The sequence below is a fragment of the Zootoca vivipara genome, chromosome 4 (genome assembly GCF_963506605.1).
Source record: "Zootoca vivipara chromosome 4, rZooViv1.1, whole genome shotgun sequence".
In the NCBI taxonomy this organism is placed as follows: domain Eukaryota; kingdom Metazoa; phylum Chordata; class Lepidosauria; order Squamata; family Lacertidae; genus Zootoca; species Zootoca vivipara.
This window is the reverse complement of record NC_083279.1, coordinates 449692-592871: the sequence shown is the minus strand read 5'-3', so window position 1 is coordinate 592871 and position 143180 is coordinate 449692. Positions and strand designations below refer to the sequence as shown.

The following is a 143180-nucleotide window of genomic DNA, read 5'->3' as shown; positions in this document are numbered from 1 at the left end:
TGGTCCCAGCTCCTGCCGACCTAGCAGTTTGAAACCATGTCAAAGTTGCCAACCTAGCAGTTTGAAAGCATGTCAAAGTGCAAGTAAATAAATAGGTACCACTCCAGCGGGAAGGTAAACGGCGTTTCCGTGTGCTGCTCTGGTTCACCAGAAGCGGCTTTGTCATGCTGGCCACATGACCTGCAAACTGTACGCCAGCTCTCTCAGCCAATAATGTGAGATGAGCGCCGCAACCCCAGAGTCGGTCACGACTGGACCTAATGGTCAGGGGTCCCTTTACCTTTAACTAATTAAATGTATAAATTGATTGATTGACCAATCATCATAGCTGCCAAGTTATCCCTTTTTTAAAGGGATTTTCCCTTATGCTGAATAGGCTTCCTCGCGAGAAAAGGGGAAACTTGGCAGCTATGCCAATCATGTATGTATATGGGGGGAAATGTTCACGATGCGAGTGCAGGGGCCAATGTATGGAGATACAGGGGGGAGGGGACAACACTCCCCGGGGACAACAGAGGGCTCAGACAAAAGTGCATGCTGGGAAATAGAACCCAGAAGCTGACAGTTCCTTCTCCAAGGGTGAGGGTCAAGGTATGGAGAAACAGGGGAGAGGGGCCAACACTCCCCAGAGACAACAGAGGGCTCAGACAGAGGGTGGGGGAGGAGGGGGCTCGATAGCTCATGAATCAGGACAGGGTGGGGCCAGTCACAGGGATGTGCCGGAGGGGTGGGGGGGGGGAGAAGGGACTTGGTAGCTCATTGGTCGGGACAGAGTGGGCCAGTCACATGGATGTGCCGTGGGGGTGGGGAGAAAGGGGGCTCAATAGCTCATGGGTCGGGACAGTTAGGGACAGTCACAGGGATGAACCAGGGGTGGGGGAGGAGGGGGCAGGATAAATCATGTGTCCGGACAGAGTGGGGGGAATCACAGGAATTACATTACGGTTCAGTAGTTACAGAGAAAGGCTGTGACCTCTGCACACACAATGCCTACATTTTTATATATAGTTTAGCAGCTAGCTGATATGATAAGAAACATAACCAATTCTTATGTTTTGATATCTAAACCTGGCCTTTCAACTAAGAGAATAACTTTCACTGAAATGCAAACTTAGTGGGTTCTTTCAAAATCAAAGTAAATTCCTGTTGTACTTTGCCCCCAAAAGTTACACTCATCAGATAGGTCCACCATAGAAGGTAGCAGATGCCCCATTCAATTGTGCAAACAAGTTATGGAAACCCCATCTACAATTGTATGGGAGTCATATACCATACAGGTATCCCATGATTGCATGGTTAACCAAATAGCTTTCCAATCATAATAGTCTATAGACTGCTCCACATTGGTTTCCCATGCTATCTTTAAACTAGTCATAGTGCTTGTTAAAGAAAATATTCATTGTGTATTTAGTTTTTATATTAGCCCCCATTCAGAAACATTGATTGCTTCTACCATTCTTTCAAAGCCAGTAAATAGCAATGCCATCATCCTTAAGAGTACATAATTCTAACTGGTGTATCTGCAACCAGTTTAATTCAAATTGTCCAGTATCAGCTCTGTGGTAAAGAATATACATTTAGGTCTAAAATATCAATTTTCTTCCCGTTTTACTAATTTACCTTTGGGTATATCACATTTAAATCTAGCGTGATAATCAGGTGGCATTATTGGAGAAATTCCTGGAGAGGTGATGCTTTGCCAGTTTTTCCAGACCTGAAAAGTGCATCTGATAATTGGGCTGTTTTATTTTATTTTATTCCAAACTGCTGAGGTACAATGGGTGGAATGACAATACACATAAAGATTATTTGCCATAGTTTTTGTTTATTCTATTTTTATCCATGGCTACTCTCCTTTGAAAATCAAGTAGCACAGTTGCTGAAGATGGAATGCATCATTCAGATTAGATTAGACTCCCCATTCATTCACTTAAAAAAATAAACAAAATGCATGGTAATTCTAGATCTTTTACTCTGAAAAAAATTGAATATTTTTAGCATTAATATTGGGATTGGGGATAGGGAAACAAATAAAGGAATATTGGAATAAGTTTCATTTCTGCCATTCTATTTCTGCCCAGCATAGATACATTATTCTTTTCCTGCCTCTTCATATTTTTTGAGTGGCTTTCACTAAAGGCTTATAATATAAATTATATCGTTTACCAGGCATCCCCAAACTGCGGCCCTCCAGATGTTTTGGCCTACAACTCCCATGATCCCTAGCTAACAGGACCAGTGGTCAGGGAAGATGGGAATTGTAGTCCAAAACATCTGGAGGGCCGAAGTTTGGGGGTGCCTGTCGTTTACCCAGTGTTATAGGAATATGTTCTCTATATACTCCTAAACTTTTAAAAGCCTTTGGGCCAAAAAGTACCCTAGCCATTCAGTTAAGCTCTGTTGGTTATTTAGGACCTAAAGTTCTGTGCTTTGGTTTATTAATGTGGTTAAATTAAAGTTTCACCAAAATATCAGTTCAGATTTCACTTCGGGAAGTAAGAGAAAACACTTGTTCCTGGAAGGTAAGCAATAAGGAAGACTTGCTGCCCTTGTGTGCACCACAGAAACATCGGAGCAGTTGGGATATTGGGCAAGATGGAGCCCTGATCTGACCCCACATGGCAACAATATTTTTGAGAAAGAACAATTTTCCTCCCAAATTCTGTGGAGAGATGAGACAAAACTTTCCTTCTCAGATTTTTTCCCACACATAAGAGCAACTTAAGGAACAATGATAAACAGTTTCCGCAGCAGTTTGTCTCCGATTCTCTCCTGCAATTTTTCTTTCAGGATTGTGCCTTGATCCTCTGACCTTGAACTACCATTCTACACTCATTGTACAGCTTCACCTGTTCAAGAATTTATTTCAAATGTCTCACAGCTTATGGTTAATCACTCAGTATACACATTTGTGGTGTGGCACTCATTTATAATGCATTTGGGAATTTAAAACAACAACCCAGAAACACTCAATTGAATAAGATGTGGGGGTTAATTTCTATCATTGAGAGAAGAGAAAATAAAGTGCAAGAGTGGATGATAGGGACTCCAGGAATTCTGCAATATCTCTAATGTCTGAAACATTATTCAGGCTGTTAACTGTTAATGCCACTACAGCAACACAAAGAGCATATGCATAGCACATATAATTATAAGTTACCGGGTACTTTATTGATATCAAACTGTGTGGGTGTGGGTGGAGGGGGAAGGAATGTTTTAATAGCCACTTGACATGTTTTGAAAAGCTTTCTATATGCTATATTACAAATAACAATGGTTATATTACAAATGTTATGTAACATTTTTTTATATTACAGTACAAATAACCTTTCGATGGATTCAACTTTTACTACCTACAATGTCTAACTCATGGTACATCGCTCTGTCCCAGCTCCTGCCAACCTAGCAGTTCAAAAGCATACCAGCATGAGTAGATAAATACATACCGCTGTGGTGGGAAGGTAAACGGCATTTCCATGCGCTCTGGCACTCGCCACGGTGTCCCATTGCGCCAGAAACAGTTTAGTCCTGCTGGCCACATGACCCGAAAAGCTGTCTGTGGACACATACCAGCTCCCTTGGCCTGAAGTGAGATGAGTGCCGCACCCCATAGTTGCCTTTGACTAGACTTAACCATCCATGGGTCCTTTAGCTTTTTTTTTACCCTCGTGGTACAAGAACTTTAAATGGAAGTTACTAATATGCAACTATGTGACGTCTTCCTCTTTGCTGAATCACACAAAGAAGACACAGCCCAAGTGCCCAGAGACAGTAGTGGCATAGAGAGTACCAAAGTCCCATCACCAGGTAACTGGCAGCGGGTGTTACTGGTGAGCACCTGTTCTGCTTAAAGCAACCGACTCTGCAATGCAGATGCGAAGTGAGGCTTCAGCAGCACCCTGGACAGTTCCATACAGATCTCCACAAAAGCAGAGTTCAGATGCTGGCTCAATGGTAGCCATCCTCAGTCTGAGCCTTGAACAGGAGCTGAGCTCTATCTCAGAAGCTGGCTCCACCTTCCGTGAGAGGAGTCTCTTCATTTAAAAGGGCCCAACTCAAAGCAAGCCATGTTTATCAGTCATGTCTGTTGTCAGCTGTATCCTGCTGAAATCCCTCATCCAACAGAAATGCGCATACTGTACTTATACAGATAGGTGCACCCTGGAAATAAGAGAAGATGGCCCTCCCCTGATAACATGGCATTATTTACTATCAGTTACTGAGAAGGCCTTCTTGAAGAAGAGTGAGCACTTATGTTCTTTTAAAAAAAATAATTATGCTTTTCAGGTTTATATATTTCACTGATTTGACAATCAATTTAACATTTCAAAACTTTACTTCCTTCCCCCGCTTTCTGCAATTCCTTAAATTTATTTTTAATATCTTTAGCATATCCAAATTAACTTAATTTGCTCATTGATTCATCTACTTTAAATATATACTCTTATAAAACTGCAGGTTATTACAATAATCCTGCCAATGTTCTTACCTGTTTACAATTTATTTGTAAATATTCAATAAATCATTTCCATTCTTTTATAAAAAGTTTGTTATCTTGATTTCTTATTCTTCCAGTAAGTTTCGCCATTTCTGCATATTCCATAAGTTTTTGTATCCATTCTTCCTTTGCTGGGACTTCTGCTTCTTTCCATTTTGGGGCGAGTAACAATCTTGCCACTGTAGTACCATACATGAATAAGATTCTACACAGTTTAGGTAGGTCTGTCCCTATAATTCCCAAACCAAAAGCTTCTGGTTTTTCTTTACAAGCGTTATTGTAAACATCCTTTTCAATTCATTATATATCATTTACCAGTAAGCTTTAACCTTACTACAAGAACACCACATATGATAAAAAAGAACCTTCTTTCTCTTTACATTTCAACACTTATTTGATTTCGATTTATACATTTTTGTCAATTTACTCAGTGTTAGATACCATCGATATAACATTTTCACATCATTTTCTCTTAGACCATAACATGCTGTAAATTATATATTTCGTTTCCATTCTTCCATGTTCCCATGCTTCCATGTCTATATTATGACCAATATCTATTGTCCAATGTATCATTGAGGATTTTACTTGCTCATCCTTTGCCTCCCATTCCAATAATATTTTATACATTTTAGACAGCACTTTTACATTACATTCCAACAGGTCTCTCTCCAGTTGCGATATTGGTTCCCCAAACCCTTGTATCCTATCTTTCTTAAATACTTCATTCAAATGATGATATTGTATCTATGTTGTTAATTTCCCTGATAATTCCTTACATTCTTTAAACTTATACTCTCCTCCCTCTTGTTTTAATAAATTTCTATAAGTTGTCCACCCTTCTATTATATTATTTTTCTTTACCGCTATAGCTTCCAACGATGAGAGCTAAAGTGGTGTTTTTACCTCTAATAAATTCTTGTATTTATCCCATACATTGTACATTTCCCCCCAATTATACGATTTGTAAATCCTTTATGAAGTTTCACCTTTTCATACCATAAATAAGCCTGCCAACCAAAAATAGTCATGACTTTCTATGTCTAGAATATGTGAATTCTCTTCTGTCACCCATTTCTTCAACCAACAAAGACAGGATGCCTCATAGTATATCCAGCAGGGGAAAGCCTCCTTTATGTTCCTGTCTTGCTTAACTCCTCCTTCATATTGGCTAATTTTGAGGAAACAATAAAATGATAATAATAATCCACTCTGGGGATTTCTTGTGATGACAAACAATATTGTTCTTTCGATAATAATTTACCTCAATATTTATAGAACATGTTATATCAATTATTGTTGAGGTTTATTCTTAAAATTTTGAAATACAAGTTGACGGGGAAACCCCTAATGAAATAAGCTTCATCTAAGATAAGTACAGAGTTCTGTAAAATGGAACACAGAAGGGTAGAAATTGCATTCTTGGAAACTGAAGGGCTAAGAGGTAAGAGCTAAAGTTAGTGTGTAAAATATGAACTTGTCTTTTACTAGTTTAATATGTGTGCATGTATCTAATTGATATGTATTTACAGTCTCTTCATGCCATTAATAATACTTGCCTTGAGATAATTTGCAGTTGCACCATGTCAAGCAGACAACGGAGACTCCCTTGCATGTGAACAAAAGCTCTATTGTTCTTCCAGTTCTGAAGTAAATGATAAAAATTATAAACTAATTTGCATAACAGGAGATTAGAAAATTATCCTTTTATCCTTCTTAATATATTTGCCCTTCCTAATTATAAAGATACAAATCTTTTCAGAATAGCTTCACAAAAAAATATTCTTGGATAAAAATTGCATGTTAAGCTCGATTTTGGAAGGGTATTTGCATAATAAGACAAAAGAGATAAATTGCTTCCGTTTAATAATAGCCAATTTTACACTGCCATTCCATACATGGCTGCTCAGAATAAAGTTCCACTGAGTTTAATGGGCTTACTCTCAAGTTAAGTAGTTATGGGATGGCTGCCCAAACTGGACTCTTTGGGAGCAGAACTTTCTCCCTGAACTTTTCAATTATAAGTTTCTTTGCAAAACTACTACAGTAGTCAACATGGAGAAACACTTGTGACAGGCCTGTGTCTGCCATGAATTAGCAACCAGTTGTTTCTGTTACGTGGAGACCCCCTCCCCCGGCTCCCCCACTCTCTCCATAGGTTAGTGCCGATGACTTTCCTAACTGGAACAGAAGGACTAGGCTACTAGGCTCAGGCAGTTGGCTTAAAGTTCTAAAAAGAGACGCTGCCTTTCAAGACCCACAGGCGATTGCACAGAGCACCATCTCTTGGGGTGTGTTTTTATGTGGGTGAGTGAGTGGGCTTGAGGCATGAGGCAGAGAGTACACAGTCGGCTACTTCATGAGATGCTGAAAGCAAGGCAGCCATGTTGGTAAATGTCTTTATTATTATAGGGAGCAAGCATTTGAATTCTCCCAAACTTGAAAGTTTTCCCACTGTTGTGAGATATTTTGATTAGGCTAATAAAGGTATCATAAAGAAGGCTGATCGCCGGAGAATTGATGCTTTTGAATTATGGTGCTGGAGGAGACTCTTGAGAGTCCCATGGACTGCAAGAAGATCAAACCTATCCATTCTGAAGGAAATGAGCCCTGAGTGCTCACTGGAAGGACAGATCGTGAAGCTGAGGCTCCAATACTTTGGCCACCTCATGAGAAGAGAAGAATCCTTGGAAAAGACCCTGATGTTGGGAAAGATGGAGGGCACTAGGAGAAGGGGACGACAGAGGACGAGATGGTTGGACAGTGTTCTCGAAGCTACGAACATGAGTTTGACCAAACTGCGGGAGGCTGTGGAAGACAGCAGTGCCTGGCGTGCTATGGTCCATGGGGTCACGAAGAGTCAGACACGACTAAACAACAATAAAGGTATGCCTGCCCAACTCTGGATTCGCATACTTTGTGACAGAGCATTGGCTGCCATTCAGAATGGTCCATGAACCAAACTTGGGACAGCATCAAAGTTTTGTTTTTTGGCTGATCTCCTGGACTGGGACACAAGAAGCTGCATCATTTTAAATTGTTATTAATGTTGTATTTTAAATTATTGTAAGCCACCCCAGGGTGTTAGGGTGAAAGGTGGATTGTTGTTGTTGTTGTTAATGCTCCTTCTAGCTCATTTCTGTTTACACACTGACTGGAGGTGGTTCTCCATGATTTCAGACGGGTTATGCAGAGGTGCCAAGGATTGCACCTGGAATCTTTTGCACACAAAGTTTCTGCTCTTCCATTAAGCTAGTACCCCACCCTCAATGGACTTTCGTGGTTCAGTTTGTACTTTGAATTGGGCTGGGAAAGAAATTGGCAGCCAGTGTAGTTGGGTCAGAGCCTGTGTTCTATGGTCACACCTTCTAATTTCACTTAACAATCTACGCAGCCACATTCTATACTAGCTGTAGTTTGTGAACCATCTTCAAAGGCAGCCACAGGTTAAATACATTGCAATAGTATAACTGGGTGGTTACCAGAAAAGATCAGCTGAAGTTTACAGTTTATGAGCTGAAAGGGAAGAAGAGGCATTGCTTGTCCCTTGCTGTTGTCGCCCAGGCGGAATATTCTGTACTGGAATATAAAACTTTTGAAACCTGTGCAAAATGGGCTACGATGTATTAGAGAAAATTATATGAGATGGAGATGGTTTGGAAATGGGGTAGAAATAAGGTTGATTTAAAAGCATATTTAATATTTGTCACTACTGAGTATATATATTTTTTCATACCAGAGTTGTGGATGCCTTGAGATAAAAGACATCCTATATAATAAAGTCCCTATGTCTCTGCATCCAGATTCCCTGTGTCCTGTTTTCCGCGCTACTGAGCATGTGCCCCAGGGACACAGGGATTGGACGCAGAGACTGCATGCACGCACACACACACGCTCTCCCCCCCACCCTCTGCCCTGCACTGGCTCAATAAGCAGTTAAAACAGAGGCCACCAGATGGAAGGCAGGAGCAGGCAGCAAGGCCCCTAAGCAGGGCAGGCCCTCTCTCAACGTGCCCAAGGGCCTGAGGAGGAAGCCGGGATGACCAAAAATCGAGGCCCCGGCCTCTCCTCACCAACAGGCCCAAAATGGAGGCCCAAGCAACGCAAGATAAAGCAGGCCACCAGTGGAAGGCAGGAGCAGGCAGCAAGGCCCCTAAGCAGGGCAGGCCCTCTCTCAACGTGCCCAAGGGCCTGAGGAGGAAGCCGGGACGACCAAAAATCGAGGCCCCGGCCTCTCCTCACCAACAGGCCCAAAATGGAGGCCCAAGCAGCGCAAGATAAAGCAGGCCACCAGTGGAAGGCAGGAGCAGGCAGCAAGCCCCCTAAGCAGGGCAGGCCCTCTCTCAACGTGCCCAAGGGCCTGAGGAGGAAGCCGGGATGACCAAAAAACCGAGGCCCCGGCTTCTCCTCAATAACAGGCCCGAAATTGAGGCCCAAACAGCGCAAGCAACCGGGAGACCCCCGCTGGGCCGGAATGGCCAGGAAAGGCGCGGGGAGGCCACCGAATGCTCAGCGCCATCCGTGGGACCCTCAGAAAGCGCAGGGGTGGGCGCAAGCCCCCCGGACGGCAAAGCTCCCTCCCGGACGCAGCAGGCGACTGAAAAACAGCCGTGGAGGCCAACAAAAGTAGCGGGAGCCACCCCCACCCCCTGAAAAACTGGGCGTACACCCCGGAGCAGCCGCCCGGGCCGTCCAGGAGCCAGAATTCGGCCACTGGGCCCTGGCAGCAGCAGCGCTATTGATGGGGAAAAATTAGGAACCAAACGGCAGGCGCAAAAAGCGCGCGAAAACAGGGTGGGGAGGGATCCGCACTCCAAACACAAGCTTCGGAGGGGGTAAAGGAAGAAATACCCCCCGCACCCCCCAGCCGAGCCTGGGCTGTAAAGGTAAAAAAAGGGGGGGACTTTGGCTTGGGGTTTGGGAACGGGGGGGGGGAATTAGGGATAAATTAAGGATCAGAGGGGGGGGAGGAACAATCAATTGGACAAGGAATAAAAGCCCCCCACGCGCCGCTACCACCGAAAAAGGCCGAATGTTCTAGCGCCGTTTATTAAACGGGCTGAATGGCACTAGTAGGAGAATAATGGTCAAAGAAAGAGCTAAATAAATAAATAAATAAGGTCAATGAGAATGCCTAACCTTATGCTGCTTTCAACCTGCTATAGCAATATTTCTTTATGCTCTTTTAATCTCGGAGTTATTTTATTAATAAATTTTATTTATTTTTTTAAAGAAAAGAATGGGTCTCATGTTTCAGTTTGGAACAGACATCAGGCATGGTTTGAAAAGCAAGTTCTGGTACAGAAGCGTCAGTAATGCCCCCTGTCAATATGTTGAAATGCAGGAGCAGTTGGTCTAAAAATAAGATGCCTTTAAATGTGCAAACTATCTGCCAGATTGTAAAGATGCTAATGTAAGACCAACCTCTTGCAATGTTGTGTTTACGTTGCAGTGCCATTTGCTGTTTAGTAGAAACATTGATAATGCCCATGTTCCATCTGTTAGAAAATGTAAAGGCAAACATTTAACAAACGCAGGGTGCAGCTTCCTGGCAAATTAAGCTGAATACAACCCAAACATAAAGCAAGATTTACAACTTCTCTCGCGCTTTCACCTGCCCCTTTTTAACTTTATTTTACTTTTTAACTTTAATTTTTCCAGAGTTTTGAGTAAATACATAAAACACAGTTTCATGTTTAAATTACTGCCTTGTAAGAATGAAATATACCGTACATATGTACACACAAACAATATAAGCAATAAAACTGAAAATAAAACAATATTGCAGCTGTGAATCACAGCAACGTTCTACTGAATTTTCCTGTAACTGGTTATAATGCATGCTTTTGTAATGGGCGCAAATATGAAAAGTAAACAAGAACTGTATAGTAATGAGCATCACAACAAAGCAAATCAATTTTAAGACCACTATTTGTTCTGGATGGTATCAGAGGAATTCAAACATCAAGTGGAGTCAATTCCAACCTACCAAGCCTGCTGGCTCCCTTTCAGGGACTTGGTTATTATTAAAGAAAGGTATTATTATTAACTCGGCAAAAGACAGCTTCATATGGCAAGTCTTGGCCTCTGCCACCCAGGCCTTCCAGGAACGTGAGATTCAAGAGTAAGGATGACAGAGTTAGGTTTTTATGCTCCTTTCTAGATATTTGCCAGCAGTACAATATCCTTGAAGAATTGTGGCAACCAGAACTGTATGCAGTATTTCAAGTGTTGGTGAAACATAGTGTCACGGTGGCCGGAGAAGGCTACTTCAGAGTAACGACTCTACACAGCTCTGCATTTTGTCTTTTATTGGTGCTGAGTATTTACAGTGCTAATGGCAGTGCTATTTACAAAGACACATCTGTTCAGCTTGAATCAGAACCTCCATGGGTGGCTGGGACCCATTCATTTTGGGATGGCGGGGCGTCCTCCCATGCCATGAGGTACTCCAGGCCCCCCACCCCCCTTCGTGAATCAAGGATGGCCGTTGCTTCATTGAGTGGCTCCCTGCCTCCACTCTCCCCCCCTCCCTCGGGGGGCTGTTCGCTGCCTCGGAACCTGCTACTATCCCTGTACGGAGACAGCAGCGATCTATGAAACACTGGGTGCACCCTCATGTCCTCTGGCAGTGCCAGCCTGTATGCCACCGGGTTTACCTGCTGCGTGACCGTGAAGGGGCCCAACCTTCTGGGTGCCAGCTTCTTGCACCTCCCTCTGGTGGGAAGGCCCTCCGAGGACAACCAAACCTTGTCCCCCACCCTTATGGCCTCCCCTGGTCGCCTGTGGCGATCTGCCCCCTTCTTGTACGCTTCTTTGGCCCTCTCCAAGTGTTCTCTGAGCTGCTGGTGCACCGTCTCCAGTTCCTCTGCCCAATCCTCTGCCTGTGGGCCCTCCTCCTCCCCCTCCCTCTCCGGGAAGGATCTGAGGTCGTTGGCCTTAAAGGGCGACACCCCTGTGGAGACATGCACCGCATTGTTGTAGGCAAATTCTGCCAGTGGCAGGCGATCCACCCAGTCCGTTTGCCTCTGGCTGACGTAGCATCTCAGGTACTGCTGCAGAATTGCGTTGACCCTCTCCGCCTGTCCATTGGTCTGCGGGTGCCGAGCCGTCGACAAGCTGACCTCCACCTGCAGGAGGTTCATGAGCCGCCTCCAGAACCTGGAAACAAATTGGCGGCCTCGATCCGAGATAACTCTTAAAGGTAATCCATGCAGTCTGAATACGTGGTCAACAAACAGTTTGGCTGTCTCTTCTGCAGAGACCGCCCTGGCACACGGTATAAAATGGCACATTTTGGACATGAGGTCCACCACCACCAACACTGCGGTCTTGCCCCTGGACGACGGCAGGTCTGTGATGAAGTCCATGGACACCACTTCCCACGGCCTGTGCGGTGTGGCTAATGGCTCCAGCAACCCTGCTGGTGGTGCTCTGACCACCTTTGCTCGCTGGCATATGTCACAGCCCCTTACATAGTCCCGAACATCTTCCCGCACCCCTGGCCACCAGAAGTGTCTCATGACTAGGTGAGTGGTTTTGTCCCTTCCGAAATGACCCGCCGTCGGGTTGTCGTGCATCTGCTTGAGGACCTTACCTCTGAGCTGGTTGGTGGGCAGGTACAGGGCTCCCCTGTAAAAAAGCAACCCCCTCCTTTCCTCAAAGTCTTTTGCCTGCTCCCTCCCCCCTCGCAGCTCTCTGAAGATGCGGGTGGCAAACTCATCTGCTGCCGTCAGTGCTGTGAGTTCTGCCTCGCTCACCACTGCTGCTCCGCAGGACCATGCGGACGGGGGGAAAATGTGCCTGGGTGCTGGGGGCAACTCCTCCTCCATGTACTCTGGCTTGCGGGAGAGGGCATCCGCCCTGACATTCTGCTCCCCCGGTATGTAGTGGATGGAGAAGTTGAAGTGCGAGAAGAACTCTGCCCATCGTATCTGCCGCTGGTTGAGCACCCTGGCCGTTCTCCAGAACTCCAGGTTCTTGTGGTCCGTGCACACCTGAATGGGGTGCTTGGCGCCCACCAGGAAGTGTCTCCAGTGCTGGAACGCAGAGTGGATCGCGAGAAGCTCCTTATCAAACACCGTGTAGTTGCGCTCCGGCTGGGTCAGCTTTCTGGAGAAGAAGGCACAGGGTCTCCACTCTCTGTTGGCGTCCAGTTGCAGCAAAATGGCGCCCACAGCTCTGTCTGAAGCATCTGTCTCCACGCGTAGGGGCGCATCCTGCACCACGTGGAACAAGTTCTGGTCTGAGGCGAACACCCTCTTGAGGCTTTCGAACGCTGCTTGCGCCTCTGGTGTCCATCTGAACTTCTGCTTGCCTCTCAGGTAGTCCGTGATGGGAGCCGTAACGCGAGAGAAGTTCTTGATGAACTTCCTGTAGAAGTTGGCAAAGCCTAGTAGGCGTTGTGCATCTTTGCGCGTCCTGGGGCTGTGCCAGTCCAGGATGGCCTGCACCTTGTCCTTGTCCATTGCTAGCCCCTTGTCTGACAGCTTGTAGCCCAGGAAGTCCACTTCCCTGGTGTGAAACTTGCACTTCTCTAGCTTCACATACAGGTGGTTCTCCTTTAGGCGCTGCAACACCTCCCTGACATCCTTCACATGCTGCTCGGGGTCATTGGAGTATATAAGGATGTCATCTAGGAAGACCAAGCAGTTCTTGAAGAGGAGGGACCCCAGGACGTGGTGCATGAAGGCCTGGAAGCATGCTGAGCCTCCTTGCAAACCGAAGGGCATCACCAGATATTCAAAAGAGCCCAGAGGCGTGAACATCGTAGTCTTCCACTCATCGCCTTCCCGGATCCTGATCAAGTTGTACGCCCCCCTCAGATCGAGCTTGGTGAAGATCTTGCCCCTGCGTGCCGCTGTCAGCAGATCATCCACTCTGGGCATTGGGAAAGCCACCGGTTCCGTCATGCTATTGAGCCGTCTAAAATCCACCACCAGGCGGCGCTGTTGCGTGTCTTTCTTGTCCACCCAGAAGACCGGGCTGCCCCCTGCTGCCTTGCTTTCTCTGATGAACCCCCTCTTGAGGTTCTTGTCGATGAACTCCCGCAGATCCTCCAGTTCCTGATCTGACCTGGAGTACAGCTTGGCGGGGGGTAGCGAGGCCCCTGGCACCAGGTTGATCTGACAGTCAAAGGACCTGTGGGGGGGTAGATGGTCGGACTCCGCTTCGCTGAAGACCTCCTGCAGGTCCCAGTACGGTTTGGGTATTGCCTCCCCCCCCTTGATGTGCATGGTGGCCACCGTGGCTATGGGAGGCCCCTCCCCTGGTTGGCGCTGCATGCAATGTTCTAGACAAAAGTCCGATCCAAACGTGATGCATCTCTGGTGCCAACTGATGGAGGGGTCATGGCGCGCCAGCCAGCTAATGCCCAAGACGATGGGGGGGTCTGAGATGGTGGTGACGTTGAATGCCAGTGTCTCTGAGTGTCGCCCCACCTCTCGCAGCTTTTTCCTCATCCAGCTTTTTCTGTAACTCCACCACCATCACCCTTAGTTGCTTCTCAGTTTCATCTTTCGCTCTCACCTGCTCTGCCAGCTTGTTCAGCTCCTCCCGCGTTCCTCGTGCTTCCTCCTGAGCGGCAAGTAATTGCTGGTGTGCCTGCGCTGTCAGGTTCTGTAATTTCTGTAATTCCTGTGCTGCGGCTTCGGCCTCCAGCCTCCACTGCTCAGCGTCTTGCGCGCTCATCGCGGCCGCTCCAAAGTAGCCAGAAAGACTTGGAGGTTGCTGTCACGGTGGCCGGAGTGGGCTACTTCAGAGTAACGACTCTACACAGCTCTGCATTTTATCTTTTATTGGTGCTGAGTATTTACAGTGCTAATGGCAGTGCTATTTACAAAGACACATCTGTTCAGCTTGAATCAGAACCTCCAAGTGGCTTTTGGCGCGTCTTGCCCCAGCATAACAACTTGGGGAGACCCATCCTCTTCCCCCGACGCTTTCTGCGAAGTTCCGGAGTTGGGGGGACTGGCCTGCCCCCCTTCCTTCCCCCTTCCTGTCCCACCTGGGACGATGGCTCTTCTACCCTGCCAGAGCCTTGGACACCACTTCCTGTTTCCCCACTTGAGCTGGAGCTTTCCCTCTTTTCAGCCTCGCTCGGGGCTGGGCTGGAACTCAGGAGGGGAGGGGCTTCGCGATATCCCTTGCCCCTCACACATAGCCTTGTGTAAGCCTTATTTTCAACCCCTTTTCTCATTATTGCTAACATAGAATTATCCCTTTTCACAGCTGCCATCTTAATTGTGCTATCCACTACAACCCCAAATTTTTGTTCCTGGTCACTCATCACCAGTTCAGATCCCATTAGTGTATATGTGCGTATTTTGTCCCAATGTGATTACTTTACACTAGAATACATTGAACCAGATTTCCCATTTCAATGCTCATTCACCAAGTTTGGAGAGATCCCTGAGAGTTCCTCACATTCTCCTTTAGTTTTAACTGCCCTGAGCAATCTGGTGTCATAATCAGCAAGCTTGGCCACTTCACTGCTCACCCCTAACTCCAGATAATTGGTGAACAAGTTTAAAAGCGGAACTGAGGAGCGGCCGTAATTCAGAGACTAGACAGTGTGGGGCTAGGTGGCTTGACTGAGCAAAATGCAGTTTCATAGGGTATATATATTGGCATCTGCCAAATCCTCACTGCCAAAATTGATGAATAGGGGAAATGGACTTTGAAATGGACTTGTGAAATTTCTAGTAAGGCTGTTTTTTTTTGTTTTTTTCTTTTGATGGTGGAGCTGGGAAGAGAAAGCACGGTGTAGTACAGGCTGGGGTTCAAGAAAGGCAAACAGCACATAACCAGTAATTATATCTCACGTAAGTTTGATCCAGTAGCATCAATAAATGGTGGATTTTTTTAAAGGAACAAAAAGACTCTACATTACAGAAGACCCAGTTATTAACCCTTAGACTGTATCTTGTCGGGGTAGTAGGGTAGGACAGCCTACCAAGAGAGCCTGTTTCAAATAGAGCAGGCAAACCTTTATTCCTCCAACCTTCAGGCCTGCAAAAAGATTATGAGGGGAAATGAAGAGCAAGGCAAGAAACCAAAACCAAAAGAATCTCTGCTTTGAGGGTAAAGCTGCTCACTTTAGAGAAGCAAAGTCATCCACAGAAGCTGGCACAAATTCAGCAACAGAATACCTTCAGCTACCTACGAAGCCAGTGGTTTAAGAGGCCAAAAATAATGTTTATGTGTCTCCCTGCTCCCTCTAAGCAGCAGTAATGCAAATTAACCTCTTCCATAAGAGCTAAGCTTGGTGCACTGCCTGTTCACTTGCTTAATGTTTTCTACTGACAAAGTGTAAAGCTTCTGGACTGCAGATCAAAAGGCTTCCTTCCAAGCAGGCCTAAAAAGAAGAGGCCTTCGGGAGTCAGCCACCTTGCCGTGAGCCACCGCTTAAGCTGCAAGCAGAAAGAATGACTAGAAGGGCATGCCTGCTGCCACTTTGAGGAGCAATTCAGCCAAGCACAGAGGGGGAACAGCAGCTTCCCTGTGCAGGGAGACGTGAAACACTGCAATGAGTCAGCTCTTGTAGGGAGAGTAATGAGGACGGGAGAGAACAGGGGCCTGGAGGAAGAAAAGCGGCTGGGCAGGTGGATGGCTGTGCATTCATGAGACTCAAATTCCTCTATTCAAGGGCACTGGGCTGGCCCTGCATGCCTTCCCCTTGCCCAGGGCCAACTTTCCTCTTGGTGCCAGTGAGAAGCAGCGGCAGTGCTGAGCTTGGGATGGTAGCCAGTGCCAACCGAGAATATAAATGTAAGAAAGTTTTTTAAAAAATAAATAAAACTGATAAAAAAAGAGATGGAGTGCTAACAATGCTTTGTGGTTTCGGTAGACTGTTCTTATGTGTCTTTGCAGCTCTGGCACCCATTTTATGGAACACTCTCCCCAGAGAAGCTCGCCCAGGACCTACATTATGAACTTTTTGAAACCTGGTTAAGGCAATTATGGTTCTATTGATGTTTAGGCTTTGAACTGTTTTTCACCCTTGGCTGGATTTTGTGCTGCTGTGATTGATTTTATGCTGCTGTGATTGATCTGCCAAAAAACCCTAGTGAGCTTCATGTCTGGGTGACCAGTTGAATCCAAGTTTCCTAAGTCCAGCCCATCACACTTCTCCAGTGTCATTCAAAACAAGGGAAATAGTTGCAGTGATACAACTGGAGTGCAGAAGGTCATGGTCAAGCCTGCCCAATCGAAACACCTATGATGGCTAATAAAAGGACTGTGTGACTTTTCTCCATACTTTCAGCGGTAAAGGTACTGTTAATGAAAACGGTATAAGCTCTGCAATACAATGCAGATTCAGGATGGAAGCTAAGGGACTTCACTGTACTGGTTCCAGTTGCACCTTGCCACCTTAACCTCAAAAGTGTTTTGCTGAATCAGACCAAGGACTACATTATCCAGGATTCTTTCCAAACATCCAAGTAACCAGCAGGCAGCAAATGCTTCACTGGAAGACTGCTTTTGGCCCACAAGCTGTCTCCACATTTGCTTGCTATGATTTGTTTGTTATGGGTTTTGATTACACATAAAGTCTCAAATTCTAAGCAGTGCCAGTTGAAACATCATTATTTTTATTTGATGGTTTAGTACTTGTTTGACATGTTATCTATGAACATTTATTATAATCTTTAGTTTTATATTTTAACCTGTCTAAAAATTATGGATGCAGATTTGAAAAGCTGTAATATCCAAGCAAACAAATCTAGGAGTTATGATGGAGCTCAATGGAATATCGACCCAGTGAACAGCAGCTGTGAAAAAAGCATACTCTGTGTGAAGGGTCATTAGGAAAGTTGTCAACGTTATTATGTCTTAATACAATTATATGGTGCAGCCGCACTTTGAATGCCACGCACAATTCTTATCATTTCATTCTTGCATTTCAAAGGAAATTCTGTAGACCTGGAAAATGCAAAAATGGACAACTCCTGTTGAAATAATTGCTTCATTATTTGGATTCAGCTGTATTATGCAAGTTGAGTATACATCTCCAAAATAGTTCTAGGAGTAATATTTTATTACACATTCAATAAAGTAGTTCAGACCTCTGTAGTTCATACTGATTGCATGAAATTTAGATGACATCTTGCAATTGACATGAAGGTAAAAGACTTAATTGGTTATTTGGCCAAAAATGAATTATTTGAGAATTTCTTGCATTATTTTTTTTATAGAATCACACAAAAACATGGAATGGTGGGTTCCTTTGATTCTTAAACATTTTGATGCTATCAGTTTTTTCCTTTTGTGTGGTGGAGTTACTGCTTTGATTATGTATATATTTTTACAAGAAGGGCCATAGAGCACGACCTAGCAATTACAGACTCATTATTTTACAAATGTCATTGCTTGACTGTAGGCTAAATATTTGCTTCTTAAAATAGAAGTTTGGGTGCGCAAAAGTAATGTTAGCCCAGATGAGCAAGCGAGTTTTAGAGCCAAGGTTTTAGGTAGCATGTTCATCTTGGCACATCTGACTAATAAGAAATATTGCAAGAAAAGCACAAATATTATGTACATATACTGCCATTGTAGATCTGAAATGTTTTCTCTACTCAGGTAGAATGTTTTATTTAGGGGGGCGGGATTTGGAACCAGTGATCATAGGATCACTGAAGACTATACTCCACAAAGTTGTGTTCCTTTTTGTTGCTCTTTTGTATCATCTCCTCCTGCTCCCGTGTAATTGATGCAAAGGACTATTTTGTACACCACAGACAATACCTTCCCCTGCCAAAAACACAGAAACTGTCACTGTGGCAATTAAGGGCTATTATTAATCACTGTGGTAAACAAGAAGAAATAAAATGGGCAAGACTTTTCTATGATGGAAATGTAAGGAAATGAAGGGAACATTTTTTCATATGTGGTGGACATGTAAAAAGGGGAAATAATATTGGGAAATGATTTATAATGAGTTGGAAAAAAATGTTTAAAATAACTTTCCCAAAAAACCAGAGTCATTTTTGTTTGGAATAATTCAGACACAAGTCCCTAAGTGTCAACAAAATTTATTTATGTATGCAACAATGGTGGCCTAAGTTTTGTTAGACCTAAAATGGAAAGTGAGGGAGGTCCCAAGTAAAGAGGATTCCAACTTAAGATGGTAGAATAAGCAGTGTTTGCAGGTTTAACATTTAGAATAAGAGAGCAAGGAGAACATATATTCAAAGAAGAGTGGAAAATATCTATTGAGTATATGGAAAATAACTGTACACAGCTGAAAATGCTGGCAGCATTAAGATAAAATAAACTGTGTAATTTATGTTTGAGTGATGTAAAAGTGAACTGACTGAAATGGTTACAGCAAAAAAATGTGCAGGAATGAAAGATAAATAAAATGAACCAAGGAAAGAGAAGGAAGGAAGTCATGGGATATCTAACAGTATGTAAAACGTTGACTTTAAGATGCAAAACTGCAAATTTAATAAAAATTATTACTTAAAAAAAGACATTGGAGCGGACCTTTGTTGAACTGGACTTTGTTGTGACATTATAGAAAGATCTTGGCCATGGGAAAAGGGCTATGTCGGGTTATGTAGCATTATATTAAGTGCTCTGTTTTAATTCCAGTTCAGCTCATTATGAAAAGCAAGGCCTCAGCACTAAAGGCCTGTAATGTTGAAGCAACCTGTACCTGCTTATCTCCAGCAATGTTGCAGCATCTGTTGTTTTTAACACCATTCAAGGGGCCCATAACTACATTGGTTTCTGAAGCTATGTTGCTTCTAGTTTGTTACTGCAATGAGTGGTAGCTTTTGGAAATTACATTGCTTTACGCTTCTTTCAATGTCTCAAAAAGACACATATTTAAGTTTGGTATATGATTAAATTTTTAAAAATTAATCAGTTAAAAAGGCAATCTGTCAGTTATGTGATACAATTTAATTTATTATTATTAAATACATTAATCAATTATCTCATGCAGGTGATAGTTTCAGGCTACTAACAGTTTATCCTGATTTAACAGACTGGCTCTTTGGCAAGCCAACCCAAACAAATTGGCAGATATAGATGGTGTGCATAAATGATCTACAGCAATGCTGTCAGTGGTACTTAATGTTCCATTTATGAATGAACTGCTATTTATGAATGAACTGTTAAATGATACCTGACAATGAACGCTCTTATGCTGGAGTTCTAACTCAAAATGCATTTTCATGGAAAAAAACCCAGATTTCAAAATCCCTCTTCATATACTCTAAACTTGCATAGGCGGCGCTTGTTGGGTACTGAGATACCAGAACCATGATTGGGCGGGAAAGACACACACAATAGTAGAGAATTTGGCAAATGAGTGTGAAATTCACATATAATTGACTCCAATAAGTTGCAGTGGGTGTGGTTTCACTGTAATGGCCTCATGGGTCAAATGGGGAAGCCTGATTAGGCCCACAGGCTGGAGGTTGCCCACTACTGCTATATCCCTTCAATCCACGGCTATGGCCTTATTGATGGTGCAAATTTTCTCCTGTTCCAAACCTGGTACATGGATTTTTTTTTCTCCCACTGACTTTAATGGAATATTTTTTTAAAAATTAAAAAAGGATATAATAAAATAATTAAACATAAATAAATGATTTGCAGCAGTGCATTTGTTGCTAGCTGTGCAACTGAGACTGATAAGATTGGCAGCACAGAGGTCTTGTCTTGCATGTTGTGTGCAAAGGTATGTGCTGGTGACATATCCCTGTCACTATGAATTCATTGTCTCCCTTCATGTATGAGTGGTAATATGGGCATCATCACTGGCAGTCACTGATTGTTGGGCACTACTGAGAACGTCTCTACCAATTGTATATGTTTTCCCCTCCTGGGCTGTGCGCACAATGGACATGGCAGCTTGTATTCCAGTGTGGTGTAATGGTTAATATTGTTGGACTAGGACCTGGGAAACCAAGGTTCTGATCCCCACTTAGGCATGAAGCTCCCTGGGTGACCTTGGGCCAGTCCCTGCCCCTCGGCCTAACCTACCTTGCAGGGTGGTTGTTGTGAGGATAAAATGGGGAGCAATAAAACATGTATATCACTATGAGCTCCCTGGGGGAAAGGTGGGATAAAATTACCAGTAATTAAATAAAATATTCACTGTGCCAGGGTTAGGCAGAGCAGCAGCAACAGCCCTGCTACTCAACAGTTTGCATCTGCTGGTTTAATTTACGCGGGCCAGCTTCTTCTGCATAGGACTATGCTCCCTTATGCTCCACTGAATTCAACAGGACTTAGTTTTGAGTAGATATGGTTGGAATTGCACTAAATAATCTAGGTTTTGGGTTGCAATTTACTGTGGTCCCTCAAAACTGCTTTGCTAGAGTAGATTCTCCAGAGTTAGCACTCTAGGATTCAGCTCCTTTAGACACTATTTACTTAATAATAACTTAGCTCCTGAAACACAAGGCCTTTGCTGTGTGGATGATGGATGGTATAAATTCATGCTTTGATTATAACTTTTTCTAAATTGTTTCTTTAGACATCCCTCAAACATCACTTTTCGAAATGATTAAAATCAGAAACAAAAAAGAGACCAAGATCCCCTCCATCCCCACTGCAGCAGTCACTGATTGTGGTCTTACTGCCTCGCAAACCTGTGGTCTTTATGGCTGAGTCCATCCACTTTCTTGGTGCAGCAATCAGTGGTGGAAAAAGCGGAACTGACACACAGACCGGCGCTAAGGAGTCTGAAAGGGTTCAAGCAGACTTGGAGGAAGGGTGTTCGGCACCCAATTTCAGCCCCATCTTTTAACCTTGTTAGATTAACAGCACATTAACACTGCAGGACCATAAGCCACTTTTTCCTCTCTTTTTAAGAACGGTGGGGAACACAGTGCAGGACTAAATTTATTTATGTAGTTATATTATTATTATTATTGTTCTATACTGCCCTTCACCCGAGGATCACAGGGCAGTTTACAGTATAAAACCACAAAAATACATTACTGTACCTGGAAACAAATAAAACAATAGCACCCTCCCCGCTTCAGCCCAAGGCTAATTCCGTATCCAGTGGGGGCCCCTTCCTGAGGCTGAGCACTTTCCCTTCCGCATAAGCGGAGGAATCACAGCGTTGCGCTGCCTGGTTCTGCCCCCCGCCCGACACGAGAGCCTTTGCCCCGAAGGGAAGACCCGGCCCGCTCGCCGGAAAGGCCCGCCTCCCGGCCCGGAAGCGGAAGCAGCTGCGGAAGCGGAAGCGCGGAGCTGGCGGCGCCGGGGACTCCCCGACTTCCGGCAGCGTGAGAGTGGGCGAAGCGGCGCTGCGGGAGGGGCGGGCTGAGGGGGGGCAGGAAGGGGTTTCTGCCTCTTTCCCGTATTTATTCCTTGCCCCTCCCTTGGTTTGGTGTGTTCCCCCTCGGGCGTCTCTGCGCGTGTGCGGCGGGGCCTGAGGCGGGGCCGAGGCCTCCCCGCTTCGCCTGCCCACCCTTTCGCCCGTGGGGGGCGGAGGGCGCCAGGCCCCGCTCCTTCCCCTCCGCGCGACGAGGGACTTGGTGTGGGAGGAAGAGGAGCCATGGCTGACCGAGGCGCCTCGGCGCTCCCGGAGTCCGGCTGGTGAGTGAAGCGGCGGGGAAGGAGGAGGAGGAGGAGAACGGCAGCCACTTCTGGGGTTTCTCGCCCCCTTTTCGCGGCTCACCTGCGTGACCCGGCCTCCTTGGCTGCAGCCTTTCCCTGCAGGCCTCCCGAGCGGGTCCTTCTTTTTATCACCGCTAGCTATTTATTTATTAAGTTATCCTCATGAGCCGCTCACGGGATTTGAACCTGCCTGTGTGTCGGGGGAAAGGCTGAGAGAGAGGCTGGTCGCGAAGGAAACTTTCCCAAGTTGGGTGGGACTAGGACGCCCTTCCGGCTTCGCACGCTTTGCAGGGCAGCCTCGGGACGTCCGTGGCGCCGCGTCTTTCATGCCAAGCGGGGTTGGGGGGAGGGCGAGAAAATTAGGGATTTCTGCCACTCAGGTTTTGACAGCAGGGGTGGTGTATTTGCAAAGGTAGCACCGGTTTGCACCTGGGCTGCTTTTCGGAAGTTTGCAGAACTTGGGGTGCATTCCTAACCCCACTTATCTGGGGTGTGTGGGGAGGGGTGGATCTCATTGAATTAAAATAGGAGTGACTTTCGAGTACACACTGTTAGGGTTGCCTTGTCGTTAGCTCACATACTGTTCTAGCATACAGTCCGAAAATATTCTTATTAGCCATTTGGTGCCTACTATATTGAATTTCCTATACTTTATTTTAGTATACCTTACAACTGTGTATGGCAAATCAGTTATGCAATCTCCTATACTGTAGATATAGTGACTAAGAAAAGAGATTTGCTTAAGTTCACCTAATGAGTCAAAGTTTGAAGTTGAAGTTTGAGGCATTTCCATCATGTCAGTCTTTTAACTGCTGTCCCAGCTTTTGAACCTAGGCTTCTGTTATTCCCCACTCAGTACACTCTTTCACCTAAAGATATGCTGTCAGCTTGTTAAGATTAGGCCAGAAATGATTAAACTAGCTGCTGTGCAATTGAAAATCAAGGTGGCACTATTTAAAGGTTTTTGCATTTGTGCTTGCATTTTTTTTTAGTCCTTGCTGTGAAAATCTGTCCTCCCCCTTTACTTTTAATCAGGTATGTGCTGAAGTTAGCTTGACAGTTAAGAGATTAATGAAAGTACACTTGAAGAGCTTTGCAAGGTATATTTCATTTGTTGTTGTTCAATGCTATGTTGATAACTAATAATTACATTGCTTGCAGTATATGTACTGTTGTAACAAACCATTTTCTAGTTTCATATTTAACAGTTTTGGTAGAGAAAGCTGAAGAATGTAAAAAGCTGAATGCTGAAGTATTCTAGCAAAGCTAATATTTTAAAGGAGTACTTGGGCCTAACCACGAGGTTGATGGCTTTGGTTAACAAGTTCACAACAGTATGAAAACATATTTGGTCACTGATGTGAAGCAATGTTGCTAATTATTTGGAGTGAGGGAGATGATAGGCAAACTATTCACCCACTCACTTCCAGCCCTCCAGTAGTTCAGGGACCAGTAGAATAGACAAAGAAAAAGTGATCGTACTGGAGTGAAAATTTAGAAATTCTTTGTATTGCTGTTAAGTTTACCTTCAGTACTTCTTCATTAGATATATACTCTAAAATAATTTTGCAAGTTGCAGTGAAAGCATGATGTACCTGGCAGGCATGTAGCCAGCAACGTGTTTGTTTAACTTGTATTAATGCACAAAACATATTCCCTGCTAATTTTATGTACAGTACAGTACTGTATAAGTATACCAATTTTCCCCAGTAGCCAAATGTGTAAAATAATATGACTAAAGCATTTAAAGTTTTGTTTGGAAATTTATTTTTTATTGGAGAAGACATGTACATTGGTTGAAGAGGATTGAGAGGCAGATTTCACCAGGTCTTCCCACTTCAACCCACTGTGCTTCCCCAAAATCTGATTTGGAGGTTTGAGAGAACCTCTGACACAAGATGGAAGAGTCTTTTTAAGAAGCTTCCCTTTCCCTCTTACACCAGTGGGAAGCCTTTGCTGGATCTCAGTGCCTTCCAGGAGTGGAAGGAGCCCTTCCATTCACAACAATCTGGCTCCCACCTACTATAGCATTGAGCTGTGCATTAGAATCATAGATGGAAGGCATCCCAAGGAAATTCTGGTCCAGCCCCCTGGAGTGCATGAATCTCAGGTGGCCCATATGGGGATCGAACCCATAACTTTGGCATTATCAGCACCACGCTCTAACCAACTGAGCTAACTGGCATTAGGAAATCTGTATACCAGGCATCCCCAAACTTCGGCCCTCCAGATGTTTTGGACTACAATTCCCATCATCCCTGACCACTGGTCCTCTTAGCTAGGGATCATGGGAGTTGTAGGCCAAAACATCTGGAGGGCCACAGTTTGGGGATGCCTGCTATATACTGTATATCTATGAATAAATACTGTTTACTTTCCCCATCACTTTTGGTCAGCAGGTGCAAAGAGAGTACTGTCCTCATGTTCTATGTGTTAGGCAGTAGCTGAAGATAGGTTTTGTGTATATAGCTATACTCAGGTAATTTGGAGTCCCTGTGCAGACCAGGGTTCTTGATCATGATCACACACTCAAAAGGAGGACAGCCTATTTTGACTTTTTGTTAAACAAACAGAGATGAGGGGCCAACAAGTCTAGGTGCCCACCATGTATGGATAGAACATATGGATAGAAAATGAAAACTTTAAAAGAGGGCTATAGTTATCTGGGAACAGTTACATTACAATTGATATTTACTTGCATTATATACATTCATGCATTATGTTACTAATTCAGTACTTCTCTTAATGCTGTGTGTGTGTGTGTGTTGGTTGGTGCCCATCTTCAGAGAGAATAGAGTGTTCCTCCAGGGGTGAACTCGGACTGCTGTGTTAGCACCAAAGTGACCTCCCTGTCACGCAAGCCTGGGCAGTGTGTGTGGAGGTCCTGGACTGTCCAGATGACAAGATCCCCCTCTTAGCTTCACTGATGCAGTCCAAAGGAAAGCACAGCAATACGTTTGGCACCAGCTGCAGGAGTTGCCGGAAACAAGCATACAAAGTGCCATCCAACTGCCTTGGGGATTCCACTCTGGATTTGTGTAGTTTTTAATCCTTAGCCTTTTCTTCTCCCAAAGATATCCCACAAGACAGTAGAACTTTTAAGATAAGAGTTCTTTTTCTCCTAGATGGGCTACCTTCTGAGGTAGATGAGCCAATCTGCCTCTCATTTCTCTCTACAACAGTAACTAACCGCCTTCTTGACCGTTGGACCCACTATTGGTCACATTGGCTCAATCTGCCGGAGCCTGTCTTCACAGGCAGGGGAAGTCCCTAAATCACTGAGGGTTTGAGACCCTTTGGCTACCCTCACCTGGTTTAGCCAGCTAGTTGAAGCCATTTCCTGGGGCGTGGGTTGTTGCATACTGACGGCTTCTAAATCTCTAGTTCATGTTAATGTATGGGTGCTTGAAAAGCTTTCACAGTGCTAGAGCAGTGTATGGTCATATATGGCAACTTGTTTTCAGATACATAGAATTACGCTGGTGTATGGGAACACTGGAATTCAGTACAATTTGCCTGGATTCTCCATTAAAAGCAAGTGAGCAAACAATGGCAGTATAAGTCTAGTTTTGAACTTGAGGGCACCTTAGGGACAGAACCCTAGTTTTGAACTTGAGTGTACCTTAGGCCAGAACCCTTTCACCCAAGCTCGACATCTCTGTAGAAATGTCACTGGTTGTCCACAAAGTTGGTGAGGCCCATGTGATACTGACATGGAATCAAGCTTTTTGAGTCATAGGCGTTTTTTATATTAATCTTTAAGTGTTTGCTGAAAACTTTTCTTTGCTGCCAGGTTTATGTAGATAACTAAGAAAAACTTTCTATAGTATAGTGATATTTCAAATTCTTATATCTTCTTCTTCTTCTTTGGCGATCACTCGTAGCCGAGTAAGATTGTCTTCCATTAACATGTGTGAGGGACGAGGGATACAGGGAAGTCCCTCCCATCTTAAGTTCCAGCCCATCCCCAAGCGCGGGAGAGAGTAAGGAGAGCTCTGCCTCCAGCGGAGAGTCAGGAAGTGGTGTCCGAGGCTCAGGCAAGGTTGTGGAGCCCAGGCCGCAGGTGGGACAGGAAGTAGGACGCACAGGGGGGAGGCCAATTCCCCCAACTCCCGAATTGCGACGCAAACGTAGGGGGAAGAGGTTGGGTCTGCCAAAGCTGTGGTGCTGGAAGAAAACGCGCCAATCGCCATTCGGGAGTTCAGACACCTCACCTTAAGGATGCATTCTTACTGCTCTGAACACTGTAAATAATCAGCACTTAATAAAAACCTTAAAAGACCATGCTGGAGTCGTTACTCTAGAGTAGCCATACCAGGCCCTCTGACAGCAACTCCCGAATCTTTTTTTTGGCTACTTTGGAGTGCAGCGATGAGCGCTCAAGAGGCTGAGCATTGGAGGCTGGAGGCCGAAGCAGCGAAGCAGGAGCTGCAGAACCTCACAGCGCACGCACAGCAGCAATTGCATGCCGCTCAGGAGGAAGCGCGAGGGGCGCAGGAGGAGCTGAACAAGCTGGTGGACCAGGTGAGGACAAAAGAGGAGACTGAGAAACAGCTAAGGGTGATGGTTTTGGACCTACAGAAGAAGTTGGAAGAGGAGAAAGCCGCTAGAGGTGGGGGGGTGCCCCAGCCGCAGCTAGTCCAAGTGAGAAGGGGACAGAGCCTAGTCACCAAGTTTAGCGGCGACCCTAGGGAGTACCTAGGATTCGAGACAGAAATAAATTATGCGCTGGAATTGCATGCAGCAGAATTCCCAGATGACGCGCACAGAGTCTCCTTTATCATAGAGCATTTGACGGGGGCCGCCCGAGAATGGGTAAGACCGCTCATCGCGCAAAAAAATCCTTGCATGAAGAACGCAAAATTATTTCTAGAAGCTTTAAAAATAATGTACGCTAGTGACAGTGAAATGGAGGCCACTAAAGAGGAGCTTCATAACTTAACACAAGGAAAATCGACAGTTAGGGACTACTGGGCGAGATTCACCATGCTGGTGCACAAACTGGGGTGGGATCTGCAAAGTGAGCCAGTGAAATCAGCCTTCTACATGGGTTTGCACGCAGACGTTAAGGATGAGCTGGCAAGAGGTCCCAAACCGCGAACTATGGATGAGTTAAGCAAAGCGGCGCTAGCGGTGGGGGTGAGACAGGAATCCAGATGGAATGACAAACAAGCGACGCGCGCAGCAAAACCTTGGTTCCCACGCTCCCAGGACAGACCACATCACCAAACCCCACCCCAGGGCCCGCCCCCACACCCGCCCAGGCCAAGCCCAGAGCCGGAACCGATGGAGATCCGAGGAGCGCGCGCGCGGGCTTTTCAAACCCCGGCGGCGCCAAGACGCAAGGAGGGAAGAGGCGGGAATTGCTTTCTCTGCAACTCCCCCAGGCATCGCGTCAGAGACTGCCCTCATCGCAGAGAGTGGCAAGGAAAGGCGGGAACGGTTGTACCTTCCCCAGCTGACGCAGCACCACAGCAGGGAAACGAGACAGCCTGGCTGCAGGAGACAAGGGGGAGCGGCCAGGCACAGTCAGCAGACAACAGCCCCCGCCCGCCCACCCGCACAGAGAGGAGCACAGCCAGCCCACCCCTCCCAGAGCAGGAGTGGTTCTAGAAGTCACGCTCACGCTCCCAAATGGCTATCACCTGACAGTCCTCGCCTTAATTGACAGTGGTGCCTCAGCCAACTTCTTCTCGAGAAACTTTGCGGAAGAGCACCAGATCCAACTTCTGCAGCTGGATTTTCCCCTGCACGTGGCCACCATTGACGGCAGAGAGCTGCTGGGAGGGGCCATCACGCATCAAACCCCCCCCATGAGAATGACGGTGGGAAGGCACTCAGAGACACTGGCTTTCAACGTCACAACCATCTCAGACCCCCCCATCGTCTTGGGCATGAGCTGGCTGACGCGCCACGACCCCTCCATAAGTTGGCACCAGAGATGCATCACTTTTGGATCGGACTTTTGTCTGGAACATTGCATGCAGCACCAACCAGGGGAGGGGCCTCCGATAGCCACGGTGGCCACCATGCACGTCAAGGGGGGTGAGGCAATACCCAAGCCATACTGGGACCTGCAGGAGGTCTTCAGCGAAGCGGAGTCCGACCACCTACCCCCACACAGGCCTTTTGACTGCCAGATCAACCTGGTGCCAGGGGCAACTATACCCCCAGCCAAGCTGTACGCCATGTCAGATCAGGAACTGGAGGATCTGCGCGCTTTCATCGACAAGAACCTCAAGCGGGGGTTCATCAGAGAAAGCAAGGCAGCAGGGGGCAGCCCGGTCTTCTGGGTGGACAAGAAAGACACGCAACAGCGCCGTCTGGTGGTGGATTTTAGACGGCTGAATTCGGTGACAGAGCCAATGGCTTTCCCCATGCCCAGAGTGGATGATCTCCTGACAGCGGCACGCAGGGGCAAGATCTTCACCAAGCTCGACCTAAGAGGGGCGTACAACTTGATTAGGATCCGGGAGGGTGATGAATGGAAAACCACGATGTTCACGCCTCTGGGCTCTTTTGAATATCTGGTGATGCCCTTCGGGTTGCAAGGGGGCTCAGCATGCTTCCAGGCCTTCATGCACCACGTCCTGGGGTCCCTCCTCTTCAAGAACTGCTTGGTCTTTCTGGATGACATCCTTATCTACTCCAATGACCCAGTGCAGCATGTGAAGGATGTCAGGGAGGTGTTGCAGCGCCTGAAGGACAACCACCTGTATGTGAAGCTGGAGAAGTGCAAGTTTCACACCAAAGAAGTGGACTTCCTAGGCTACAAGCTGTCAGACAAGGGGCTGGCGATGGACAAGGACAAGGTGCAGGCCATCCTGGACTGGCACAGCCCCAGGACGCGCAAAGATGCCCAACGCCTACTAGGCTTCGCGAACTTCTACAGGAAGTTCATCAAGAACTTCTCTCGCGTCACGGCTCCTATCACCGACTGCCTGAGAGGCAAGCAGAAGTTCCGGTGGACACCAGAGGCGCAAGCAGCGTTCGAAAGCCTCAAGAGGGTATTCGCTTCAGACCAGCACCTGTTCCACGTGGTGCAGGATGCGCCCCTACGCCTGGAGACAGATGCTTCGGACAAGGCTCTGGGAGCGATTCTGTTGCAACTGGACGCCAACAGAGAGTGGAGACCCTGTGCCTTCTTCTCCAGGAAGCTGACCCAGCCGGAACGCAACTACACAGTGTTTGACAGGGAACTTCTCGCGATCCACGCTGCGTTCCAGCACTGGCGACACTTCCTGGTGGGCGCCAAGCACCCCATCCAGGTGTGCACAGACCACAAGAACCTGGAGTTCTGGAGAACTGCCAGGGTGCTCAACCAGCGGCAGATACGGTGGGCAGAGTTCTTCTCGAACTTCAACTTCTCCATCCACTACATCCCGGGAGAGCAGAATGTCAGGGCGGATGCCCTCTCCCGCAAGCCAGAGTACATGGAGGAGGAGTTGCCACCGGCACCCAGGCATATTTTCCCCCCATCAGCATGGTCCTGCGGAGCAACAGTGGTGAGCGAGGCAGAACTCACAGCACTGACAGCAGCTGATGAATTTGCCACCCGCATCTTCAGAGAACTGAGGGGGGGGGAGCAGGCCAAAGACTTTGAGGAAAGGAGGGGTTTGCTTTTTTACAAGGGAGCCCTGTACCTGCCAACCGAACAGCTGAGAGGTAAGGCCCTCAAGCAGATGCACGACAACCCAACGGCGGGTCATTTTGGAAGGGACAAAACCACTCACCTAGTCATGAGACACTTCTGGTGGCCAGGGGTGCGGGAGGATGTTCGGGATTATGTAAGGGGATGTGACACCTGCCAGCGAGCAAAGGTGGTCAGAGCGCCACCAGCTGGTTTGCTGGAGCCCTTAGCCACACCGCACAGGCCGTGGGAAGTAGTGTCCATGGACTTCATCACAGACCTGCCGTCGTCCAGGGGCAAGACCGCAGTGTTGGTGGTGGTGGACCTCATGTCCAAAATGTGCCATTTTATACCGTGTGCCAGGGCGGTCTCGGCAGAAGAGACGGCCAAACTGTTTGTTGACCACGTATTCAGACTGCATGGATTGCCTTTAAGGGTTATTTCGGATCGTGGCCGCCAATTTGTTTCCAGGTTCTGGCGGCGGCTCATGAACCTCCTGCAGGTGGAGGTCAGCTTGTCGACGGCTAGGCACCCGCAAACCAATGGACAGGCGGAGCGGGTCAACGCCATTCTGCAGCAGTACCTGAGATGTTACGTCAGCCAGAGGCAAACGGACTGGGTGGATCGCCTGCCACTGGCAGAATTTGCCTACAACAATGCGGTGCACGTCTCCACAGGGGTGTCGCCCTTTAAGGCCAACTACGGGCGCGACCTCAGATCTTTCCCGGAGAGGGAGGGGGAGGAGGAGGAAGAGGGCCCACAGGCAGAGGATTGGGCAGAGGACCTGGAGACGGTGCACCAGCAGCTCAGAGAACACTTGGAGAGGGCCAAGGAAGCGTACAAGAAGGGGGCAGATCGCCACAGGCGACCGGGAGAGGTCATCAGGGTGGGGGACAAGGTTTGGTTATCCTCGGAAGGTCTTCCCACCAGGGGGCGATGCAAGAAGTTAGCACCCAGGAGGCTGGGCCCCTTCACGGTCACGCAACAGGTCAACCCGGTAGCCTTCAGGCTAGCACTGCCGGAGGACATGAGAGTGCACCCAGTGTTTCATAGATCGCTGCTGTCGCCGTACAGGGAAAGTACCAGGTTCAGGGACAGCGATCAGCCTCCAGAGGGAGGGGGGGAGACGGGAGACGCCCGACAGCTCAATGAGGCAACTGAGATTTTAGACTCAAGGAGAGGGGTGAGAGGACTGGAGTACCTGATAGCATGGGAGGACACTCCGCCGTCCCACAATGAGTGGATACCGGCCACAGAAGTACCTGAGGAATTTTTAGTGGAAGAGTTCCACGCCCTGTTCCCCCACAGGCCCAAGCCCTGGCACATGGAAAGGGAGGGAGAGGGGGAGGGGCAGGAGGAAGGGATAGCAGGCAGCAGCTCTCCATGGAGATGGGAAGCGGAATTTGAGGACACGGAAGAAGAGGTGTGGGTTTCACCGAGGTCAACGACGTCAGAGGCAGGAGAGGACTGGCAGAACATTTTTACTCCCACCAGCTCTGACGCCACTGACTTCTTGGGATTCCCGTCTTCTCAGGGGGAAGGAGAAAGATCGCAGGATTGGGGGGAAATTTTTACACCCACAGGCTCGGATGCCACAGACTTCTTGGGGTTTCACTCGTCCCCAGCAAGTGGAGAGCCACTAGGAAGGGGGGGAGAGGAGCCTGGGAGGGGGATGGATGTGAGGGACGAGGGATACAGGGAAGTCCCTCCCATCTTAAGTTCCAGCCCATCCCCAAGCGCGGGAGAGAGTAAGGAGAGCTCTGCCTCCAGCGGAGAGTCAGGAAGTGGTGTCCGAGGCTCAGGCAAGGTTGTGGAGCGCAGGCCGCAGGTGGGACAGGAAGTAGGACGCACAGGGGGGAGGCCAATTCCCCCAACTCCCGAATTGCGACGCAAACGTAGGGGGAAGAGGTTGGGTCTGCCAAAGCTGTGGTGCTGGAAGAAAACGCGCCAATCGCCATTCGGGAGTTCAGACACCTCACCTTAAGGATGCATTCTTACTGCTCTGAACACTGTAAATAATCAGCACTTAATAAAAACCTTAAAAGACCATGCTGGAGTCGTTACTCTAGAGTAGCCATACCAGGCCCTCTGACAACATGGTTTTAACAGTGAGTCCGTAAGTGACTGTGGAGGCCAATTCTGGATTTGCACATCCTTCCACAGTGGGGACATTGGTTTCCACGCAGGAGTTGATCACGGTGTGGATTTGCCAAGCGTATGTGTGTGTTTGCTGTAAATGCTTTGATTTTTAAAATAAAATTTGGTATACAGTGGTACCTCTGGATGCGAATGGGATCCCTTCCGGAGCCCCGTTCGCAACCTGACCAGTGCGCAACCTGAAGCGCCGAATCGGCACATGCTTGCCGCGCGATTCTGCGCATGCGTGTGATGTCATTTGGCACTTCAGCTCATGCGTGAATTGCTGAACCCGGAAGTACTGTAACTCGTTCCGGTACTTTCGGGTTTGCCGCGTTCGTATCCCGTGATGTATGTAACTCGCAGCAAACGTAACCAGAGGTATGACTATACAGTCTTCTTCTTTGATAAGATATATATTGCATAAGAAGAAGAAGAAAAGTTGGGATTTGATAGCCCGTTTTATCACTATCTGAAGGATTCTCAAAGCGGCTAACAATCTCCTTTCCCTTCCTCCCCCACAACAGACACTCTGTGAGGTGGGTGGGGCTAAGAGACTTCAGAGAAGTGTGACTAGCAGCTGCATGTGGAGGAGCGGAGACGCGAACCTGGTTCCCCAGATTAAGAGTCTACCTCTCTTAACCACTACACCACACTGGCTCAGTCCCCTGAAAAATGACAAAGATGTTGAGTTGGTTGGTTCTTTTGCAACCCTCCCTGCCCCCTGAAGCTTTTATCATGTTTTTTTGAAAATTGCCAAAAATCAACAGTTCTGATATGGCTGCCATACACCTGAGTTTCCCCCAACATGTGTTTTTAATCTTTGGAAGCCGACCAGAGTGTCTGGGGAAATCCAGCCAGGTGGGCGGAATATAAATAAATAATTGTTAATATTAATTTGCTTATTGCTTGCTGGGATTGTTTACAGTCATGGGGAAAAGAAAGTGCAGCCTCTTTGAATTCTGTGGTTTTACATATGAAGACATAATAACAATAATCTGTTTTTAGCATGTCTTAAAATTAAGTAAATACCAGTGTGTATACTCAGTGTGTAGTAGCTGTGAAAAACACAAATCTCATGCTGGGGATTTTTAGGAAAGGAATTGACAATAAAACCACCAGTTTCCTAACCCCATTGTACACACCTATGGTTCGGCATCATTTGGAATACTGTGTACAGTTGGGGTCACCTCCCCTCAAAATGAATATTGTATAATTGGTTCAGAAAAGGGTAACCAAAATAATCATGGGGGTGGAGTGAATCCTCTATGAGGAAAGGTTGCAGTGTTCAGAACTTTGTTTAGAGAAAAGGGGAATAAGAGGTGTCATTATAAAAGTTTATAAAAATTATGTCTGGCATGGAGAAAGTGGCTGGAGAAAAATTTTTTCTCATAATGTTAGAACTCCTGGACATTATGAACATTGAAAGATTCAGGACAGATAAAAGAAAGTCATTTTTCATGCAACACATAATCCACTGGTTTTTAACCTTTTTGAGCCCATGGCTCCCTTGACCGACTGCAATCTTTGTGCGGCACCCCTGTGGGGCTCAGGAGCCCAGTTATGACACCCCTTGCCCGTAGCCTCTCAGCCTTTTTCAAACACCTTCCCTCGTGGAGTGTTCCTTCAGTCTCCTCTCCCCTCTTTTGGGTGTCCTCCAGGCAGCCGCCACCACCACCCCTGGTCTCTGAGCCACCTTCCCAAAAGAGGTGCCTCATACTACCCTACAGGGGCCTCAGAAAAGGATGTCCCCAGCCTTAGCTGAAAGTGATTGTGAGGCCATCATCTTACTCACCTTGAGTGACAGCAGTGGGCATCACTGGGCCTGCATGGCAGAAAAGCAGCCCTTCAGTGCTGGGTACTCAGCTCCCAGACAGGCACTGCATGCAACAAGCACAAAAAAGGCCAGTGTGGCACCTGCTTGCCCAGCCTCCCACTTGTCTGTACATTTCCAACAGCAAGGGCTGGTGGGCTGGACTCCCTCACCCACTCGCTTGCTTCCCCCGAGGCTGCCTCAGCTCCTGGCAACCAGCTTCTTCTTCGGCGATCACTCATAGCCGAGTAAGATTGTCTTCCATAAACACAATTTTAACAATGGGTCTGTAAATGACTGTGGAGGCCAATTCTGGATCCACACGTCCTTCCACAGTGGGGACATTGGTTTCCAGGCGGGAGTTGATCACGGTGTGGATTTGCCAAGTGTGCCTTCCTCTTAGCACGTTTCACCCTTGTGTCCTGAGATCGAGTTTCTTCAAAGCCCACGGCACCTTTGGTAAAGGCTGTTCTCCAACTGGAGCGCTCGCAGGCCAGTGTTTCCCAGTTGTCAGTGTTTACACTACATTTTTTAAGATTTGCCTTGAGACAGTCTTTAAACCTCTTTTGTTGACCACCAGCATTACACTTTCCATTTTTAAGTTCGGAAGAGAGTAGTTGCTTTGGATGATGATCATCAGGCATCCGCACAACATGACCAGTCCAACGAAGTTGATGTTGAAGAATCATTGCTTCAACACTGGCCAGCCCCAGAGGCACCATTCGCCTGCACAGCTTGTAGCCAGGGCTGCTGCAACCAACAGCCATGCAAGCCTTTGGGAGGCAGAGATGCGAGAGGGCACCAGAGGAGGGAGGGAAGGAAAGAGAGATGGAGGCCAGTGTTGTCCACGGTACACCTAGCCATCATTCAAGGCACCCCAGGGTACCACAGCACACTGGTTGAAAACCACTGCCCTATTCTATTTAACATCCACACGGAACTCTTTAATAAAATAATTATTAGGAAAGAAAACATGGCTTAAGTGATAAATGCACAGACTTTGGGCATAAATGCAAATGAACACATCCCTTTTGAGCCTGTTGCATAAGCTACATAGATTATACACTGTATTATCTCATTCTTTTTCCACAGGTTTATATTCTGTTGTGTATTTTCTTTTTTCCCCATACATATTCTAGCTGCGCTCTTTTGCTTTAAGAAAACCAAGCTAAACAGCTCTATAAAGTTGCTGCTTACGTGGAAGTCTCAAACATGTAACTCTATAAAACTAGTGTTAAATCTAAAACTGGTAATTATTTATACTTGGAAATTCTTCCCCAATTTTAAAACACTAGTTTATTTTTTAGGAACAAGGACTTGAAATGCAGCAATAGTTCCACCAAGTGGTGATTCCATAGTTGTACATTTCTAGACAAGAAAATTCTGTTTGCTTTGTTTAAGTATAATTTGCTTCCAGGTTGAAAGTAAGATGTAAGCACAGGATATTGTATGTTATTATTATTTACTAAACAGTATATTACAATATTTCAGTGACATCCTCAATTACATTATTCCATATTTTAGTGTTGGTTCAGTTCCTACTTCAAAACATTAACAAAAATACTTTTGAGTAGCATTATAAATTATTGTTGCAAGTATTATTATTATTTTACTTTATTTTCTTTCATTGGTGCACACTGCTTTGAGGTGTTTTTTTTAAAACAACAACAAAGATTACATTGGTTTGGATTTTGCTTTAGAAAGCAGGATGGAGAGCTTTGCTTCAGAAAAGCCAAGACTTTGTGATACTTTTTTTCACCGTGTGTGTGCGTGTATGTATATGTATCTCCTTAAAATCTTTATTGAAGGTCCTGCTCTAAGTGCCCCACCAGATGAAGTGAGGTAGGCGACATCTAAGGAGGCCTATCTTGGTGACAGCAATTTATGGAGTAGATTCTGGCAAGAGGCTTACTTGGCACCATCTTTATAGTTTTTTCAGCATCAGATAAATATTTTTTTTCCACATTAAAAGAGTTAGGACCTCAGATTAAACAAGTTGACCTCAGAAAAAAACAACTTGTCTGTTTAAAAAACAACTTGTCTGTTTAATCTGAGGTTCTCAAAATTATGATTCATCCTTATTATCTGCCAGAAATAAATCTTCATACTCCTTTTATTGTTTTGTATAATATTTTTAATATTTATTTTGATTCTTTGTTTTAGTGCACTTTCTTGCACTAAAGTTGTTTAACTTTATAAATATAGTAAATAAATATTTTTTGTAGGTAGAGGATGTACTTAACGCTGATCTAAAGCTGATAAGCCTGCTCAAGTTGTGGCCAACTAAACCAAACACTGCTCATCTCCCATGTGCTAAAGCCTGCTTAGCAACCCCTTGCTCTGCAGTGGCAGGCAGCAAAATCAAGTTTTTGACTCCTTTGTGTAGCTGTTAAATCTCTAGTGCAGGCATCCCCAAACTTCGGCCCTCCAGATGTTTTGGCCTACAACTCCCATGATCCCTAGCTAGCAGGACCAGTGGTCGGGGAAGATGGGAATTGTAGTCCAAAACATCTGGAGGGCCAAAGTTTGGGGATACCTGGTCTAGTGGCTATATAACTGATAGCTTGAAGTATAGAAGGAGGTTCTTGCAAACTTCAAAATAACAAGCCATGTTCTGATTGTCTTCTGAACCTACTTAATTGATATAAGGGTGTGTGTGTGTGTGGTGGAGAATTCAGTAGAGTGGTGAAGATAGCTTTGGGGGGGAATGAGATTCTTTTTGCAGCTACTGGTTTGGATGTAGTGTTACTCTTAGAGTGCGCTCTTGATTGATCTCATGCAAGCAGAGCTTGAATTCAGCACCTTTTAAATTTAGCACTAGTTGTACACCCTGCTGGGATTGGCTTCGCTCCAGAGTTTCTGAGTTAAACTGATCCCCACCCAAAGCAGAGCATGCTTTTGGGATTGAATCCTTTCCCTGTTTTCAGCAGGAATATTTGCAACTGTGACATGATGCAAGCCGAGACTGTAAAAATTAAAAATAATCCAGAGTGCACTTCCTATTCTTCCCTTGAGCCAAGTCACCTGACATGCGGCTCATAGAGGGTTGGCTGGATCCATTTCCTCACCTGTCGTTTAGTGTAATGTGTGAATGTAGAAAACAAGTTTCCTATCAGGTTTCAGCTTTATTTTTTATTATTATTATTTCTGACAAGTTGGATGAAAATGCTTTCCTTTTCAATAAAGGCATGGTTTAAAAACAAGCAATGGTGTTTGTGAACCCAATAGGTTCATGTTTGCATGGAGAAGTAATGGGTGGTATCCAAAAGTTAGGTCCGTTAATTTCAGTACATCTACATTGAGTAAAACTTAATTGTGTACCACCCAATGTTTGCTGTCCAGCTGTAGCCCTTCCTGACATGGAGGGTCTCCTGATTTTTAAGGAGTATCTTTTCAGGAATTTCAAGAGCTTGAACTGAAAACCCCTGCGACATCAGTAGAATTTTTGACATGGCTGTTTGGTCTTTACCATTATCGTAAAGCCATTTGATCCACCCTATTGTTTCCTCTTCAAAACAGGAAAATAGGAGGAGGGGTTGAAAATAAGTATTTGGGAATATTGTATATGGAACGGTAAGGGTATTGTTGAGGCATCAGAATTTGCTGAGGAACACCTTCAATATTTTGATAACCTGGCAAAAAAGGTAAAAGCATCAAGCTTGCCTTACAAAACATAATCAAGTTCATATTAATTGAGGGTGTTGCTCTTGAATATCTTGAAACAATAGATCAAAGTTACTTACAACCAAGCTGTTTTGAAAGCAAAGGAATTAACTTCAGCTGCTACAATGTTTGGTTGAATTCCTTAGAAAATAAGAATGGTTTTGTTATTTCAGGACAATGTCTAGCATAATGAGCAACATTTAGTGATGTCTATGTGCTTCTGCAACAGGACTTGGTTCCTTTTCTCCCTCATTCAGAACCTCCCCAGGCCACTAAAATCTGTTTCATAGAGTCCCATAAGCCTCCAAAGCAGATCTTTGGAGACCACTTGGGGGGCTCATGGGAGGGAGAGAGGCCACATTGCTACATTGGCTTTCACCCAAGACTTCTATTTGTGACCCAACTAGTCATTCCATAGAAGCTCACAAGCAAACTATGAGGACAAAAGTTCTTCTCCTTTGTTCTCCCCATCATCTAGTATTTTGGAGGCTTACTGTACAACAGTTTAACACCCCAGAATTGCTTCAGTGAAATCGTAACTTGCTATACAACTTAAAATGCATTAAAAATGTTTTCATGGATAGATTAAGGATTTGGGATGTTTTAATTTGAGATATCCGTATACTAAATCAACATTTTTCATTTCTTTTAATAGGTACCTGTCAGATGAAGGAATTGAAGCCTGCACAAATTCATCTGACAAAGTCAACATAAACGACATTATTCTGATTGCACTTAATGTAGGTAGCATATGTGAACTTTCATAATTGTCTTGTAAATTGTCACTTGTTGTGATTATTAGCTTATGTGTTGGTTGATATAATACAAAATAAAATACTATAGCTCTTCAAGGTGCTATTATTGTAAAATAATTACTAGAAAACCCCAAAATAGGTTAGAATAATATTATACAAATTAAAGTTTTGCCTAGTAATTATTTAGGGTGGGTGACTTGAGTTTTTGTCTTAAAAGGAATAACAGTTGCTAGATTTAACTTCCATTCTGAGTTCTTGAAATATAGTTTTGCAATTTGTTTTTAATTGCTGGGTTTAAAGAACAGGTTTCTATCTGTAATAGAAGTTGATTGAAGCCGTTTTATGTATATATTCTACCTTGTTTTTTTTATGTTTTGGTCTTAAGTATGTTGGATAAATTAAGTAAGAAATACTATTTTTGTTATAGAAGTATAGGCATTCTTTTGTCTATTACCTGGGGATTTAACTGGAGGCAATTTCTTCTGCCATAATATTGTTAAATAGAAAACAATAGTGATATGGTTCATTCTTTGAAATCACTATTTCTCCTGCTTATCCCCAAAGGGAACAAGGTAGAACTATCAGTGTTGACTGCATCCGTGTTATATAAGCATTTTTTCTAAGTTTTGTTAGTGCTTCATACAATTCTCTTAGTATTTCTTAAGAATAATTCTGTACTGTATCAGTATAGTATAACTTTATGTCTTCTCTGAAAATTTAACTGTGGGCTTCTGTTTATGCTTCTACACTATGCAAGCCTGTTCAGTAGTTTTTCTGGTTCTTGCCTTTATTTAAAATTACCTCTTCAGCACAGCAGATTTTTTTTATACCAACAAAAATTGTGCAAGTGTACTGTATTGTCTATGTTGGATATTCAGGTAAAAGACTAAGCATATGTTATCATTAACCAACAGATAGTCAGAACCTATGAGCAGACATTTAAGGAAACAGAATGGAAGACTAAAGACCCTGTCATGCCTTCTTTCTTTCTGTCCTTGTACACAAGCTGTAAACGTGACAATAAAGTAATTCAATTCAATTCTTAGAATTAGTCTCTTATAGTATCTGACAAAGGTATCTGAAAAAGTGTGCATGCACATGAAATTTATACCAAGAACAAACTTAGTTGGTCTCTAAGGTGCTACTTTTTTAAAATTAAATATATTGTTAGTCTTTTATAGTGTTCGTTTTATTCCCTTTGGGTTTCTTCACCCATATTCTGCTGGTGCATCTCATACATCTTGCAAAACTGTTCTAGAAGGATAGCACAAGGGGCTGCAGCCAGCAGGAAAATTGTCTAGCACCCATGTGCACAACTTCTTTGTCATTTCTACTTGCTTTCAGGATGCTTTAGATTTCATTCAATAATAGCGGTACCACCTGCATGATGATCCCACATGAGTTTTTGCAGCCATGCATAGTAGAAACTTGCTTAATACAGTGGATGAACAAAATACAGTTATGTAAATAACTAATGAAGTTCATGTAAATCCTAATTGTAAAGGATGTGCACGTAAAGAACCAACATTTAAACTACAAAGATTTAATGATTTCCATTTTAAAAATGAGCGGTGTCTCTCGCATAGGGTCAGCTATTGGAACAATACTATAAATGTTTAGTTCAGACCTAAAACAAAAATTTGAAGCATAAATCATTTAATTTTATTGTGCATCTGCTTGTTTATAGGAAGAAAATGTAATCTGAGTGTTGCAGTGTTTTGGGTACTAATATTCATTTTTTAAAATCCTGTATACGTTTAAAAGTGAAAATCTCAATGTGCTTTACACAATAAAAACATATACTGTGAAATAGTGTGTATGTCTGTGTAGAAAACAATTAACTAAAAAAAAACCCCATTCCAAATGAAAATCAAAATATCAGTAACCGATAGCTAAAGGAAACCTGCTTCAAATAAATGTAGACTGAAACAGCTGGATCTTAGAAACCATTAGGAAATATGGAGGGAACCAAGCATACAAAGCTGTTAGAGGTCTGAACTGTAATTTCTATAAAAAGGCAACAAGTTTTTTATAACATTATTTGACTCTTCTTAAGTAGGGATTATTCATTTTTTTAAGACTTGGATTAAGTTACATAAAATATGACTTTGTTTAAGAGCTGTGTATGAGAATCATGAGTTTGATAATATTTACTTTGTTCATGGGTATGCATATTTACCAGTATGCATGACTGTGAAATACTGTTATTACTTCTTACTATAAATTATTTCTTATAAATGGTTACTTTTTCTTTCTTTCTGGTATCTATTTTGGAAAACAGTACTCACACTTAATTTCTGTTTTGACTTCAGACAGATTTAAGAGCTATTGGGAAGAAGTTCCTCCCAAGTGACATCAATGGCGGAAAGGTGGAAAAGGTAAAACTGCTGGCTTTTGCAGTACCTCTGTTCATACAGTACTTGTATTCCTGCAGCTTTTCCAGCTGTACTTGTCTCTCTTCTTCTCCCTTCTCCATTTACTGGGCATCATCCCTGCGGGGGCTACTGGTGTCAGGTGATTAAGGTGTGGGTTGTCAAAGTCTCTTGCAAGGTTTTCTCAGGTGCCTGGGAGCAAGCTGATTGTCAAGTGCTTGGGGACAGAGCTAGCTTTTAGGCACTTGGAGAGCACGGTGCAAGCCCTGGGCACCAGGATGACAGCGCTGCATGCTGCATGGATCAGCTGTGTGATCTAGTTCCCCACAGGGAACTTGGTGGCACAGCCAATCCAGCAAGGTGAACTCACTCCCTATCAGCCGGGTAGTAACTTTATTTCTGCTGTGATTGAGTGTCCAATCCAGCCACTTCTCTACCCACACCACACCTGACATCACATATGATGTCACATGCGGGCAAGTGGGGGAAACAGCCCAAAACACACCCCCACCCCTGCTGGAACAACGATAACTAGGGTGTAACAGTACAGTTTCATGGAACTTAGAATCATGATATGCAAGCTTCAGCCACAAGATGGCTGTGTTAGATTAAATTTGGAGAAAAAATGTTGAACTTCAGCATATGTGTCAGATAATGTAACAGCGTGCCTTATCGTGAGTAGAGTTAAAAGGTGTTTAATATCATGACTATTGTATTTAAACAGGAAATCTGATACTTCTCAGTATATGAAGGGTTTGAACAAATTTAGAGCTAATCCAAACTATGCGCAGTTAGCATTTTTTCCAAATTATTGTTGGAATATTATATTTAAGTGCTGAAATCAATTTAGGTTAGCAGTCTTGGTCTTCTCAGCAAATATTTTTAATATCTGTTTGGTTATATAAATCAAAAGTAGGGATCTTTTTAATATATTGTTATGCTGATGGTGAGACTAGATCTTCTCTTGTCTTTTAAGTGCTGGGTGTTTAAGTGAATTCTTTCAGAAGCCTTAGCTCTGTAATTAAATTTATTTGTTTAATGGGTATAAACATTATTGGTACAGTACCACTATAACATAGCAGTTGTAACAAAATGTTCAAGTAATTAGACTCATAAGTAGTAGCAGTTGTCAGGAAATTACCATGTTCACCTCTACATAGCTCCAGCCTTATTTCAGATATCGTGATATATTGAAATATTGCAATGTTTAGCTGGTGATATATCACGATGTTGAAAACCAGATATTGCCCAACCGTAGTGTCCGTAGAAATGATGGCAGTGCTCTGGCAACAATAATAATGAAGTATAATTAAAAATGTTTTTTTAGGTAACCTAATACCTACCAGAACCATTTCCTATAGTACAGTAGTTACACAAAATAGAACAAAGCTAATTAAAATAATTTTGTCATTGGTCTTCACAGCTAGAAGGTCCATGTGTTCTACAAGTCCAGAAAGTACGCAATATAGCTGCACCAAAGGATAATGAAGAATCTCAGGCTGCTCCAAGAATGCTGCGTTTGCAGATGACTGATGGACACACAAGCTGCACTGCAATAGAATATAATTATATGTCCAAAATAAGGTAAACAATACTTATTTTGCTCCATACTGACTGAAAGCACATTACATTTTAGAACTCTCAAAGGCATTTCAGTATATAGAATGTCTGAGTTTACAATATCTTTTGAAGGAGAAAAAGTTTGTTCCAGAAGTGAAATAATAATCCTACATGAAGAAATCCTTCATATCTTTTTCTGTTTGTGGTTTATTCCTCCAAGAATAAATTCACTGCTAATCTCTCACAGTGGTCCTTGGTTTACAATAGCTGAAAACAGAGAAGTACACTGTAAAAGTAAAACATGTATAAGAAATGAATTGACCAGAAAACTTTTAGGGTGTTGCGTATTATGCACAGCTATAGTTAAAGCTGTCCTTTGGATTCTTTGGGCAATTGTGTGCCTATATGATACCCATTCAAGTAATAGGCTGGAGTTTGACATAGGGTGATAACAGCTGAAAGGCCATCTGGCAAGCTGATCAGTTGTGTACATAAAATGAGTTGAATTTCATTACTAAAAATGCTAATGAATTGCTTAATAGGTATACCGGATTAGACTACATATGAATTAGTGACTTGATGAGAAGCCATATGCAAAGCTCATTGGCTTTACAGGTATGGTAAGCCATAAAGAGATCGCAGAGCACTTTGTGCACTAAGAAATTACTTGGTGAGCAAAATCAAGAATATAGTCATACCTCATGTTATGTCTGCTGTGGGTTACATCTTTACAGGTTACGGACGCACCGAACCCGGAAGTCCCAGAATGGGTTACTTCCAGGTTCGGCGCATGCGCAGAAGTGCCAAATTTCAACCAGACGTACCACTGTATCTTAACTTTATAAAAAAAGCCTTTCTCTGGGTAGGAGCCAACTTCTAGGGGCTGAGGGGGCTTCTTCCCCAAATAAAATATTTGAGGGTGCAGGGGCCCTCAAAGTTGATGGACGTTGCCATTCAAATGGTGTGCAGGCACTGCATCGGGGGGGGGGACTTACCTGCTCCCCCCTATTTTATTCAAGTTGGCACCCCTGCCAGCACCAATTTAAAACTGCCCTGCAACATTCCTGAAGCTTCTCTAACAGAAAGCTGCCGCCCCATGCACATTCATTGCTACACCACATAGGGATATGCAAGATGGTACAAGGTTTCACCTAGATGCATTTACCCCAGTGCTAGTTTGTGATTAATCATAAGACTTGTTGTCTTTACACAACTTCTCCCCACAGCTTTAGAGGCCACAGTACAAACGGAACACTGCTTCCATATTAGATATTCTGTCCTTTTATCCTATGTTATCTACACCAGTGGTCCTCAACCAGATGTTTTTGGCCTACAACTCCCATGATCCCTAGCTAGCAGGACCAGTGGTCAGGGATGATGGGAACTGTAGTCTCAAAACATCTGGAGGCCCAAGGTTGAGGACCACTGATCTACACAGTTGCTTTAAATCTTGCAACAAGACAGCACTGGAGGTAGTGTGGGGCCAGGATTAGGAATTTAGTTTCATAGTTGTTTGTATCCTTTAGATCTACTTTAGTATAAAAGTATTCAAGAACTACTGTGGCTTCACTTTAACTGCCCATATTTCTTCCCAGAGCTCATGTGCCCATTTTTTCATTATCTGTAGATGAAAGCCTGTTAGGCATCCAAAAATAAGTGTGAAGCTGACTGTACTCCAGTACCAAAAGATCGGTCCAGCTTTGCAAGATCCTACAGGACAAACCTTCAATTTTATATTTGAAGATAATTGTATACTATTTAATTAAATAGTTTCAAAGACACATTTTTGTTTCTGAAAATGTGAAATGCTGGTTTTCTCATCTTAGTTCTTTAAAAGAAACATGCTCCTTTCTGGAAAAGTTGTCCTTTAAATAAAGCCTAAGTGAAGAATAAAGTTTGTTTATTTGCATCCCTGCTTGTCAAAATATTTTTTTCAAAGCAGCTTCCAGAAAGAAAACAAAATAGAGTGACAATAAAAGCTCAGCATTTTTATTTTTTAAAAAAGATATTACATAAGCAAAAATCATCTACAAAATTTAAAGTTTAAAACATTTTCAGCATCTGTCCAAAAAGAGGGTGGGGGGTTTCTCTAGTTTCTTCAAGTGGAGAATTCTGTGATTGCAGTGCCAGTGATCAAAATATTGCTAATGACTGGCAGGAGTTTAGATTATCAGATGCTGATCTTGGGCAGTCCTGGAGGTAACCTGGTTCTGGACTGCTTACCCATTTTGAGGATTAATAGAACACTTTAAACTGATCATGGATACAAACAACGTATTACTGCAACATGCTCTGACCACCCTTGTACCATTTGCAGTTTTTGAACTAGAACAAAATGGCAGTTCTGCAGAAGGAGCCTGCTGACTTTATTTCAGCACTCTTTATCTTAAGGATGGAAGTTATCACATATTATGTTTGTTAACAAACTACGATTGTAGTATTCATGGAGATCTGGAAGCAATTCACATCACCTCAACTGTCTTAATAGAGCTGTTGGCAAAGGGCAGGACTAAGCAATGTCTGATGGGATGCTAGACTAGGAATATGGAAGACCAAACACCACAGTTTGGCTCCTTCCTTCTGTGGCCAGCACAGAATGCAAAAGGGTCTGTATGTAGCCAGCAGTATAATGAAGATGGCGAAAGTAGAATGAACATCTTTTTTCATTCAGTAAAGCTTGACAGGGATTTGGAATTTCTCATGACACTTCGTACTAGAGGTGTCTTGATGCTGTTGGTGGATTACAGATATGTGATGGGTCTCTATCTCCTTTCTGTGCTGCTTGGCCAATGTCTGAAGCCCTTTGCTTCATTGGGAGGGCTGAATGCTGTGGATCCTCAAGGTCCCAGTAGCAAGGCTGTGAATTCTCACATGCTACTGTAAAGGTGTCTCAGTCATGAGGTGCCCCATATTCAGATACCTGAATCTCCTATCTCCTTTGTGCGCTGTTCTATTTCCAGGAACAGGGTTCGTTCTCACCTAGGTATCCCTAGTCAGAGCTCGGTTTCTGAAGTGATTGACAGCTGATTTTCCTAATTTATTCTGTCAATTTGACAGATGAATGAACAGTTGAAAACTCCCATTGTAATGATTGATGTTCTATAGATGCTGCAGCATTGAAAATGTGTTTTTTGTTTACCTATTTTGACACTGAACATTGGAGGCACTTGAAAAAAATGTACAGTAAAACACGTTTTCCATGAGTGATGCCAGAAGCAATATGGAGAGGGATTCTTACTATGCTTCCTGCATAAGGTGATAGTGCTGGGTCATGTGTTTTCTCATGACTACATCTTCAAATGCAGATATCTTCAAGTGCAGCGAGTCCTTTCTAGTGATACTTTAATAAGTCACATAGCTATTTAGCATTAAAACAGAATGCACTGTAGTTCACACTACCAAATTATTTAACATGTATCACATAATAAATAACTTAGAACTGATTCAGTGTAATGGTGATTCACAACAAAATACTGAAATAATACTTTCGTCAATACTTGTGGAGTTCCTCTTGTTCTTGTGTTTAGTCTGAACACTCCTCCTGGAACGAAAATTAAACTGCTGGGAATTGTGGAAGTGAAAAATGGCATCCTCCTTCTGGATGACAGCAACACAGTGATTCTTGGCGGTGAAGTGGACCATCTAATAGAAAAGTGGGAGTTTCAAAGGGTGAGGTAACATGCTTTTCCCTACCTTAAGCTGAACAACAACAACAACAACAATTTTATTTATACCCCCATCCATCTAGCTGGGTTTCCCCAGCCACTCTGGGCAGTTTACAGCAGGCACCCCCAAACTGCGGCCCTCCAGATGTTTTGGCCTACAACTCCCATGTTCCCTAGCTAACAGGACCAGTGGCCCGGGGGAGATGGGAATTGTAGTCCAAAACATCTGGAGGGCCGAAGTCTGGGGATGCCTGGTTTACAGCATATCTAAAAACAAAATAAAAATATCAAGCATTAAAAACCACCTGATACAGGGCTGCCTTCAGGTGTCTTCTAAAAGTTGTGTAATTCTTTATCTCCTTGACATCTGAAGGGAGGGTGTTCCCCAGGGAGGATGCCACTACTGAAGGCTCTCTGCCTGGTTCCCTGTAACTTTGCTTTCTCCAGTGAGGGAACCAGCAGAAGAGCCTCAGAGAAGGACCTCAGTGTTGGGGCTGAACGATGGGGGTGACGCTCCATCAGGTATATTAGTTAAACTTCAAATTATTTTTTAGGTATATGAAAATGAAGGCATTGTGATTGTGTTACAAAGCACATTTAGTTAACTTACATTGTAATGTGCATTAAAAATGTTTTCATGGAAAGGTCAGCATTTAAGATAGGGATGGGGAATCTTAGGCTGGGGGCCATACCTGGCCCCTGGGGCTCCCCAAGACCATGCCCCCAGACCACAGCCTTCACCAGTCCTGCTCCACACTCTCCTCAAGTTATTTTCCTGCCTGGAATGTGTCCTCGTGCTGATGCTTCTTGGTTGCCTGGATGGAGAGATGCATGGTGGGTGGGTGTAGAAACATCTGGTGTCTATGGGGCAGAATGTAGGAGAGTACAGAGGAAAGTAGAGCATCCATTGCTCTGCTCATGTTTGCCTCTGGCCCTAAACACTGCTGTCAAGTTGCCCAAGAAGGGATTCTCCATCCCTGATTTAAACCCAGAAAATTTAGCATTTTGTTAGCATTCTGAGATGTCAGAGAAAAATGGGCTGGCAAAAGTTTCACATTGGAGATGGGCAGTTTCTATACCAGCCTTCTCTCCAGTGTCAGTGTGGTACTGTAAATGTCCTAAAGCTCTCTGATTTCTCTGCTGAGGCTTTCTACTTTATGGGAAAACCTGTCTCCTTCCTGAGGCACTTCAGAAAGAACTTAGCAAAAACTCCTTGTATATCTCTTGAATGGTGGTTTATGTCTGATTGTATGTATTTATTGCAATAATGTATAACCTGCTTTTCATGATGGCAATCTTTCCAAGGCAGCTTACAGAGTAACAAAACTGTTAATAAAACTGCAACCACGCTATTAAAACATTAAGCAGGATCCTTCCCAGAAGGCAGTTGTAGTAAAAGATCTTGGGGTGTGGGAGGGCATAGTCCCTCTGGAGCAGTCTCTAAGGTGATCTTTTCCCTGCCTAATTATATAAATTGATATCTAGCGTTGGTTGAAGACACAGTGTGTAAAACACGAAGTTCTGTGGTTTTCTGTAGCATGTTTCTGCCCTACATTTCCTGTTCCTCAGTAAAAAAGACCTGCATATGTATTTCTTAATGCCCAGTTCAAATTGAGTGGTTGATTTGCTTGCTTAGAAAGTTTGCATTCCCTCTTTGTCTGCTTCAAGCTTTCCTGTGCCTTGACACTCTTCTCATGACACCTGTGCTTCTAGTAAGCTTGATCAGTAAGTTGGTAGATACAGGGCATGACGGGTAGAATGCCATACTTCTTGCTGTGGCAATACCAGTTAATGCTAATGTTGCTTAATTTCACAGAGCTTATCGAAACACAACAGAAGTAACATAGGAACGGAAGGTGGACCTCCTCCCTTTGTGCCTTTTGGGCAGGTATGACGTGCTTTTAAAATAGATTTAAACTTTGAAACAGAAGCGACTGTTGAATCTTAGAATATTTCTTCTTATTATTTATTTCTTTTTATTGAATTTATATACCACCCTATAAGCGGACGCTTTATTTTTAAAAAGCTACATATAGGACTTTCCCCCCAGTACTTTGGCATTGTGTTCTTTAGATTCTAGTGTTTAACAGGATATGGTGCAGGAAAAAGATATTTAAGCATTAATTTACAAATTAATATAACTGTAGGAAACTATTGTAGTTTGAACATAACACTTTTCTACATAAAATAAAAAAATTCCTTCAGTAGCACCTTAAAGACCAACTAAGTTTTTATTTTGGTATGAGCTTTCGTGTGCATGCACACTTCATCAGATACCTGCATGCACACGAAAGCTCATACCAAAATAAAAATTTAGTTGGTCTTTAAGGTGCTACTGAAGGAATTTTTTTTATTTTGTTTCGACTCTGACCAACACGGCTACCTACCTGTAACTTTTTTTTGAATGATATTTATTCATTTTTTCCCATCGCCAAACCTGAACATTGTTCTTCATGCTTCTATACATATACATATACATACATACACACACATATACATTTATGTTTGTTTGTTACAATTTTTCGTATCGTATTTCTAATCCTCCTTTCCCAGAGAAAAAAAGGGAAAGGAGAAAAAAAGGGGGAAAAAGAAAAGAAAAGAGAGTAAATTTTATCTTTGGACTTCCTGTTATCTCCATCAGCATACTCTCCTCTTTTTGTCGCAGAGTGTATATTCAATCCATGCTATCTCTGTTTTTACATATCGTTTGACACTCTTATTTCTTAAGGAAACTGATTTCTGCAAATCCAAACAGATTTTTTCCCTTTTTTACTCAAACGCTATCATAGAAATTTTGTTCTCAGTATATTTTCTAACATATTTCCTACCTGTAACTTTTCTACATGTTTGAGAACTTTCAAGCGGCAGCCAAGTGCTTTCCCAGTCCGTTCTTTCAAGCGCCACAAGGAACATCAGCTACATGATACTTTCTATTTGGCAGTTAAATGTTTGGTTGAATATCTTTTTCATTTTAAGTTTTGCCCCTGCTTTGTACTTGCTGTGTGTGCATGGGCCATCAGTACTGGTTTGTTTTTAGAGTGCAGTTTCTTGTGCATGTATCTATGTCAATGAGACTATATTCTAAAAGCAGCTTGATCTGTGGGGTAGAAAGTTTCAATTTTCGCTATTTGGTACCAACCAGTTGTCTAGAAATGAAGCATTCTTCATCCAGTGGAGAGGATTCTTTAATCAAAGCAAGACCTGCGTGGGGCTGCACTGGGAGGCTTCCCCTGGTGCATCTTGTCCACTTCTTGGAACCTGCTGTAATGGTGCTGGTTGCTTCCTCATGAGTAAGCGGCTCCAAACTCTGTGGCTGGTTTTTACAGAGTTTTATTATATACATATGTACAAGACAGAGCATCAAAATCCATGACTGTTCTATCCCGAATCAGAATCCGGAAGCACCGACTGTCAGGACTTCCGCCAACAGAATGCCCATGGCACCTTGAATCTCCTCCTCTGCTCCCCCTCTCCCCCCCCCCACTGTTGAGGTGATGGGGCTGGTGGAGAGCCCTCCCCACTCGAGCTGCTCAGCTGAGGAGCCGGTGCTGTCTTCTCTGGAGCCTCTCCTATCTGAGCGCTCTGGTCCGACCCTTCAAACCTTCCCTCTGGGAACCTTGCACTCTCTGCATCCCCAAGGCACCGCTTCCTGAGCCTCAGTAGCCCTGGTCCCAACTTCCTGGACTCTCCGCTGACCCCTGGTGGTCCCCTGACATCTGCACAGTCCCAAAAGACCTTTAAGAGAGAGGAAGAGACGGGATCATGCTGGGCTGTTTGAGTAACACAATTGCTCTCTTATAATTTATCTGTCTTTGTTTCCTGTGTAGTAGAGACCGGGAAGTTCAGATCACAACTAGAATCTGGCATGTGGCTATATTGTGATTTGATTGTATTCTATTATATTAAAAATCAAATATATGGTAGATGGAGCTGCTTTTTAAATATCCTTTTACATTGCCAGAAGTGTGTATCTCAGCTGCAAGTGGACAGCAGGGAGCTTGACCGGAGAAAAACTCTGCAAGTGACAAGCACAGCGAAACCTGTCGGGGACAATGATGAGTTTGAAAAACAGCGAACAGCTGCTATTGCAGAAGTAGCGAAAAGCAAAGAGGTTAGAAAGAATGTCTGCAGTATATTATTATTATTATTATTATTTATTACAATAAATTTGTAACTTGTGGAGGTACTATAATGTCTGTGCGTTCTCTTATTGGTATTGTATGGAGAAATGAATATGAAGGTATCTGCTGTGTTCCCACAAGAGAAATTATCCAATGGGGAGTAAGGGGGTTCTAAAGGAATTTGGCATGGAGTACTGCTGAAGAGAAAATCACCCAATCAGTTGGGAAGCATGCACTGTTCTACATTCACTTATTATAGTCATTTAGGCTAATTAGAAAACTTGAGTATGAAAGATAGATAGATAGATAGATAGATAGATAGATAGATAGATAGATAGATAGATATTGAAAAATGTGTTTCAGTGTAACTTATCTCAGTACCCAGGTGTTTGTTTGTTTGTTTGTTTGCTTGCTTGCTTGCTTGCTTGCTTGTTTTGGAAAGGCCAGAAATACAGGGGGGGGGGGAGTGTAGATGGTTCAGATATCACACTAGCCAAGGATTAAAATGAATATGTATATTGAATCACATAAATATGTCAGACTTCAGGTAGATGTTTTGACTGGTTTATTTTGTACATAGAATGTTTTGGAACCAAAACATTTTGTTATGTATAGGTTGGGTAATAAATTTGATAGTAATAATAACCCCCAATTATGCTTCTTAAAACCTTTTAACATTGTATTTTGTGATTTCTAGAGAGAGCAGAAGTGGCGCTAGAAATCAAAATTTTGTTTGCAGGAATGCTAAAAATGAGTGTCTTCAGACTGGCTTTCTGTAGTAGTTATATAAAGAAAGTTAGTACTGGTGTTACTAAAACATTATTTTCCTTATCTCTTCTCTAAAGACTAAAACATTTGGAGGAGGTGGCAGTACTAGAAGCAATCTCAGTGTGAGTGCAGGAGGGAATCGAATCAGGGAAGTGTTCCAAAAAGAGAAGATGAAGCCTGAGGGGAAAAATGAAGGTGTCTATCGAGAACTGGTAAGGCTGGAATCTCAGCAAGCCTTCAAACATCAGTATTTTATATGAAGTTTAAAGGATGTTCGGGGAGAGGGGGAGGGATGTCTTTGTGCAAGGTATGCAGACATCTTGACTACCAGTACAATTCCTATGTGTTATATTCAGTGGAGCTTACTGAAGGGTACTTCAGTTAGGATTGCAGCCTAACTCAATATTTGATTAAAGTAAAATGTTAAAAGTGCAAGAAAATTGAAAACCAATTGTCGTGGCTAAAAGGTAACATCTTTGCGGATATGTTGTTTATAATCCAGATTTACCCCCTCCCCAAAAAATATACAGTTTGATGTTGAACTTTTCAACTATCAAAATATTGCTGGATTTTAGTGGCTATTAATTAATTAATTCATTCATTCATTCCCTGCTCATCTGGCTGGGTTTCCCCAGCCACTCTGGGCGGCTTCTAACAAAAGATTAAAAATACATTAAAACATCAATCATTAAAATTTCCCTAAACAGGGCTGTCTTCAGATATCTTCCAAATGTCATTTAGTTCTTTATTTCCTTGACATCTGATGGGAGGGGGTTCCACAGGGGAGGAGCCACTACCGAGAAGGCCCTCTGCCTGGTTCCCTGTAACCTCGCTTCTCACAGGGAGGGAACCGCCAGAAGACCCTCGGTGCTGGACCCCAGCATCCAGGTTGAACGATGGGGGTGGAGACACTCCTTCAAGTATACTGGGCCGAGGCCATTTAGGGCTTTAAAGGTCAGCACCAACACTTTGGATTGTGCTCGAAAACGTACTGGGAGCCAATGTAGGTCTTTCAAGACCGGTGTTATGTGGTCCCGGCGGCCACTCCCAGTCACTAGTCTAGCTGCCACATTCTGGGTTAGTTGTAGTTTCCGGGTCACCTTCAAAGGTAGCCCCACGTAGAACGCATTGCAGTAGTCCAAGCGGGAGATAACCAGAGCATGCACCACTCTGGCGAGACAGTCCATGGGCAGATAGGGTCTCAACCTGTGTACCAGATGGAGCTGGTAAACAGCTGCCCTGGATACAGAATTGACCTGCGCCTCCATGGACAGCTGTGAGTCCAAAATGACTCCCAGGCTGCGCACCTGGTCTTTCAGGGGCACAGTTGCCTCATTCAGGACCAGGGAGTCCTCCACACCTGCCCACCCCCTGTCCCCCACTAAAACTGGTTTAAAATGTTGTTCTTTTGCCAAATCTGTAGTTTGACATCAACCTTGCTAGTGATTATTTAAAAGGTCATTGTGGCAGCAGTGTGCAAGTTGAACTGTTGTTGCAAGCTGTGGCCAGGATCCAGAGAAATGCAAACCTAGTATCATGTGCAAACCTTGTGTCTTTATTGAACAGCAGTTCCCTGTGCTATAATGTGAGCTGCTTCTGAAACTGAAGGAGCTTTCAAAAGCAGTTTGGCGTGGAGGTTAGCTATTCAAGAGGAATTTAAATGTTTGAGGTTACTTGTGCACGACTATCCCTCTTGAAATTGGTTGGAAAGCACTTTCAAATGCAAGAACCCAGATGGATACTGGGTCACTCAGCCAGGCTGAAAAGTGCCTTCTTTTGAATTCGTTCAAGGCAGGTAGTAGCTGCTGGATCTGTGCGCAGCCCTGACAGTAAGAGGGCTGTGAAACTTGCAGTGCGATTGCTGCATATAAGATGGGTCTTTTTCCATCGTAGTGCAACAGTTCACGATTCCCAGAACACACCAGGTTGCGGCGGCCATTTTGGAACAGGGCAGAGCAGCATCAAAAGTCACTTCTGAGCATGCTCCGCCCAGTTCCAAAATGGCGGCAGCGCTACTTCCGGCCTGCTACTTCTGGTCCAGTCCCTTATTTCTCAGGCCGGAACTTGGCAGGTATGCACAATTAGGTGGAGGCATCCTCTACCTGCTCCTGCCCTCCTTGGAGATAATTCAGGAAAGATAGAAATGGAGACGTTTAATCAAAGGCAATAAATATAGGGAATATTTTGATATTCCTTTTGTCTATGGTTTGTATGAAATTATGACTTTGTAAGAAATTACTCTAAATTTAGCAAAACAGACTTGTCTTGTGATCTTGTGTGTCTTGTCTTGTGTGTACGTGAAATACTAATTTGTGTTTTAATTTAATATAAATGTTCACTTTAAAAGTAAACAGTTTTATGGGGTACATTGTATCCATTTATTCATGTCTTCTATTGCAGGTTGATGAAAAGGCTCTCAAACACATAACAGAAATGGGTTTCAGTAAGGAAGCAGCAAGGCAAGCGCTTATGGATAACAGCAACAACCTTGAAGCTGCATTGAACATCCTTCTAAACAGCAATAAACAAATGACTGTACAAGGGCCACCTCCTAGAGGTACAACTTTAAAGGCTGCATCTTACAGAAAAGCATTTGAATAGGAACAATTTACTTCTGAACTACAACCAAAGGTTTTGGGTGGTTTCTGTGAAGCCACCACCTCTAATTACTTCCCAGTTAACATTGCTGGTGATGTGTAGAGTGTGAGGCTATTGTAATACAGTACATAATGGATTTATAATACAACACCCCAAGGGATTCTGTAGTTGTGGTGCTGTAAAGCTTCTTTCAACGAATGTCTAACCTGCCTTAATGTCACCAAGGTAGACAGCAAGGCCAAAGGGGGCACATGAGCCCAGGAAATGACTTAGCACAAGGAACTGGGGAAAAGTTGTTTGGAAGAAGGAAGTGATACTGTTGAATGGTGAAAAGGAGCAGGAAAACTAGGAAAGGGTGTGCACTGAGGTGCACGGGTCTAGGAACCTTAAGGGTGAAGTTTCTTCTCCTTTTTTCCATTAAATTTATATACTTCATCCTAAGATCTCAGGGTAAAAATACAGGATAAAAGCACAAAATAAATAGTTAGAACAAAAACAGAGCAGTACCCCCACTCTGCCACAAACACTTTTAAAGGGCCATAGAAAATTAATCAGCCCAAGGCCTGGTTGAAGAGGAACACTTTCACTCAGCACCTAAAGGCATATAATGAGGTCTCCAAACAGACCTCCCTGGAGAGAGCATTCCACAAACAGGGAGGCCCTGCAGAAAAGGCCTGTTCTTTGTGTTGCCACCCTTTGGAGCTCTCGTGGAAGAGGCACACGAAGAAGGGCCTCATGATGATCAAAGAGTCCAGATTGGTTTATATTAGAATTATGCCAAAAAGCAGTTTAAACAGAACCTCTTGGAATTTCTTCCACTTGGTTTATTTTTCACATATGCTTATTTACAAGGGACGCGGGTGGCACTGTGGGTTAAACCACACAGCCTAGGGCTTGCCGATCAGAAGGTCGGCGGTTCAAATCCTTGCGATGCAGTGAGCTCCCGTTGCTCGGTCCCTGCTCCTGCCAACCTAGCAGTTCGAAAGCACGTCAAAGTGCAAGCAGATAAATAGGTACCGCTCCGGCGGGAAGATAAACAGCGTTTCTGTGCACTGCTCTGATTCGCCAGAAGCGGCTTAGTCATGCTGGCCACATGACCCAGAAGCTGTACGCTGGCTCCCTTGGCCAGTAAAGCGAGATGTGCACTGCAACCCCAGAGTCGTCCACTACTGGACCTAATAGTCAGGGGTCCCTTTACCTTTATATTTATTTACAGTAGCACTGACTGGGAATGAGGGGTCAGAAAGGGATGAGTTAATTCTTATCCACAGTGGAGATGAACACTCCATCGCTGTGATCAGCACACTTTTTAATTTTGGCAGGATCTTGTAAACAACTTATCTAATTTTACCAATTCTTTTCTTACTTTCCTTACTATCAATGCTATGTGGTAAAGTAGCATATGCTCAATTACCAGCTTGTGTCTTATTCTACCCCAAAATGTGGATCCTACAGAAGGTTTTTGGCTATTACTTCCACTTTCTTTTATATTCTGGCTCCCCATCCCACCTCATTTAGCTCATGGATTCTTCCTGTAATAATTGCAGTTAATTCCCACTGGACCTTCTATAGTGACTTAAAAGTTTTGTCATGCATTGAAGAGGCAAGGCAAGCTTGCTGTTTTGGTCAAATAAGAATAGTGTTGTTACAGACTGCTGTATACATAATTTTTTTAAAAAGTCTCAGATAAATCAGTTTGAGTGGACATTAGGTAAAGGGTTCATTTTAATGGCGATGCATGCCCCGGTCAGGTGATCATCTCACATGATGAGAGGGAGAAAAGGAGCTTGATAACTAGCTTGGTTCCCAACCTAGCTCCCCTCTCTGCTTTGGAGGGTGAATGTTTATAATGGAACCATGCTGAATTGTGGGAGCTCCCTGTAGAATTAGAACCCTAATTGCTTACAGTATTTGGAATTTGCCAGAGCATGAAAAACTTGCCTTGCATCCAGGTGCAAAGATTTTCTCTGAACTATATATCCTACTTTAATACACCTTAACATGGTAGGTGTAAAATATTGTCAACAAAAATATGGAAAAGATATATAGCCATCTAGTTCAGCCTTCCCCAACCTTGTGTCCCAGATGTTGTTGGAGAGCATTTGCCATGCTGGCTAGGGGTGATGCAGTTGTTCTCCCAACAATTTTGGGGAACACAAGATTGGTGGAAGCTAATCCAGTTGATAAGTTACTACATTCCTTTAAGGTTTCTCTGTATACCTAACTTTAAAATACTTTGAATTGCTTTATCTTTCAAGCTAAGTTCATTTGACCATAACTGAATAGGTTATATGGTTTATCTCTAGGGAAGGGGAAAGGCAGAGGCCGAATACGACCTGAAGATGAGGAAGAACTAGGAAATGCCAGGCCATCGGCTCCAAGCACACTGTTTGACTTCCTGGAGTCTAAAATGGGTACTCTTGCAGTAGAAGGTATGTAGACAGGGTGTGAGTTGTTTGCAGCTTTTTGCACGACACCATGAGTAGATCCACCATCCATATGAGTAGATCCAGCTCCTTGGCTAGTTCACAAGTTCCCAACTGCTGTGCCTAGGGTGGGGCTTAGAAAACCTCCTGCATGTAAGTCTTCAGTCCTTATAGAAAGATGCTGGAACTCTTATCTCATTGACTTATTTGCTCTCTTTGCTGTGAGCCTGTGTGTATATGATCTTAGACTGTTAACTGGAATTCCTGTTGACCAAACTTTGTACCATGCCTTGGTCTCACTCTGAATCACCCTGTAAGTGAAATCTGACTCTTGGCATCCTTCTCCCTGATAGCAGGATACGGACCATTACCACACTGGCTGGGGTTCATGGACGTTGTAGTTCAAAACAGGGCACCCCATTGGCTAAGCTTGATCTAGGGTAATAATTGACTGGGTAGGACAAAGTGCTGGAGCAAATGGAATCTCTATACCATGTTGATTCAGGTGATTAGGGCCCCTGCAGAGTGGTTCCTCCTCCCACCCTGACCTCTGGGCATTCCTTTGTACTGTATAGACCTAGTATTGTGGAGCAGGCATCACCTTGAACATTTATAGCTGTCCTCTTAAGTTAGGGTTGCCATATGTCTGAGTTTTCCTGGACATGTCCTCTTTTTGGAGGGGGGCAATATATCCATCCAGGAGGATTTTTGCGTTTTATACAAAATGTCCAGGTTTGGGTCTGGCGTGAGGTCTGCAGCCTGCGTTGGCACCACCAGCAACACTGAGGACAGATGTTGAGGATGACGACGCCAGACTCGCATGCCTCCTCTGTCGCCGGTTCCAGTGGCGAGGCGGATGAGGGGTGGTGGTGAGAGTTGGGGGGGGGAGTTCATTTATTATTGTTTTTGTTCATGGGATTTTTAGTTGAATATAAAAGGTTAGTTGTATGGTGTAGGTGGCATGCTGATGGTGCACGCGTGCTCCCACAACCCTCCCCCCCCCGACAGCGTTTTGGAATATGGCAACCCCATCTTAAGTTTCTCCAACACCACTTCACAAAGGGGTAGGGGGATTGCTCTGTCCCAGTCTCCCTGAAACTCAGAGCATTGTTTTATGGTTGCCATAGTCCTATACTTCAAGCCACAGAGTTCCACTGCTGGAATCAGCTACTCCAGGATGAGGAACCTGGCACAAAAGTGCAATGACTCGGCTTTTTGATTCCAGATTCCAAAGTCCAGATTTATCTTCTCAAGCTAAGAGCCATCTGCCTGGCATGCATTCACGTCCAGTTATTTTTCCAGGGGAAGTAGCATGATTCATACCAACGATGGCTCAACCCTTTTCATACATCAGCAAGCAGTGTGGGACCCGGTCACTTGCACTTCACTGTTCTTCAGAGTGGCAGAACAGTAGAACCAATCTAGTGTTTCCCAAAATGGGAAGGCGCTGCAAAGATCCCGGTGCAATTGGTGGGTGTTGAATAAAGCTGAGGAGCCCGTGGAAGCGACAACACCTCCCCAAGCTCCAGCATGCTGTGGGTCAGGGGTTTCTCCAGACTTGAGTGAGCCATTTTCAGCTTCACCCAATGGCAGGTGGGCTATGGCGCCAGCCCCACCACTGGGGCGGATTGGACTGGGCCGGCCGGCCGGCTTCACTCTGGTGTGGCCCATGGGTTTTTAATCCTGGGGCCTAGTTCATCTCATAGAGCTGAACATAAATAAATTGAAGGCAGCGCACTAGGTTCATCCTTCTCATTAGGATTATTTTTAATGTTATTTTTCAGTTTTATTTTAATACTATCCTTCGTTATCTTCATTTTCTGTGTGTAATGCAAATGTTACTATGGTTGATTTTAATAAATAATTTTATCATTTCAAGTTTCAAGGTGTCTTATTTACAACATTTTTCTTTAGGACGTAGGTAGAAATATAGATACATAAAAGAATGCAAACTTGTCACTGCATCTTTCTCTTTGTTCACTTAAAGGAAGGTAGATTTCCAGGGGGGCGCTGAGTATTTTTTTTCTGAAAAGGGGGCAGTAGGCCAAATAAGTTTGGGAGCCTCTGGTGTAATCCATCAAGGCAGCAAAGAGGGAAACTTTAAAAGTGACTGGTTGAACAGATAACATTTTAATCCCAGCAAATGGGTTATCCATGAGTTGGCTTATACTTGGCTCATCCAGTGAAAAGACCAGAATGTTTTTTTCTCCAAGACCAGTCCAATTGGGACCATTGGTATGCTGCCTTGTCTTTCCCACTCATGGGCCCAGAATATTAACCAAGATCAAAGCAGAAAACGCATATTGGTCATCTTGGAGACTTCTTTCTGGCCAGGTTGTGTATAGTTTGCCCGTGTTCGTTATAGCATTGTACGGTCTGCCCAAACATGCTTAGCCAATAGCCCTTCCTTTATTTTAGACTGGACTTGCTCCAGCTTTACTGTAGAGGCTCAAAGTTCAGGGCTAGGAGGCTCTGGGATATTCTTCTGGAGTACTTTACACTCTACTGGCAGCCCAAAGGAGGGACTCAGCTCATAGGATATACCAGAACACTTGGACTCATTTAATTCTGTGTTGCCAGAAAGTCTGTTTCTCTATGATGGTTTTGGTTGAGGTTTAAAGCTTAATACCCTCTCCAGCCAGCCTCCCACAGAAGTAGTAATGGCCTCTGTCAGGGGATTGTTGCGGCTACTCCCGAGTAAACACACCCGAGTCCGTCCTGTCTTTAACGGTTTTATTGTGCATTGTATTTACAGTGCAGAGATAGCGGAAACATGACCTCCTAGTCACTCGTAGAATCCGGCAATGGCGGCCTTCTGCTCTGGGGCCAGCATAATAGCTTGGGCACCCCGAAACGCCGCCCCCTAACCTTGCATTTAGGCGCGTGCCTCAATTCGGGCGCCGGAAGCGGCTGTGCTCCCTCTCCTCCTTGTTGGCTGGAGTGGTGCAGGGGCTCTGACACATCGCTGAGCCGTGCCTCCTCCACTCCGCTCCCATCCTCATTTCCTCCCCCTGACCCACTGCTGCTGCTCTCGCTGGGTGAAGTCCTGGTCAGGATGATGGGGGGAGGCTCTCTGTAGGGAGGCCCCCTAACAGCCTCTAACTAGGATGGTTTTGTTTTTTTAAAAAGGATAAGACAAATTGATGGAGTATATCTTTCCCTTGTTAAAAATGGCTACAAACCACATTGGCTATGTTCTGTCTGCACTGTCGGAGGCAGTGTGCATTTGAATTCCGTTTGCTGGGAATTCCAAGTAGGGAGAGTGCTGAGGGGAAAAAAGGGTGCTGGACTAGAAGGGCCACTATCCTGATCCAGCAGGCTCTTCTTAAATTCTTACATACCTTGCTCTTATAACAGGTATATGTTAGCCCGGTGAAGACAATGGTAATGCACTTTTGAAAGTATATCTGAGGTGTGTCCTTCAATAGGATGTTGTAATTTTGAAACTGAGGGAATAAAATAGATCTTATATTAGTAAATATTTACCAAAATGTAAATTATAATGTAAATAGATATAGATACAGATATATACACGCATTGCAGGAATAATACTACTGTGGACAATTTATCATAACTGAAAAACCACTGGTACCTATTGTGTTACACAAGTGAACATATTAATTTTGTGTTCCTTTCCTTTGTGTTTTCAATTTTTATTTAATGCTGTCAGATAATATTGAGATTTTCCAGTGTAAGAATATGTAGCTTGAAGTTGTTCTGAAATGTCTGTATATTATTATTTCTTAAATTTCTATACCACCCTTCATCCGAGAGTCATGGGGCGGTTTACAACATAAAAACACAAAAATACATCCCATAGTAAGAAACAAGTATCCCACCCTTGGTTTAAAAGACCAAATACTGTTAATCAGCCAAAAGTCTAGTTATAGAGAAACAGTTTTGCCTGGTGCCTAAAGATATGTAATGAAGGTGAGCCTCCTTGTGGAGAGCATTCCACAAGTGGGAGCCACTGCAGAAAAGGCCCGTTTTCGTGTTGACACTCTGGACCTCTTGTGGAGGAGGCAAAGGATGAAGGGCCTCATGATGATGATTGCAGGGTCCAGGTCAGTTCACATGGTTCCTATGTTGACTCCCCAACTATTTTATATGAAGTGAAACAGTAAGCATGTGACATTAACCCTGAAGCTACTGTGAGGGTTGTTACTGGTATAACAGGGGTGTGATGTTTTGCATTAGAAATTATACTCTAATATCTGATAGTCGCATAGTTCCAGATAGTGGGATAAACAGAGAAAGTTTGGTATATAGTGTGCAGTTGGAAGACCAAGGGGCTAAGAGCTATCTCTTCCTTTAAGATAAAAAACAAAGCACAAGTTTTATTCCGAGCATGTTATGCACTATACCAGGCATCCCCAAACTTCTATAAATCTATAAATGAAGATCTATAAATCTATAAATGAAGATCTATAAATCTATAAATGAAGGACAGTATAAAAATTTAATAAGCAACAACAACACTGACCTGGTGCAAAAACAGACTTTTCTTCTGCAGGCAGTTTTGCAGAGAACTTTAATCCAGGGATGGTGGGACCTCCAGATGATGTTGGACTCCAACTCCCATTCGTCCCAGCCAGCATGACCAGCATAGCTGCCAAGTACCCCGTTTTCCCCGGGAAACCCCAGTTTTTACTTACCTTTTCCCGGTGGTCCCCCGTATCACTTCGTTTCCCGTTTTTCTCTGTTATTTTCTCCTGCCGGTGGCCATTTTTTTCTTTCCGATTTGCCCTTCTATGGGCACAAAAAATGGCCGCCGGCGGCTTCAAAAGTCGCATCAACGCATGTCCAGAAGTGCATAAGACGCGAATGCCGGTGTCGGCGGCGGCCATTTTTGGTGCCCATAGATGGGCGGAGCGACACCGGAAGTTGCGTCGACGCACTTCCTGACATGCGTACAAGCGACTTTCGAAGATGGCGGCGGCCATTTTTGGTGCCCATAGAAGGGCAAAGCGACACCGGAAGTTGCATCGACGCAACTTCCGGTGTCACACGGCTGCCGGTTCCGGATTCTGCAGTCCGGGACTTGGAAGGTAAGATGACCAGTGACCTAGGAAGATGGGTATGAGATCCCCATCTCTGCTTTAAGCTAAAAACTTGAGGATTGTTGCACAATTATGGGGCTCGCCTCAGGTCCAACACTCCTAGAAGCTTATCAGCAGTTCATTTTCGTAGCACAAAGGAAACTGACAGGAACTCCACCCCCCCCGCCATTTCCTCTGGTATTCCTTCTCCAGTGAGCCATTAGCCCAAACTCTCAAATTGCGTATATGCTTTCGCTGGACAGTAGTAACAAACCTAATTTGACACTTAAGAGCAGGACATGCTGTTTTGTCACACAGCTAGACAGCTCTTCAGCTATTATGGTAAAATGAAATTGGGGAAAATAGCTTGGAAAATGGTTCAGTCTTTGCCTTAATTGCAAGACAGGAAAGCTTTTGTCTTATACTAGGTAGTTTTAAGATGACAAGCATTTCCCTTTTAAGTTGTCAGTCAATCATTTTATTCACTTAGGTTCCCATAAATCTGTGACCTTGAAAAAATCATGCCAGACTAACCTCTTTCCCTTTGCAGGAAGCTACAGAAATTCATTGGGTTGGAAACATCTGCTGTGATGGTTAATAAAATCAGTGCTTTTTTTAATGGAGAGTGGCTTTCAAAGTCCAAAATTACTGTCAAATACAAATAGTCTGAAGGGACAGGGTAGCAAAATTACACCAGTCCACTGACTTACCTGACTCAAGGTGGACTCTGACTGAAGCAGTTCTAATGAATGTTTTTCGTCTATGTTCAGCCTGAATTAGTAAAATTTGCTAGGGAGATCAACCAAATTAGATACCTTGTACACTCAAGAAATCCAGCACACATTTCGGACAGAATTAATTAAGCAATATAAACAATTGATTTGAGGGAAAACTAATATCCAAAGCAAAGCATGCACCTTCAGATTTATATTAGGATTTAACATAGTGTTTGTGTGTCTAAACCACAGAGCCTAGAGCTTGCCAATCTGAAGGTCGGCAGTTCGAATCCCCGCGACTGGGTGAGCTCCCGTTGCCAACCTAGCAGTTCGAAAGCACATTAAAGTGCAAGTAGATAAATAGGTACCCCTCTGGCAGGAACGTAAGCTGTGTTTCCGTTCGCTTCTCTGGTTCACCAGAAGCGGCTTAGTCATGCTGGCCACATGACCCCAAAACTGTACACTGGCTCCCTCGGCTAGTAAAGCGAGATGAGCGCTGCAACCCCAGAGTTGTCCACGAATGGACCTAACGGTCAGGGGTCCCTTTACCTTTTTATCTTACTGGGAGCACTAATATATGAATTTCTTTCATTTAAAGCAAGTGTTTATGACACAACAAAGAAGCAAAAGTTTATGACTTCTGCTTTTATACTCTCTGCTCAACAATTAAGATTGGGTTTGCTTCCCTTACTATTTAAGCTAGACCTTCACAAGATGAAGCCTGTGGATTGTTTATAGTCTCTTTCCTGGCCATTTCACCCCTCGGCCCCCTGGATTTAAACTACCTTTAGGTTTGTGGCCCTTTCCTTTCTCCTTGATGGAGTTAAGAAGTTACAGCCATTCCATAGTTTAGAGGTTGTGGTCATTCCATGAAATACTTTCTTCTGAGGCATTGTTTTCATTCTTCCTTACTCGATTTGCCAGACATCGTGAGTTGAGCGGACTATGGTTACCTGCAAAATAAGAAACATCCCAAACCACAAACCTTTCAAAGCATGGTTTGGTAGCAGTTGTTGATTAGCGGTAGCCATAGTTTGCCCTATTAATAGCTTCGAAATCAAGAGCTTCAGAGTGCTTATCTTTAGGTGGCTCATTCCTCCATTGTTTAACTCCTGTAGCTTGTGAAAACGTCATTCAGGTTAATACCAGCTACAACAGATGAACACTTTCCCACGTGTCTTGCTAACATATATTATTGACATGCTTCTTGATTGCACCTTATAGAATAGTTTTATGAGAATGTTCTATGAAGTTTTATTAGGTTGTGATTTTATGTATTATTTTTAACTCCCTTTTTAATTTTATGTGAATTCTTGACTTTGATGTGTAATTTTGGCACCCTAGAATCTTTGCTGAGAGGCAGCATATAACTCAAATAAATATAGGTTGAGAGTGACAATGTGACCTTAGACTCCATGTATTATTTATACACCATATGATCAACTACATATCGGTTGCCAAATATCTAAACTGTCTTTAGGAATTAAAATTGTTTGATACTGATTAGCTGCGTCACTAACAACTGTTGTTTTTCTTTTGTAGAACCAAAGTTACAGACGCATCAGGGGCAGCACAGAGTGATGAATACTGAGCAAAATGGCGTAAAAGTCTATAGTCAGCAAAGGCATGTTCCTCGAAATGACACTAGGCAGCCAAGGAATGAGAAGCCACCTCGTTTTCAGCGAGACAGTCAAAATTTGAGGCACGTCATGGACGGGAGTGTATTAATGAGAACCAGAGCTTCCGAAAGGCAAAATCCTTCGGGCCCTGAACAATGGATTGAAGAGAGAAATAGGTGTGATAGACTTTATGCTCGAAAGGATACTGCCTATCCCACAGCTGTTCACCCTGGTGACTTTCATTTCAAGCGGGACATCCCAGCGCAAAGCAGACAAGGGAAAGTTGCATCACCCATGGAAATGAAAGAGAATTCTGCTGCTCAAGATGCGCCTGACAACAATAATCAGAAACAGGGAAGTAGGGAAAACCAGATACACCATCCTGACAATTTCTATGATAGGAAAACACTAATGTTAACAAATGAAACTTTAAGTGGCTTAAAAAATGAGCAGCACTTTGGTATGAACGTAGATTATCAAAACCCTGTTAGAACTGATCGTTTTAGTTCTGTACCAAATGGCGATGTGGAACATTTTCAGAAAGGAAGGAGAGTTGGACCTATTAAACTGCCTGCGCCCAACATGGCCACAACATTTGATGTAAAAATGTACTATGATACTGGGCCCAAAAAGAGATCTGGGCCCATCAAACCAGAAAAAATGGTGGAACCATCTACTTCAAGAGAGTATGGGAAAAGCTGGCAACCAGGGGATGAATGTTTTGCCCTTTACTGGGAAGATAACAAGGTATGCCCTACTCAAATCAAGTCAAATTGTATTGCTTCTGTTTTAAGTGCAAGAGGCGTCTTTGTACTATCAAACTCTGGCTATTGTTTTGGGGAAAGGGACATTGATAAAATATCCCTGTTTATTATGTATTTTGTGTTTTTTATATTGTGGTTTTGTGTTGTGAACCACCCTGAGATCTATGGGTATAGGGCTATATACAAATTTAATAAACAATAATAAATAAGAATAGTAAATAGCTTCCTGTCCTTGGTGGCACTCTGTTGGGTTGTGTGGAACTAAGAATTTTTTTGTCATATCTGTAGTAATGGGTGTTCAGAGGATATTTCCTTAAAAGCAGTGGGCTTTAAGTAATCCTGGGTAATAGGTGTGAAACAGAAAGTGGGACTCTTAAGAGTGAGTTTTCTCTGAATAAGTGATCAGATGTGTAGCCTTGTTTGTTTCCTCTGTACAAAGTGTATAAAATGTAAGGCACTTAAGCAATTTTAGGATATTTTAATTTTTAAACAATAGATTATATTTGCATATTTAGTAAACTCTTTAAACTTGAACTGCAGGTGCCTTTTTAAGAATCAAGGATATGGAAAAATATTTACAACTGATAAACAAAATCAACCATTCATTTTTAGGGTGATTGGTCATATTTTAATTTTTAATTATTATTCTCTAGTATGTAATGCAGTTTGCCAACTCACACCTCACCAATTAAATTGTCCCCGTATCATTTAATCAGCTAAACTATTGGTTGATTAAATTGCAGATTTAAATCTTGCACTAGGAATGTTTGAAAAGAAAAATGGATAAAGTTACTATCTGCTGTTTCTTATACTTTTTTCCTAATCCTATTACAGATTGGTTTTTATCACATGGTTTGTGCATATATTGTTGCTTTTGCAGCTAAAATATGTGAACCTCTGTTTTAAATGTCTTTTCCAGTTTTATCGAGCAGAAATTGAAGCTCTTCATTCCTCTGGGACAACGGCAGTTGTTAAGTTCTGTGATTATGGAAACTATGAAGAGGTGTTACTAAGCAACATCAGACCCATTCAAGCTGACACCTGGGTACGTGATAATAAATTGTATACAAAGAGATAAAGTACATAGTTCATACGAACCATGAAGCCATAAACAGATGACTGGTAATCGTGCAGAGAGTTTGAAGTAAAAGCCTGAAGAAGAGAATTCTAGAACTGGTTTAAGACCTCCTTTATTACATATCCATCCATAACAATGCCTTAAAGAATCTGCATGTGGTCTTACACTCATGTAATAAAATGTAAATTGTTTGGGCAATATACTCTTGAGTCACTAGCAAAATAATATTTATATGAAAAATTAACAGAATGCTTTTTAAATTTGCTCTGTCAAATTAAGGTTTCTGACTGACAGCTTCCATATGGTTCTGTTTTAGTTTAGGAGATGATAAATTCATAAGTCTTAAATTCCAAAGGGTTTTTTTAATCTATCTGTATGTACAGGTAAAATTAGAGCTGCTTCCACCATTGTTTTAATTGTGCTCATTATTTTGAAAAATGCTACTTAAGTATATTAGATAGGTACAATAACCATAAAAACCTAAAGTGCTTCATAAAATATGCCATTCTAAAAGGTCTTATACATCATGTTCATGGAAAGCTCTATTTAGGTAAAACTCTAGTTTTAAAAACCCTTTTGTTTATTGCATGTTTATTCAAGTACAATTGGGTCGTATCCCAGCCAATTTAGTTCTCCGTTTCCCACTCACACTGCTCCCCACCCCTGATCCTATAGAAGCATCCCTGCCATGAGTGCAGCATTGGTTAACACCCACTGCTTTGAACTCTGTTTTACTAGGGCTGTCTGCATATTTGGCTATGATGACACTTTATAACAATCCTGTTAATGGTACACAGAAGAGTGAGTGCTTGAATTGGCTTTTACATCTTCAATCCTTTCTGTGTTCTCTTTCTGAGTTTTTTCATGGATTTTTGACAACCCAGTAGAAAAATTAAAAATCCATTATGGTTTTTTATAAATTTTATGACTTAACACAGCAGTTCAAGTAGTAATTACCAGAACTTGTGCTACGTTTTTTCATGCTGCTGATAATTCCTCACATTTTATTCTCTTTCATATAGCTGCGAACTTTATGTAAAGTGGAGGACCTTGTTTTTCTTTCTATACAAGCTTCTGCATTCTCTTAGTACTAGTTTCTTCTAGCAAAGAGGTCTGTTCTGTAATTCAGGATGGGGACAGTTGACGGATGTCTAGAGTCTCCTGCTCTTTTCCGTCCCATTGGATTAATTAGCTCTCAGATTCTCTGGCATCCAGCCCAATCTGAAATGTATCATGTACTGTCACAGTCCCTGTTGTGGGTCACCATGCAGTTCTTCTTGCACGACTCCCAGATTTCCAGACGACATTGAAGTAGGTTTAGAAGCCATCAGTGCTGCCACACATCTCTGCAGGATCTCGAGATAGGACCCAGGAGCATTATGCATCTTGGTCCTTGTGCAACATCCAGAGCCTCGGTTGGCAGAGAAAGCTCCAGGCCATATTGTGGCAGCCACTGGAAAACCCAACTTTTGTCATACCTGTTTTCGTGGCCTAGAGACCCAATACACTCATCATTCAGAATCTGTTTAGTTTTCAGATGTCCTGTGGATATCCAGCAAAGAATTCAGGTGATTTCAGGATGAAATAAGAGAATCCACCCAAAGCTCTCATTTGTATTGATGCCTTGCTAAAGATGAGTTATGCTAGTTCAGTGTTCGTCTAATTATGGGCTTGGTCAGCCTCTTGCATGATCTGAGGGACATCACCTGCTCTGTGCTCTTGTCGCTTGTGGTGGCTGCAGACATACCAGTTCCAGCCAGCGTGCTTCATTATGATACTATGGTCATGCACAGTCTATAGCAGGCATCCCCAAACTTCGGCCCTCCAGATGTTTTGGACTGCAATTCCCATCTTCCCCAACCACTGGTCCTGTTAGCTAGGGATCATGGGAGTTGTAGGCCAAAACATCTGGAGGGCCGCAGTTTGGGGGTGCCTGGTCTATAGCATCAGGAGGAAAACTGGTAGGCGGGGCTTAAATAGCAGCAGCTGCTGCTGCAAGTAGCAGGTGAAAATACAAGGACAGAGAAAAGAGAGAAGAGGCTCAGTGAGTTGGAGGCAGTCTGTTGAAGGACAGGTGTGTGTGCCACACCCACCCACACCTCGTGGTAGCCTTTTCTAATTGTCTTGCCTCAAATTTTATATAATGAAGATACTCATAATACACACACTTAAAACTGACAACAAAGCAACATAAACAATGCACCCTTAGGAGTTGGTCGATTTGGAGAGTGCTTGTGAATGATGCTCTGGTTGCAGAAGGCATCCAGCCTAATCTCCAAACAGTAGCCAGTAGGAGAGCTGTCCCTTGTTTTGTTTGGATCCTGCATCTGGAGGTGTACCTAGAAATGGCATTTTTTTAAATTTTTGCTTCCTTACCATGGAATTGAGTAATTTCCATTTTGTTGAAAATAAGCAAAAATGGATAGTCTTTTACAGGTTCAATCCTGTTATGGTTCTACCTCTTAAGCTCTTCACAATATTGTTTGAGTCCTGGCGAAGAAAAATAGCATAGATTGACTAATACTAAAGTATCTGATAAGGAATACGGGGAAGGAATGTTACTGTAATAAATGCATTTCAGTTATATTAAAAGTAAAAGAAAGGGCTATATGAATTCTGTATATTTCCTAAAGCAATAAATGTGAGATTTTGAATGAGTTCTTTTCAAGCAGACATACAGGTCTTTCAATAGAAAATGTAGATGAAGAAACTTGCACTTTCCATCGCTCAAGTATTGTTTGAACGTTGAACTTGGCTATAGATATGTACCCTTATATATGCAATCCACTGTTGTGCTAAATGTAGCAGTGATCACAAAATAAAGGTATATGTTTGCAAAAAAGAGCCCAAAATTAAATGCCATCATAACAATAAACTTTTTCTTTTGCAACATTTAAAATAAATTTGAAAAGCATGCATTGTTCAGAGACTTCAGGCTAAATTAAGTCTGTTCTGTAGAAATGTAAAATAAACACAAGATAACTTAAACCTAAAGTGTTATGTTTTTCTCAGATTTCAGGAATATATTGGTTACAAATGATTATGCACTTGTCAGCATCTAATTTCATTATCAGTACTAGTGTTTCTTCTTACTCTCATACATTTGTGTACCTTCTCAGTAATCCGTAGCATTTGGCTTTATTTCTGGAAGTAGAACTTAAGCATCTGGTTATAATGTAGGTGTTCATGGTTGCTGTCTAAGAGTACTCTTAACCCTACAGTAGCCCGACAGAAATAATGAGGTACTTTCGAGTGACAGTGCTTCAATAATGGAGCACATCTTTTCAAACAAGTACCTCTTGAATCAGTCAGCAATTTTGAAACTTTTCATCTTCACAGAACACTTCACTTCAACATGTCTGCCAAGGCGCTCTTGTGCATTGCAGAGGATTCTCAAGCAAATTTTTGGTTGCACACGAACTTCACAAGAGGCACTGGTTAGGCCTGATGAGCTGAGTGTGCCTTAGAACAAATACAGTGGTACCTCGGTTCCAGAAGTCTGTACTTAACCTGAAGCGTACTTAACCTGAAGCAAACTTTCCCATTGAAAGTAATGGAAAGTGGATTAATCTGTTCCAGACAGGTCCGCGGAGTACTCAACCTGAAGCGTACTTAACCCGAGTGTAATTGGTTCTGGAAGTCCGTACTTAACCTGAAGTGAACTTTCCCATTGAAAGTAATGGAAAGGTGGATTAATCCGTTCCAGACAGGTCCGCGGAGTACTTAAACTGAAAATACTCAAACCGAGGTGTACTTAAACCGAGGTATGACTGTACACCAAACATTTGAAAGTTAGTTATGTTTCATCCAGACATTTGTTCTGTTGTCAGCCTTTTAGTCATCATAGAAATCTGAATATTAAGTAATACTACTGCATATCTGAAGTCTCTTTCCAAATTCACACACTTTAGTTTTAGCTTATTGGTAGTATGCTGGCAACCACCAGTAAAATAAGACAGTGAATTGGCATGAATGCTCTAGGTAAGGGCACATAGCCTTGTCCACATGAGCAAAGCTGTACTCTATGTATATAAGGATAAGTGCTTCTGTATCCATCCCACAAAGGTGACCAATCTGAGAGTGACTTCTCTTATCAGGGTATCTGGACCATCTGTGTTACACTAGAGAGGGAGGGGTAAGGAGAATTTTGCTACCCACAAGGTGAAGATTATGTGTTGTAAGATGATCATCTGTAAGGCTCCTATTTGTAATAGGAAGAAAGTGAAACATTGGAAAACAGTGCATATGCAATTGCTGTGTGCTGGTTAGCAGGAACACAGTGCCCAACCTTTGTGTTGTGTTTTGAATCTCTCTCTCACACACACAGGAAAATCACTCTCCATGCCATGAACTCAAATTGGGTTAGAAACCTTGTTATCAAATAAGTAGTGAGCTGTTATAGGGGCCTATACTGCTGTTTACATGCTGCTCTTGAAGTTTCTTAACAAGTGCTACATGTCAGTTTAGAGGTGGATGGGGAAAAGGCTTTTAGCATAAACTAATAAAACTTTCTTTGATTTAAATGTACTTCCTGTATTAGCAGTGAAATGTGATTCTTGCCTTCATTTACAAGTAGTTTCCATAGTAGCTCTGAAAAGTGACTTTGAAACAGTTCTAAAAACCCGTTTTCTGTTGATTTTACTGCAATGAAACTAGTGCCATGGGTGAAAACCATACAAAGTGACAGAAGGGTATATATGATTTTTGAATAATAAAAACTTACTTCTACTCACTAGGAACGGTTGACATAAAAATGTGTGTTCATTTGGGATGCTGATCTGCTGGCTGGTCAACACACCACCTATATTTGATTGAAGTCAAATATTCCACGAAGTCAAAAATATTATTGGGTAAACAGTAGCCAGTCTCTTTTTGATCATGATATCATCCAGTAGCCTTGGTAGGAGAGGGAGGCCCATTTCTCCTCAATGCTGCTGGAGACAGGATTAATTTTTCTCACATGCATGCATGCATACACTATATATTAGGAGCAGACTTCTTTACCTTACAACTCCACAAAACAGCATATTTCTTTCCAGTTAAGCCATTTGGTCTGGCTTTTTCTATCCATGTGCTGTAACTTTGTGGAATTTGTGGAAAGGCTTCAGATAATTAAAATAGGATTGTCTGTCTTTTCAGAAGTCTTAATAGCAATAATCATAAATGATAAGCAGCAGTTATTGGTGAAATCATCTGGTTTGATGAAGTCAGATGCACTCCTGTGCCATTCAGGGATGACTTTATGGATTATGTGACATCAGTTCATTAGTTTTATATGGGCCAGTTCCTGTGTTATGTCTTGTGAAGTGCTGCTTGTACATCTTAGCATTTATAACTTTGAAGTGAATAGCTGAATGGAAGCAGCACTCACACAGCATTCTGAAAGAGATTAGCATGGCTGCAGCTCATCTGTTGGTCTGTCACAGAGGTGGGGAACTAGATCTGGCCAGTGGGCTGAATCCATATAGACCCCATGGACCAAGTTTATCACAATGACATACAGTGACCTATTTTTGCTTGTGCAGATAATCATCAGATTATCATGGATGGCAGAGCTCTACACCCAGTGCTTTGTAACCCCTGATGATCAACTGATTGGCAGTGTAGCCATGCCTTTATCTGCCCCACACCTGATGTTATATGTGATGCCAGGTGCAGAGTTTATGGGCATGGTTTGGTCATGGCTTGGAGCCAGTTAAGCCTCAGGCTGGAGATTCTCCACCCCAGTCTATCATGTGCTTCTTTCATAGTGGAAGGAGTCCTTGGGACTCAGATACACCATTTTTTATGTGTATGCTTGAAAGTGTATAGTGTGGAACCAAAACAACAACAACAACAACATTTGTGAGTGAAGATATATAGCTACACTTGTCAGAAATATGTGATTTGCTGTGGCTTTTTGTTTAATTTGCACTTGATGAAAATCCCTATGTGTGCTCTTATGTGATGTGTTAAATGACCTTCTGAATGTAACTGGGGCAGAGATGCATTGAAACCACATCAGTGGTGGTAAAACAACCACCACTTACATTCAGCTAAGACATCCCATTAGTGCAAGGGTGTTAGCCTGCGCGCAGTGGGACTTCACTTCTTGTGTCTCTCCTATCTGCTGTAGAATGTTGGCAGAACCCTCAGAACAAACTGTGGAGGGGAGGGAAGACATTTTGGGACAGGAGAGGAAGTCCCATTCTGCAGGCAGAAGTTATTGCATTAGTGGGACAACATTGTCAGATACAACCCTTGTTTTTTTATTGCTGCATCTGAAATGGAGGCTTAGGGGAAGGCTGGAAGAGAACACGACAAGGACATAACATGACAATTATCAAAAATTAAGGGCAAACTATGGAACCAACAATCTGGATTTTTGCACTGAATAGTCTTTGAATTCTGCCAAGCCAGTATTTTGTAAGCAGGCAGGCTTGGGTAAATTATGGGAATATGCAGGATTTTGGACACTTAGAAAAGTAAAATTTCCATCAACTTCAGTGTCACAGAGGAATGAAATGTTCCCTCTCCCATTTGGGTGGGCGGGTGGATAGAATGAAAGATAAATTTTGGGAGAAAGTAGAATATTTACTATGCTTTTTATCATTTCCTTGTGAGTTTCTACTTCTACGATTTGAGAGAGTTTCCAGGACCTACAGTTGGCAATGAGGAACCGCTGCCAAATGCCCCAATTAGACCCACCAGGCCATGTTGACATAGCCACAGTTGCCTGCTATTCATCTGCTTACAATACATCAGGAATGGAACAGTTAAAGTCATGGTTGCAAAGGAACAATCAGAAGCCTTAGAGTGGTTCTCGGTTGTTTTGTTGCAGCCCTGGCTGCAGTTTACATTTGGCATTGAATGCAACCCTGCTTCTTTAGGGTACAACCACAGCTGCCTTATAAAAGTTGATTGATAGTTGGACAGCCCCACCCACCTGTCAAACGTGGAGGGCTGCATTTTGATCTGGCCCATCCAATGGAAGTGGTTCCCCTACCCTATGGAATTGTAAGGGTCTTTGTTGTTGGCATCTGTCTGTCTCAAGAGGCAATGAAGTGCAGCACGGAAGTGACATCCCTGGGGCACAAGCCTGGGCAGTGTGTAAGGAGGTCCTGGGCTGCCCAGACAGGATCCCGCCCCCTTCAGCCTCACTGATGTGGCCTAGAGGAAAGTGGAGCAATACTGTATGTTTGGCACCAGCTTGGTAGACTGTAAGTCTAGAAATTACGCTGCAGTTGACTGCAGCTGAGCCACATCTATTTTTAAAATCAAAACAGATGGGGCGAGAACTGGTCTGAAGGTGAGCTTAAGGTGTTCTGCAAGCAGCTCCACAGACCTAATCCCATGCTGTCTAGAGGCTTAGCACAGGAATTTTACCATTGGGGGGGTGGGACAACACTGTAAGGTTTTGTTGGTGCTCACTTGCCATCTCTAAACTTAGAGTGATAAAGAGAGAAACAGTTTTCCTTAGCTTTGCACATAAAGTGATACTGTTAGGAAAATACTTGAGAATTAAAAATTAGTAATTTAAAGGATTTCCAGTATTGGAGATGGAGCAAGCAGCAGCTGCACTGAAGGTAGTCAGGCCTATTTCAGTTTTGCCAGTTGAGAATATAGTAAAAAAATAGAGTTGAAATAAAAGGCCTTAATACCATCTTGGCTTGGGAACAGGCTCCCTTCATGCCCCAGAAACAGAAGAAATGAAACCTGTTAACTGGAGGCAACAGTGATCTAGCCACATACACCATAAGCACTTTTTCCCCCCACAGAGGGTTGAAATTACTTTGGAAAAGTCTGTTCCCTGGCCTCAACTGATCACATTATTAAGGACCATTAGTACATCCAGACACTTGAGTTAGCTTGATGATACTGAAGTACTCAGCAGTGTATCATCATTATAAAATTCCACAGTAACTAAACAGAGTTAGCCACAAGAAACTCAGGTCATTTTAAAAACTAAAAGTACAACCCTCAAGTTTCTCTCTCAGAGTATTTCTGAAAGATCAATAGCTTCTGATTCTGGACTTGCATTTTTATCTTCATGAACCTAAGGAAAGTGAATATTTACTGAGGCTGAAAAAAGCTTTTTGTTATGCATGTTAGCTTGTTTTTTCTTTTAAAATGGTATGCATATTTTGAAACAGCTATTTGTTTCGTGTGACAATAGGAATATGAAGGTTGACAAGATTTGAATTTAACACCACTAGAGTAAATGGAATAGATTGCCTTATACCGTGTTTCCCCTTTTTTAAGACGTAGTCATTATATAAGCCATAGCAGGATTTCTAAGCAATTGCGCGATACAAGCCATACCCCGAAAATAAGACATACTGATAGACCCTTCACCCACTAGCAATAACCCCCCTCCTGCCAGCCAACTCCCCCCTTAAAAATCTCTCCCCATTTTGCTGTCGCTCCACAGACACGTATTTCCTTTAAAAGCTTGTAAAAATGCACCGAACAGCCGTAGCTGCTGGCTGCCGAAGCCTTGTGATTTCCCTTCCCCGTTTCTGAGAGCATTTTTTTAAATAAAAAGATCCAAAAATAATTTTTTTAGCCAAGCTGTGTAAGCTCTACTTGGTGAAGGGGAGAAAAGTGGGGTGGGGAGGAGATGAAGGCACGAGGAAGAAAAGAGGGGCGATTGAAGAATGCAAAGGCTGTTTTCCCTTTTAGGGAGAGACCTCCGTGCGCGCGTCTGTCTCTCTCCCCCCCCCTGCGTGTCTCTCTCTCTCTCTCTCTCTCTCTCTCTCTCTCTCTCTCTCTCTCTCTCTCTCTCTCTCACACACACACACACACACACACACACAGCCCACCTCTCGCTTCCCCCCACCTTTCCCTAAATTCCCTTCCATTCAATGCACGTTGATTTCCTCTTAACGGGAATCTCCCGTGTCTGATTGTTGTCTCATTGCTTTTACCGGGCATAAAGCAGCCTTTTAAAAATCCTGCTGCAGTTTTCTTTCTACCTTATGCTGCTTGGTTGTCTGTGGAGCTGCCCCTTTAAGGATTTGTAAGTAGTCTGGATCGCAGTCCTTGCCTTGGGGACTTTTATTTATTTATTAAGGACTTTTTCCTTCGCTGTTTGCGAGCTGCTAAAAGGAGCTGCTAAACGCTGCTTTACACAAAAGTTAAACTGCCGGTCCTAACAACACGTGCTTCCTCACCTCGCTGGCTCAATTGCTTCTCAATTGCTACCATTTACCAAGTCAGCAATCTTAATTGCTGCTTAGCTGGCTTCTTTGTTCTCAGCAGGTAGCTTCTTTGCTATCAGTGATAGCACTGCAAAGTGCTATGTTGTTGGAACTTCAGACAGTCTTGCAGTCTTGGGCAGCTGGCTGGTAGAGATCCTTACTTGCTTTAGGTATAGGCTACTGCTAGGACTGTATCACACAGATAGATTCCATTATACTGGTTTAGATTTAAGAAGCTCCAGTGTAGCAGATTGCTATTAAGTGAGTCCCCACCTTGGAGGAGAGAGAGAGCAGCCCTTCGCGAACATCCCAGGGCCGGGGAGAGAGGGCTGCACCAGGGACGCACACACCTCCCTTCCCTCAGACTCGTAATAAAAATACCGGTACCAGTAAGACATCCCACCAAAAATAAGCCACCCTGTGGTTTTTTGAGAAAAAAAAGTAATAAGACGGTGTCTTAAAAAGGGGGAAACACGGTAGATTGTCTTAAATGGTGACTAGAAAACATTTTGGGGGCATAATCAGCAATTAATAGTATTTTTTTAAAAAAAACACACCTTTGCTTCCTTTAAAAATTAGAAAGCATTTCATCACATATTTTTTTCAATGTTTACCCAGATTTACCAACCACATACTCCTAATGCACAAAACACACGTGCAGTACATGTTGTGCATGAACACATATTCTATATATTTTTCTGGGCTTTCTCTACTAGGCAGCAGTTGGGGGTGAGAGATGTAGCAGTGCAGCATATAAATAAAGGAATTTGAACAAAATATCTCATTATTTTCCGTATTTGTGCTTCACTTCATCCCACAACACTCCCCAGTACAAAGACATATTATCCAATGTTATATAGGCTGGCTGTTGGGACCTGACACATTGATTCAAAAAGGGTTCATTTTTTTCAGGTGGAAGGTATTCCATTCTGAAAGCTGTTTAATTTTGGAGTCTGTTATGAGCATAGACTCCCAATCTTGTCAAATAACACTTGGTATAGGCATATGCTGTGAACACCCTGAAGTCAGAATTAGTCTAGCAAGCAAAACAAGATGGTTTATTTGATTGAATTCCTTTAAGTATAAATTATACATCCTTTCTAGCTTTCAGTTCTGTTTTCTTTTCAGAGAGATCTAAAAAAATTCAGTAACTTTATGCTTTTGAAAGCATACTTGTTTTAATCTAAGACAATGGGAGAAGAGTTTATTGAATTTTGAATTGGAGCCTTTTCTAACTTGTTGACTACATAATAACTGAACCACATTTGGATGTCAGGCTGAACTGTGTTTTAGCATGTGGTGAATAGTCCTAGATTTATCCAGCGTTTGCACTCTTCTCTCCTATCATCCCATACATTCAAGAGGAGAAATTCTGAAACTTCCGAAACAAAAACCGAAAGCAGGAGCTTTCAAACAAATCTCAGCCTTGTAGGAAGGAGAAGGGAAGGCAAGAGGAGCAGGTTGACTTAGGAGGAGGCTAAGCCCTTTCACAGTGTGTTAAACTCTGGTTTAGCATGACATTCAAATGCAGCCCAGTATCTTGGCGACTTGATATTATTCAGGTCAAAAGAACTGTTGTGGAGAAAAATATTGTTCCCTGCGTGGGGCATAGGAATGGCCAGTGAAAACCATGTTGCATGTTGCAAGTGTGTGAGAGGAGTATGAGGCAGCATTCATATTTGTGCTGAAATGTGACAATTTATTGGTATTATGGGTATGTGGGCAGCAGTACATTACTTTTGCAAAAACAATACTTAAACCCCTAAATGTTTTGTCAAAGTGAACAAATTGTTTTGGAAAAACAAATTGTTTTGGCACTTACGAACTGTGCCAGATGAACAATAGTTGGATTTCTAACCAATCACTTGCAAACAATTGTTATCCTTTCTTCATGAGAGCCTTGATATTTCATATTCTCATTCTGACTGCTAGAATGATTTAAATATGAAAACGTCATGTTTCAGAGCCAATAGAATAATTGAAATGTTAATGGACATGACCTCCAACCCCTGCCAGAAGAATTCATTAGGCTCCAAACCTATCTTTGAAAAAACGGTTCTCAAATCAGTCTTCATTAGTTTGCTCTAGTGAGCATATGGATAGTGAGCAAAGACCAGAACCACACCAAAAAGAAAAACAACTGACAAGTGGCAAAAATTTGGAAATATTCATTGCAAACATGATGCAAAGTAAACACTAAATTAAATAGATAATGAATGCAATATAATAGATGAAACAATTTCAGTGGGGCTACTACAAACATTAAATAGGGGAAAATATATAGCTAGTTGCATGAACTGCTTAAGTTAAGATTAAAATGACATGTAGGAGATAGATGTAAAGACTCTGTGGAACAATGAGTAAATAAATTATTGGAAATTGAGAAAATATTAATCAAAACATCCTTATCTAATAGACTTTCTTGGGTGAGGTCTACTGTTTTACATTAGAAGATTCCTGAGCAAATGTAGTCCCCGAGGATCAGTAAGAATTAAAAAGGAAACAGAAAAAAAGGGAAAAAACTGAAGAAAACTAGCCTCTTTGAGACCTGACCTGGAAGGAGTCCAGGTCTCCTCATAGCAAACAAACAAGTGTGCCCAATAAAAGCATAGATTGATTCTTCATTTCTCCAAAAAAACCAAACCACTGTTCCTGCCTTCATAGAAGGTGGGTTTGGAGAGGAAAATGTCACTGGAGGAAAATCCCATGTGAACTAGAATTTGTAAGATAAAGGCCAAGAGAGAGAAGAAGGCCCTTCCCCTAAAATAAAAAAAATCGTTTTAAATCTGGTTCTCATTGGTTACATCCTCAAATAATTTTATTCATTAAAAATTAATCCTCCATCAATCTGTGACTTACACCAAGATTTTGAGTCTTTTTTGTTCCTCCTCTTTTAATTACCCAAAGAAAGGCTTCAATTTTTAAACAGGAAAATGATGTTGTTTTTAAAAAGGAAAAACAATCTACTAATGTAACATACATACTTTGACATCAATGTCTTGGAAACTTGGAAAACCCAATCTTACAGCACTAAAACAACAAAGGAAGAGCAAGAAGAGCAGATTTTTTAAAATTTAAAATGCCTCATTGCAGCAGGAAACGGCATCTCTTCCTTCATTTACTTCCTCTTCTAATTTTCTCTGTAAATTTGTGTTATTTTATTTTGGTCCATTCTGCACTGATTGACACCTTCGCTGCCCTCCAGCAGAGCCTATGATCTGGTTATGTTTGCTTTTGGTAGCATTCCACCCCCCACCCCCCCACTGATGGGCATGAATGTCTTGTTGAGGGACATAGAATGGACATACATGTATCCAACCATTGCCAGCATTTCCACCAGGCACACCAAAACCACTCATGCCACCTACCAAGTGACATTGTGAGAGCAAGCCTCCTTGGTGCTTGATACTGACGCCAAGATTTCCAACCATCACAAACTTTGGCTTTTCTCTACTTTGGTTCCATTCATTTTGTTGTTGACAGCAGACTGTCTTTTCAGACTAAGAGGTCACTGGAACAACTAGTTTCCTCTGATATGGCTACAACACCACACCTTAGGGACTTGACCCACTCTCAAATTTGAGCATGGCAGTTACTACTTCAGTACTGATGGTGGGTGTGGAAAATACCACACATTTGGTTCCTCAACATCAAATGGGGTCTTGACCTGGTTCATCAGCAGTAGAAATCCAAAGCTACTGTTCTGGTGCTTCAGAACCTAAGAAAGAAGATAAAGGGATAAGTTTGCATCTCAGGAATATTTCTATCTAAGTCTATGCATGAACCCCAAATTTCATTTTCCTCTCAGCCAGTCCTAGATAGGCTAAGTCTGATCTGGCCTTGTTTGGTCCCCAGTCATATACATGTTGCATTATAAGGACTCAGTTGAAGTCTAGGTCATCAGGTTGATGTACGAAAGGGGGATCAGGGATTATATAACCCCCAGACAGAACGATACTCTCTTGTCATTCTGACTCTCTTGTATTTGAGATTGGTGTTTGCTCTCTCTTTGGCATAGTTGTATACCACATTTTGCTTGTAGCTTTCTGGGATCAAACATCCAGAGACTATTTACAGTCACTATAATACTTGAGAAAGTATCTGTGGGATCCCATAATCAAGAAGTCCCATTGGTATCAGTACTTTTGCTCCCTGCCATACCATTAACACTGCAGCTCATCAGTGGATTTTTGTAGATACATCCAAGGCATGAACCATTTTTTTGTCAGGGATGGGGACACTTAGCACCATAATATCATTACAGGAGCAGATATCCTTTGGGCCACAGGGAGTTAATATAAATCTTTCAATACGAGATCTGTTGTCTGACAAATCTATGCCTCCCAACATAGGGTGGATTGTAGGCCATGGCAGGTGCTGTTGCCCTCTGCTTGTATACTTTGCTAAACTAAGTGCGGCATAACCAGGATGCCTGATCCCACACTGAAGGCCTGCCTTTCAGTGGGAAGGGACTCATCAGTTCTAAAACTAATGACATTCTGTACCGAATTGCCATACCTAGGCCCACAGTGTTCCATTTGCCCTTGTCATGGAGGTTTCTCCAGATGTCCTGCATCTCAATCAACAGAGGCACATTTCTCCTGTTAGTAATCTTCACTTTGATCCAAGAGGTTGTTCCCATCTGTGAAGTTCAGTTATCTAACCATCCCAGGGCAGCAGATATCCCAGTCATCTGTTTTGACTTGTGACATGTCATAGTTGGAAGCTATAACCACCAGTGTTTAGGACCAGACTCTGGCACGTCTGCTTGGTGTGGCATACTGTCACCATCGTTCACATTCAATATTTAGTTGCGTTTTTCTTGCCTCCTGGAGATGACATTTCCTGTTCAAAACCTTTGTCTCCTCTTAAGAGAGATGGATCAGAACCCTCCTCTGAAAGGAGACAGACACTTCAAGGCTTCTGTTCAAAGTGTTTCACTATCCTGAGAAAGGTAGATGCCTCTAGACAGTTGTAGACCTTCTTGACATAATTCCTTCATGAGACCAAGGAAATTCAGGATTGCCAGCATCCTTCCATTCGTTTATGTTGGGAATTTGTTTGTACCCATAGACTTGAATATATGTACAGCCACATAGTGATCTGACACAAACATCACACCCTACACTTTGCTCAGGAAGACCATTGCTTCCAACTCCTCCCATTTCTACTGGCCATGGCCCCCAGAGTACTCATAGAATGTGTGACTTCTTCCCGCATGCTATTTAGATGGTTCTGCACATCTGGCTTCTAGCATACCTCAAAACCTTATTGTATTGGCTACCAGTGTAGTTGCTGGACCTGCTCCCACAGGCAGCTGCCAAAGTGCCTAGGATCAGTGACTTCAACCGTGTCACCTCTTCATCTGTTTGAAGAGGCACCTTCTTTAGCACTGGCTCCTGGATGTGTTCCAGCAGGGGGTGGACTCCCATGCCAAGTGTCTTCTTCCACCTTTGGGAGTTCAGTGCTCATTGTGCTGAATGCAGATGATCGCCTTGTACTGCTCTTTCACCCCTCAGTCCTTGATTGCTGTCGTTGCTGCAAACACTCACTTTTGTGTGGGTTGGGGGCACATTGTGGGACTTATGGTCAAGGCTATGTGTTCCTGAGTAGAATCAAGGCTTCTCATACATTCCCCTGAACTGCTGGCCATCACCAGAGTCAGCAGGTTCTCCTCTTGGAGTCATACCATCCAAGTGGCCTCTGACAGTGTTCTACACAAACAAGCAAACTGGCACTGGTTTAAGGATTCCCCTGCCCTTACACTGGAGTTGAGGAACTGGTGTGTACCTAATGTCATTCCTGTGGTGATTCATATTGATGTGAAAGAAACTGACCCAGCAGACCACCTGAACCACACTTCATTACTCTGGCAGGTGGACCCTTGTGCTTTCCACTACCTATTCCATTACTAGGAGATGCTGTAAGTAGAGGTTTTTGCCACCTTCACCAACAGGTAGTGCTGATAGTTCTGCAGCCAGAAGGACATGTACAGGAGACGTCTGGTGGTGTTCCTCTTGAATAACTAGTGATGGGTCAACAAATTATCGCTTGCCTTAAGAACCACCTTTCTACTAATCAGCTGTAACATATAGCCACATCATGATAGTGCGACAATATTTATACAATTACCAGCACAGATATTACCTGATGGCAGTTACTTAACTCAGTTTGTGATTTAGGGGTGGGTAACCTTTCTTCTGTCTTGGTGCTAGGGACCGTACTCAAGTGGTAGTCTTGACCAAGACAAAGGTAGGTGTGGCTGTTCAGCTGTTCCCAATCACAAGGGCAGCAATGGGACAGAATGAGATCTCCAGGGCCTCCTAGTTTTCCTTTGAGATCCACAGCTTCATGGTGTTCCAGGAACCTTGAGGTAGTAGATCCCAGCATATCCGGCTCCCCTCACCTTTTGTGACAGAAACGGCAAGGGATGCAGAACCCCCACTGGGAACAATCACTTGAAGGTGCTCTGGATACCTTCCCTTGTCCTTGTCCTTTGCCTTTCCCAAGTAGTTTCAAGCCCCTAGGAGAGCAGTGGTCCAAAACATCCCGTTTGGACCTATTGAGGAGGCTGGTTCTGGCCCATTGGCTGCTGGCTCCCTGGGGCTTAATTCTGACTAAACAGCAAGAATCTTAATGTGATTGTGTTGCCAGTTACATAGATTGATGAGCATATGAATCATTCATGTGATTTATTTGACAGCTGGTATTAATTCCACAGTTTTTGACATCCCCCCACCCTTTCAACTATTTAGGATTTTTATTCCATTAAACTAAAAAGAATTATGGCACAACTGCAGTTGTTTCTATACTTAACTTGGGGGTAAGCTCCTTTGAGCTCTGTGCTGCTTCTGAACATGTAGGTTAACTAGCAAAACATATTGAGCTTTAAAAAGCCTACTGAAATGCAACCTTTCGTTTTTAATTAGAAATGGAAACAATCTGACAAAGAATTGTTAGCATTTACACTGTTAGCCTGAACTTCCCCAGTTAGGAGAAACCCTTCTCAGTTCTCTGGTAGGCTGCAAAGGTTGCAGACTGAAAAAGGATGAAGCTCCACCTATTCACTCTCCAAGTTTGTTGTTAATCAGAGTTCTCTGCATTCTCCATTCAATCTGTGCTGGTAAAACAACTGAACAAGTGATCTCCTACAGAAAGACTGACTGTGCTTCCTCAAACTCAACACTTTTTGAATCTGAGCTAATCCGCCACGAACAAGCCAGTTGTGGGAGGCCATGGCCATAATTACCCAGGCAATTATGGCCCTCTTCTTAGAACAGCCTAGTCCAGTATGAGCTTCCTCTTTTCATCTGCAATGAGAGCCCCAAGAATGTAGCTGTGAACTGGCATAGAACTTTGGTGGTCAGTGTGGTAAGAAACTTTTCACTCACTAGATGGACATGGTATGTGCCACAAAATGGTCTAGCTGCCACTGTGCCAGAAACTTACCTGCTTCACTGGACAACGTAGATTTGGGAAAAGGTTTGGGGCACATCAACAGAGTTTCAAGGGCTCGTCATACAGCTCTTCAGAGTCTTAGGCAGCTTTCGCACTTCCTGCTTTCCGGCCCTTAAAAAAGCCACAGCAAATGGCATTTTATCACTTGCCTATCGTGGCTTCCCAGTACGGATTTAGATAATTATCGTGGGCTTGATATTAAAACCAAAATGGTAACCTTTGTGGTTTGTGTTACTGTGTTTTGCCAAATAGCCAACACCTTGAACTATTGTGCAGCTTAGTTTACTTTGGTGTATCAATCAACAAACATCTGCCAAGAAAGCTGTACTTACCCCACATACCTAATGCTTGTCTGCTTGGACAAGCAGTTAAGGTGACCAATAGAAATTGTGATGCCACTTTGCAAACCAGGCAGATTCCAAGACCATCACAAAAACAGTAGGCAACATCTGAGATGACAAAAATCCACACTGGTTAAATAGTTTTGTGGTGAATTAAACCAGGCATCCCCAAACTGCGGCCCTCCAGATGTTTTGGCCTACAACTCTCATGATCCGTAGCTAACAGGACCAGTGGTCAGGGAAGATGGGAATCGTAGTCCCAAACATCTGGAGGGCCGAAGCGGGGATGCCTGAATTAAACACTTGAGATTGTAGTGCTGCTCCTCATGGGCCTAGAGCACCATGCAAGATACAAGAGACCTGCCCCAGTCATTCCGATGTGAGGAAACCAAGTTTTTCTGCTCAAGCTAATGTCTCATCTGATTTACAAAGGCAGGCTGAAATCTGTGTCCTAAGCTCATTCTTAACCATTGTCTTGGCAAAGCATTCACATGGTTTAATAGCAACTGTGGGGAATACACTTTTGCTGCTGATGGTCTTTGGTGGATGCTGAGAGGGCATTTGACAAGTTCACTCAGGGCTACTTTATTTGAAGCACATCCGGTCATAAACAACTTGAATAACAGTACTATCTGAAGAAGTGTGCATGCACATGAGAGCTCATACCAATGACAAACTTAGTTGGTCTCTAAGGTGCTACTGGAAGGATTTTTTAAAATTTTGTTTCGACTACAGCAGACCAACACAGCTACCTACCTGTAACTAGTACTATGTTTGGTCAGAAATGAGGTATGACAGCAGACCAGCTCCACTGCCAACCCCCACTTGATTTAGCATGGTCCCCAAATCTCTTGTTAACCTTATCTGAGAGTGCAGCACATCAAATTCCCTTTCAAATATCTGAAGTGAGGTGCGGGGCAACACCTATGCCAGGGCTGGGGAACGTCTGGGTTGTGGGCCTAATCGGGTCTGCTAACCAGTTCCGTGAAACCGCACATACCTGCCCAACACCTCCCATCATATGTGATGTCAGATATGGGACAGATAGGGACATATCGTGTGCACCTGGGGGTTTATGGGCAGTGCAGGCTTGCTGTCACCCTTGTAGTGAGAGCAAAGGCACCAGCACCAGCTGCATTAGAGAGTCCCCCATAGGGAATTCATAGCACAGCTATGCCTTGCCAAACCAGGACTTGAGCTTCAAGCCTTGCTTGGCTTTCCCTTTGTAGCTCAGTTTGCTCTGCTGCAGAGGAATGTCAGGGTGCTCTCCCACAGGCCAAATGCAGTTCCACACCCAATCATAGCCAAAAGGTTCGAACCACTTGGGAAACCATGTAGACTAAAACATACACATGTGCTTTAAGCACAGCAAGAAAAGGATAGAGCTGCATTTTAATCTGCATTTAGAATAATGGGAAGCCTTATTCTAGCAACGATGTGCTAGCTCTTTAGGTCACTTACTAATTTCCTCCTCTTTTTGTTTTTGTTTTTAATCTTTCTGACAGGAGGTTGTACTATAATTCAAAATAAGAGGTGGGGAAGCAGATGGGAGGCCAAAAATTCAAGTTTAAATTTAAATTCATGCTCAGTGGTGATAGCTAATGCAGTTGTTATATGTAACATCTGTTGAAAGAGCTGCTGACACTTTAAAAAGGTATCAGAAGTTTAAAGGTGAGAAATCTTCTACTTAATATGTTCCCCCCCTTTATACTAGGAGAACTGAACTGGCTTTGAAATAAAAATAGGACCAGGTGTTCCTATTTTCCCCCATGCTGTTCAATCCTTGTTCCATTTATCCCTGCTAGTTCTTTCTATAAATGATGTGAACAAGACGTCTCTCTAATATTATAGGAAAACATGTGAGCTTGTACAAAAAAACACTGATAGAAATGCCTACTGCACCTTTTCCCCCTTACAATCTTAACCTTCACCTAGTGCTGCTGGAGTGAGAAATTTGCACAGATTGTGAAAAGGAAACACAAACAGTATTCTGGACCAGACTTCAGTTGACTTGTGATACCTCAATCTAATACACTGTCTATGTCAGTGGTTCCCAACAGGTGGTCCAGGGACCCCCAGGGGTCCGCGAGCTATGCCAGAGGGGTCCGCAAGATGCTATTAGAATAAAATATATATTAAATATATTTCGTATAACAGATTTTTTGTTTTGGTCGCTTCCTGCATGAGCAGAGTCTAGCGCAAAACTAGAATTAGATAGAGGCAGTAGTTCGGCTGTATGCCATTAGGTGGCGCTTTACAAACACTACTGTTTTGCAAAGAGGCAGCGCGCGCATTCTACTAACGCTCACCTCCCCAAGATGCTTTGCGCGCGTCGGCTTCATTTGTGTGCTACTGCGCAAGTACCCTGTCTTCTCCATTCCCCTCCCTCCTCCCTGGCGCGCGCTGCCTCTTTGCAAAACAGTAGTGTTTGTAAACAAAGCAAGCATTTTCTTCCATGTGTTTCATGAAAAACAAATATAGGAATCGGCTCGACATGCGGTTGGATTTCAGAGTGAAAGTTTCAAGTTTGGAACCTAATATTTCAGAAATAATGGACTCAAAGGACAGATTTAACTTATCTCATTAAGAACTGAAAATTAAAACTAACTGTATACTGATGGAGTACTCTGTTGTAACTGTAAAAAACGTATAAATATAAAATATAAAAAGACTCTTAATTTGGCTCTCACTTTTTAATTTTAGGATTAGGAATTAATGGGGGTCCTTGTCACAATAGCAGCTCGATGAGGGGTCCTCAAGAAAATTTTGTTGGGAACCCCTGGTCTATGTCACAGGTGGGGAAACAAGATCCAACCAGGAGACCACATCCTGAGCTCCACCAATTCCCACCCCCATTTTGTGTCAATCTCTTGAGGCACTGTGACCTTTGGCTGATTGGCACTTACAGCAAGCCCTGCTTTGGGCAAGGATCAGATGCTCTACAGAGTTCCCAGCAGGGCTTGACAAGAGGCTGTGCTGTCAGCACCATATCCTTGTCTACCTGCTGGGAGCAAGGCTGCAGCAGGGAGTTGACAACTCGGAAGTCTGTAGTGCAGCTAATCCCTGCAGAATTTATCTTCTTTGGGAACCCACATGCTTGCATGGCCTTGCTAAGGCAAGGCTTAGTGTGTCATGCAAGCCAATGTTCTACACTTGCAGTGAGCAGTAAGCACCCAAGTGTTCAATGGAATTTCCTCCAGAAACTACATAGGATTGCAGTCATTCTGAGCCTCAAAAATAGGTATTATGCTATGTACTCTTGTGTGTTCTTATCTCTATATGTCTATCTGTCTATCTGTCTATCTGTCTATCTGTCTATCTGTCTATCTGTCTATCTATCTATCTATCTATCTATCTATCTATCTATCTATCTATCTATCTATCTATCATCTATCTATCTATCTATCTATCTGGAGGAGGGCAAATGTTGTCCCTATTTTCAAAAAGGGGAAAAGAGAGGACCCAAACAATTACCGCCCAGTCAGCCTGACATCAATACCAGGAAAGATTCTAGAGCAGATCATTAAGCAAACAGTCTGTGAGCACCTAGAAAGGAACGCTGTGATCACTAAAAGTCAGCATGGGTTCCTGAAAAATAAGTCATGTCAGACTAATCTGATCTCATTTTTTGACAGAATTACAAGCCTGGTAGATGAAGGGAACGCTGTGGATGTAGCCTATCTTGATTTCAGCAAGGCCTTTGACAAGGTGCCCCATGATATTCTTGTAAAGAAGCTGGTAAAATGTGGGCTAGACAATGCTACCATTCAGTGGATTTGTAACTGGCTTACTGACCGAACCCAAAGGGTGCTCATCAATGGCTCCTCCTCATCCTGGAGAGTAGTGACTAGTGGGGTGCCACAGGGTTCTGTCTTGGGCCCAGTCTTGTTCAACATCTTTATCAATGACTTGGATGATGGGCTTGAGGGCATCCTGAGCAAGTTTGCAGATGACACCAAATTGGGAGGGGTGGCTAACACCCCAGAGGACAGGATCACACTTCAGAATGACCTTAACAGATTAGACAACTGGGCCAAAGCAAACAAGATGAATTTTAACAAGGAGAAATGTAAAGTACTACACTTGGGCCAAAAAAATGAAAGGCACAAATATAGGATGGGAGACACCTGGCTTGAGAGCAGTACATGTGAAAAGGATCTAGGAGTCTTGGTTGACCACAAACTTGACATGAGTCAGCAGTGTGATGCAGCAGCTAAAAAAGCCAATCCAATTCTGGGCTGCATCAATAGGAGTATAGCATCTAGATCAAGGGAAGTAATAGTACCACTGTATTCTGCTCTGGTCAGACCTCACCTGGAGTACTGTGTCCAGTTCTGGGCACCACAGTTCAAGAAGGATATTGACAAGCTGGAATGTGTCCAGAGGAAGGCAACAAAAATGGTCAAAGGCCTGGAAATGATGCCTTATGAGGAACGGCTTAGGGAGCTGGGTATGTTTAGCCTGGAGAAGAGAAGGTTAAGGGGTGATATGATAGTCATGTTCAAATATATAAAAGGATGTCATATAGAGGAGGGAGAAAGATTGTTTTCTGCTGCTCCAGAGAAGCGGACACGGAGCAACGGATTCAAACTACAAGAAAGAAAATTCCACCTAAACATTAGTAAGAACTTCCTGACAGTAAGAGCTGTTCGGCAGTGGAATTTGCTGCCAAGGAGTGTGGTGGAGTCTCCTTCTTTGGAGGTCTTTAAGCAGAGGCTTGACAGCCATCTGTCAGGAATGCTTTGATGGTGTTTCCTGCTTGGCAGGGGGTTGGACTGGATGGCCCTTGGGGTCTCTTCCAACTCTATGATTCTATGATTCTATGATTCTATCATTTATCTATATCTATCCAGTGCTTTTTTCCTTAAAAAATGTTTAGGGGTACTCTCATTTTCCTACTCATATTGAAATACTGCCCCTCAATGAGGCCAAACTTAGATTCACAAAATGTTTAGGGGTATGTGACCCCTGCGTCCCCCCAGAAAAAAGCACCTTATCTATCTATCTATATCTACATTCTACATATCTCTGTATGTATCATCTGTCTATTAATGCATCAACAGAACAGCTTGGATTTTGGGATTCTTTGGGGGCATGACTATGGGAATTGTCATGATGAACTTCCAATTCAGTAAGGAGCAACAATTTACAGCCGAAAAGCTATAGTATCAGATTTTTAAGTGCTTGCTGTTGAATGGCCTTCTGTCACGTATGATTTAGTGGAGATTCCTGCTTTGCAGGGTGTTGGACTAGATGACCCTCAGGTCCCTTCCAACTTTACAATTCTATGATTCAATGATTATGTGTATTCCACCTTTCCTCCGAAGAGCTCAAAGCAACATATATGGTTGCCCCCTGTCCCCACTCCATTTATTTTCACAACTCTGTGAGGTGGGCTAGGGTAAGAATGTGTGGCTGATCTGAGCTCACAGAAGGGAGTCTCCCCAGTTCCAATGTGTCATTAACTTGTGCACCATGCTAGCTAATCACTCTGAACCAGCCTCAAACTAGTGTGGGACATACATATAACCATAGTTTTCAGAGCCTGTTTATATGATACTGAATTCATTACAGACATTATCTCACAGATAGGATTCCTACTGAAAGAGTAGTAACATTTGTCTGCTTCACATTTTAATTTCATGTTTGATGGTGTTCCTGTGTTGGATTTTGCACATTAAATAGTTGTCACTCCAGTGCCATGTTTTTAATCATTAAAAGTTCCGCTAGTGACTTTTCTGGCCCTTTTTTGCAGGTTAGTTTGTGTAGACTTTTGGGGGGAAAGATGTTCTATCTATACGATTCCTTGCTACACATACAGCCTCTCCCTGCTGTTTCCAGTATCCAGATTTCACTTCTCAGGCTTCTGTCCTTAAGAAAACATTGGTGTGATCTGGTCCAGCCATTCTTGTAAGGGCCATTTTAACTAAATATCTTTTTGCCTAGAAAGGGAACTTCTTTCTATATAATTCTGTCAGTGTACACTTTTAAATCATGTTGTTTACCTGCAGGAAGAGGAAGAGTTGGCTTATGAACAAACTTTAGAATTCCGAAGAGGAGGTGATGGACAGCCCCGGCGGTCAACACGGCCTACTCAACAGTTTTATCAACCTCCAAGAGCTAGGAACTGATAATGGGTAAATACTGATGATGGTCATGCAGGGCGAGGGGGCGGCGGCAGGAGTAGTGCACAAAACCTTCTAATGTTTGGTTGTGCAAACATTTATCACTTCCTGGAATAAGAGAATTAACTCACTGACGTTCTGTTGGAACTTAGCTGATGCTGTGGGTGGGGCTGTCTAGAAATTTGCACTGATGGGGCTACTGTTTTGAGTCAGCTAAAAATTACTAGTCATGGAGATAATCTCTGAAAAGGAATGGGTATCCGAGGCAAATGTGGTGGACCTGGCTAAAGCTACAGTGGTGCCTCGCTTAACGAATGCCCTGCTTAACGAAATTTCCGCTTAACGAAAGGATTTTTCGAGCGGAGCTTGCCTCGCTAGATGAATTCGTTTTATGAAAAATTTGTCTAGCGAATCGCGGTTTCCCATAGGAATGCATTGAAATTCAATTAATGCGTTCCTATGGGCAAAAAAAAAATTCAAAAAAATTCAATGCATTCCTATGGGATTCGCTAGACGAATTTTTCGTTATAAGAAAAGACCCGTGGAACGAATTAAATTCGTCTAGCGAGGCACCACTGTATTTATTTATTTATTTATTTATTTATTTTCCCATACCACCCTGTACCCAAAGGTCGCAGGGTGGTTCACATAAAATATAAAATACATAAAATCAAAACAAAACCAACAACCCAATAAAAAACCCCGAAAGAGCCATCATTTTAAAAAAGGGTATAGGATGTAGATCAAGTCAGGCAAAGGCCTGGTTGAAAAGGAAGGTTTTTGCCTGATGCCTAAAGGTGTATAGTGAAGGCGCCAGGCGAAGCATGATCATGCCTGGATTCCTCTCTGTTCAGTAGATGCTAAAAACCATACCAAATCACAAAGCAGCTCAGTATCAAGGGTGAGATACTAGATTCGAGAAATACTTGCCAAAAACATTACCCACCACTGGGTCAGTGGATTAAAAAATGTGACTAAAGCCAGTATGTGGCAACCATGGAATTGATATTAATTAACAGTATAAATCTATGCTAGTGTCAATTGGTTGCAGTTTATTTATTTATTATTTATTTAAAATATTTATATATCTCTGTTTCTTGAAAATAAATCACAGCAGAAATTATACGGAAACTAAAAGGAGGGAAGCCCCAAGAATATGGGAATGGAATATTATAAGGTATTTTTTAAAAAACAAATACTGTTTCCTAAATTAAAAGTATTATATAACACAATAATAGAGGGCAAGAGGATCTCACCATTGTGAGAACAATCAATAATTATCTTAATTCCGAAACCAGGAAAAGATTTGAAAGACCCAGAATCATATAGCCCAATTTCCCTAATAAGATGCTAAAATATTGTCAACAATAATGGCAAAAGGGATGAATATTTTCATGTATAAATAAAAATCAATGTGGCTTTGTAGCAGGAAGACAGATGTCTAGTTTAGTAGGACTGTGTAGAATGGCCAGTGTTAAAAATGATTATAGAAAGTTTAGGATTTGGAGAACGACTTAAAGGATAAGACTCAGACTTGAGGAACAAAGCATATGTCGTAGTGAACGATGGTATAACAGAACAAATAACTCTAGCCTGAGGTACAAGACAAATTTTCCCCAATATTATTTGTATTGGTCATTGAAACTCTGGCCAATGTAATTAGAGAAGATGGAAATATGAAAGGAATAAGCAGTAAAGGAAAGGAGAAGATAAGCTTATTTGCAGATGACACCTTGCGAACAATCGAAAATCCATTGGAAAATATGCAGGTAATAGAAGCACATTTGAAAAAAATTGGAGAAATAACAGAGTTGCGAATTAATTGGTCCAAATCAGAGATGATGATATTTAATTATGGTGAAGATGAAAAACTTTTTTTGGAAGGAAAATAAAATAGATATAAATTAAGAAATGTAATAAAGTATTTGGGAATAAATATAACAAGAAACTTAGAAAATTTAGAACAAGAGAATTTTAACAAATTAAAGACTAAAATTAAGGAAAAGCTGAAGAAAATTAGAAAATTAAGCTTTCATGGTTTGGAAGAATAGTGATAATTAAAATTAAAATTTTGTCTAGAATAATTTTATTTATTTATTATGTTACCAATTAATATATTGGAGACGGAGATAAAGGGTTAGCAAAGTATGATTAATAAATCTGTAATGGGGATAAGAAACCCAGAATTAATAAAAGAAGATGGGGTATAAACCGCAGAAAATAGGTGGACTGGGTCTTCCCAACATAAAGTTATATTATATAGCAAATGAGTTAAGATAGATAATAGATGAGATAACAGAACAAGGAGAGTCAGAATGGTTCGAGAGTGATACACAGGAAATGAGGGAGAAGATAGTGAATACATTTTTCATCAAACCAAATAGGCAACGGTGGCAGAATATTGAAAATCCCTTATTAAGAAACATCATTGAGATATGGGCAAAATATAAAGGAAAATTAATACCAGTAAATTTCCCACTAACTCCAGTGGTGATAGAAGATTTCCCAGTACATTTTTAAAAGGCAGGCTGTTTCACAGGATTGGGCCGATGACTGAAGGCTTGATTTCTTCTTGTTGTCAAACGAGTCTCACCAACTCAGGGAACGACCAAAGACCAAAGACGCAAAATGGTCTCAGTGATGGAGCTGGAGTATCAGGCGACCCCTGAGCCTGTCTTGGTGGCAGACGGGCAGCCAGTGGAGCTGTTTGGACAATGGCGTCACATGTCCTCAACCAGAAGCTCCCACCACTGGAGAAACACGCGGCCACAGCCCTCACCCAAACAGCACAGAATGCCAAGTGGCTTTTGAGGATGGGGGAGGAAGAGAGGGGTGCATGGGCGTAGACGGGGGGCAGGAGGGGGCAGCTGCCCCCCCCCAGAAGCAAAAAAACATTGTATTTTACAGACCATAACCAGCACTTCCCCCCTCCAAAAACTGAAGTGGAAAGGGCTTTCCTTTAGCAAGAGCAGCTCTCCACTTGCTGGGGGCGGGGGGGGGGGGCGGGAACACAGCTGTAACAAAAACACATCAAATAAATAAAGCAAAGTGGCTACCGGTACTTAAGCAGTTAAGACAATGGAGCAGAATATCCCTTCAGGCAAGGTTCACCCTATTCACCCTATTGTTCTTCAATGGGATAAAATGGGTCAGGGTGAGAGGGAGCGGAATTGTGGAATATCCACAAAAAGAACATGGCTGACTTGGAACTTGGACTTAACAGGAGCAATCCATATGGTAACATTTTCTTGTGGGTCCCCTTTGTATCTATTTATCTTCCAAAGTTATAAACTGCCCTTCTCTTTTTTCATATTGGATACTTAGTGTACTGAAAATACACTGTTTGATGTGTTTTCTTTCCTGACATGTTTCCTCTTCAGAGCTGTAGCCTGTTTGGCTGCTTAGAGACAGCAGTTGCCACCTTTACATGCCCAGCCTTACTGGGATGCAAAGTATGGGAGCTGGGCAACGTTTGCTCCTGTCAATATCAGAAGTACCTGAGATGGGGCCAAGCTGGAAAAACACAAATCACAAAATTGTGGATCCACTTTTCCATTTTGGAGTTTATTGCTAACATGAATGTGGGTGGTGATTTTTGCATTATTTGTTTGTTTGTTTATTTATTTGCTTACTATCCTGCCCTATACCCCCCGGGTCTCAGGGCAGTTCACAGGATAAAATCACGATATAAAAACACAGAATACATAATCAAAACAACAAAGAACAACCCCCCTCCCCCACAAAAGCACATTTTAAAAGGGCATTGAACGTTAGTGAACCAAAGGCCTGGTTTAAAAGGAACATTTTTGCCTGGCGCCTAAAGGTGTATAATGAAGGCGCCAGGCAAACTTCCCTGGGAAGAGCATTCCACAGATGGGGAGCCACTGTTCTCTTGTTTCCACTCTCCAGACCTCGAGGAGGAGGCACACAAAGGAGGGCCTCAGAAGATGATCTCAGGGTCTGGGTAGCTTCATATGGGAAGAGGCAGTCCTTGAGGTATTGTGGTCCTGAGCCGTTTAAGGCTTTATAGGTAAAAGCCAGCACTTTGATTTGGGCCTGGAAACTAATTGGTAGTCAGTGCAATTGGACCAGGATCAGTGTAATATGCTCAGACTGTCTTGCCCTGGTGAGCAACCTGGCCATTGAACTTAATGAGGAACACTCATTAAGTTAATACCTAACCTACTATTGTGTTCTTTCTTTTATCCTAAAAAGTGCTTTAAATTCCATCAACAGTGCATCTTACCTCATAATGTCAAAACAGCTTTACCTCAAAAAATAAAACAGTTATTTGAGTTGAAGCCTGTTTTTATACAACATCTGCTAATTTTGTTGATTAACAATGGGAGATGGGATGCAAATGGCAATGAGATCTCCATGTTACCTTTTTCCTCTCCTCTGCATTTCAGGTATTTGTTGTGGCAAACGTTCTCAGTGTTCTCCTTGGTGCTCAAGATGTCTCACTTTGCCTCATGGCTGGCATTTGATCAAGAAGGCTGATACAAGCAGGGAGTATGTATAGGATGTATTCATCAGAGACATTTTTTAAAGTTCCATGAAGCTAAACTTTTTACATTTGAAATAAAACCATTGTTAATATTGCCATCAATAAAAGCCACCATGATCTACCCTGTCCTTGCTTTGTGGTTTTGTTTTGTTTTTTTACTTGGCTGGAATCAACCATTTTTAATGCACAGATTATCACTGAGTGCAATCCTAATTCCTCGTATTTTAGCATCTGAAGAGGACATTATTTTCTGTGGTGGGTACATTTATTAGGCAATCCTATGGCAAGATGAGCCGTTTAGGATGGCTGAGCTTAGGCAGACCCAGCTGGTGTTAAATTCCCAACGCTGTTCAGCTGAATGTGCCCCAGAGTCATTTACTCTCCCTAGCTCAGCTGGCTGGGCTGAAGCTGGCTGAGCCCCGGATGGTGTAAAATGACCAGAGAAGAAAGACTTAGGCTGGTTCTTACACCTGTTCAGCTTGGTCACATGACCTGGCTGTCACGAAAGTACCACAAAGAGATGGCATATGAAGTGCTTAGCAGACAGATAGCAAGTCTAGGAGGTAGCATTTGAAGTGCATCAGAAAGCAGGTCCTGGAAGTAGCAGTCTAAAAAGTGTGTCATCTAACAGGATATTTATAATAACTGGGGGAGGGGGGGGAGGTCTGGCAACTTGCCAGCCCAGTCATACCCTCCTACTCAGAAATCCAATTAACAACACCGCCTCTACTGGACAATCAAATACTTTAAAAAACACCCACCCAATTGGAGACACCTTCCTCTGCTAAAAATCAATTTCATTGCACTTGGAACCCAGCATAGAACACTATTTTAAAGGACAAAAGGAGCTTACAGTCTAAAATTTGACACAGGGGAGGGAGATGAGGCAGGGGTAAACAGGAAATAAAATTGTAAATGTTTCAATTGCTTGTGGTTAGGTTTAGTTACAGGCTTACTTTCAGTAGTGCATAGGAGCTAGGGGACTGAACCAAAGGTTTACTACCACAGATGAGATTAGAGACTCAATAGGCCTTTCATTCTGACTCATAATGCTGCATTTCCACAACACAGCCGCCTGGATTGTCTCACTGTGATTTCTGCAGTCAAGGCATGGAGAGAACTAAAATTAGATTTGTGAAACTCTAATACATAAAGTAGCACAGAAGTTCCAAACCACTTGAAGCACATATGAAATATGTATTATGCTTTGTAATTGTATTTCTAAAAACACTAGAGATCCCATTCTAAGTCTTCCATATCAATGTTACAGCCGATGCTTTATATGCAGATGGCACCAGGCTCAATCTCCAGGGATGACTCAGAAAGACTTCTTTAAACCCCCGGAGAGGTGCTGCCAGGCAATGCTGATGTGGATGGAACAATAGCTTGACAGCGCTGCTTCCTGAATTGTGCCACAAGCACTTCTTTAACACACATTGGGACCCAAAGAAGCACTTCTTTAACACACATTGGGACCCAAAGATGACATGATAACCACTGAAACACTCTTTCCCCATGCTCTCATTCAGTTTCTCTTAATGGTCTAAGCATGTGAATCACTCTGATCACAGACTCATGGGCTACTAGGTTGCTGCTTGGGGGACACAATGAGTTGGCGGCTCAATCTTTGTGCCAGATGCGCATGGCAAAGGTGTATTGTTCCACCAACATGCAATCCTGTTCTCTGGAAGTTTGCCCAAATCAGGATATTGGATTGATTACAGATGTAAACGGGTTTTGGTGTAGGCATGGTTGGTGGATAGAAGGGGTTGACCAGGGTCAGGTTCACCGCATGACATGCACTGCATTGCGTCTGGACAAGAAGCAGCTCCAGTCCCCGGCTCCCTTAAGGGGATTAAAAAGGAATTATTGCTCTTATGTGCCAAAGTCAATGGATTTTAGTGTTCTCCTGCTTTTGGGTATTCCCTTGGGCCACTTTTTTTTCTTAAAAAACGCTATTTTGGTGCATTTAGATTGTAATGAAGCACATTATCCATTCTTTTCAAAATACAACAAAGGCTGAGATACTGTACACATATGCCAGGTAATTGCATTATATACATATCTTAGTAAGGGAAACTGTCATACAAGAGTTTATATTTCATATATTTCCAGGAAAAGCTATTTGTCACCAAATTTGTTCATAAACTCAAGTCATTCTTAGGCTTCGAATCTTATGCAAATTTGTATGTATTCCATACAGTGGCATTGGGGGGGGCTGAGGGGGCGGTGGCCTCAGGCACATTTTCGGAAGGGGGTGAGACCAGGTGCCCCCCATGACAGGCTCCCTCATTGGAGTCTGGCTCCAGCATGTGAGGAAGCCGCTGGGGAGCAGGAAGCGAGTGCAGGAAAGTGACCAACATGGTCCCCTCTCTCCTCAGCTGGGCTGTGTGTGCCCCTGGCTGCAGCTCCGCTCCCGGGTCCAGCTTGACCCAGGGACGGAACATTAGAGAAGCTCCTGGGTCCAGCTTTGTGCGTGTGCAGAAGCGCTCTATCAGCGCGTCGCACACACGTGCTATGGTCGCTCGGGTTGAGTACTTTTCGGGGTGCGAACGGCACCCTGGAATTGATTGAGTACTCAACCACTGTATCTGCCTGTTGTCGCAGAAGGAACAAGACATCAAGAAATTAGTTGAAAGAGACTATTTAGCTCAGGAATGGGGGACCTCTACAAGTTGTTGCACATTGGGCTGATGAAAGCTGGATTTGAGCAATCCTTGGTGACCTGTCCTTGTCTTAAATGAAGCATAGTGAGAAGCAACAAACTAACAACTATGGGATTATCCACAGCTTCTCCTATCCTTAGAAAGCATGGGTCCAAGCAGCTTTGCCTTAGCTCTGACACTTTCCCCTGGAAAACCTGCTCTTTAGTGCTAAACCTGAACAAATGGCACTCCGTGGACAACCCGATTGCCATTCGTTCTGATTCAGTGCTTTCCCAGGGGAAAGCAATAGAGAAACTGCAAGTGGATGAGCCCCATGTCTCCATCACGACAGTCTAAGCATGGGGCTATCAGAAAGGCACCATTGTTATCATTAATGTCAAGGGTCGCCATTTCCAATCCACAACCTCAAGCTGCATAACTCTTTATTACTTGCATTATGAGAACTGTTTCTTTTTGTTTTGAAAAATTCTGTTTAGTCTGGAATAATGTCAGATAACAAACAGCAAACAAGAAAGAAAAAAGTTACAGTCACTTAATGCAAGATAAGTACATTTAGGGAACGAGATAAAAGTGCTATTGTGCTAATCCGAAAGAGGATTTATTATTTCATGATGGCTGTATTTTCTTGGGAAACTTTGATAAGAGAATGAAAAAAATCTTTTTAGTGTATGCTTCAAATAGAACACTATAAAGTTGTCCCTATGGGCATGAATGCTCCAAGGGGGTAGCAGATATTTCCCCTTTGATTCATGAAATTGGTGCTCACTTTAGGGCTGAACCCCTTACCTGAGGTACTTCGCAAAAATCCAAAAGCACAGCGGGCTGCCTTTGGTTTTTTATTTGTCATGACAAAGATTAAACCTCTCTAAAAGCAAAGAAAGGAGAACCCTGAGACAAAGGGGTTTTGGCCTTTTAAACATTTGGCGCAAAACAGTATATATTAAAAAAAATCCCACCCCACAAGTGTCAGTGAAACGTAGGCAAATGCCAAAGAGACATCACAAAATTGGGAGGGGTTACAGCAGGTGAGGCAGGTCAAAATTGCCCATGTCAATCAAAGCATTTGGAATTTACAAGCCTTATACCTTTCCAGGCAGAATTTACATATGGCATTGACATTCCAATGAGTTTCTGCAAGTTACAAACAGGTGACATTGTGTGCAATCTGCACAACCTATTCAGTGGACAGTCTGGGTAAATAGAGTCATACACAGTGCTATTTTTCTAGAAAAATAGGTGCCAGAAATGGCCTGGGTTTTCGGGGCTTTCAGGGGTTGTGTGTGTGATGTAGTGCTCTGTGAAGACATAACTGACATGTTTATGTACATGCACCGATGAGAACTGAGGAGGGGAAGGTCCTGCTCCCATATCACCACAAATAGTTCTTCCTTTCCCCTTTGCTCTTCCAGCTTTCAATCAATGTATCAAGGTCTATGGTATAAGATGGATACAACGGATTAAACTTTGCTTGCCTTACAATGGACTTTGCCACTTGTTCACTTCCAAATACTCAATTCCTATAACCTTCCCGTGTACCAAGTTCGTTTTCAAGTCTCTCATTCATCGATCTGTTAGGTTAGTCAGGCTGCCAGCAGCATTTGAGATCCATGTATTAATGTATTCTTAGTCTGACACTATTGCAGATTTTGGGACAATGTGCTTTAATTATTTCAAGATGATGCATTTTGTGTGGTTTTGAGGTATGACTTTGTGGGAGGTAAGCACAGAGTAATTAGACAAAATTTAACTGATGAAATTCAGAAGAAGGAAATTAAGTCTTAATAACACAACAGCTCTGTGTGATGCATCTTGAAGAGCTGGCTAAATGCAAACTCCCGTGAAACCAACAAGAACTAAATGCTGTTACACAAAGACTCAAGTATAAGTAAAGTACGTAAATTAAAGAACCAGGCAGCCCCTAATGTGTTTGCTGGTTTTGTCTGCTTTCCTGCTGCTGCCACCGGTAACTCTGCATTTATTTTTCTGAGCTGTGAATCATTTACATAATGTGAAGTGCAGAGATTTAATCAAAACCAATGGTCTTTGACATCCAAATTAGTAAGATGAATGCCACCTGCTTTCTGTGTAGGTTGCTAAGTTCATGTTTTCCAAAGATCCAGAAGTGTGCGTTTACAAAATGTTATGTACTTAAAGTAAATTATGTGTGAAGAACAAAATAAAGGTCATGATCCAGCAAGACTCTCCTATGTGCATGGTGTGAAGTGCTGCTGCTTTCACTGGGCTGATTTAAAGGGGATCCTACCATAAATGTTAAACCACAGAGCCTAGGGCTTGCCGATCAGAAGGTCAGAGCAGTTCAAATCCCTGCGGTTCGAATCCCTGCGACGGAGTGAGCTCCCGTTGCTCGGTCCCAGCTACTGCCAACCTAGCAGTTCAAAAGCACGTCAAAGTGCAAGTAGATAAATAGGTACCGCTGCGACGGGAAGGTAAACGGCGTTTCCGTGTGCTGCTCTGGTTCGCCAGAAGCGGCTTAGTCATGCTGGCCACATGACCTGGAAGCTGTACGGCGGCTCCCTCGGCCAATAATGCGAGATGAGCGCCGCAACCTCAGAGTCGGTCACGACAGGAACCAATTTCTGCAGATTCACTCTCCAGATGAAGCCATCATAGAATAATAGAACAATAGAGTTGGAAAGAACCCCAAGGGTCATCCAGGCCAACTCCCTGCAAAGCAGGAACCACAAGAATCTCAGACAGAGTCTCTACTCTCTGCAGGTGCAAGTGAAGTTGATGTGCTGCTCTGGCCATTGGCTGCCTGTCTGAGGCCTCTAGTGGCCTCTGCTCTGGCGGGGGGCCAGCTCCTCCCCCACTGCCCCCCCACCTTTCTGCTTGGGCCTGGTGGAACTTTGACCAGAGGGCTACCTCTCCTGGTGCCATTCTCCAGGTGTAGTTCCTGGCTCTGCTGTTTATTGCATAAAAGATGGGTGAGCCCTCTTCCCAGGGTGCCCCTCCTCAATAGCAGAAGTTGTGATGGGGTTATGGCTTTTGAAGAGCAGTGCCAAAGTGTGCACACTCCCCTCATTCCTTATTTCACATTGGGGGGATTTTTCAGGATGTGCAGGGCCTTCACTATGGAGGAAGGGGTAGGTTAGTCATTTTGCTGCTTCCACAAATTGTCTTCTGTGCCTAAGAAGGTTCATAGCACATCATCTACACTGTAAGCAAGTGCTTGAGCTAATCTTCAGAGCTAATGAAAATATATACCTTAGTTGTAAAGGGGTTTTGCTTGTTCAGACCCAGAGGTAAAGGTAAAGGGACCCCTGACCATTAGGTCCAGTTGTGACCGACTCTGGGGTTGCGTGCTCATCTCACATTATTGGCCGAGGGAGCCGGCATACAGCTTCCAGGTCATGCGGCCAGCATGACTAAGCCGCTTCTGGCGAACCTGAGCAGCGCACGGAAACGCCATTTACCTTCCCGCTGTAGCGGTTCCTATTTATCTACTTGCATTTTGACGTGCTTTCGAACTGCTAGGTTGGCAGGATCAGACCCAGAGACCTCCCCCCTAAATAAATTCAGACTTGACTCAAATTTTGGTTTGGTTTTTGGCAGAATTTAGGCCACAACTTTATTGATTACAGAAAAGTGAGTGGTTGCACCATTGCAGATAGTGCTGCCCCAGGGCACCAGCATAGGTCAGCCTAGGGTGAACACCCGGATAGGTGGAAAGCCAGGAACAGGCTATGTCCACCACCCAGATGTCCCCCAGGTGTGCTCTAGGGGCCGAAGCACCGTGGGGCGAAAGCCCCTCTAGGGGGAAGGGAAAGGCAAGGAAAGAAAGGGAAATAACCAAGGAGGGAAGAATAACTACTGGGAGAATCAAGGGGGGAAAGGGGAATAAAGGAAAAAGATCACCAGGACAATCAATCGAAGGTAAATCTCTCTCTCTCTCTCTCTCTCTCTCTCTCTCTCTCTCTCTCTCTCTCTCTCTCTCTCGCACAAAGGACACACTGTTGCTGTTCCGAATGCACAAACCAAAAGAGGAAGCTCTGGGTCACGCGCATGGGTATATATAGGTCCCTTGATTCGTTTGGACTGCGCCCCATTGACCAGATTGAACCCAACATCGAGGGACCTATCAATCGGGTGTTGTGGCTGACCGATCATACCCACCCACAACACAGGGGGTCGGTCTCCAGGTCTCACTGCAACACTTGCCCTATTTGAGGGAGGACCCGATTACTCTTCAACAACAGTGCCATTTATTTTGTTTCTTCCTCTTTACAAATTAGCAGCATGTGAGCGTAGCAAATATATGGAACTGAACACTGAAACAAAGCATGTAATTTTGCAAATTGCTAGCATTTACAACAGCATTGGGGAAGCTGTGATCATCCAAATTTTGTAGGACTACACCTCCCATCATTCCTGTCTGTTGGCCATGGTTGGGGTTGCAGGGGCTTGATCATCTGGAGGGCAACAGAATCCCTCTCCCTGCTTTACAGGAAGACTTGGGACTCAACTATACAGCTGCAAATAAAATGTTTTAAGTGTCTTGTAAAGTACAATATACAAAAGTGACACTAGATAGCGATGGTGAACTATGGCAATTTCAATATATTTTTCAAAATGTTTTTTTTAAAAAAACATTTTCTCAGTGTTTTTTATATGTGTGTAGATTCCACCATGGAATTGCTACTGTTGATGTTGGTATGGAGACAATGGCTAACGGGATGGTGAGTATATGTGATCGCAGAAGCTATTTAGGGGTGGGTGGGAGCATTTTTGCAGGCAAGCAGAGATGCATGGGAAGGGAACTCAGGTGGTGAGGAGTTGGGAACTGTAGGGGTTATTCAGACACACTAAGGAGTTAATGAAAAGAATCATTGTGAGAGAGTAAAATTGGTAGAGGGGCTGGACAGGTGAGGAGGCTGTGATGGGAAGGGGGCAATGGCAGGCACCAAAAAGATGTACCTACCAGAACTACAGCATATATATCCTCAGACTTTTTCACTTGCTCAGCAAGAATGGGTGGGTGTGCTCTGCAGATGTGAAGGCATGAATGTCAATGTGATCCCACTAAGTAAGCATTGCCTAGTATTGTAACATTCGATTTTCCTGACAAACTTGAGTCTGATCAAGAGTCCTGCTGGAACCAGATGTTTGCTTGTGGGGTTTTCAAACTCTAGAGAAGACGGATGGGAGGAGAAAATGAGTGACAACAACCCAACGCAGCAGGGGCGTAGCCAGGATCAAAACTAGAGGGGGGGGAAGCCATGGTCGTTCAGGGGTGGGGCCAAGGCATGGGAGGGGAGGGGCCACAAAGTGGGAATGTGGGCGGGGCTACAGGGCCAGCGGGCCCGAGGACATCGTGGTGGCGGCAGCCACCTTGTGCCCATAGCTGCCAAGTTTTCCCTTTTCTCACGAGGAAGCCTATTCAGCATAAGGGATTTTCCCTTAAAAAAGGGATAACTTGGCAGCTATGCCTTGTGTCTCTGGGGCTGTCAGCGTCGGTGGCTACCCAGCTTGGCTAGAGAGGACGGGAGGGTCGGGCAGGCGAGAGGGGGTGGCAGGGCGGGCGAGGGCGAGGCAAGGCACGGCCGCAGCCACGACGGCTCCGAGGCGTTGCTGCATATCAGCATAATATTTCAACCATGTCGTGGGTTCAAGCCCCACCTTAGGAAAAAATTCCTGCATTGCAGGGGGTTGGACTAGATGACCCTTGTGGTCCCTTCCGACTACAATTCTATTGAAATATTACCATAGCATATGCATCATTCTGCTTTCTTGAATTGTCCTACTCCTAGGCATAGCAGCCAACTCCTAGAGGCCTAGAGGCCTCCCCCCCCCCAATTACTGGTAAATACCGTATTTGAAAGAGTCGTTCCCCCCATGTTGATGGGCTTTCTATGTGGGGCTTATCTGCCCCTCCCCCAGTATTTTATTGAGGATGGAAGAGGGAGGGAAGGAAGGAAGAAATAGAGAGAGGGATAACTCATATTTGTGGGTGCCTCTGGGTGACGCTGTGATGCTGGAACTCTGCAGCAAGAGGAAGATACCGGTACGCCTGTACAGGAGCCTTGTAAGCAGCTTTCTCTCTGCTTGATTTACAGCAGGCACATCCAACAGGTAGATTGTGATCTACCAGTAGATCACTGGATGTCTGTGGTAGATCACTGGTAGGTCACTGGCACCCCTAAAAAAAGCTCACCCAAAATTTTCCTCCTCCCTAAAAAAAGTTGAACTATGACCTGAAGCCCTAAACAAAAATGGGCCTCCCTCCCTCCTAAAAGAAGCTCAACAAGTTTGACCTAACCCCCCCCAAAAAAACAGAGCTTCCCTTCCTTAAAAAAACTCAACAGCTTTGACCTGAAACCCCCCCCCCCACAAGGGGGTAGATCACTCCCAGTTTTAAACTCTGTGAGTAGATCAGAGTCTCTTGGGAGGTGGCCACCCCTGATTTACAGTATACAGATGCAGAAGGGGGGGCAGACTGGAACACCACTGCTTTTTATAAACATCACTGTGTCTGTCAAAGGTACAGCCCCCCCTTTCTTATCCACTTCCTTTTAGCCTTGCAGAGCCACCTTAGTCAAATTGAATCCTCTGCACCCTCATTAAATCGCCAATAGAACTCTTAATGCGATTCCTGAATGCTCATTAACAACTCCCACTGAAGAACAATAGGGTGAAGTGGTCAGCTATCGAATCTTGCCTGGGGATATCTGCTCCATTGTCTTAACTGCTTAACTACTGGTAGCCACTTTGCTTTATTTATTTGATGTGTTTTTGTTACAGCTGTGTCGTCCCCCCCAGCAAGTGGAGACTTAGCTGCTCTTGCTAAAGCAAAGCCCTTTCCACTTCAGTTTTTGGAGGGGAAAAGTGCTGGTTATGGTCTGTAAAATACATTAATTTTTTGCTTCTGGGGGGGGGGAGCTGCCCCCTCCTGCCCCTCCTGCCTACGCCCATGACTAGTAGTGGTCTTAATTCTTGTAGTGAGATGGCCAGCAAGATCCACCTTTACTTGTATCAATGTATCAGTATACAATGTTCTGATAAGAAATAATAGACGGCGATCTATATTTGTCTTCCCCAATTTCTGCCACAATGCGTGTCTCGGAATCGTATCAAAAGCTGATTTTAGATCAATAAAAGCAACATACAGTTTTTGCTTCAAATTATGGATGTATTTACATAGCAGAAAGTTCATCACAAAGCACTGGTCCAATGTGGATTTCCCTCTTTGGAAACCTGCCTGGGCTTCAGATATCACCTTATTTGTATCTGCCCATTCTTCCAGTCTCCCAAGGAGGAGTCGGCATATAATTTAGAGGCTACATCTAGCAAACTAATAGGTCTATAATTAGCGGGAATTTTCTTATCACCCTTTTTATATATTGGGGCAATTATGCTCAGCTTCCACCCTTCTGGTATGCGACCTGAGAACAGTTTTGCAAAAATGGGTGGCCAGAAATCCAGTCTTATCTTATAAATCTCCGCTGGGATCATGTCTTCTCCTGGGGCTTTATTGGCTAGTTGGCTTATGATTAGCCTCTTAATCTGGTTGGGCGTGACGTCTGGCCATTCTGGCAGTTCTGATAACTGAATGTGGTCAAGTTGTGAGGGTGAGTCGGTTCGGGGGCCATATATTCCTGTAAAATATGTAACCCAATCCTTTCCTTGGACTGATGCTTCTAGCGAGTAGCCCAGCCCATTTGTACCTTGGGCGACCAGATGCCCAAATTTTCGTGAATACTTTTGAAGTGCTGCATCTCCCAATACTTTCCGCTGTTGCTCATAATATATTTGTTTCTTGCTTGTAAGTAGTCATTTATAATCATAACGTAATTGGGCTACCTCAGCTTGTATAACAAGATTGTGCTTATCATGTTTTAACTTTTTTTTAGTATTCTGACACTCCTTATCAAACCAGGTATGTCTTTTAAACTTTTTATTTTTTTGTCATACTAGTTGTGGTCATCAATGGGCGCATTCTGTTAATTATGTTCTCATACAGACCAATTACGTTTCCTGTTTCTAAGAACAATTCCCCCTTTAATGAAACAAATTCATGGGAATCCAGGATCTGAATTGTTTTTTCTTGGACCTGTGCATTCCATTTTTACCTCTTATTTCCAAGTATCAGATATTCCGTTTCATCCAATAATTTAGGAAAAGCAGGAGAAACGAATGATATCAGAGATATCTCAAGTGGGAAGTGGCCACTTTCAGCTCTGGGATTTATCCTAAAGGTGTCTCGGTTGCTGTAGGAGAAATGGTTGGCCGTGCCTGACCCTACAATGCTGCTGCTGTGCGGGTAATTCCGTTAAAGGAATTCTGGGGCTGGCCATGCTTATTTCAGGTGAAAGAGATGGATTTAGGCCCATTGCTTGGCCAAATGTTAACCACACACACACACACTTCAGAGGCTGAGCAGCTCACATTCAGAGCATCAACACAGAAAGGAACAGAAAGAAAGCAACACAAATATTTTGACTAAAGTGTCTTAGAAAGCGTGTTCTCCTTCATGCGGTGGGCGCTAGCAAAACCCCCTCCTCTTGCTGTTGGGCGGGATCGTTTGGATGGCCACAAGTGTAATTGGAGATTTTGGGTTGTTGGGGAGATTTCTATCTTGCTATTTTTGATTGACAGCCTACTGGCTTTATATTCAAGGCTCGCAGAGTGGGCTTTCTCTTTCCCTGCGAGCGTCGGATCACCCGCCCACCCTCCCTTTATTTAAGCTGTTGCACTTGACCTTGCTATGCTTGCCATGGGGTCGTCTGCTTTTGGGGAGGGGCCTGGTAGGAATTTTCCCATTTGGCTGATTGGCTGGAGCCATTTGCTTTTCGCCTGCCAAGTAGCAATTCGTCACAACTTGTAAGGTTGCGGTTAGGCATTGGTTAATAAATTGGTTGGTGGAGGGATCAGGATTGGCTGTGCCTGCCCCTCCAATGGTTGCTGTAGGGGAAATGGTTGGCCGTGCCTGACCCTACAATGCTGCTGCTGCGCGGGGAATTCCGTTAAAGGAATTCAGGGGCTCGCCATGCTTTCGTCTGTACCCCCTACAAGGGGCTAGGGCCACGGAAGAGCCCCTGGGAGCAGTTGAGGAGCGGAGAGTCTCTGACCCCCGTCTCCATTCTCTCCTCAATTTCTATTCCTCGCCCTGACTTCCGCAGGCGGGCAGATGTCAGATAGTCATAACCAATGCCTAAGCAAACACTCACATTTTGTATTTGAAATAAAGTTGTGTCCAAAATTATGCCAAAAACCTCAAATTTAATTTTTTGTGTGAAGTGTGATTTATCGGGGGGTGTTTTGGAGACCTCTACATGCAAAATTGATTTTAAATCACGGACACCTTGGTTCTGAAAATGGTGTTGCCTGTGAGTGATGGGGTCCCATGGCACAAATTTCATGTGGTCCCAGTGCAAAGGAAAAGAGCTAAGATCTTGTCCCTTACTATAATGTCCAAACAAGTTGTGACAGCCAAGAAGAATGATAGGTTTGTAAGGAGTCTTCAATAATTTTGCCAAGGAAATTCTGATTGTTCAGGGCCTAATGCTATTAGCCTCTCTTGTAAATGGAGATCCTTTATGAAATGCATGCAGGACCATCAAGCAAATCTGTACTGAGATACACCAATCACAATTTTTACTCCTGGAACTGCTCTGAATCTGACTTCAGGAAGAACGTGTTTGAACTGCACAGTGTCCTGGAATAGACACTCTGCATTCGGAAAGAAGGGAACTGAGTTCCCTCCCATTTCCCACTTTCCTGCTGTTCCAAATGACCAGTACCCTGGAGTTATGATTTGTCTTGCTGTCAGGATTCTAACTGGACTGTAACTGACCTAAGAATTCTGCAGAGCAGTTGCTGCTGTGGCCGGCTGCTCAGGTGAACGTCAGCCCAGTGGCCAGCAGCTGAGTCTCTTTGAGGCTCAGGAGCACCTAACAAATACCTGCTCTCTTCCTGGCCCGCTAGACTCTAGCTGAGGAACGCATTTCACGTAAGTGTAGGGATTAAACATTCCTCACTATGCCATCAGGTGTGTTTCTGCTCTGTGGGGAAGGATAGCTGCAGTAGCAGATAGCAAAACAGCGAAATCATGAGCAGATTCCCATCCACCACAGGTTGCTGTGGTTAGGGCCATTTTCACAGGAACAATGCAACAGTATATTCAATCAGGAGCAGTGTGCTGGAAGAAAGTATGTGTGTTGGCTTCTCTGGATCAGATGTCTATACCTAACCAGGGGGTGGGAGAGAGCAGGGGAACTCTTTCTTTTGCTGCTTCTTTCTGGCCAGGAGGGAGGATGTCCTTCAATGACTAGACGTGCTTGTTATTCCCTCCCTCACTGTATGTTGTCTTCTCTTTTGTTTCCAGGATGTCTGCCAAAGTCTGCCTGGGTCCTCTATTCTCCAACCCCCCCCTGCGGGTGAGAGAAGGCTCCCTGGTGGGGAGATTGCTGAGCGTAGTTTCTTGCCTCCAGTTCTGTGGGTTCTTGATGAGTATTTTGGCCTGCATTCTGTGCATTGCAACCACAGCCAGTGTCAACTGGAGAGTGTGGCGTGGAGAGAACGGCTCTGGAAATGTCTGGATTGGAATCTGGAATGTCTGTTTTTGGAGAAACCCTTCTGATGACGGCAACTCTTTTTGGCATTGTGAAGGTCTCACTGAGCGATATCCAACCCTCCCAAGGGAAATTTTTATTGCTCAGGACTTAATGGCCTTAGCTTCCACTATGAGTTCAGCCGCCCTAGTATTAATATCATTTGCCTTGTGCAATGTGTTCGAGCCCGGAAAACACGAGGATTTCCTCTTAACCTTTTTTAGGCTTGGAGCATTCCTGAACATACCTGCAGGGATCCTTGTCCTGATTTCTGTGATATGGAACATGTCTTCTGTGTTGCAGAATGGGAAAATTGACTTCCCAGAAACTTTTGAATTGCCTCCAATTCCCAGCGAGCAGCATATTGGACCTGCAATTTATGTTGGCTATATCGCTGCGGCTTTCCAGCTGCTGAGTGGAGCATTGGTTGGGATGGACACTCGAAACCAATCCTGCATCGTGGATATCCAGGAAAGACAGGCAGAAGATCTTGACACTCAAAACAAATCCTGCATCGTGGATATACCGGAAAGCCAGGCAGAAGATCTTGACATTCAAAATGAATCCTGCATCGTGGATATACCGGAAAGCCATCTACATTTCCTAAGCAACCACTCACATTTTGTTTTTTAAATAAAGTATTTTAAATAAAGTTGTGGCCAAAATTATGCCAAAAACCTCAAACTTACATTTCTGTGTGAAGTGTGATTTATTGGGGGGTGTTTTGGAGACCTCTAGACTCAAAAGCGATTTTAAATCACGGACACCTTGGTTCTGAAAATGGTGTTTCACTCCTTGCATTTATTCAATATATGGTTGATTCATCACCAGGGGGCTTGCAATTCCTGGGAACTCACTCCTTGCCTTTATTTAATATTTGAAGATGCCTTCTTGCTCCAGCTCTGGGTTTTTATTTAAGCTGTTGTGTTTGACCTTGCTATGCCTGCCATGGGGTCGTCTGCTTTTGGGGCAGGGGCCTGGTAGGAATTTTTCCATTTGGCTGATTGGCTGGTGCCACTTGGTTTTCGCCTACTGCGCCTACAATTCGTCACAACTTGTAAGGTTGCAGTTAGGCATTGGTTAATAAATTGGTTGGTGGAGAGGCCAGGATTGGCTGTGCCGGCCCCTCCAATGGTTGCTGTAGGTATCAAGTTTATTGCTTATAGCCAAAGGCTGCTGCAATGTATACAATGTAATTCAGTAAAATATATACAAATTTGGTAAAAAACATAGGACATTTACATTATCAAAACATGACCTAATCAGCACAAAGCTATGTGTGAGGGACAGGGGATATCGCGAAGTCCCTCCCCTCCTGAGTTCAAGCCCGTCCCCGAGCAAAGGGGAAAGCAGGGAGAGTTCCGATTCCAGTGGGGAAGCAGGAAGTCGTGTCCGAGGCTCAGGCAAGGTAGAGGAGCCAGGGTCCCAGGTGGGACAGGAAGGGGCAAGTAAGGGGGGAAGACCCATCCCCCCAACTCCAGAATTACGCAGGAAGAGGAGGGGCAAGAGGATGGGTCTGCCAAAGCTTTTGTGCTGGAGAAAGACGCGCCAAAAGCCATTAGGAGGTTCTGAAACCGACTGACAACATCGCTCCGTGTAAATAGCAATGACTTGAGCACTGTAAATACGCAGCACCAATAAAAGAATAAAATGCAGAGCTGCGTAGCGTCGTTACTCTGAAGTAGTCCACTCCGGCCACTGTGACAGCAACCTCCTAATCATTTTTGGGCTACTTTGGAGTTGCCGGGATGAGCGTGTCAGAGGCGGAGAAGTGGCGGCAGATCGCTGAGCAAGCCCAGCTAGAACTGCAACAGCTGTCGCTGCAGGCGCAGGGGGAATTGAAGGCAGCTAAAGAGGAGACTAAGAAGGTCCAGGACGACCGGCTACAACTTGCGGAACAGGTGAGAGAGCTCCAGGAAAAAGAGCAGCATTTAAGGGCGGTGGCGGTAGACCTCCAAAACAAGCTGGATGCAGAGAAAAACAAGGCGGGAGGGGCACCCCAAGTCCAAGTGCTGCCAGGAAGGAGAGCCGGGACCCTAGTAAGCAAGTTCAATGGAGACCCGAAGGAGTTTCAGGGCTTTGAGACTGAGATTGTGTATGCTCTTGAGCTGCACCACGATGAGTTCCCTGATGATGAGCACAGAGTAGCGTTTATTGTGGAGCACCTTACAGGGGCGGCCAGGGAGTGGCTAAGACCGTTAATTGCAACAAGGAATCCTTGCATGAAGAATGTCAAACTATTTCTAGAAGGTTTGAAAACGATGTATTCGTCCGATAGTCATATGGACCAGACTAAGGAGGAACTTCATAATTTACGCCAAGGAAATATGACAGTTCGCGCGTATTGGGCGAAATTCACCATGCTGGTGCACAGATTGGGGTGGGATCTGGAGTCTGCCCCAATGCAAGCGGCGTTTTACTTGGGGTTGCATGAGGAGGTGAAGGATGAGCTCTCGAGAGGTCCAAAGCCCAGTAATATGGATCAACTGAGCAAAGCGGCTCTGGCGGTGGGGGTGAGGCAGGAATCCAGATGGAGCGACAAGCAAGCAACGCGCGCAAAGCGGGCTTGGTTCCCACGGTCGCAGGAGAAGCCACTCCCTCAACAACCCTTTCAAGCCACGCCTGGGGCCAGTCAGGACCAGGAACCCATGCAGATTGATAGCGCGCGCGCGCGGGCTTTTCAAACCCCAGCGGCGCCAAGACGCAAGGAGGGAAGGGGTGGGAATTGCTTTCTCTGCAACTCCCCCCAGCATCTCGTCAGAGACTGCCCACATCGCAGGGAGTGGCAAGGAAAGGCGGGAACGGTTGTGCCCTCCCCCACTGACGCAGCACCACAGCAGGGAAACGGGAAAGCCTGGCTGCAGGAGACAAGGGGCGGCAGCCAGGCACAGTCAGCAGACAACAGCCCCAGCCCACCCACCCGCACAGAGAGGAGCAGAGCCAGCCCACCCCTCCCAGAGCAGGAGTGGTTCTAGAAGTGACGCTCACGCTCCCAAATGGCTATCCATTGACGGTCCTCGCCCTAATTGACAGTGGTGCCTCAGCCAACTTCTTCTCGAGAAACTTTGCAGAAGAGCACCAGATCCAGCTTCTGCAGCTGGATTTTCCTCTGCACGTGGCAACCATTGACGGCAGAGAGCTGCTGGGAGGGGCCATCACTCATCAAACCCCCCCCATGAGAATGACGGTTGGAAGGCACTCAGAGACACTGGCATTCAACGTCACCACCATCTCAGACCCCCCAATCGTTTTGGGCATGAGCTGGCTGGCGCGCCACGACCCCTCCATAAGTTGGCATCAGAGATGCATCACTTTTGGATCGGACTTTTGCCTGGAACATTGCATGCAGCACCAACCAGGGGAGGGGCCTCCGATAGCCACGGTGGCCACCATGCACGTCAAAGGGGGTGAGGCGATACCCAAACCATACTGGGACCTGCAGGAGGTCTTCAGTGAAGCGGAGTCCGACCACCTGCCCCCACACAGGCCTTTTGACTGCCAGATCAACCTGGTGCCTGGGGCAACTATACCCCCAGCCAAGCTGTACGCCATGTCAGACCAGGAACTGGAGGATCTGCGCGCTTTTATCGACAAGAACCTCAAGCGGGGGTTCATCAGAGAAAGCAAGGCAGCAGGGGGCAGCCCGGTCTTCTGGGTGGACAAGAAAGACACGCAACAGCGCCGTCTTGTGGTGGATTTTAGACGGCTGAATTCGGTGACAGAGCCAGTGGCTTTCCCCATGCCCAGAGTGGATGATCTCCTGACAGCGGCACGCAGAGGCAAGATTTTCACCAAGCTAGACCTGAGGGGGGCGTACAACTTGATCAGGATCCGGGAAGGCGATGAGTGGAAAACCACGATGTTCACGCCTCTGGGCTCTTTTGAATATCTGGTGATGCCCTTCGGGTTGCAAGGGGGCTCAGCATGCTTCCAGGCCTTCATGCACCACGTCCTGGGGTCCCTACTCTTCAGGAAATGCTTGGTCTTTCTGGATGACATCCTTATTTACTCCAACGACCCAGTGCAGCACGTGAAGGACGTCAGGGAGGTGTTACAGCGCCTGAAGGAGAACCACCTGTATGTGAAGCTGGAGAAGTGCAAGTTTCACACCAAGGAGGTGGACTTCCTGGGCTACAAGCTGTCAGACAAGGGGCTGGCAATGGACAAGGACAAGGTGCAGACCATCCTGGACTGGCACAGCCCCAGGACGCGCAAAGATGCCCAACGCCTACTAGGCTTTGCCAACTTCTACAGGAAGTTCATCAAGAACTTCTCTCGAGTTACGGCTCCCATCACTGACTGCCTGAGAGGCAAGCAGAAGTTCAGGTGGACACCAGAGGCGCAAGCAGCGTTCGAAAGCCTCAAGAGGGTGTTCGCCTCAGACCAGAACCTGTTCCACGTGGTTCAGGACGCGCCCCTACGCATTGAAACAGATGCTTCTGATAAGGCTGTGGGCGCCATTTTGTTGCAACTGGACGCCAACAGAGAGTGGAGACCCTGTGCCTTCTTCTCCAGGAAGTTGACCCAGCCCGAGCGAAACTACACAGTTTTTGATCGGGAACTTCTTGCGATCCACGCGGCGTTCCAGCACTGGAGACACTTCCTGGTGGGCGCCAAGCACCCCATCCAGGTGTGCACAGACCACAAGAACCTGGAGTTCTGGAGAACTGCCAGGGTGCTCAACCAGCGGCAGATACGGTGGGCGGAGTTCTTCTCGAACTTCAACTTCTCCATACACTACATCCCAGGAGAGCAGAATGTCAGGGCGGATGCCCTCTCCCGCAAGCCAGAGTACATGGAGGAGGAGGCGCCACCAGCCCCAAGGCACATTTTCCCCCCGTCGGCATGGTCCTGCGGAGCAGCAGTGGTGAGCGAGGCAGAACTCACAGCACTGACGGCAGCGGATGAATTTGCCAACCGCATCTTCAGAGAACTGAGAGGGGGGAGGGAGCAGGCAAAAGACTTTGCAGAACGCAGAGGGCTGCTTTTCTACAAGGGTGCGCTGTACCTACCCACCACCCAGCTTCGACGTACGGTCCTCAAGCAGATGCACGACAACCCTACAGCGGGGCATTTTGGAAGGGACAAGACCACTCACCTAGTCATGAGACACTTCTGGTGGCCAGGGGTGAGGGAAGATGTTCGAGACTATGTAAGGGGCTGTACCACCTGCCAGCGGGCGAAGGTGGTCAGAGCAGCGCCACCAGGGTTGCTGGAGCCCTTAGCCACACCACACAGGCCGTGGGAAGTGGTGTCCATGGACTTCATCACAGATCTGCCTTCGTCCAGGGGTAAGACTGCAGTGTTGGTGGTGGTGGACCTCATGTCCAAAATGTGTCACTTTATACCGTGTGCCAGGGCAGTCTCGGCAGAAGAGACAGCCAAACTGTTTGTTGATCACATTTTCAGACTGCATGGATTACCTTTAAGGGTTATTTCGGATCGTGGCCGCCAATTTGTTTCCAGGTTCTGGCGGCGGCTCATGAACCTCCTGCAGGTGGAGGTCAGCTTGTCGACGGCTAGACACCCGCAGACCAACGGACAAGCGGAGAGGGTCAACGCCATTCTGCAGCAGTACCTGAGATGCTACGTCAGCCAGCGGCAAACGGACTGGGTGGATCGCTTGCCACTAGCAGAATTTGCCTACAACAATGCAGTGCACGTCTCCACAGGGGTGTCGCCCTTTAAGGCCAATTACGGGCGCGACCTCAGATCTTTCCCAGAGAGGGAGAGGGAGGAGGAGGAGGAGGGCCCACAGGCTGAGGATTGGGCAGAGGAACTGGAGACGGTGCACCAGCAGCTCAGAGAACACTTGGAGAGGGCCAAGGAAGCGTACAAAAAGGGGGCAGATCGCCACAGGCGACAAGGGGAGGTCATCAGGGTGGGGGACAAGGTGTGGTTGTCCTCGGAGGGCCTTCCCACCAGAGGGAGGTGCAAAAAGCTGGCACCCAAATGGCTGGGCCCCTTCACGGTCACGCAACAGGTCAACCCGGTGGCATACAGGCTGGCACTGCCAGAGGACATGAGGGTGCATCCAGTGTTTCATAGATCGCTGCTGTCGCCGTACAGGGAAAGCAGCAGGCTCAGAGACAGCGAACAAACCCCCGAGGGAGGGGGGGAGAGGGAAAGCAGGGAGCAACTCAATGAGGCCACGGCCATCCTGGATTCAAGGTGGGGGGTGGGGGGCCTGGAGTACCTCATGGCATGGGAGGATGCTCCACCGTCCCAGAATGAATGGGTTCCCGCCACTCAGATACAGGAGGAATTCTTGGTGGAAGAATTTCACGCCCTCTTTCCCCACAGACCCAAGCCCTGGCACATGGAAAGGGAGGGGGAGGAGGAGGAGGCACGGGAGAACAGCTCACCATGGCGCTGGGAAGCGGAGTTTGAGGAACCAGAGGATGAGGTATGGGTGTCGCCAAGATCCACCCAGTCAGAGGAAGGAGCAGATTGGCAAAACATTTTTACCCCCACCAGCTCTGACGCCACGGACTTTTTGGGATTCCCGTCCTCCCAGGCGGAAGGGGGGGGCTCGCAGGACTGGGGGGAGGTGTTCACACCAACGGGCTCGGAGAGCACCGAGTTTTTAGGCTTCCAGTCGTCACCGACACATGGGGGGGGCCTGGGGAGGGGTGAAGGAGAGCTTGGGAGGGGGGTGGATGTGAGGGACAGGGGATATCGCGAAGTCCCTCCCCTCCTGAGTTCAAGCCCGTCCCCGAGCAAAGGGGAAAGCAGGGAGAGTTCCGATTCCAGTGGGGAAGCAGGAAGTCGTGTCCGAGGCTCAGGCAAGGTAGAGGAGCCAGGGTCCCAGGTGGGACAGGAAGGGGCAAGTAAGGGGGGAAGACCCATCCCCCCAACTCCAGAATTACGCAGGAAGAGGAGGGGCAAGAGGATGGGTCTGCCAAAGCTTTTGTGCTGGAGAAAGACGCGCCAAAAGCCATTAGGAGGTTCTGAAACCGACTGACAACATCGCTCCGTGTAAATAGCAATGACTTGAGCACTGTAAATACGCAGCACCAATAAAAGAATAAAATGCAGAGCTGCGTAGCGTCGTTACTCTGAAGTAGTCCACTCCGGCCACTGTGACACTATGGAAACACTTTAATATACCAGTTGAAACATTAAATAATAAAAAATAGTTCTGTGGGGATTCCAGACCAGAAACATTTGAAGTGCCCCAAACCTCTGCACCATATAAAATCTGGGCCATTGATTTTGCTTTGTACACTGATAGAGCTGGATTTACTAGGTTTCCCCCATTGCAAGCAGCAAATTTCAAAATAGCTTTTACCGATTTAAAGGCTTGCAATTTAATATTGGGCAGCTGTGCATTCCAAGATGCCATTTCTGAATAAACCAGTCCCAGGTATTTGAACGTCTTTACTTGGTTTATGATGTGTTTGTCCAGGTGCCAAACATGCTTTTTAGGGTGCTTCCCAAATACAATGAACGGCGTTTTATCATAATTTATGGATAAGGCATTCCTCGTGAAATATGAGCTTATTTTGCAAGCAATCGCCTCAGGCCCAACTGGGTTCTAGATACAAGTACTAGGTCGTTGGCGTACATTAAAACAGAGAGTTTCTGATCAAGAATTGTGGCAGGGGCAAACTGCAGGCCCTCCAGTTCTTTAACTATGTCATTAATATAAAAATTAAACAAGAAAGAGGCCAAAATGCATCCCTGTTTAACACCAGTAGCAGGGGCGTAGCCAGGATCAAAATGGGGGGGGGGCAAGCCATGGTCATCCAGGGGCGGGGCCAAGGCATGGGAGGGGAGGGGCCACAAAGTGGGAATGTGGGCGGGGCTACAGGGCCAGTGGGCCCGACAACATCGTGGCGGTGGTGGCGGCGTCCACCTTGTGCTTCTGGGGCTGACAGCGTTGGCGGCTACCCTGATTGGCTGGAGAGGACGGGAGGGTCGGGCAGGCGAGGGGGAGCAGGGCGGGCGAGGGCGAGGCAAGGCACGGCCACAGCCATGACGGTTCCGAGGTGTTGCTGCATATCAGCATAATATTTCAACCATGTCGTGGATTCAAACCTTAGGAAACAATTCCTGCATTGCAGGGGGTTGGACTAGATGACCCTTGTGGTCCCTTCCGACTACAATTCTATGATTCTATTGATATATTACCATAGCATATGCATCATTCTGCTTTCTTGAATTGGGAGGGAAGGAAGGAAGAAATAGAGAGAGGGATAACTCATATTTGTGGGTGCCTCTGTGTGACGCTGTGATGCTGGAACTCTGCAGCAAGAGGAAGATACCGGTACGCCTGTACAGGAGCCTTGTAAGCAGCTTTCTCTCTGCTTGATTTACAGCAGGCACGTCCAACAGGTAGATCACTGGTAGGTCACTGGCACCCCTAAAAAAAAGGTCACCCAAATTTTTTCTCCTCCCTAAAAAAAGTTGAACTATGACCTGAAGCCCTAAACAAAATTGGGCCTCCCTCCCTCCTAAAAGAAGCTCAACAAGTTTGACCTAACCCCCCCAAAACAGTGCTTCCCATCCTTAAAAAAACTCAACAGCTTTGACCTGAACCCCCCACAAGGGGGTAGATCACTCCCAGTTTTTAACTCTGTGAGTAGATCAGAGTCTCTTGGGAGGTGGCCACCCCTGATTTACAGTATACAGATGCAGGAGGAGGGGCAGACTGGAACACCACTGCTTTTTATAAACATCACTGTGTCTGTCACAGCTACAGCCCCCCCTTTTCAATTCACTTCCTTTTAGCCTTGCAGAGCCACCTTAGTCAAATTGAATCCTCTGCACCCTCATTAAATCGCTAATAGAACTCTTAATGCGATTCCTGAATGCTCATTAACAACTCCCACTGAAGAACAATAGGGTGAAGTGGTCAGCTATCAAATCTTGCCTGGGGATATCTGCTCCATTGTCTTAACTGCTTAACTACTGCTAGCTACTTTGCTTTATTTATTTGATGTGTTTTTGTTACAGCTGTGTCGTCGTCGTCCCCCCAGCAAGCGGAGACTTAGCTGCTCTTGCTAAAGCAAAGCCCTTTCCACTTCAGTTTTTGGAGGGGAAAAGTGCTGGTTATGGTCTGTAAAATACATTAATTTTTTGCTTCGGAGGGGGGGCAGCTGCCCCCTCCTGCCCCCCTGCCTACGCCCATGCAACACAAATGGAGTGGTAGAAAGCCTCTGCAAGTGACCTCTGGCCAGAGTGATCTGACCTTCCTATGACAGCACACTGGATGCAGAGGGAGAGGTTTAAGAAACAGAAAGGGAAAGAAGAGGATGAGTCAGAAAGACAGTGAAGAAAAAGCAGGCTCCCTGCTCTTGCCCAGTGACATTGGAAGTTCTGGATGTTGTGCATTTTTTAATGGCTTAAGTAAGTGACAGATACATTATAAATCCAACTTATGTTTTCACAGTTCTTTGCGAATGGCTATGACTTATTGAGTATGCCATTTTGGCTGCGTCATTCAGGATTGCCTAGCAAGGGAGCTTGTGCCTTTAAAAACTATAAGCTCTACTTTCCTAACTTATTAAACTCCTTCATGGTGCAATGAAAAAATCATTATGACATCTGCAAAATGCCTAGCATCCTCCTCATCAAACAAAGAGAATTATAGCACAGTTCTGTTAAAGAAAGAAGTATCCATCCCTTGAAACAGTCCCATGCACAGGATTTGAGGCAATGCTCCCTGGTGTTTTCCTTTTCCCAATATTGCACATCTTGATTGGTTCTTAGCAGTGGAAAGGAAGTACCTATTAACTATAACTTCCCCATGTGGTTATTTTTCAAACACTTGCTGCAACATGCAAGCACAGAGGAGGACTTCAATACTGACAAAGGTAGAGAAGGATACACTGTACAGATGGCCATGCAAAACCAAGTGTACAGAAAAGCGGGCAAGAACTACCCTGACATATCAGACACGACAGAACAGGAAGCCCAAGCACATCTTCACCATACATTTAAAGCACATCAACTCCCTCAAAAAATCTTGTAGTTTGTAAAAGGTGCTGGGAACTGTACTCTATGAGGATCAACTATGGTTTTCAAGATTCTTTGGGGAAAGCCATGTGCTTTAAATATATGGTCATATTGTGAATGTTCAGATAGTGAAAATGTTATCTCTTTATCTTGTAAATAATAAACTCGAAGTCACTGAATGAAAGTTATTTACAGTAGCTACTCAGAACAGCAGAATTTCCTATAACAGCAATCAAAATTTAATGGATCTAGGTAAGGTTGTACTTCTCAAATTTTTACAGATACATTATGCTCATTTTAATTTTCTTTCTCTCTGTAACTATGAACTATGAAGACTAGACAACTTTGATCACTAAAACTGTCTGATGCCTGGTAGGTAAAATACAATTAAATATGCTTTGTGGTTTTTTTGTCTGGGGTGTGGAGATTACGGTATATATGTATACCATACACAATAGATGAGATTATTTGTCACAAAGTTAAAAGGTAAAGGTAAAGGGACCCCTGACCATTAGGTCCAGTCGTGACCGACTCTGGGGTTGCACACTCATCTCGCATTATTGGCCGAGGGAGCCGGCGTATAGCTTCCAGGTCATGTGGCCAGCATGACAAAGCCACTTCTGGCGAACCAGAGCAGCACACGGAAACGCCGTTTACCTTCCCGCTGTAGCGGTTCCTATTTATCTACTTGCATTTTTGACGTGCTTTCGAACTGCTAGGTTGGCAGGAGCTGGGACCGAGCAACGGGAGCTCACCCCGTCACAGGGATTCGAACCGCCGACCTTCTGATCAGCAAGCCCTAGGCTCAGTGGTTTAACCACAGCGCCACCTGGCTTTAAAATCTTTAAAATCAATAAAATATTAAAATCAATGAAAGATATTCATGGTAGATGGCTCTCTTAACAGCAGTCACCCATGATACTTAAATGCTATCTCCATGTTCAGGTGCCCCCTCCCCCATTGCATCAGCTGAACAACTCAGTTTAGCTCAGGCTTCCTCAAACTCAGCCCTCCAGATGTTTTGAGACTACAATTCCCATCATCCCTGACCACCACTGGTCCTGCTAGCTAGGGATCATGGGAGTTGTAAGCCAAAAACATCTAGAGGGCCAAGTTTGAGGAAGCCTGGTCTAGCTGCAATTGGAAGTAGCGCGTTGATGGGACTTGATGGGCCCTTGTTCAATTCTTATGGCCCTGTGCTGGATTCCCTGAGAGAAATCACCGCCTGACCTATGTGAGCATATCACCCCCTGTAAATTGCAATTCTGATCCATCCTCACAACCCCAAGCAGGTACTACAGGTTGTCCTCAAAGGTGCTCCTTCCCCTCCCCTGCAGAAAAGTCTCAGGGTTGCTATATTTCAAGAAGGAAAGTCTCAGAATGACACCTCTCACCTTGAGGGTACTCACAAAATCTTAATGACATCCCATGCCTACCTGCCAAATGTGACCAAATGAACCTATCAAACAGCTGCCACCCACCATGTGACCCACACCCACATTTCAGCCTAGGGCTGGGGAGAAGGCCAAGTCAGGTTGGCCAATATGCTGATGGACATAAAAATCCTACTTGGCCCCAGAAGACAATGAGAAACACACGCTTAATGATATTTTGTCCAAGTGTTTGATTTACAGTGGTGACCAGATGAACTAAGTGATATGTTGTTCTTACCTTGTAATAATATTTATAGGGATAGGATTTACATGAATGGAATTAATTCAATTCATTTTATTTTAATTTTGTTCTATTTTATTCTGCTGCATGATGTACATTATTTTGTGTTGACCTCTAAATATGGGCCTATGGCCGCAATAAAGGATTTGATTTGATTTGAAACACACGCTGCATTTAGGGCAGGAGGATGGGCACTGGAAAAGGAAGAGGAGCTCAGAGAATTTTAGCATAGTTGGTGCCTGCACACTTTGCTCCCCCAGACATGCCTCCCTTTACTGCATTGGAATGAAACAACAACAACTCAGGGGGCTTCTTTGCAATAGAGCAGCTAAAAATAAATAATATTACTATGCCTTTGAAGTTTGAATGTACTCTAGAAAATGCTTTTTATATATACTTTAAGAAATACAGCACATCAGATTCCAAAAAATGGGAGCAGCAAGCTAGCACTGGAAGGGTAAGTTTCACTCTTCGAGCCAGGGAATGGAAAGCAAGCATGCACAGACCTAGATATTTCAGTTTAAATTACAACACTAAATTGGAAATGCAAGATCCCTTCCAAAGGCAGCCAAAGTCCCCAAAGCATCTGGCTGTTGTGAATAATGCATAAAGAAAAAGAGTATTTAAACTTTCAAACAACACTGGGAAATATCCTAAAGTGTTCTTCGATTTAATAGGAATTAAAAAAAGTTTGAGGATATGGAGCCAGTTGGTAATTAAGGACCACATATCATGAAAAGTAAGAGTCCCATGATTTCCAGTACTCTGTCAAAAAAATGAAGGTTTGCCCCAAGAAGGAAGGGTGGGATTGTTGATAAGGATTTAAAGACATAGTGCTCTTTAAAGGCAGAATACTCAGTTGCTGCTTGGTAATTTTAATTACAGTAGGGATAGCCAGCCGTTTAAATGCCACATTTCCTTATAAGCAAGGTTCTGTTGCTGCATGAGTGGGGTCTGTGACCAATGTCAAAAGTCAGTGGGGCCACCAGCCTCTCTCATGCAGACACACAGACACACATGCACACTCGTGCACATCCACACAAGTGCACAACATCCACACTCATCCACTTACACACCCATTCAGACAGTTTTCTGAACAGATCAAAAGCCAAGATGTTAACACGACTGTGACTGAGCACCTGTGTGTCTATACCCACCAAGCAAAAGATGTGGGCAGCAGAGAAGGAGTTAATCTTCTTCCTAAATTGGTTTTTAGGCTATATGGAAATATTATTGCATTTCTTTGTAATGCTACTTTTGCACTTTAAAAAACAAACAAACATTCTCTTTAGAAAAGCAGGATGAAATTGAGCAGCTTCTATTTGTGGTATCAAGGTCATAGGATGCTTACAAAGATATTGTTTCTAAGGATGCAGCTACCCCCAATCTCTGCCAAGCAGTAGCAAGATTCCAGGGCTTTGCAGGCACTCAAGCAGGTAACCCTCCCTTCCTGGCAGAGAATCTCTTGCCCTGATGACAGTTTCCATGACTTGTTAATGACTTGTTTCGAGCACCTTTTGTCATTCTTAGAAACTTCTCTCCCTGCCGAGACCTTGGCCTGGCGTCTTCCCTTCAATACTCCAAATATCAACTAAATCCCACCCCTTTATTAATTTCTACCACCCACTACCGCTAGCAGCTATGGGTACCCTGGCACTCCCAAACTCTGTAACCTCAGATCTTTAACAATATCCCACCTCTGAGAACCATTGCACAGCTTCAATTATAGTTTAATTTCATCAGCAATTAATAAAGCAATTAATGATGCCTCCATCCATATGGATCTTGTAATCCTCCTAAAGACATTATTAGATGGAATCAAGGTTTTAACTCAATTAGGGTTGCCATATTTAAATTAGGGTTGCCTGACACCTGCAAAGCTGTTGAGCTTTTTGGGGGAAACCACCTTCAAAAACCACCTCAAAGCTTTTTGAGCTGTTTCCTCTGCTTTTTCCATTGCATTGCTATACATCTGGGTTTTCACAGATGCTTTGCTGAGAAAATGCCATTTTTACATCCAAAAACCAGGACATGCCAGGATTTTTTCAATGTTTCTTTACTCAAAGCCACAGGCAGGGATTGTACTAATGACACACAGGACAGGCGGTTCTCAGCAATGCAAAAACAAAACAAAATAAACCTTGGAGACTGGGGCTGTCATCTTGTGTTTTATGCTAATTGTTCCTCTTGGGGCGAGTGTATATTTAATTCAATATTTTCCTCTAATTGAACTATTTTTTCTTTAAATGCTAGCAATAGTACATAAATTTGTGCTACATAATATTAAAGCTGATGTTAAGTTATGCTTAAAAGGTAAAGGGACCCCTGACAATTAAGTCCAGTTGTGAACGACTCTGGGGTTGCGGCACTCATCTCGCTTTATTGGCAGAGGGAGCCGGCGTTTGTCCGCAGACAGTTTTTCTGGGTCATGTGGCACTCAGTATAGCAGTGGGATCATATCAGGCCAGGTACAGGTGGAAATGAGAGAGAAGTTTGGAAAAAGAAAAAGAAAAAGTTCTTGCTTTCATTGTCATTTATCCTGAGGCAACACTTCCTGCACTTGTTTGTTTCTCAAATGTTTACACATCTTTAACTTTATTCATAAGCTGAATGAATTTAGAAGATTCTGCAATATATTTAACAGATCTTAATTTGCTTCATTTCCCCTCACATTGTTTATTACCATTCTTCCCAGGAGCTCAAAGCAGAACACATGGTTCTTTCCCCACACCCTCATTCTCCTCTCCAAAGAACCCTGTGAGGTTAGTATGGTACTGCCTATCCAAAAGTTGCCCACCAAATAGAGATTTCAGCCTGGGTCTTCCCAACCTAGTGGCTCTTATACAGTAATTAACCTCATAATCCTGTACCTTCTTCAACTTGAATATGAATTACCCAGTTGTTGTTGTTGTTTAGTCGTTTAGTCGTGTCCGACTCTTCGTGACCCCATGGACCATAGCACGCCAGGCACTCCTGTCTTGCACTGCCTCCCGTAGTTTGGTCAAACTCATGTTCGTAGCTTCGAGAACACTGTCCAACCATCTTGTCCTCTGTCGTCCCCTTCTCCTAGTGCCCTCAATCTTTCCCAACATCAGGGTCTTTTCCAAGGATTCTTCTCTTCTCATGAGGTGGCCAAAGTATTGGAGCCTCAGCTTCACGATCTGTCCTTCCAGGGAGCACTCAGGGCTGATTTCCTTAAGAATGGATAGGTTTGATCTTCTAGCAGTCCATGGGACTCTCAAGAGTCTCCTCCAGCACCATAATTCAAAAGCATCAATTCTTCGGCGATCAGCCTTCTTTATGGTCCAGCTCTCACTTCCATACATCACTACTGGGAAAACCATAGCTTTAACTATACGGACCTTTGTCGGCAAGGTGATGTCTCTGCTTTTTAAGATGCTGTCTAGGTTTGTCATTGCTTTTCTCCCAAGAAGCAGGCGTCTTTTAATTTCGTGACTGCTGTCACCATCTGCAGTGATCAAGGAGCCCAAGAAAGTAAAATCTCTCACTGCCTCCATTTCTTCCCCTTCTATTTGCCAGGAGGTGATGGGACCAGTGGCCATGATCTTGGTTTTTTTGATGTTGAGCTTCAGACCATATTTTGCGCTCTCCTCTTTCACCCTCATTAAAAGGTTCTTTAATTCCTCCTCACTTTCTGCCATCAAGGTTGTGTCATCTGCATATCTGAGGTTGTTGATATTTCTTCCGGAAATCTTAATTCCTGCTTGGGATTCATCTAGTCCAGCCTTTCGCATGATGAATTCTGCATATAAGTTAAATAAGCAGGGAGACAATATACAACCTTGTCGTACTCCTTTCCCAATTTTGAACCAATCAGTTGTTCCATATCCAGTTCTAACTGTAGCTTCTTGTCCCACATAGAGATTTCTCAGGAGACAGATGAGGTGATCAGGCACTCCCATTTCTTTAAGAACTTGCCATAGTTTGCTGTGGTCGACACAGTCGAAGGCTTTTGCATAGTCAATGAAGCAGAAGTAGATGTTTTTCTGGAACTCTCTAGCTTTCTCCATAATCCAGCGCATGTTTGCAATTTGGTCTCTGGTTCCTCTGCCCCTTCGAAATCCAGCTTGCACTTCTGGGAGTTCTCGGTCCACAACTGCCTAAGCCTGCCTTGTAGAATTTTAAGCATAACCTTGCTAGCGTGTGAAATGAGCGCAATTGTGCGGTAGTTGGAGCATTCTTTGGCACTGCCCTTCTTTGGAATTGGGATGTAGACTGATCTTCTCCAATCCTCTGGCCATTGCTGAGTTTTCCAAACTTGCTGGCATATTGGGTGTAGCACCTTCACAGCATCATCTTTTAAAATTTTAAATAGTTCAGCTGGAATATCATCACTTCCACTGGCTTTGTTATTAGCAGTGCTTTCTAAGGCCCATTTGACTTCACTCTCCAAGATGTCTGGCTCAAGGTCAGCAACCACACTACCTGGGGTGTACGAGACCTCCATATCTTTCTGGTATAATTCCTCTGTGTATTCTTGCCACCTCTTCTTGATGTCTTCTGCTTCTGTTAGGTCCTTACCACTTTTGTCCTTGATTATGGTAATCTTTGTACGAAATGTTCCTTTCATATCTCCAATTTTCTTGAATAGATCTCTGGTTTTCCCCATTCTATTGTTTTCCTCTATTTCTTTGCATTGCTCATTTAAGAAGACCCTCTTATCTCTCCTTGCTGTTTTTTGGAAATCTGCATTCAGTTTCCTGTATCTTTCCCTATCTCCCTTGCATTTTGCTTGCCTCCTCTCCTCCGCTATTCGTAAGGCCTCGTTGGACAGCCATTTTGCCTTCTTGCATTTCCTTTTCCTTGGGATGGTTTTCGTTGCTGCCTCCTGTATAATGTTACGAGCCTCCATCCATAGTTCTTCAGGCACTCTGTCCACCAAATCTAAATCCTTAAACCTGTTCCTCACTTCCACTGTGTATTCATAAGGGATTTGATTCAGATTGTATCTTACAGGCCCAGTGGTTTTTCCTACTTTCTTCAGTTTAAGCTGGAATTTTGCTATAAGAAGCTGATGATCTGAGTTACAGTCAGCTCCAGGTCTTGTTTTTGCTGACTGTATAGAGCTTCTCCATCTTTGGCTGCAGAGAATATAATCAATCTGATTTCGATGCTGCCCATTTGGTGATATCCATGTGTAGAGTCGTCTCTTGTGTTGTTGGAAGAGAGTGTTTGTGATGACCAGCTTGTTCTCTTGACAGAACTCTATTAGCCTTTGCCCTGCTTCATTTTGAACTCCAAGGCCAAACTTGCCAGTTGTTCCTTTTATCTCTTGATTCCCTACTTTAGCATTCCAATCCCCTGTAATGAGAAGAACATCCTTCTTTGGTGTCATTTCTAGAAGGTGTTGTAGGTCTTCATAGAATTGGTCAATTTCACTTTCTTCAGCACCGGTAGTTGGTGCATAAACTTGGATTACTGTGATGTTAAAAGGTCTGCCTTGGATTCGTATCGAGATCATTCTGTCATTTTTGAGATTGCATCCCATTACAGCTTTTGCCACTCTTTTGTTGACTATGAGGGCCACTCCATTTCTTCTACAGGATTCTTGCCCACAGTAGTAGATATGATAGTCACCCGAACTGAATTCACCCATTCCCTTCCATTTTAGTTCACTGATGCCCAGGATGTCGATATTTATTCTTGTCATCTCATTTTTGACCACATCCAGCTTACCTCTATTCATGGTTCTTATATTCCAGGTTCCTATGCAATATTTTTCTTTACAGCATCGGACTTTCCTTTCGCTTCCAGGCATATCCGCAACTGAGCGTCCTTTCGGCTTTGGCCCAGCCGCTTCATCAGCTCTGAATCTACTTGTACTTGTCCTCCGCTCTTCCTCAGTAGCATGTTGGACGCCTTCCGACCTGAGGGGCTCATCTTCCAGCGTCATAACTTTTATATGCCTGTTGTCTTTGTCCATGGAGTTTTCTTGGCAGGGATACTGGAGTGGCTTGCCAGTTCCTTCTCCAGGTGGATCACGTTTAGTCAAAACTCTCCACTATGACCTGTCCATCTTGGGTGGCCCTGCATGGCATAGCTCATAGCTTCTCTGAGTTATTCAAGCCCCTTCGCCACGACAAGGCATTGATCCATGAAGGGGAATTACCCAGTACCCCAGTCATTTTCAGTAGACCCTCCAAGTGTCCCTATTTTCCAGGGACAGCCCCAGATTTACAGAAGCCATCCTTGCAGGTCCATTTAGTTTAAGTATTGTTGTTGTTTAGTCGTTTAGTCGTGTCCGACTCTTTGTGACCCCATGGACCAGAGCATGCCAGGCGCTCCTGTCTTCCACTGCCTCCCACAGTTTGGTCAGACTCATGTTGGTGGCTTCGAGAACACTGGTGGCCAACACTGAGTTTAAGTATAGGAAAGGCCAAATTCTACCTCATACTGGTGGATGATTACACTAGATGAACCTGGCAACCAGCACCCCCTGGACAGCCCCAGAGGCTCCATTTGCCTGGGAAGCTTGTAGCCAGGGCCGCTGCAACAAACAGCTGTGCAAGCTTTTGGGAGGCAGAGACGCAAGAGGGCATCAGAGGAGGGAGGGAAGGAAAGAGAGATGGAGGCCAATGTTGCCCATGGCACAGCTGACCATCATTCAAGGCATCCCAGGGTGCCACAGCACACTGGTTGAAAACCACTGCTTTAAGGACTGCCTAACCCCATATAAACTAACCCGGACTCTCCATTAATCCTCTGAGGCCCTTCTTTGTGTGCCTCCTCCACATGAGGTCCAGAGGTGGAAACATGAGAATGGGCCTTTTCTGTGGTGGCTCCCCATTTTTGGAATGCTCTCCCCAGAGATTCTTCCCTGGTGCCAGAGGCGTAGGAAGGGGGTGAGGTGGAGGCGGTCCCCCCAGGTGTCATTATGGAGAGGGGTGACATTCGGCACACCACCTGCCCATGACTCCCAAGCCTACCCAGAACCATCATGGCGCTTTGCCGGCGACATTCCCCCATTCCCCCTTCGTTTTGACAGATTAGTGGAGGCTTGGGAGTCGCGGGCGGGTGGCACACCAAATGTCTGCCATAGGTGGCTCGCTCTGCAGGGTGCGTGCGCCACTCTGAGCACCTGAGTGGCTAGCTCCACAGCTGCCTAGTGCCATCATCACATGTCTTTAGGCACCAGGCAAAAACATTCTTCTTTACCCAGGCCTTTGGCCATTAAATAATGGATGGCCTGTTAAAGCTGGGGTGAAGACTGTTGTTATGTTTATTTTATTATTATGCTACTATGTTTTTTATTAAGTTTTATTATTCATGCTCCGTAAAATCTGTTCTTAATATTGTATACATACCTGGGATCTTTTAATAAAGGGCAGTATATAAATTGAAATTCTCATTCTCATTCTTATTCTTAATGTACGGCCTAGAAAACTATCAGGGAAGAACTTGTGTGCCAGCTTCTGTACTGTCACTTTATGAGGATCCTACAAGAGATACCGTGTTTCTCATATTATAAGACATGTCTTATATTTATTTTTTTCCTCAAAAAAACACACTATGTCTTATTTTCAAGGGATGTCTTAGTTTTTTCATCCTCCTCCTGCCGCGGCCGGCATTGCTTCTGCGCCTATCACTATGTCTTATTTTCGGGGTATGGCTTATATTCCTTGAATGCTTAAAAATCCTGCTATGGCTTATTTTATGGGTATGTCTTAAAATATGAGAAACAGGGTACTTCCAGGAATTGGTTAGACATTTTTCTGACAGGAAGACATATTTTGACAGGAATATTTATTTCCTGGCTGATGTTGATAAATGTGTTACTTATAAGACAGTTTTGTATGTGGTGGCAGTTGAGAAACATTCAAGTATGCTACATCTACTGCTCTATCCTGTCAAGCTGATCACTGGGTATAGAATCATTATGTCAAGAATGATGCCAATGTGTTTGACTTACATTCTGATGTGTATTAGAACATCTTGGATTGGTGTTAGACATTCTCGCTTGGGTTTTATTTTCCCATTTTAAATATTTGTTTTTTGAGGCCCCTCCCCCCAACAAATAAAGTCTTAACTGACCAGCCATGAAAACATTTTTTTTTTATTCTTCTGTGTTACAATATCCTTTGTGCTTTGGGTTGCTTGAGAAACTCTTAACTTGGGCTTTCAACAGGTCATGGCTGCATGGCCACTGCTGATGGAAAGAATAGGTCAACCATGCTGATAAGCGCATGGAACATATCTTGACTGGTGAAGAGGGTTTCTTTAGATCATTTCCTCAGGGCCACTGGGCCGGAAAAGAACTGGGGACTGGAAAACACACCCAGCCACCCGCCAACTGACCTTGGGGGTTCCCTGCTTCACCAGCCCATGTCAGGCGTCCCTCAGTAGCTGTTTGGGATATGTGTACCATTACAGTAGGAGACAAAATAGGGACTTGCAATTGCTTTGTGGCTCTGAGTCAGGACAGATTCTGATGGTGGGATAAGGTGGATGAAGGCTGAATCATCCCAAAAGGGACAGGGACCCACACAGGGATCTTGAATTAGATAATTAATTAGAATAGGGAGAATCTCATTGCAGAGCATTGAAATGCTTGATGAAAGAGTAGCTGTAAGAGAGAGGGCTTGCAGAGAGCAGCCCACTCTGCTTACTTCCATCAGATGGGAGAGCAGCAGCAAGTCTGGGAGTTCAAATCAGGAACAGGAAGGGTTAAGACGGGTCCAGGGCTCTGCAGAGTCCTGGTGGCTCAGCTCCAGGTTGGTAGCAGGGAAGCAGGGGAGGAGCTAGCTTCAGCAGGGGCTGGAAAGGAGGGAGGAGAGGGAACGGCACCTCAGGAGCCTGGTTTGGGACCACGGAGGACCCATAGAGCAAGGAGGAGGGGCGTTTGGAGTCTTAAAAGGGGGGTCAGAGCCCACGAGACGCCATTGTGGGCTTCTGCCCCATGCAGAGCAGACATGATTTGAGACATCTCACCACTGTATATAGCATGCACAATAAAACTATGAAAATCCAGAGGATGTGTGGAGTGCTTACTCGGGAGTAGCCAACACCCCATCTGTGACAGCAAGCCCACAATCTTTTGATGGCTACCCCGAGGGAAGAGGGCTGCAAATGTAGCAGCCGGCATGAAGTTGGCAGCATCTAAAGCAGAAGAGAGAGATGCCAAGGGAGGATTGGCATGCGTGAGGGGTGTAGCAGAGAGCAAGCTGCAGCCAGCACCCTGCAACTATGGAACGGCTCAAGCACCAGGTAGGCACCCGGGCACAGGGGAAGCCAGGCTTAGTGAACCGAGCAGCTCTGAACACAGCCAAGCTGGAGGAGTGGAGGCTGGACAAGCAGAGAGGACACTCGGGACGGGCCAGCACTTTGTAGGGCGACCCTCAGCACAAGCTGGCTCTAAGGCTGAGAGGCATGGTGGCGTGGAAGTGCAGGAGGCTGAGAGGCGAGTCCGGGCAGAGGGGACAGACGGAGGGGAAAGGCAGCGGCCACAAGTTCCCATACAGTCCCTGGAAGGCAGCTACAGCCCAGCACAGACCCCTCCAGCCAGATGTGATGCAGAGGGACAAAGCCCGCGCGCGGGTACTTTCAAACGCTGACGCGGGAAAACAGAGGGAAGAGAAAGGCGGGAGATGCCTTTACAATGCACCCAGCCACTGGGTGGAACACTGCCCCCAGAGGAAGGAATGGCGAGAGCAGGCAGGCACAGACACAAGCCTGGATGCCAGATCAGGAGGGGAGGGGCCAGGCAGAGCACCAACAACTGAGCCCTCCTGTAACACCCCACAGCACGACAAAGAGATGGAAGTAAGTCTGCAGCTGCCAAGAGGCCAGACCCAGGAGACAGTCGGGCTTCTCTGCAGGGGCAGCAGCAATGATTTCCTATCGGTGGACTTTGCTAGGCAGAATCAGATTCCCCTTTTCCCAAGGAAGCTTCCCATGAGCGTCTCGGCCATAGACGGCAGGGAATTGCAGGAGGGTGAGGTCACGCAACAGACCCCCTCTCGGAAGATGACAGTGAACAAGCACGCAGAAGTGCTAGCTTTGGACTTAATGGACAATGACCCTGTGGGCAGCCAGCGCCGGGGAGATCTCACCTTTGGAGATGCAGACGGCAAGGAGCACTGCAGGAAAGAAGGAGAATCCTCAGGATCGCACCACATCAGCTCCCCAGGCGGATGGAACGACGCCGAGGCGGGGATGCAGGAAGAGAAACTGAGCCAACTCACCAAAGAGGACACTTTTACCCAGAACATACGGAGGGACTTGAGGGAGGGAGAAGGGGCAGGTGTTATGTACTGAGCTGAATCCTAGAACAATAGGATTCAGAATCAGCGGGAGCTACCCAATCCAACTCCAGGTGGAAGTGAATCCGCAACCTGATTGGCCTGCTGGAGCAGCCAATCAGGCGGCTGGCAGAAGTGAATCTGCTACCTGATTGGCCTGTAGGAGCAGCCAATCAGGCTGCAGGCAGAAGTCAATCCATAATATAATTGGCCCACAGGTGTAGCCCTGAAGTAGCCAATCACGCAAGGCCCATTGTGTAAATAATGTATATAAGCAGATGGTTTGGGGAAAAGAGCCATTCGTCTTCTCTTCTCCTCCTTGATGACTATGAGCTGAATAAAGAGCATGAAATTCACTCTTGACTCCGAGTATATTTCACTGGCGACGAAGGTGGGATCCTGCTGAGCTGACCGCCACCACGCACTGCACCGCAGCACCGCCACCTGCTGCACCGCTGCATCGCACCGTGCATCCAGGCTTCAGCTCCAGGACCCAAGGAACCCAGAATGGCAACCGACAGCAGCTTCTCGCCATTCAAACCAGCATCAGGAGACTGGGAAGGGTACGCCGCCCGTTTCAACTTCCTCCTGCAAGCGAAAGAAGTCACCAACGATGCCATGAAGAGGGCGACATTCTTCAGCGTCTGTGGAGAGGAGACGTTTGAAATCGCCCGGGCTCTCCTTGCACCTAGAGATGTCGCTACCGTCTCTTACAAAACAATAATGGAACGGCTGAAGGAGCACTTCTCACCACAGCCCTCGGTGGTAGCTTGCCGAAATGCCTTCTACGCAAAGCGGCAAGCCCCGGGGGAAACCATAACTGGGTTTGTGACCTCCCTCCGCCAAGCCGCCCGGTTATGCAACTTCTCAGAATTGGAGAACATGCTTCGTGACCGCCTCGTCGGTGGCCTGAGGGACGAGATGTTGCAACGACGCCTCTACGCCAAAAAAGACCTCACGTTCCAGATTGCTCTGGAGGAAGCCCTGGCAACCGAAGCCGCCGAGAGGTCAACGCAAGAGGCACGACCGGCCCCGCCATCCCAACCGAGGGTCTACCACGAAGACCTCACCGACGAATCCGAATCTGACAGGGAGGAAGTACACCGAGTACAGCGGCGCACTCAAGCAGCACACACACCACAGCAGCCTCGACGAGAAGGAGGGAACTGTGCAAGCTGCGGGGAGAACCACGAGAGGAGGACCTGTCGTTTCCGCAACGCAGAGTGCAGGCAGTGCAGAAAATTGGGACACATCGCCCGGGTGTGTCGGGCTCGACTCACGCGTCGACAAGCATCAGATGACCGACCCAGGAGCCCCAGGTCACACGGCACCATGCACCAAGGCAACTCGACGGAGATCACGGACTACCAGGTATTCCAGTTGCCCCATCCCAGCACAGAGAAAATTTATATAGAGGTACAGATAGAGGGAGCCCCATGCCGCATGGAGCTGGACACGGGTTCAACTCTATCCATAATCTCGGCCCGAACATTAAGGGAACTGTGCCCTAATGGGGGTCCCAAACTAAGGCCGGCCCCATTCACCCTCCGGGACTTCCAGAAACGTAAGGTCCCTACTATGGGGGTGGGGACCTTCAGGGTGCAATATCGAGGGCGAAAGCAACAATTGGACTTGCTGGTAGTTAAGGGCCCCTACGTTAGCTTACTGGGACTGGCATGGTTTGGACCTCTGGGGCTAGCCGTTACCGGGGTGAACCGCACTAGCTTACAAGTGGACGTGGACGCCATATGCAAAGAGTTTCCAGGGGTTTTCGATGGGGCATTGGGACGATATACAGGACCCCCCATTGCCCTACAGCTGGACCCCGCTGTACGACCCATCAGGCACAAGGCCCGCCGGGTCCCGTTCGCCCTGAAACCCCGCATAGACGAGGAATTGGACCGGCTCGTGGAGCAAGGAGTGCTGGAGCCGGTGCCCAACGCCCCCTGGGAAACTCCAATTGTCACACCCGTCAAGCCTAACGGTTCGGTCCGCATCTGTGCAGACTACAAATGCACCATAAACAAGGCTCTCACGGCCCATGCATACCCAGTGCCAGTGGTCAGCCATGTCCTCGCCACCCTGGCTGGGTCAAAAATCTTTGGCAAACTGGACTTGGCCCAAGCGTATCAACAGTTGCCTGTGGACGAAGCCACAGCAGAGGCTCAGACGATTGTGACGCACAGAGGGGCATTCAGAGTTAAGCGGCTGCAATTTGGCGTTAGCGTGGCACCAGGCATATTCCAGAATCTAATGGACTCTCTCCTTAAAGGGATTCCTGGCGTCACCCCCTTCTTCGATGATGTACTGATCGCCGGGCTCACACCAGAGGAATTTGAGGACCGCCTCCGCTCCGTCCTGCACCGTTTCCAGACGGCGGGCCTCAAGGTGAAGCGGGAAAAGTGTTTACTGGGAGTGCCGCAGGTGGACTTTCTGGGATTTAAGGTGGACGCAGAAGGGGTCCATCCAACCGGTGACAAGGTACGGGCCATTTGTGAGGCCCCAGCGCCCAAGAGCAAGCCCGAACTTCAGTCATTCTTGGGACTATTGAACTTTTACCATGCCTTCCTTCCCCATAAGGCAGCGGTAGCGGAGCCCCTACACAGACTCCTAGATAAAAGGGCCCCTTGGGTGTGGGGCCAGCGACAAAGGGCCGCATTCCAGGCAGTCAAGGACTTGCTCGTCTCGAACTTGGTCTTAGCACACTTCGACGAGAGGCTGCCAGTGGTGCTGGCATGCGACGCCTCTCCCTATGGCATCGGCGCTGTCCTGGGACACCAACTCCCGGATGGAAGAGAGGTGCCGGTGGCATACTTCTCCCAGACGCTTGCTGCAGCCGAACGAAACTACTCACAGATTGACAAGGAGGGTCTGGCAATCGTGAAGGGCGTAAAAAAATTCCATGATTTCTTGTACGGGCGGCCCTTTACCATAGTGACTGACCACAAGCCGTTGCTTGGCCTGTTTGCCCCCGAGAAGCAGACCCCCCAAGTGTTGTCTCCACGTGTCCTCAGGTGGTCAATTTTCCTTGCCGGCTACCAGTATGCACTAATCCACCGCCCTGGGAAGGCGATGGGCCACGCAGACGCCCTCAGCAGGCTACCACTACCAGAAACAGGCCCCGACCCAGCGCCTGCGCAAGAGGTTATGACCCTGGAGCTGCTTCCCGACCGACCCATTCAGGCACAATAAGTTGCGCACCATTCCACAAAAGATAGGGTCATCTCCCGGGTCCTGGACTGGGTGTGGCGAGGATGGCCCAGCAGCAGCCCCGGGCCAGAATTCGCTGGCTACACAAACCGCAAACATGAACTGTCGGCCCACAAGGGGTGCCTGTTATGGGGAAGCAGGGTCGTTGTTCCCCAGCCCCTCCGCAAAAGGGTCCTCACAGCCCTACACGAGACACACCCAGGGGTAGTGAGGATGAAGGCCCTTGCCAGGAGTTATGTGTGGTGGCCGGGGATTGACAGAGAGATAGAGGCCTGGGTCCAACACTGCCAGACCTGCCAAGAATCCCGCCCGGATCCCCCAAGGGCCCCAGTCCAGCCCTGGGAGTCCGCCCGACATCCATGGTCACGCTTGCACGTGGACTTCGCTGGCCCCTTCCAGGGAAAAACATTCTTCATAGTGGTGGATTCCTACACCAAATGGCTGGAGGTCGCACTGGTACCATCCACTTCTACGGCGGCAGCCATCCGGGTACTACGTAAGCTGTTTGCGACCCACGGGCTCCCTGACACCCTCGTCTCGGACAATGGAACCGCATTCACGTCAGAGGAGTTCCAGACCTTCACAGCGCAGAACGCCATCCGCCACATCCGCTCAGCACCATTCCACCCTGCCACCAATGGCCAAGCGGAGCGCATGGTGCGGACCACCAAGGACAGCCTCCGCCGCATGACACAAGGGGACTGGGAATACCGCCTTGCCGCATTTCTTCTAGCACAGCACAGCACCCCAAGCACAACGACGGGCCGGAGCCCAGCTGAATTACTAATGGGCCGGCGCCTTGCAACTAGACTGGACCGACTTCACCCCGACAGAGCTCAGGATGAGGTAGTGGTGGGGAAAGGCAGGAACCCCCGGACATTTGTGGCCCAGGACCCAGTGTATGCAAAGAATTTTGGGGCAGGCCCAGCATGGGTACCCGCCACAGTCACCAAGGTGACCGGTCCCGTGTCGTACGAGGTACTAACGGAAGGGGGGCAATGTTGGCGCCGCCACTGCGACCAGCTACGGCGACGATTCCCAGGAGGAACCCGGGAGGAGAGCGGGACAGAGGGGACCCAAGGGGACAGCAGGGCAGTGAGGCCTGTAGAGCGAGAGGGGTGGGCAGAGGAAGCAGAAGCAGTAGGCACAGAGGGGCGCCCCGAGGCTGGAAGGACACCGGAACCAGAGCTACAACCTAGTGGTTCAGTGGCGCCAGACCAGACAGCCCTGGCACAGCCAGCAGCCTCGGAACACGAGCCAGAACCAGAACCCCTGACCAAGGAACACCCCAGGCCACAACGCACACGGAGGCGGCCAGCAGACCTTGGGGACTACGAATGCAACTTCCCGGGCAGGACTGGAACTTAGAGGGGAGGGGTGTTATGTACTGAGCTGAATCCTAGAACAATAGGATTCAGAATCAGCGGGAGCTACCCAATCCAACTCCAGGTGGAAGTGAATCCGCAACCTGATTGGCCTGCTGGAGCAGCCAATCAGGCGGCTGGCAGAAGTGAATCTGCTACCTGATTGGCCTGTAGGAGCAGCCAATCAGGCTGCAGGCAGAAGTCAATCCATAATATAATTGGCCCACAGGTGTAGCCCTGAAGTAGCCAATCACGCAAGGCCCATTGTGTAAATAATGTATATAAGCAGATGGTTTGGGGAAAAGAGCCATTCGTCTTCTCTTCTCCTCCTTGATGACTATGAGCTGAATAAAGAGCATGAAATTCACTCTTGACTCCGAGTATATTTCAGCAGGGGAAGAGCTTGCAGAGAAAGAGGGGTTACTCTTTAGCAATGATGCCCGGTACATGCCCCAGGACTCCCTCAGAGGGAAGATTCTCAGGCAATATCATGACAACCCCACGGAGGGGCATGCAGCACATGTCTTCACGAGGCTCACACCCAGTAAGGCCAGTCTTGGGCGAAACCCCAGAGCCTTCCCAGAGCAGGGGGAGGGGGAGATTGGGGGACCACCTATTGAGGCATGGGGTGAGAGGAGGGAGACAGTACACCAACAACTGGATGGAGACGTGGCAAGGAGCAATGAGGCTTACAAGGAGGGGGCAGACCATCACGGGGGACTGGAGAAGGTCTTCCACGGAGGGGACAGGGTCTGGCTGTGGTCAGAAGGCCTTCCCATGGGGGGAAGGGGGAAGAAGCTGGCACCCAGAAGGCTGGGGCCCTTCAAGGTTCTGACACAGATCAACTCTGTCACCTTCAGGGGGGAAGTACCTACAGTGAGAAAGGTCCATCCCGTGGGTCACAGGTCTTTGCTCTCACACTTTAGGGAAAGCCCAAGGTTCAGAGGACGTGACACACATCCAACACAAGACGCTGACAGGAGGGAGGGGGAGGAAATCACACAAAAGACACTAGACAGAAGGGTGGAGGGAGAAGGCAGCCAAGAGGTTCCAGAAAGAAAGGAAGAGGAGGAGGTCTACAGTGCCACAGCGAGCCCGGGCTCCCGGTGGGGGGAGGGGGGGTTAAAATGTCTGATGGCCAGGCAGGGCACTCCTGCTTCCCAAAACGCGGAGGCAACCACGCACACCATGCAAGGGGAGGACCGCACACTGGAACTGCACGCTCCTTTCTCCCACAGACCCAAACCACCACACGTCAGTAGCACAGGGAACACAGAGGGGGAGGGCGATCCCAGGTGGGGAGCAGGGGAGACGCAGACCCAAGGAGCCCTCCGGGAATCGGAAGCAATTTTCCAGAGGGAGGAGGAGGATGACAACGGAAGGAACTACACGGACCAGCCACCCAGCACCGACTGGGAACAGGATTTTACACACACTACAGAGGAGGAAGACCTGTCAGGCTTCCAGCCCTCTTTACAGACATCAGACCAGGCAAACCAGGCCTCAGAAAGGGGGGGGGAGCCTGGAGGGGGGGTGGATGTAAGAGAGAGGGCTTGCAGAGAGCAGCCCACTCTGCTTACTTCCATCAGATGGGAGAGCAGCAGCAAGTCTGGGAGTTCAAATCAGGAACAGGAAGGGTTAAGACGGGTCCAGGGCTCTGCAGAGTCCTGGTGGCTCAGCTCCAGGTTGGTAGCAGGGAAGCAGGGGAGGAGCTAGCTTCAGCAGGGGCTGGAAAGGAGGGAGGAGAGGGAACGGCACCTCAGGAGCCTGGTTTGGGACCACGGAGGACCCATAGAGCAAGGAGGAGGGGCGTTTGGAGTCTTAAAAGGGGGGTCAGAGCCCACGAGACGCCATTGTGGGCTTCTGCCCCATGCAGAGCAGACATGATTTGAGACATCTCACCACTGTATATAGCATGCACAATAAAACTATGAAAATCCAGAGGATGTGTGGAGTGCTTACTCGGGAGTAGCCAACACCCCATCTGTGACAGTAGCCATTAGACTATTGAACAATTTGCGGCTCATCCCTTCATTTCTGGATCCATGCCCAATATAGAGAAAATGATCCAGCTTTTTCTTGTCACAGAATCTAGGTTGTCAAAATGCAGAATTTAAGCTTGTTAAAATTAAAACCCATAGATTAAACATATACACACATGGCTTTTTGAACTTTGTATGTGAGTGGAGGACAGGAATATTGATTGACCTAAAACATTTTATGTGATTAGCCAACTCTTTATGATGTTTTCTGCTGTTATATTTTATTGTGTATTGTGTATGCTTATTGTGATTTTATACTTGCTGCGCTGGCCATTGGACAGTGTTCTCTGCTGCCACTGAGGGCAGCTTAGAAGGTGCAGAGCAGCTTAGCTGACTAAGCTGACAGAGAGGATACATGAGCATAGCTGCCAAGTACCCCGTTTTCCCCGGGAAACCCCCGTATTTTCTTACCGTTTCCCGCTGGTCTCCCGAATGGATTTATATCCTGTAATTCCCCTGGAAAGCAGCTCCTGCTGGCGGCCATGTTTCTGGTGCCGCTCTGCCCATGTATGGGCACCAGAAATCGGGTGGCACCGGCATTGGAAGTCGCTTCCACGCATGTCTGGAAGTGCGTAGAAGCGACTTCTGGCGCTGCGGACATTTTGGAAATGGGCACAGCGGTGCCAGAAGTCGCTTCTACGCATGTCCGGAAGTTGCGTAGGAGCGACTTCCGGTGCCGCGCCGCTGCTGGTCCTGGATTTTTCAATCCGGAACTTGGCAGCTATGTACATGAGAGAGACAACATCGATTTCTAAATACTATATAAAAAGACAGTATAAAGATTTGGACTCATTGGCAGGTTTTGACTAAATTGCAAAATCAGCAGGGTATAGAATTTGTTTAATAAACCAATACGGAAATACGGGGGAAGCCAAAGAGGGAGAAGGGAAGAAATATGATTATATAAATTATTCAATTAAGATTTGTGGAAAATTTGTTGTTCTAATTTGAAAATTCACTAAAAAATATTTTAAAAGAAGAAGAAGAAGAAGGTGCAGAGCAGGCCTTGTGGCACACATAACTGTAGGGTCGGCACCTGAGGAAAACCACAAAATGGTGTTTCCCTCTCCACCAGGGAAGAAAGGGTGAGTGAAGATCTACATCAGGAACAAGAGGGGAATAAAGATCTACCTCAGGATCAGCTGCCCCTGTGGATCCTGCCACCTGATGTGGCAGCCTCATCTTGCCTCATGGATGGGCCAGCCCTGCACAGCTCTGCTCTCTGACACCTCCCTGCCACTAACTCACCAGCCTGCCTGGTACTGACTAGGCAAACAAAAGGGGCAGTGCAGGATGGTGGCCTCTGTGTGCATCATGTAAGCAGAGGGACACATGTCCTTCTGGAGCACATGGCCTGGATGAACTGCCTCTCTCCCTGCTTGCTCAGTCATGGGCCTTTTTCAGTGGTGTTGTGATGCGCTGGAAACAGACAACTAGGGGAGACAGGCTGCCAAAGGGCCCAGGTCAGCAACAAGGCATCCCTCAGGAGGAAAGGAGCAGCTAGGGGGCCTAGGGAGAGGGAGACAGGAGGAATGGCCAGTAAGCAGCTGCCCAAAATCCCAGTATCCACTGTGACATCATTAGCCTGGTTAGCTTAGCAAGGTCTTTATAACATGATAACCATGACAGTTGTCTTTTAGTCTGATAAGGCATCAGATCCCACATAGTCTGTTGCTCTGTAAAATAGGGCCAATTATCTTCCCTTCTGGAGTTCTTCTTGGTTGTAGTTCGTGGTCTACCAGCTGTGCCTCATGTGGTCGATGCTGGTGGCATGGAAGCTGCATTTATATAATAAATGGAGACTAATACAGTACAAAGTAAGATACAAATGAAGGCAAGCTGCCATTCTAAGAAACTTTCTTCTAGCAGAAAAGAAATGGTAGTGTTGAATCTCTCGCCGTTTCAAGATGCTTCCTACTGATTTGTTTGCAGCTGAAAACTCGATGTGCTTGGGGTTTTTGTTTCGTTTTGGTGAAGATGTTTGGAAACAGGTTCCCCCACCCCCTTCTCTTGGGGGTACTTGATACATCACAAACAAAATGCCACCTTTCATTTATTTCAAAACGTCAGTGAAGAAAGTGCACCCGGAGCTCTGTAAGAAATGCAGCTATCGGGTAGTATAAACGAATCATTTCATTGTCAGCTCCTAAATCCATCCTCAGATCGTTTTGGAGGAAGCACTGTGTGTTTGTCCTGGTATCTACCTTGTTTCGCTGCTTCAGTGGGTATGTTGTGCTTCAAAGCGGTCTCTTCTTTTATTGTTATCATTGTTATTCTAACGCTTACCCTGTGGCAGCAGCTTAGAGTACGCCCAGCTGCATTTGCAGAGGAGGAAGCTCAAAGAAAAATATAACTAAGGTACATAAATCAGAGGAAAGTATAAACAACTTGGGAGTCTTTGGCTTTCTGTCAATGCAAACTGATTAAAGTTGCATCAGATTAGAGCCTGAGCTTGCTCTTGTTTGTGCTGCTGACCACGAAAATACAAGGAGCAACAATTCTACACATTTTCAAATAACCTATACAATTAAAGGAACGACACATCCTTTGACCATCCTGCCTCGTCCTTCCTCCTGTCATCCCCCACCCTCCACACTGGTGTCGCATATCAAATCACACAGCCTCATTAGTATGCATTGTTGTTGTGATCTGATTTCCCCAATGTAGCTGCAGACTGGCTCTGATAACCACAGGAGGCCCAGTAGATTATGCTAGCCATGAATCCATTAATTAAACTTGGCAAATAACAAAGAGATCTATAATTTCTTTTGAATTATTGAAGTCTGTGTTAATCAAGATTCCATGATAAACTAACAGCTCTTATCAGGAGAACAAAAACTGGTTTATAAGTAATTCCAAATTCGGCTTGAATCCTTAGTGAAGGTTTCTTCTCAGATTGCGATGTAAAGATTTGTATTTAGTTTATTCAGTTTATGGCTTACACCATATGGTTTCAGGCATATGCAAATGTAATTGCTTGATTTATCAACAAATATGGATAATCAATATCAATCTGCTAAACTAAGATTTCTTTAGCTGAGTGACTGTCTTGTATTTATTTTTAAGTTTTATATTTTGATTTTCAGTTTCCATAGCAAGAAAACAAATCTTCCTAGAAGAGTACAAGGGCTGAAGCAGTTGCTTTCACCAGTTAACCAATGCAGAAGCCAAGCTTCACAAATCCAGGTTGAGAAACACTATTTTATTTACTTGAAACAAGGTTTCAAGATCTTAGCAAACAATGTTACTGACAAGTTCTCTCCATAGCTTCAACTCAGATTGAGATCACTCATGTCAGTAAAGTTTAATATCACTGATATGAAAATGGCAGATAATAGGAAACTGGGATCCACACAGCACAATAGATACTTGCAAAACAAATATAAGATTGTTAATGTGATCTACCTGTCACATCATTTAGGTACTTTCATTTCTTGTTTGTGAGACTTGTTGCTACCTTATCAGCATTCTTAGACATCATGAGACATTTGTTGTTGCTGTTTAGTCGTTTAGTTGTGTCCAACTCTTCATGACCCCATGGACCATAGCACGCCAGGCACTCCTGTCTTGCACTGCCTCCCACAGTTTTGTCAAACTCATTTTGGTAGCTACGAGAACACTGTCCAACCATCTCATCCTCTGTCGTCCCTTTTTCCTTGTGCCCTCAATCTTTCCCAACATCAGGGTCTTTTCCAGGGAGTCTTCTCTTCTCATGTTCTTATGAGGTGGCCAAAGTATTGGAGCCTCAGCTTCAGGATCTGTCCTTCCAGTGAGCACTCGGGGCTGATTTCCTTCAGAATGGATAGGTTTGATCTTCTTGCAGTCCATGGGACTCTCAAGAGTTTCCTCCAGCACCAAAATTCAAAAGCATCAATTCTTCAGCAATCAGCCTTCTTTATGGTCCAGCTCTCACTTCCATACATCACTACTGGGAAAACCATAGCTTTAACTATATGGACCTTTGTTGGCAAGGTCATGTCTCTGCTTTTTAAGATGCTGTCTAGGTTTGTCATTGCTTTTCTCCCAAGAAGCAGGAGTCTTTTAATTTCGTGACTGCTGTCACCATCTGCAGTGATCATGGAACCCAAGAAAGTAAAATCTCTCACTGCCTCCATTTCTTCCCCTTCTCTTTGCCAGAAGGTGATGGGACCGGTGGCCATTATCTTAGTTTTGTTTTTTTATATGTTGAGCTTCAGACCATATTTTGCTCTCTCCTCATTAAAAGGTTCTTTAACTCCTTCTCACTTTCTGCCATCAAGGTTGTGTCATCTGCATATCTGAGGTTGTTGATATTTCTTCCGGAAATCTTAATTCCAGTTTGGGATTCATCTAGTCCAGCCTTTCACATGATGAATTCTGCTTATAAGTTAAATAAGCAGGGAGACAATATACAGCCTTGTCGCACTCCTTTCCCAATTTTGAACCAATCAGTTATTCCATGCCCAGTTCTAACTGTAGCTTCTTGTCCCACATAGAGATTTCTCAGGAGACAGATGAGGTGATCAGGCACTCCCATTTCTTTAAGAACCCCCCATAGTTTTCTGTGGATCACAGAAAACTATGGGGGGTTCTTAAAGAAATGGGAGTCAAAGGCTTTTGTGTAGTCAATGAAGTCAAAGGCTTTTGTGTAGTCAAAGGCTTTTGTGTAGTCAATGAAGCAGAAGTAGTTTTTTTTTTAACTATCTGGCTTTCTCTATAATCCAGTGCATGTTTGCAATTTGGTCTCTGGTTCCTCTGCCCCTTCAAAATCTAGCTTGCACTCCTGGGAGTTCTCGGTCCACATACTGCTTAAGCCTGCCTTGTAGAATTTAAGCATAACCTTGCTAGTGTGTGAAATGAGCACAATTGTGCAGTTGTTGTTGTTGGAGTCGTTTAGTCATGTCCGACTCTTTGTGACCCCATGGACCAGAGCACGCCAGGCACTCCTGTCTTGCACTGTCTCCCGCAGTTTGGTCAAACTCATGTTCGTAGCTTCAAGAACACTGTCCAACCATCTCATCCAACAACAACAACAACAAAGTTACTTCCTTTTTTGCATGTGAGGGAACCACTCAGATGAAAGCACAGAGAGGTCCAATGTGGAACATTGGTAGTAGTGTCAATGCATTTGCTGGAACTATTTTTATCCAAACTGACTTGCAATAACGGTTAAGGGTCCTATGTGAAATCTATCCTTCTTATTTGATCTTGGTTATCAGGTTGCACTTCTTAATGGACTGACTCAAATTGAATTATAGGACTAATAGCCCCTATTTACCGTAATGTTAAAGAAATTCATAAAAGACATGTGAAAGCATGCTGGTTAAAATGCTTTTAGGTGTTTAGATGAGCGCCACAACCCCAGAGTCACAACTGGACCTAATGGTCAGGGGTCCCTTTACCATTACCTATTTAGAGTTCAGGATGACTGAAGAGGTTTTTGGTTCATGCAAGTGGTGGCTCAGTGATGGTTCTGGTCCATGAACCATTTATGGCTCTTAGTCTGATTTTTCTCTGGCTTTCCACTGCTCCCCTTACCAAGTTAGGAGAGCAAGGTAGATCAGAGGCTCTTCTGATTTCCTTCTGGGAGGAATGCCTGCGTCTGAGCAGAAAGACCAAACAGGTGTGCCTGTTGGGGTGAGGGGTTTTAGAGGTATTTCCTTTTAGCAGTAATGTTGGGAGGAGTCTAGATGACCAGACTCAAGAATTTGGCCATCTCTGATGTATGGGGAAAGAATATTTCACATTGCTATTCTAACATTCCTACATTTTACATACTAGTGAGCATTGAGCATGAATCTCTGCCACTGCAGAAGAGAGATTTGATATGCAGATTCTAGGTTGTGAATATGCATTGACACTATATCACACATGATTATTTCAGCTTAGTCATTTGTCAGTATTTATCTGTCAATTAAGACTGAATAATGCCTTGCGTTGTGAATCCAAGATGTGTGTTAATAATTTGCTTTCTACTGCCGACACAGCATCTTCTTTCATTGCTCTATGTGCTGTGAATATAAATCCCAAATAAAAAATGCACTAGAACAATGCAGTGTGTTCAGCTACATTTTAATACACTGACATTTCTTGCCCTCTTCTGAAAGAAGTGCCGTTATTTATCCTTCAGTTTAAATAATGTAAAACTACTATGACTAATATTCAGAAAACACCATGAGTTTCATTTAAATGCTTCCATGCCTTTGTGTACAGTAGCAGCTAGCAACATAAATTTCCACAAAAAGCATTTGATCATGTGGAGTCCAAGGCAGTTGCACTATTAGTTTTGTTATCTAATACTAACAATGTAACTCTACAGCAATCAGGAGAGAGGCATTTACTTTCAGTGTCTGAACTTTGGCAATGTGTAGGTTGGCAGGTACTTTTTTCCTCCTCTAGCTACATTGGTAGTATACAAGAAGCAGCCTGCTTGATCCAACTCTATAGAACTGGTTAAACACAGAAGGATAATAAATTAAGGCTGCAAGACTAAAACCCTCTTAGCTGGGAGTAAACCCTGTTGAACTCAATGTGAGGTTCACCATTTATTTGTTTACAATAAATATATTGTTAATTCATCAATTTATTTGCAATGAACCGGTGCATTGTCTAAGGTCAGAACTACATGCTACTAAGAACACGGGGCTACCACTAAAAATGACAGCCCCCTTACAAGTTCCACCTTCACTTCTGTAATGCTTAGTTCAACCTAGCCTGGGTCCTTACACAAATCTGGGTAATGTCAACATTACAACCCTCACCAGTCCATGTTGTGGAGCAGGCTTCCTGAAACTCGACCCTCCAGATGTTTTGGGACTACAATTCCCATCATCCCTGACCACTGGTTCTGCTAGCTAGGGATTGTGGGAGTTGTAGGCCAAAAACATCTGGAGGGCCAAGTTTGAGGAAGCCTGTTGTGGAGTGTGGGATGGAAAATTCACATTGTAATAATGTCAGGATTTGGGCTAAGTTAAACTAGACCTTTCAGAATTGGAAGGGGAATCGAGCATGGAGTTGCCATTTTTGTTGGTAGTGATAGCCACTTGAAGCTGGGGCCAGAGATGGATTCTACATTCTATGCAAAGACAGTGGGTCACATAGACATATTCACTGCTGAGTTGTAACTGCTAAGATAAAAAGCTTAATTTGTAACCTGATCAGTACTTTCCTGTTTGTGGAATACATTGGTCCAAAGGATGAGTCGAGACAATGAGCATCCTCAATGCTTGCCTAAACTAGTTTTAGAGGAACTAGACGCTCCAAAGTCCAGATGGGACTAACCACAGCAGTTTGTTTGCTTGCACCAACTCACATCAAAATACAGCGTAACCTTATAAAATGCAAGGAAATAAACTTCTGACAAACAAGCCCATATATGACTTGTGCTAATCATATGCATTTTCCACCAATCAGGAGGGTCCAGAAATTGCACAGGGGGTGGTGGACAGGGGTACACATATGTATAAAATAGTATACAATGTGCTTTGAAACTTGTGATTGCTGCTCAGTTTAATGGAAATTATTCCACTGGGCCACTTTGCTGCAGCCCTGAAAATAAAGCTTTTTCTTTTCCACTCACTGCCTCTTCATCATTGACTTGGGAAGACAGTACAGTGGGGAGTTCCCCATTAATTTAGCCCCATGTTCTCTGTAGTACTTTGCTTAGACTCAGGGTGGTCATTCTCATTGTCTGTACCACTGAATTAACTTAGAATCAGCAGGACCCTCATTAAAATCTTATTTTAACCACCAAGTGGCTGGATCAAATCACACACACACACCCATTGTAATTTCACCCTATCCAACTATGTGGAATTGGATAATGCTGGGCTATTACGGGGCTATTGTAAAGATTAACAAAATAACCCATGTGAAGTGCTTGGATCACTGTAAAATGTTGTTTAGGTGGTAGTAGCACATTTTTAGTGTCAGGCTATTTCACAGACTGGTTATCATTTGCTTTCATGTTATAAATATGATAAAATGCTGAGAGACTCAAAATATTGGGAAGCTGTGCTAGTTGGAAAGCAATACCATGAGGGGTGTGAAATTGCAAGCTTCGAATCTAGCACTGGGATTTGTGCCTACAGGCCAATCATCCATGACCTTTTTACACATATACCAAAAAAGGTCAGCCATGAATGTGAAATATCATACAGGTCAGGCTCAGGCATACTCTCCAGGGAGTTAGGATTGGTTGATGGGTAGATCTGGATTTCTCCTGCTTAATGTGTAAAACAAGCTTAATGGTTGCACCCCTGTGAGTGCAAATGGAGACATACATGTAGCCTATAAATCAGAGAAACATAAATGCTTTTTAGCTCAGTACATAACACTTTTGAATATACAATAGTTATACTATTGTTTTGTCTTTCTGGAGTTCCCCTATGCCATTTGCAATTATTAGTGTGCAAAGAAGGACGTTAGTTGCCCTCTAAGATCTGAGGATCTTGTCCTGGGATGGCACAATAAGCTATTGCATAAGATGTAAAAACTGAAGCTTGTCCAGACTTTCTCTCTCTCTTGTGTTATGAAAACATGAATCAACAATCTGTTTGCTCATCTGGCCATGTGGTGTTCAACTTTGAATTTTTCTCTCTCATAAAGTATAGGTCATACCTGCCATTCTGCATGCCTGTTGAACTCAGTTAATTCTGAGATAACAGATTTATGGAGATAAGAGCAATTGTGGCTCCCACAATGCCTTAATAGAGTTTACTAAGCACAGCCTCCTCCTGGAACCATGTTACGTGCACTGATAATGAAACAATGCTATAGCATGTTGCTTATTTTATGCCTACAGTAGCTTCAAAGATCCTTATTCAAGATGTAAGCAGAATGGGGGAAAAGCATGACAGGTATATAGGCTATTAATATAGTTTAAAGCTTCAGGTTTGTGGGAAATTGCTCCTATGCTGCATCGGCTATCCTTTTTGGGAGATGACAATATGCAGCAATTAGGATATGCAATACTTTGACAAGCACTCCAGAATATACAAAATTCCAAATTGGAATTCATGTTCGGGAGCTTAGCTTAATTT

The 143180-nt window shown here is 44.6% G+C and overlaps 1 protein-coding gene and 1 non-coding gene across 6 annotated transcripts; one reads left to right on the top strand and one right to left on the bottom strand.

The window, feature by feature from the left end:
- Nucleotides 1-21688: 21688 nt before the first annotated feature.
- On the top strand, nucleotides 21689-92538 carry TDRD3 (tudor domain containing 3). Of its 5 annotated transcripts, XM_035114761.2 has the most exons (15): nucleotides 21768-22063; nucleotides 23120-23184; nucleotides 37982-38066; nucleotides 40394-40459; nucleotides 41877-42037; nucleotides 45541-45682; nucleotides 47495-47566; nucleotides 49640-49789; nucleotides 50645-50779; nucleotides 52968-53124; nucleotides 55472-55597; nucleotides 62889-63712; nucleotides 64649-64774; nucleotides 87797-87922; nucleotides 92320-92538. In XM_035114761.2, the coding sequence occupies exons 2-14, from the start codon at nucleotides 23156-23158 to the stop codon at nucleotides 87914-87916; spliced, it is 2193 nt and encodes a 730-aa protein (XP_034970652.1). In that variant the 5' UTR covers nucleotides 21768-22063; nucleotides 23120-23155; the 3' UTR covers nucleotides 87917-87922; nucleotides 92320-92538. The 5 variants fall into 5 exon arrangements, with proteins under 5 accessions (XP_034970655.1, XP_034970651.1, XP_034970652.1 ...); XM_035114764.2 differs by lacking the exons at nucleotides 21768-22063; nucleotides 23120-23184 and adding an exon at nucleotides 21689-21750; XM_035114759.2 differs by lacking the exon at nucleotides 23120-23184.
- TRNAI-GAU (transfer RNA isoleucine (anticodon GAU)) lies at nucleotides 24196-24269 on the bottom strand. The gene has a single exon. It is a non-coding gene; the product is annotated as a tRNA-Ile (tRNA).
- Nucleotides 92539-143180: the final 50642 nt, after the last annotated feature.

What these genes read in the sequence shown, in the direction of transcription:
- TDRD3 (XM_035114759.2), top strand. Translation starts at nt 22,023, where the DNA reads ATGGCTGACCGAGGCGCCTCGGCGCTCCCGGAGTCCGGCTG. An exon ending in AAAAGTGGGAGTTTCAAAGG is followed by an intron (nt 45,683 to 47,494) that starts GTGAGGTAACAT and finishes TTAATTTCACAG; the next exon opens with AGCTTATCGAAACACAACAG. An exon ending in AAGGTGTCTATCGAGAACTG is followed by an intron (nt 50,780 to 52,967) that starts GTAAGGCTGGAA and finishes CTTCTATTGCAG; the next exon opens with GTTGATGAAAAGGCTCTCAA.